The sequence below is a fragment of the Erinaceus europaeus genome, chromosome 9 (genome assembly GCF_950295315.1).
Source record: "Erinaceus europaeus chromosome 9, mEriEur2.1, whole genome shotgun sequence".
NCBI classification, from domain to species: domain Eukaryota; kingdom Metazoa; phylum Chordata; class Mammalia; order Eulipotyphla; family Erinaceidae; genus Erinaceus; species Erinaceus europaeus.
In genome coordinates, this window is record NC_080170.1 from 125,443,694 (window position 1) to 125,572,093 (window position 128,400).

Consider the following 128,400-nt stretch of genomic DNA (forward strand, 5'->3'; position numbering starts at 1 on the left):
CTCTCTCCATTTCTCTCTGTCCTATCCAACAACAACGACATCAATAACAACACTAAAACAACAAGGGCAACAAAAGGGAAGAAATAAATATTTAAAAAAATTTTAAAAAATAAATAAACCTTAAAAAAAGACAGAGTGGCCTGGGAGGGCGCAGGGGGCAGAGTGCTGGACTCTGAGGCGGGAGGCCTGGCCCCTCCGTGGCTCGTGCTGCTCAGAAGGAAGAAGGAGGCAGCGCTTCCCTCTCCAACAGACAGACAAGTCCGACTTTAAATGAAGAAAGCACAGTGATCACTGGTGTTCCACACCCCGGAACGTGCAGACACAAACAGGGCCTGCGTGACCCACGTGACCCCGTGAGAGGCCGGGCAGGGGAGGGGACAGAGCTCAGCCACAGGAGGGGGGCACTGGCCTGTTCCCAGCACCGGGGTGACCCAGAAGCTGAGCCAGGGCCTCTGCCCGGAGCCCCTGCAGCTGGACAGGGGGTCACTGCCAGGTCACGGCGGGTGCTGGGGCTGGGGTCACAGGGAGGCTGGGGTCCCAGAAGGGCTGAGGTCACAGGGGGGCTGGGGTCACAGGGAGGCTGGGGTCACAGGAGGGCTGAGGTCATGGGGGGGCTGGGGTCACAGAAGGGCTGGGGTCACAGGGGGGCTGGGGTCACAGGGGGGCTGGGGTCAAAGGGGGCTGGGGTCACAGAGGGGCTGGGGTCACAGGGGGGCTGGGGTCACAGGGGGGCTGGGGTCACAGGGAGGCTGAGTTCACAGGGAGGCTGGGGTCACAGGGGGACTGGGGTCACAAGTGGGCTGGGGTCACAGGGGGGCTGTGGTCACAGGGAGGCTGGGGTCACAGGGGGGCTGAGGTCAAAGGGTTCTGGGGTCATAGGGGGGCTGGGGTCACAGTGGTGCTGGGCTCACAAGGGGGTTGGGGTCACAGGGAGGCTGGGGTCACAGGTAGGCTGGGGTCACAGGGATCTGGGGTCACAAGGGGGCTGGGGTCACAGGGGGTTGGGGTCACAGGGGTTCTGGGGTCACAGGGGGTTGGGGTCACAGGGGGTCTGGAGTCACAGGGGGGCTGGGGTCACAGGGGGCTGGGGTCACAGGGGGGCTGGGGTCACAGGGGGGCTGGGGTCACAGGGGGGATGGACTCTTGGGTCCCTTTCTGGAGCAGGCAGCCTGGTCCCCCTGCCGAGCTCTGCTGTCCTCTCCGCCCTGCGTCCTCCCTTATGGGTCTTCTGCACTTGGGTGACAGAGCAGGGCGGCCGGGTGCATGGGGCCTGCTTGGCTCCTTCTGGGCGAAGCGAGTCCCCCTTCCAGGTGCGCAGGCCCCGGGCCCGGCCGTGACAGGAGGGCGGGTGCTCACAGGCTCACATGCTCGCTCACTCACTCAGGTCCCCCTCGCCTTCTCCGGCCACATCTTCTTCTCTGTGCCTGTGGAGACCCGTGGTGAGGGGCCCTTCCCAGCACCTCCAGGGCCCCAGGCCTCTGGGGCTGCCCCACGGGGTAGGGAGGGGCAGTGGTCAGGAAGGCCTGTCTGCTCCCAGCTTGTCCTCCCCCGCAGGCTCTCTCTTCTTTGCTTGCTGAATCGCCCTGGGGCATGGTGGAGGAGGAGCTAGGCTGGGCGAGAGTGTCCTGCAGAAAACAGACATTTTACACAGGGTCAGCAGCTGTATTGACTGTTAAACCATGAGTCCCCCCACAAACAGAATCTCGACTTTGCCTGACGTCCAGGGCAGATGAATTTTCATGTTTTTTCTTCTCCTTCTCCACCCCCCCCTCATTCACACCCCCTTCCCTCTCCCCGCCCCCACGCCCCTCAACTAACTGCACCCCCAAAGGGACCCCTGTGTTCCCTCCGACCTGATCTCTCACACACGTGGTAGCTGAGGTGAGCCGAGATTTTCATTAAAAAAACAAACAAAAAACTTTTTCTTTTTTTTTTTTTTTTTTTGCCTCCAGGGTTATCGCTGGGCTCGGTGCCTGCACTATGAATCCACTGCTCCTGGAGGCTGTTTTTCCCATTTTGTTGCCCTTGTTGTTGTGCTTGTTGTAGTTAATATTGTTGTTGTTATTGATGTCATCGTTGTTGGGTAGGACAGAGAGAAATGGAGAGAGGAGGGGAAGACAGAGAGGGGGAGAGAAAGACAGACACCTGCAGACCTGCTTCACCGCCTGGGAAGCGACTCCCCTGCAGGTGGGGAGCCGGGGGCTCGAACCGGGATCCTTATGCCGGTCCTTGTGCTTTGCGCCACGTGTGCTTAACCTGCTGCACTACCGCCCGGCTCCCACCAAACCACTTTAAAAAAAAAAGTACAATCTTTCTTAATATACCGCTGTATCCAGGGGCTGGGTTGAGTGCACATGTCACAGTGTACAAGGTCGTGGGTTCAAGCCCCTGGTCCCCACCAACAAGGGGAAAGCTTCACGAGTGGTGAAGCAGGGCTGCGGGTGTCTCTCTGTCTCTCTCCCTCTCTATCTCCCCCTCTCAATCTCTCTGTCCTACCCAACAACGATAACAACAATAACCATAACCACAACCACAGTGTCTGTTCTCAGAGGCCGACTCAGCCCCGCTCACTGGCGTGTCCCTCCCCCACCCTTCTTTCTGGCGACAGGACCTTGAACTTGGAGACTGTTCCACTTCTGGGGCAGGTGACCCGTCTCCGTGGCAACGGGAGAAGTTTACAAACAGAGAGAGGTGGTGGCCTGGCAGGGTCAGGGAGGCGTGGAGTCTGGGAGCAAAGTTTTATTTCACGGCGCCACCTAAGGACAGAGGGGTCAGTTCTCAGAGCGACGCGGGTCTCTGAGTCCTTGTCTGCACGCTCCGGGCGCCAGGGGCCTCTCCCACTCGCACAGGAAAAGCCTAGACGTCGCGGAGCCTTCGCTGCGGGAAATGTCCCTCCACCCGGCCCTCCTGCGTCAGCGGGCAGGGACGAGGGCCCCGCATGTGTGACGGAGTTCACGAAAGACCCGGGGAAGCCCAATGACAAGCTGCAAACCACGTCCCACCTGTCTGCAAGCTGGGGCTTCAGGGCAAGCCACACGACCGCGAGTCCTAGAGCTCCCTGAGCCAAATCCTGCCGAGAGACTAAAATGCCCTGGGAGACTTCTTATTCCTTTCTCTCTTTCCTTCTCTCTTTCCTTCTCTCTCTCTCTCTTTCTTTCTTTCTTTCTTTCTCTCTCTTTCTTTCTCTCTTTCTCTCTTTCTTTCTCTCTCTCTCTTTCTTTTTAATATTTATTCATCTATTCTCTTTTTGTTGCCCTTGTTTTTTTATTGTTGTAGTTATTATTGTTGTTGTTATTGATGTCGTCGTTGTTGGGTAGGACAGAGAGAAATGGAGAGAGGAGGGGAAGACAGAGAGAGGGGGAGAGAAAGACAGACCCCTGCAGACCTGCTTCACCGCCTGGGAAGCGACCGCCCTGCAGGTGGGGAGCCGGGGGGCTCGAACCGGGATCCTTACGCCCGTCCTTGAGCTTTGTGCTTCGTGCGCTTAAGCTGCTGCGCTACCGCCCGGCTCCCTCTTTTATTTTTTGTCTGCAGGATTATCTCTGGGGCTCAGTGCCAGCACTTCAAATTTACTTTTCCTGGCTGGCACTTTTCCTATTTTTTATTGGAGAGGACAGAGAGAAATGTAGGGAGAGGAAGGTAGAGAGGGGGAGAGACAGACAGACAGACACTGACAGACACTGGGGAGCCAGTGCTTGAACCCAGATCCTTGTGTGGGTCCTTGCGCTTAGTACTGTGTGCGCTTAACCAGGTGCGCTACCGACTAACCACTGCACCACCCCCTGGAGACTACTCCAAGTCTGAGGTATCCCTAAAAATCTCAGGCTATTCACCATTTGGGAATCCTGTATGACAGGACCCCCCATTCATTAACAGACCAAGAAGTGACCCCCCACCAGACGGGGAAGAGGGGTGGCCCCGTGCCTAGCAGCATTAGAGAAAACTCTGAGACAGACTCACCAAGAAGGCTGAGAGACAGCAGTGTTGTAGGCTTCACGTTGGTTTGCTCTAGCTCTCCCCCCGTCAGGAAAATTGGTTTAGTCCCGCTAGTTTCGCAGGCCGCTTGTCCCCGCCCCAAAGAACCCCGACAGAGTTAGAGAGAGTTCTTGGCGCTGCCATGTGAGAAGGAGGCAGGAGAGTTCTGTTTGGTGATTAGTTTGGGTTAGTTTATGAATCGTTGTTCCTGAATAAAGAAATACAGCTTCCCGGCCCAGCCGCGGGTCTCTGGTCGTCTCTGTTACCCGCCCGTGAAGCCAGCCCAGATAAAACAACACAGCAGGATGGTTCTGCACACAGACTCTCCTGCCTGAGGCTCTGAGGCCCCAGGTTCCGTCCCCAGCACCACCAGTAGCCGGGGCTCAGCAGGACTCTGGCTTCTCTCTTTCTCTCTCTCTGTATCTCTCATTAAAATATATATATATGGCCAGGCGGTGGCGCAACTGGCTAAGCGCACACACTAAGGTGCTCAAGGACCCGGGTTTGAGTCCCCGGTCCCCACCTGCAGGGGAGAAGCTTCATGAGTGGTGGAGCAGGGCTGCAGGTGTCTCTCTGTCTCTCTCCCTCTCTATCTCCCTCTTGCCTCTCAATTTCTGTCTCTATTCAATAATAAACAAATAATATATATAAGAAACTGATATGTATATATATACTTTGGAAAGAAGCCCGTGGCCCTGAGGAAGCTGGGTCCAGTCACCTGAGCCCGGAGACACGATATGAGTAAGAGACTAAGAGGAAGCAGCCCGGCAGCCATTGCGGTCGGGGCCGTGCCCGGTCACACCTGCCTGTGCAGCTACTGGGTGGCATCACTCCGTGGGCCCGCCCCCTGGCTCGCAGACAGAGCCAGCCCCTCCAGCAGAGGGCACAGAGTCTGGGGGCATAATTGGGGCCCCGGGAGCCCCCTGAAGTGCCACCCAGCGCTCGGAGAGCAGTAGGGGACCCTCAGCCCTGCTGCATCCGCAGAGCTGGAAGCTGGGAGCCGTGGCCGGGACTCAGCACGCCCAGCCCTGCCACCCGTGCTGTCCCGCTGCGCTGGTCCCTGCCGTCCCGTCCCTGCCGTCTCTCCGCGGTGTGTGGTGCGGCCCGTCACGGGCTCCCGCCAGTCCTCTTCTCTTCCCCGTGCAGGGTCCTCCTGGCTGGCTGGGTCTCTGGCTCACCCCCTCGGCTTCTATGAGATCTGGGCACAACACTACCCCGAAGGCCTGGCTTTTACCTCCTGTCGGCGCTCAGCACTGGCCTAGGCACGATGCCCCAGAGGACGGGAACGTGAGACAAAAGGGGGAGGTTTCTAAATGTTTTTTTCTTTACAGAAGGATTCATGGGTTACAGTCGACAGTAAAATACAGTCCTTGGTCCATGTGTAACATTCTCAGTTTTCCACATCACACACTGACCCCCACCCAGGTCCTCCTCCGCCATCATGTTCCAGGCCCTGAACCCCCACCCCCCACCCCCGAGTCCTTGACTTCAGTGCAGTACGCCAAGCCCAGCCCCAGTCCTGCCTGGTGTGTCCCCTTCTGCTCTGATTTCTCCACTTCTGTCCATGAGGGAGACCATCCCATCTTCATCCTGCTCTTTCTGGCCTCTTCTTCTTCTAGCGTTTGCCCTTCTTCCGTAGCCAGTCAACAGGTCAGGTTGAAAGCTGTCAGGAGCTGCTTGTTGCTGGCTTTGAAAGTGACTGGGATCCATGTGGATTCAGTCGGCTAGGAAGGATCGTCAGTTTCCCCAATGAATGGGTCCTCACGGGATGCACCACGAGAAGGTCGATCCAATGCATCCCTCTTTCTGGCTGATTTTACTTGACAGGATTCCTTCAAGCTCCATCCCAGATGGGTTGAAGAAGGTGAAGTCACCATTTTTAATAGCTGAGTAGTGTTCCACTGTGTATCTAGACCACAACTTTCTCAGCCACTCATCTGTTGTTGGACACCTGGGTGGCTTCCAGGTTTTGGCTGTTACACATTGTGCTGCTGTGAACACAGGTGCACACAGATCTTTTTGGATGGTTGTGTTTATGTTGGGTTCCTTAGCATCTATCCCAGGAGAGGAATTGCAGGGGCACAGGGCAGGTCCACTTCTAGCCTCTGGGAGTCTCCAGGCTGCTCTCCACAGGGGCTGGACCCAGTGACATTCCCACCAGCAGTGAGGAGGGTCCTTTGTTGGGGGCTCAGTGCCGGCACTGTGAATTCACTGTTCCTGGTGGGCATTTTTTCCATTTTATGGACAGGACAGAGAGACATTGAGAGTGGAGGGGAGACAGAGAAGAAGAGAGACAGACAGGCACCTGCAGACCTGCTTCACCACTCGTGAAGTCTCCCCTCTACAGGTGGGGAGCCGGGACTTGAACCCAGAACCTAATATGTGCACTTAACCAGGTGTGCTACTGCCCAGCCCCCAGATCCTGCTTCTCTAAACCCTGTATTTATGATGGTGCTCACTGTAATGTTTGGCCCATGCATTATTATTATTATCATTTTTATTATTTTTAACCAGAGCACTGTTCAGCTCTGGCTTGTGGTGGTGTGGGGGAGCCTCAGGCATGGAAGTCTGTTTGCAGCGCCATTAGGCTATCTACCCCACCCTGGCCCATGCGTTACTGCTGCCATTGGCCTCCAGCACTATCAGGTTACAGGTGTCTATGCCCCTGGGCCGTGCCCTCCCAGCAGGTGAGACATACAGGGTCCCTAGCAGGTACCACCTGGACACGGAAAGGGGGGTGATGGGAGGGTGGAAATCAACGAGTGTGTCTGGGACCTGAGCCTCCTTAAGTCCTGTCCCTTTTTATTTTATTGGTGATTAAATAATGGTCGACAACACCGTAGCATAAGAGGGGACAATTCCACACAGCTCCCACCCCCAGAGTTCCCTGTCCCATCCCCTCCATTGGAAGCTTCCCTGCTCTTTACCCCTCTGGGGTCTGGACCCAGATCATCATGGGGAGCAGAAGGCGGACGGTGTGGCTTCTGTAATTGCTTCTCCTCTGGACATGGGCGTCGGCAGGTGGGACCCCCCCCCCCCCAGCGAGTTCCTGTCCGTTTAAATCCTGAGGTTAACCCAGTAGTCAGTTCTCAGGCCTGGAGCTGCGAGCTCCTCCACTGTGCAAGGTTCAGAACAGGCCTAAGGCCCCCTGCCCACACCTTGTCCCGACAAGACAAGCCAGGAGTGGACATCAGGATGAGACCCCATACTCAGAAAGGTGCAGTCGCCTTCTCCCCCTCATCTGGGATGGAGCTTGAGGGAATCCTGGGAAGTGACATCAGCCAGAAAGAGCAGGATGAAGACGGATGGTCTCACCCATGGACAGAAGTGGAGAAATCAGAGCAGAAAGTGGAAACACCAAGCAGAACGTGGACTGGGTTGGTGTCTTGCCCCAAAGTAAAGGGCCCTGCGGTGTTGGGGGGGGGGGGGGGGAGAGGGGTTCAAGTCCTGGTGCTGATGACGGAGGAGGACCTGGGCTGGGGGGGAGTGTTTTGCAGAAAATGAGACCTGTGACATGTGGAACCAAAGCTGTATTGACTGTAAGCTATTAGTTCTCCCATGAAAAAGAAAAAGAAATCTTATCTTTTAATTTGTTTACTTATTTTGGATAGAGACAGACTAGTTGGGAAAGAAGGGAGAGAAAGGGAGGGATGAAGAGAGTCACCTGGGGCCGGGCGGTGTCGCACCTGGTTGAGCGCACACGTTACAGCGCACAAGGACCCGGGTTTGAGCCCCTGGTCCCCACCTGCAGGGGAGAAACTTTGAAAGTGGTGGAGCAGGGCTGCAGGTGTCTCTCTGTCTCTCTCTCCCCCTCTCTCTCCCCCCCTTCCCTCTCAATTTCTAGCTGTCTCTGTCTAGTAAATACAGAATAAAGAGAGTGGGGAGTCGGGCAGTGGCGCAGCAGATTAAGTGCAGGTGGCGCAAAGCACAAGGACCGGCATAAGGATCCTGGTTCGAGCCCCCGGCTCCCCACCTGCAGGGGAGTCACTTCACAGGTGGTGAAGCAGGTCTGCTGGTGTCTGTCTTTCTCTCCCCCTTTCTTTTTACTTCTTTTAAAAATTTTTTTAAAAATATTTATTTTATTTATTTATTCCCTTTTGTTGCCCTTGTTGTTTTATTGTTGTAGTTATTATTGTTGTTGTTGATGTCGTTCATTGTTGGATAGGACAGAGAGAAATGGAGAGAGGAGGGGAAGACAGAGAGGAGGAGAGAAAGACAGACACCTGCAGACCTGCTTCACCGCCTGTGAAGCGACTCCCCTGCAGGTGGGGAGCCGGGGTTCGAACCGGGATCCTTATGCTGGTCCTTGTGCTTTGCGCCACCTGCGCTTAACCCGCTGCGCTACAGCCCGACTCCCTCTCTCCCCCTTTCTGTCTTCCCCTCCTCTCTCCATTTCTCTCTGTCCTATCCAACAACAACGACATCAATAACAACAACAACAAAACAACAAGGGCAACAAAAGGGAATAAGTAAATATTAAAATAATGAAATTTTTAAAAAGATTAGAGAGAGAGAGAGAGAGAGACCCGCAGTCCTGCTTCACTGCTCCTGAAGCTTCCTCCTTGCAGGTGGGGACTGGGGACTTGAACCAGGGTCCTTGCACTTGGTAAGGGGTCCGCTCAACCAGGTGCACCACTGCTGGGTCCTGGATAAATAAACCTTGTGGCATAGAATCCCCCAGCTATCTTTCTCATTATTTATTTATTTATGAGAGAGAGAGAGAGAGAGAGAATAGAGAGCTATCACAACACAGTCCCACTGCCCATGGACCTCTGCCTAGCTGTCTGTGGTTCTCCCATGTGGTGCTGGGGCTCTGGCCCTGGTCCCCATGCCTGCAGGTCCTGTGCTACCGGTTTCTTTTGCTGGACCCCCTCCGGTGCTGCCAAAGTCTGTTTAAAGGACCCCACCGCCCTGTGGACAGACCCCCCCTTCCCTCCACATCAACAAACCAGCCCAGGCAGGATGGCGCTCAGCGGGAGAGCACCGGACGTGAACACCTGCGGCCGAGGCCCCATGCCCGGGGCCGCAAACACCCTTCCCCTCTCAAGTGGACGGACGGACGGAGGGATGGATGGAGGCCTCTGTGGAAACCCCACGCACAAGAAGCAAGGGCATCCAGCGGGCAGGGTGTGACCGTGTCAGCTCCCGGGACCTGCCCGGCCGGTCCCCATGCCCTCAGCTTCGAGGGAGCGGCCAGCGCCAGACATCCGTGTCCTGCCATGTGGGGCTGCCCGTCTCTGCGGAGATGACACAGGCCTGCGTCTCCTCTCCCCAGGGAGCGGGGTCCCCACGGAGAGATGGTGCCCTGCTCGGGACTGGGTCCCAGCCCGTGACGCCCGCTCCGGTGGACAGGGGACAGGGCATCTGCAAAGGAGGGAGGGCAGGCCATCTCTCTTGGAAGGCCTGGCCTTGTCTGCATCCCTAAAGGGACGGGCCACCTGATGGGGGGGGGGGGGGGACTACGCTTTGTAGCAGCTCAGAAAACTCTCAGTCCCCAGGTCCCCAGGGACAGAGGAAAGAGAGAAGGGGGAAAGAGACCTGCAAGTTGTTTATGGAACCCAGCCCTGGGCTTCAGCCTCTGCTCTTACTGGGGTTCACACAGGGCCCAGATCACGGCCACAGGAGGAGACACCACAGCGCCTGAGCTTCCCCCAGTGCCCAGGCACCTTCCAGGAGGTGCCAAGGTTCTAACCTGGCTCAGGCGCCCTGCCTGGGGAGCTCTCTCTCTCTCTCTCTGACCCCGTAGCCATTCTGCACTCAGAGAAAGAAGAACATCACTTGTACACCCCATGTAGAGCTTTGCACTCGGACCCGAGCTTTTAGGTTCAACGCTCTGGCCAGCGGGCTGCCTCCTGGCCGCCATTTAATTAATTTTAATTCAGGTGGAGGGGAGACAGCATCATGGTTCTGCAAACAGACTCTTCATCATGGTTCTGCAAAACAGAGCCTGCCTGAGGCTCCAAAGTCCCAGGTTCAGTCCCCCTGCACCACCATCAGCCAGAGCTGACAATCTTCTTTATTTTATGTATGTATGTATGTATGTATGTATGTATGTATTTACTTGTTGCCTCCAGAGTTATCGCTGGGGCTCGGTGCCTGCACTACGAATGCACTGCTCCTGGAGGCCGTTTTTCCCCATTTGTTGCCCTTGTTGTTTTATTGTTGTTGTAGTTATTGTTGTTGTTGATGGTGTCATTATTGGCTAGGACAGAGAGAAATGGAGAGAGGAGGGGAAGACAGAGAGGGGGAGAGAAAGACAGACACCTGCAGACCTGCTTCACCGCCTGGGAAGCGACTCCCCTGCAGGTGGGGAGCCGGGGGCTCGAACCGGGATCCTTACGCCGGTCCTTGCGCTTTGCGCCATGTGCGCTTAATCTGCTGCCCGGCCCCTGTCTGTCTGTGGGGTCAGATGACAGCGCACCTGGGTGAGTGCACACATCTGTCTCCAGGTGAAAAGACCCGGGTTCGAGCCCCTGGTCCCCACCTGCAGGGGGAAACTTCATAAGCAGTGAAGCTGCATGCAGGGGTCTCTCTCCCTCTACTGCCCTTCCCTCCCAATTCCTCTCTCCCTTTCTTTCTCTCTTTCTTTCTTTCTTTCTTTCTTTCTCTCTCTCTCTCTCTTTCTTTCTTTCTTTCTTTCCTTCTCTCTCTTTCTTTCTTCCTCTCTCTCTTTCTCTCCCTTCCTCCCTTCCTTCCTTCCTCCCTTCCTCCCTCCCTCCCTCCCTCCCTCCCTCCCTCCCTCCCTCCCTCCCTCCCTCCCTTCCTTCCTTCCTTCCTTCCTTCCTTCCTTCCTTCCTTCCTTCCTTCCTTCCTTCCTCCCTTCCTTTCTTCTTTTTCCAGAGCTCTTGCTGATGATGGTGCAGGGGGCTTGAATCTGAGACTTAGAAGCCTCAGGCTTGAGAGTCTCTTTGCATAACCATTAGGCTATCTATCCCTCTCAAGTTCTATTTTTGTCCTATAATAAATAAGAAATTCTTTATTAGAGAAAGAGGGGCACCGAGCATGCTTGGGGCGGGGGTGAGTCTGGTGAGGCCATGTGACCAGAGGGACCCTGGGCCTGGACGGCTCCCCCTTGCCTCCCCCCTTGGGCCTCAGGTCAACCATCTGCCCCAAACCCTTTGATGAGGGAGGCGTCACTGAGCTTCCAGGGAGACCTGGGCTGGACCTCTCGCTCCTGGGGGTCACTGGGGGTCTCCGTCCTGGGGGTCACTGAGGGTCTCTCTCCTGGGGGTCACTGGGGGTCTCCGTCCTGGGGGTCACTGGGGGTCTCCGTCCTGGGGGTCACTGAGGGTCTCTCTCTCCTGGGGGTCACTGAGGGTCTCTTTCCTGGGGGTCACTGAGGGTCTCCATCCTGGGGGTCACTGAGGGTCTCTCTCCTGGGTGTCACTGAGGGTCTCCGTCCTGGGGGTCACTGGGGGTCTCTCTCCTGGGGGTCACTGAGGGTCTCCATCCTGGGGGTCACTGAGGGTCTCTCTCCTGGGGGTCACTGAGGGTATCCGTCCTGGGGGTCACTGAGGGTCTCTCTCCTGGGGGTCACTGGGGGTATCCGTCCTGGGGGTCACTGAGGGTCTCTCTCTCCTGGGGGTCACTGAGGGTCTCTCTCTCCTGGGGGTCACTGAGGGTCTCTCTCTCCTGGGGGTCACTGAGGGTCTCTCTCTCCTGGGGGTCACTGAGGGTCTCTCTCCTGGGGGTCACTGGGGGTATCTGTCCTGGGGGTCACTGGGGGTCTCTCTCTCCTGGGGGTCACTGGGGGTCTCTCTCCTGGGGGTCGCTGGGGGTCTCTCTCCTGGGGGTCACTGAGGGTCTCTCTCCTGGGGGTCACTGAGGGTCTCCCTCCTGGGGGTCACTGGGGGTCTCCATCCTGGGGGTCACTGAGGGTCTCTCTCCTGGGGGTCACTGAGGGTCTCCATCCTGGGGGTCACTGGGGGTCTCCATCCTGGGGGTCACTGAGGGTCTCTCTCCTGGGGGTCACTGAGGGTCTCCATCCTGGGGGTCACTGAGGGTCTCTCTGTCCTGGGGGTCACTGAGGGTCTCTCTCCTGGGGGTCACTGGGGGTCTCCATCCTGGGGGTCACTGAGGGTCTCTCTCTCCTGGGGGTCACTGAGGGTCTCTCTCCTGGGGGTTACTGGGGGTCTCCGTCCTGGAGGTCACTGAGGGTCTCTCTCCTGGGGGTCACTGAGGGTCTTTCTCTCCTGGGGGTTACTGGGGGTCTCCGTCCTGGAGGTCACTGAGGGTCTCTCTCCTGGGGGTCACTGGGGGTCTCCGTCCTGGGGGTCACTGAGGGTCTCCGTCCTGGGGGTCACTGAGGGTCTCCGTCCTGGGGGTCACTGGGGGTCTCTCTCCTGGGGGTCACTGGGGGTCTCCGTCCTGGGGGTCACTGAGGGTCTCCGTCCTGGGGGTCACTGAGGGTCTCCGTCCTGGGGGTCACTGAGGGTCTCCGTCCTGGGGGTCACTGAGGGTCCCCGTCCTGGGGGTCACTGAGGGTCTCCGTCCTGGGGGTCACTGAGGGTCTCTCTCCTGGGGGTCACTGGGGGTCTCTCTCCTGGGGGTCACTGAGGGTCTCTCTCCTGGGGGTCACTGGGGGTCTCCATCCTGGGGGTCACTGAGGGTCTCTCTCTCCTGGGGGTCACTGAGGGTCTCTCTCCTGGGGGTTACTGGGGGTCTCCGTCCTGGAGGTCACTGAGGGTCTCTCTCCTGGGGGTCACTGAGGGTCTTTCTCTCCTGGGGGTTACTGGGGGTCTCCGTCCTGGAGGTCACTGAGGGTCTCTCTCCTGGGGGTCACTGGGGGTCTCCGTCCTGGGGGTCACTGAGGGTCTCCGTCCTGGGGGTCACTGAGGGTCTCCGTCCTGGGGGTCACTGGGGGTCTCTCTCCTGGGGGTCACTGGGGGTCTCCGTCCTGGGGGTCACTGAGGGTCTCCGTCCTGGGGGTCACTGAGGGTCTCCGTCCTGGGGGTCACTGAGGGTCTCCGTCCTGGGGGTCACTGAGGGTCCCCGTCCTGGGGGTCACTGAGGGTCCCCGTCCTGGGGGTCACTGAGGGTCTCCGTCCTGGGGGTCACTGAGGGTCTCCATCCTGGGGGTCACTGGGGGTCTCCGTCCTGGGGGTGTCTCTCTGGGGCCTCGGGTCAGGAAGTGCTTGGCAGAGGAGGGTGGGAGGCAGGCCCATGGGTGTTCTGCTCCGGCCTCTGAGCCGCAGGGCCTTCTGGGGCTCTCACAGGTGGGGTGCAGGCCCTGGTGCCTGCTCCTGGCTCCTTGGACCTTCCTGAATGTCCTGGGTCCCAGCAGCCCCGCTGGGGTTTCCTGCCTGGCCCTGGACCCCCGGCCTCAGGGCGGGGCCGCCCGCCGTGATGTCACTGTCACCCTCTTCCAGCTGACACTGCTCTTCTGGAGCCCAGAACCGGGAGGACGGGATTCCAGCCTGGCCCTGCTGTGTGGCCGGTCTTCACTCCGGAATGACGAGCCCGCCCTGGGCCTGAACGCCCAGCCCTATGGTGACACTCGGATGGTCCTGTGTGGGGAGCAGCACCCGGAGCTGGTGTCATTTCACTGCTCCTGGGATGGCCTTTAACCATTATTATTATTATTTTAATTCAGATAGAGAGACGGGGGATACATTTGTAGCACTGTGATCTCTCCCTGGTGCCATGGGACTCCCATGTGGTGCTGGGGTTCAAACCTGGGTTTTGAGCACAGTGAGGCAGGCACCATACCAGGTTGGGATGTCTCTGTCCCTCTCATCATTTATAATCTAAAAATATCTTCATTTTCCCAGAGAAAGAAAGGGAACTACTGACTGGGCCATGGTGCACCTGGTTAAGCACACATAGTGCTAAGTGCAAGGACCTGCACAAGGACCCAGGTTCAAGCCCCCGGTCCCCACCTGCAGGGGGGAAGCTTCACAAGTGGCGAAGCAGGGCTGCAGATGTCTCTCTGTCTCTCTCCCTCTCTATCTCCCCATCTCTCTCAATTTCTTCTGTCCAATAAAATGTGGGGAAAATGGCCTCCAGGAGCAGTGGATTTATAGGGCAGACACTGAGCTCCAGAAATAACCCTGGAGAAAAAAACAAAAAGAAAGAAAGAAAAAGAGGCCCGGGTGTTGGCGCATCTGGCTGAGCGCACAGGTTACAGTGCACAGGGACCCGGGTTCGAGCCCCCAAATCCTCACCTGCAGGGGAAAAGCTTTGCTAGTGTGAAGCAGGGCTGCAGGTGTCTCTCTCTCTCCCTCTCCCCTTTCCTCTTGATTTCTGGCTGTCTCTACCCAATAAATAAATAAAGATAAAAATAAATTTAAACAAAGGAAGGAGCGAGAAAAGGAAAGGGAGCTAGAGCAGCACTCAGACACTCCGGCAGTCAGTGTGAAGGGGCGCGGGGGGCGGTGAGCAAGGGGCAGGGTCCTCTTTCTTTCTTTCTCCCTTTCTTTCTTTTTATTTAATTTTTTGTTTATAAAAGGGAAACACTGACTAAACCATAGGATAAGAGGGGTACAACTCCACACAATTCCCACCCCCAGAACTCCATATCCCATCCCCTCCCCAGTAGCTTTCCCATTCTCTATCCCTCTGGGAGTATGGACCCAGGATCATTATGAGGTGCAGAAGGTGGAAGGTCTGGCTTCTGGAATTGCTTCCCCGCTGAACATGGGTGTTGGCAGGTGGATCCACACTCCCAGTCTGCCTCTCTCTTTCCCTAGTGGGGAAGGGCTCTGGAGAAGCAGGGCTCCAGGACACACTGGTTGGGTCGACTGTCCAGGGAAGTCTGGTCGGCATCCTGCTGGCATCTGGAACCTGGTGGCTGAAAAGAGAGTTAACATACAAAGCCAAACAAATTGTTGAACAATCATGGACCCAAAGGCTGGAATAGTGCAGATGAAGAGTTGGGAGGATCCTCCATTTTGTAGATAGCTAGTAGGCATATTTTAGTTATATTTCAAAGGGCCTGTGGCTATACTAGTGTTTTGTTTTGTTTTGTTTTTTTTTTTGGGGTCTGAGCCTGAAATCTGATATGCAGGTGGATCCTAATTATTGTCTGGGGAGGTGGTGTCATGGCTGGCAGAAAGCTGGATCAGGGAAGAGAGTAGCTCCCTAATATGGGAAAGGTGCATAAATATTGTTGACTGTAAACCCCATGGATTTGATGTGATCTGGGGCCCATATTCAGCTTAGGAGCCTGTGTGACCTCTGCATCCCTGTAGATCTGAGCTCACATTCTGTGGTCATCAGTAGGAACATTCCAAGCTGCCCCAATATCAGGACCCATCTTCCTCAGGTGGAGCATAGAGTATGTTGTCCAGCCTCCCTTCAGAGGATGGAACATTCTCTACCATTATTGGTCCAAGTTGAGGGCAAGGTCCTCTGGGGGCCCACAAAGGGGTCTACTGTGTTGTTCCTGATAGAGATAACCGGTAACAATGGAGAGAGGGATTTATTCGAGGTCTAGGCCCATCAAGTCTGTTTGGGAATCTCAGGACTCCCCGACTAGGGCCCCAGCAGATGGGGTGGCCTGATAGTGACTAAAGAGTCATCGTTAAAGTATGCCAGTCTCTTGCCCTTATTCAGCTTTTGCAGTCCTTGCTTTGATGAGGTTAGCTTTGGAGTGAGTGAGAGAACTGTAATAGGAAGTAGGTGAGGAGGTATCTAAGTCTAAGTAGACACTATTTCATTATGAACTTTACACTGACTCATTGCAGACTGTTGTGTATTTTTGCTTTCAGGTACATATTTTGCCCTTATTTATGGATATATGTGAACATATGCTCTACGTCATGGGACCTGGTCTATATCTAGATTTTGGGACTTTGTTAGGAAGTGAATCTCCTGGAATGGAATTAGAGAATCCTATGAGAGGAAAGGTCTCACCTGAGTAATGAGGGTGAAGGGTTGGTTGACATTCCACACCTGATGTCTCTGGACAGAGTCTGAAGTGAAGCCTGCTGAGATGGTACTTGTTGCATTGATTAGATTGGGATCAGCAGATGCGATGTCATTTGGTATGAATTGAGAGAAGCATCAGGGAAGTGAACCCCACCCCAGAGGTTCCAGGATTGGGGGAAATACAGGCTCTATAGAGGAAGTGGGAGGTTTCTGCTGTCTTAGGGTTAAGAAGGCAATAGAGAGTTATTGCTATAATCACATTATTTGGCATTTGGGTTAACTTTGAAAAATTCCTTTGTTAGGATTTGCTGTATCATACACAACATCACCATAATTTATATCCTTTGACATTATTTGTATATAGCTGTGCCACCGGTTGCTTCTGTTCTCCCTGGTCCAGGCTTTTAAGAGAGTCAACGTATCAAAGACTCAGCCTATGTATTAAAAAGACTCAGCCTGTGATATAAAAGGTTTGAGACATTCAATCAATTCTCCCCTCTCATATTAATTAAATAGTGATTTAAATGACTACAAATTGATGGGAGTGTACATAAACACCATTCCCAGCACCAAAAGACTGTGTCCCAACCCCTCCCCCCCCACCCCATGAAGCTGAACATCCATCCTCATCCTCCACCCAGGGCTTTTTCTTTGGTGCCCTGCTCCAAATTCAGTCAAACCCTGCTTTGAGTTTCTCTTTCTGTTCTTCTTTCTCAACTTCTGTTGATGAGTGGGATCATCCCATACTCATCTTTATCTTTCTGACTTAGCTCACTTAACATAATTCCTTCTAGCTTTGTCCAAGATGGGTCAGAGAAGGTGCGTTCATTGTTCTTGATAGCTGCATAGTATTCCATTGTGTATATATACCACAGCTTTCTCAGCCACTCATCTGTTGTTGGGCACCTGGGTTGCTTCCAGATTTTAGCTGTTACAAATTGTGCTGCTATGAACATAGGTGTACACACATCTTTTTGGTTGGGTGTTATGGAATCCTTGGGGTATAACCCCAGGAGAGGAATTACTGGGTCATATGGAAGGTCCACGTCTAGCCTTGTGAGAGTTCTCCAGACTGCTCTCCACAGAGGCTGGACCAATTTATATTCCCACCAGCAGTGCAGAAGGGTTCCTCTGTCCCCACAGCCTCTCCAGCATTTGTTGCTGCTGTCCTTTTTGATGTATGCCATTCTCACAGGGGTGAGGAGTTATCTCAGTGTTGTTTTTACTTGCATTTCTCTGACAATCAGTGACCTGGAGCAATTTTTCATGTGTTTGTTAGCCTTTTGGATCTCCTCTGAAGTGAATGTTCATATCCTCTGCCCATTTTTGGATGGGGTCATTTGCTTTTTTGGTGCTAAGTTTGCTGAGCTCTTTATATATTTTGGTGATTAGTCTCTTGTCTGATGTTTGGAATGTGAAGATCTTCTCCCATTCTATGAGGGGTCTCTTTGTTTGTGTGATAGTTTATTTGGCTGTGCAGAAGCTTTTCAACTTGATGTAGTCCCATTGGTTTGTTTCTGCTTTAGTCTTCCTTGCAACTGGGTTTGTTTCATCAAAGATGTCCTTGAGGTGTAGGTGGGAAAGTGTTCCACCAATGTTTTCCTCTAAGTATTTGATAGTTTCTGGTCTAACATCCAGGTCCTTGATCCATTTGGAGTTGATTTTTGTTTCTGGTGAGATAAGGTGGTTCAGTTTCATTCTTCTGCAGTTTTCTGAGCAGCATTTATTGAAGAGCCTCCTTCCTCCATGTAATACTTTGGGTCCCTTATCAAAGGTTAGATGCCCACAGGTATGGGGCAGGGTCCCCTTTATTTTTCTTATAGCTCTTCTGTGTCTCATAAAAGATTCACCAACCCCAGTGCCTTGGGTTCGAAGACAGAGGAAACAAACAGAACACAGGGTCACGGGGTTGGGGTGGGGGCATGATCTGTGGGGAGGGCAGGGTCCCGCCAAACCCCACTCATCCCCTCAGCAGGGGCAGGGGCAGGGGGTAGTGTTGGGGTGCACGGGGAGGCCCCACCTTCTGGATTCCTCTTGGGCTGTGTCAGAAACCAGACACCCCTAGGTGGACCTCAGGGAAGGGGTGCAGGGGAGCTTGGGCTGTGAGGACCCCCACTGCTGGGGAGCGAGGGATGCTTTCAGTTGGCCCCCCAGGGACACTGACAGTCCACTGCCACTTCCTCTGAGAAGAGTAAGGGGACCAGGAGCTGCCACTCATGGGGGTGGGGGATACCATGCAGGAAGCCCAGGGCCCGCCTGGACCGGCACTTTTAATAATAAGATATTTTATTTAAAAATATTTTATTTACTGCAACAATAAAAAAGGACAACAAAAGGGAATACATAAATAAATAAATAAAAATATAAAAATTTATTTATTGGATAGTGACAGAGAAGTTAAGGGAAGAGAGACAGAGAGGGAGAGAGACAGAGAGATGCCTGCAGCCCTGCCTCACCACTTGTGAAGCTTCCCCCTGCAGCTGGGGAGCCGGGGCTTGAACCTGGGTCCTTGCGCACGGTGACGTGTGTGCTCTGGTCCCAGTTTACCTTTTGCTCTGTGTGAGGACACTGCTCAGCTCTGCTGTCAGAGCCCCGGGCTCCGTCCCAGGCCTCGGGCACCCACGTCCGCTCTGCCACTACCCCTCCCGCCCCGCAGCGTGGTCAGCGGCTGTGATGTTCTTGTTCTTGGACTTGCCGGTCTATTTGGTCGGTGCCCAGTTGTTGGTGGACTTCAGAGATGCTCATGATTTAAAGTAAAAAACAGATATTTGTATTTCGTTTTCAAAAGCCAATGTATACAAGAACATCAGATACAAGTTTTTGAAAGATGACTCCTGAGTGGGGGTGTTTGCTATCAGGATTTTGGAAAACAAAGGCACAGAGCTGGGGACACAGCACGGGGGTTCTGCAAAGGACTCTCCTGCCTGAGGCTCTGAGGTCCCAGGTTCAATCCCCAGCACCACCATCAGCCAGAGCTGAACAGGGCTCTGGTAGGAAAAAAAAAAAAAGAAAGAAAAAAATAGAAGAGAAGAGAAAGAAAGAGAGAGAGAGAGAGAGAGAAGAAAAAGCAAAGGAAGAAGGAAGGAAACAAAGGTGTATTTTGCAGAAGTCAGCGTGGGCTGAGGGGAGGAGTCGCCACCCTACCTCCGGTCGGACCGGTTTGCCATGGACGGGCCCAGCGAGGGAAGGGCAGGGCCCCCTGCTACCCGCTGCTGCCCCAGTGCCCAGAATAGTGGGTGCCTGCCAGCTGCTCCTGATCGGTGGTGCCACCCCCTCCTCCTGGCCTTGGGCGTCCCCGCCGACGGTGCCCACTGAGGGGGCCGCTTTCCCTGGGATGTTCTCCCAGCCGCAGACTCTCACCTTGCAGTGCGGAGCAGGACAGACAGTGGAAGGACAGACATTTCCTACCCCCAGGCCCCTGCAGAGCAGAGGGGAGGTGGCTGCTGGACTGACGGATGGGGAAGAAAGCTGGGGGCAAGGAGGACAGGCCAGGCTCCCGGAGTCTGAGGAAAGGCGTTGAGCCCCCTTTGTTCCGGCTCAGGACGGCTGCCTCCTCCCAGTGGCCACCCCCTCACCGTGGGGAGAGAGACTGGGGAGCCCCCCACCCCAGAAGGCCCTGGGCCCTGCACGTCTGCCCCAGGAGAATTAGCAGAGGCTGTGGGTGTGGGGCTCTCGTGTGCCCTGCCCCCAACAAGCTGCTCCGACCTGGCGGCCCAGGTGGACTGACTCCAGGCCCCGCGCTCAGTCCCTGGAATTGCATGTGCCAGAGTGCTGTCTGCTTCTGTCTGTCTGCCACCTGTCCTCTCTCTCTCTCTCTCTTTCTCTCATCTATCCTCTCTCTATCAGGATCTATGCATCCGTCTCTCCTGCTAAAAGGTCATTATTATCCGCTTAGAGAGATAGTGGCAGCGCCTAGGAGCTGCCTTCAGAGCCGGGAGGCCAGGCTCAAAGCTGGTCACACACACAGCCAGGCGGGACCCTGCCCAGCTGAGCTATAGCAGCGGCCTGTTAATAGTTTAGTTTTTGCCACCAGAGTGAGTGCTGGGACTTGGTACCTGCATGACACCACTGCTCCCAGAGGTCATTTCTTTCCTTTTCATTTTGGATAGAAGGAGAGAGAGAGAGAGAGAGAGAGAGAGAGAGAGAGAGAGAGAGAAAGAGGGAGAGAGGGAGAGGGAGAGGAAGAGAGAGAGAGGGAGAGAGAGAGGGAGAGAGGGAGAGAGAGAGGGAGAGAGGGAGAGGGAGAGAGGGAGAGGGAGAGAGGGAGAGGGAGAGAGAGAGAGGGAGAGAGAGAGAGGGAGAGAGAGAGGGAGAGGGAGAGAGGGAGAGGGAGACAGAGAGAGAGAGAGGGAGAGAGAGAGGGAAAGGAAGAGAGAGAGAGGGAGAGAGAGAGGGAGAGGGAGAGAGGGAGAGGGAGAGAGGGAGAGGGAGACAGAGAGAGAGGGAGAGAGAGGGAGAGAGAAAGAGGGAGAGAGGGAGAGGGAGAGGAAGAGAAAGAGAGGGAGAGAGAGGGAGAGGGAGAGGGAGAGAGGGAGAGGGAGACAGAGAGAGAGAGAGGGAGAGGGAAAGAGAGGGAGAGGGAAAGAGAGGGAGAGAGGGAGAGGGAGAGGAAGAGAGAGAGAGAGGGAGAGGGAGAGGGAGAGAGGGAGAAGGAGAGGGAGGGAGAGGGAGAGCAAGAGGGAGAGAGAGAGAGGGAGAGAGGGAGAGGAGAGGGAGAGAGGGAGAGAGAGAGAGAGGGTGAGGGAGAGGGAGGGAGAGGGAGAGAGAGAGAAGATACCTGCAGCCCTGCCCCACCTCTCATGAAGCTTCCTCTCTGCAGGTGGGGAGCCGGGGCTCCAATCTGGGTCCTGGAGCATGGTGACATGAGACACCACCAAGATAAATAAGCGTATCTGTGAGTCTATTTACATATATTATTTTATCTATTAACATATATTATTTATCTATTTACATATATCCACATATATTATTTATCTATTTATATATTAATCTATTTACATATATCATTATTATTTACATATATTAATATCTATTTACATATATTATTTATCTATTTACATATATATTTATCTACTGTGGGTCTTTCTGAGGGAGTGCTGGGAGCACCCCAGGGCACCCTCAGAGTCCAGGGGCACAGACCCTCGGCCAGGGAAAAGCCAGTGACAGGTGGAGTGGCCATGTGAGGTGGGTCAGGGCTGAGCATCTGGGGCCTCAGGGGAGCTCCAGTGAGCTGAGGACTGTAAGAGCTCCACACAGCCCCCCTGACTCGACCCCACTCACAGCTGCTGCTAATACTCTAAGAGATGGAGGCTGGGGGCTGGGGCTAGGGGTTGGGGGCTGGGGGGTGGGGATCTGGGGAACTGGGGGCTGGGCCTGGGGATCTGGGGAACTGGGGGCTGGGCCTGGGGGCTGGGGGTGGGGATCTGGGGAACTAGGGGCTGGGCCTGGGGGCTGGGGGCTGGGGCTGGGGGCTGGGGGTGGGGATCTGGGGAACTGGGGGCTGGGCCTGGGGGCTGGGGGTGGGGATCTGGGGAACTAGGGGCTGGGCCTGGGGGCTGGGCCTGGGGGCTGGGGGTGGGGATCTGGGGAACTAGGGGCTGGGGCTGGGGGCTGGGCCTGGGGGCTGGGGGTGGGGATCTGGGGAACTAGGGGCTGGGGCTGGGGGCTGGGGGTGGGGATCTGGGGAACTAGGGGCAGGGGCTGGGGGCTGGGGGTGGGGATCTGGGGAACTAGGGGCTGGGGCTGGGGGCTGGGGGTGGGGATCTGGGGAACTAGGGGCTGGGGCTGGGAGCTGGGCCTGGGGGCTGGGGGGCTGGGGGGTTGGGATCTGGGGGACTGAGGGCTAGTGGCTATAGGGCTGGGGGTTGGGGACTGGGGACTGGGGTCTGGGGGGTTGGGGTCTGGGGTTGGGAACTATTGGGCTGGGGGGCTAGGGGGTTGGGACCTGGGGCCTGGAAGGCTGGGGGCTCGGGCTTTGGGGCTAGAGGCTGGGGGTTGTGTCTGTGGGCCTGGGGGCCCGGGTGCTGGTGGCCTAAGGGGTTGGTGTCTTGGGGGGCTTAGGGGCTGGGGACCTGAGGTCCTAGGGGCTGGGGGCTGGGGACTATGGAGCTGGGGGTAGGGAACCGGGGCTGGGGGGTTGGGTTGGGGGCTGGGGGCTGAGGCTGTGGGGTTGGGATCTGGGGGTTGGGAGCTATTGGGCTGGGGGCTAGGGGGTTGGGAGTTGGGGGCAGGGGCTTTGGGGCTAGGGGCCGGGGGTTGTGTCTGTGGGTCTGGTGGCCTAAAGGGTTGGTGGCTGGGGGGCTTGGGGGCTGGGGACCTGAGGCCCTAGGGGATGGGGGCTATGGGGCTTGGTGTTTGGGGGCTTGGGGTGCTGTGGACCTGGGGGCTGGGTGCTGTGGGGGCTAAAAGCTGGAGGCTTGGCTGCATTGGGTGGGGCCTGGGGTGATTAGGGGGCTAGGGACCTGGTGGCTGGATGGCTAGGGTGCCATGGGCTGGGGGCTCAGGGGACTGGGGTCTGGGGATCCAGTGGGCTTGAGGCTGGGGGTTGTGGGACTGGCACCTGGGGGCCTATGGCTGGGTGCTGTGGGCCATGGTGTCTGTGGCTGGGGCCTGGGAGGCTGTAATCACCCCAAAGCCATTGCTGACCTGCTGCAGCCTGGGACAGTCAGTCGGGCACACTGGTCGTGACCACTCAGATCTTGTCCTGTTGAAAACCACCCCAGTTGTTGGGTGAGCTTTTTGCTTCCTGGGCCCATCTGAAGTCTTCACACTTAGTTATTTACATTGTATTCATTACGTTACGTTACGTTACGTTACATTACATTGTTTTTATTCCCTCCAGAGTCACTACTGGGGGCTCGGTGTCTGTGCCTCGAATCCACTGCTCCTGGCTGACATGTTTCCCCTTTCCTGTCCCTCTCCGTATATATCTCAGAGCACTGGTCAGCTCTGGCTATGGGCATCTGTGGGATTGGACCTGGGATTCTGGACACTGTCTTCTTATTTCTTATTTGATATGACCAAGATAAATTGAGAGGGAGGGAAGATAGAGAGGGAGAGAGACAGAGAGACACCCGCAGCCCTGCTTCGCTATTCGTGAAGCTTCACCCCTGCAGGTGGGGACCAGGGGCTTGAACCTAGGTCCTTGCGCACTGTAGTGTGTGCGCTTAACCAGCTGTGCCACCACCTGACCCCCTTGAAGTCATTTTAAAAGACAATAATATGGGCTGGGGAGACAGTATAGTTATTTTGCAAAAAAAGACTCTCATACCTGCGGCTCTGATGTCCCAGGTTCAGTCCCCAGCACCACCATAATCAGAGCTGGCTCTCACCTCACTCTGTATATCTCTTCCTTTATCTCTCTCTCTCTCTCCCCTCCTTCATTTGTTATGAAAGACAGAGAGAGAAGGAGAGATGGAGAGAGGGAGAGACATAGAACTCAGAGCCCTGCTCAGCTCTGGCTGATGGTGGTGCTGGGGACTGAACCTGAGACTCTGGGACTCTTGGACGTAGAGCCTTAGGCAGGAGAGTTATTGTTTGTTGTTTTTTATTTACTTATTTATTTTTAGAATTTCTTTATTGGGGAATTAATGTTTACATTCGACAGTAAATACAATAGTTTGCACATGCATAACATTTCCCAGTTTCCCATATAACAACACAACCCCCACTAGGTCCTCTGTCATCCTTCTTGGACCTGTATTCTCCCCACCCCCCCACCCCAGAGTCTTTGACTTTGGTGCAATACGCCAATTCCAGTTCAGGTTCTCCTTGTGTTTTCTCTCCTGATCTTGTTTTTCAACGTCTGCCTGAGAGTGAGATCATCCCATATTCATCCTTCTGTTTCTGACGTATTTCACTTCACATGAATTTTTCAACGTCCATCCAAGATCGGCTGAATGTTTGTTGTTTTTTAATTTTTTTTCAGAACCATTATACTGTGTCCCCAGGTGCCTGTGTCTCTCTTGTTAAAATAAATAAAGAAAAGACAATAATACATTTATACACACAGTCTAACAGGTATGTCTGGGGGTAGGGAGCCGGGAGGTGGCTCAGCGGAGGGTAGCCTTTCACACTTGAGGTCCTGGGTTCGAGTCCCAGCACCACATGGGCATCATTGAGGGAGCCCAAGGATGGTAGAGCAGTGCCTGCCGTGGTCTTTTGCTCTCTCTCTCTCTCTCTCTCTCTCTCTTTCTCCTCTCTCTTTCCCTCCCTCCCTCCATCCATCCCTGCATTTCCAGGCATGAGCTGGGGCTGTCTCTCACAGGCTGAGCTGTCTTCCTGGCCCTGGAATTGTTGCTGTCGACAGGTGGATGGCTGATCAGCCACTAGCTGTACCCAGCCCACCCCCCAAGAGTGGGAGGGAGAAGGGAAGGACCCCTTCCTTGTCCTCACGGTGACCAGCACCTTGCGGGAGAGACTTGCCCAGTTTCCACCCCACTGGCTAATGAGCCAGAGAGGCAGGTGGTAGGGGGACCGGGGAGGGGCCAGGGGTGGGGGCAGCTCTGAAGACGGGTCTGGACACAGGCACCTTCCTCCAGCTGGCTGCCCCCGCATCCTAAGTGTGGAAGAAACCCTCTCCCATGCAAGTCACCCCTGCATTAGACGAGGACAAGGCCACAGCGGTCAGAGTTGCCTCCCCCTGCACCCACAGTGTGGGCGCGACCTGGGCCCAGTGGGCTTGGGGGTAGGGGCACCTCAAGGCTCCACTTGCTGTATTTTTCATGAGCTTTATTTATTGGACAGAGACAGTCAGAAATCGAGAGGGTAGGGGAGACAGAGAGGGAGAGAGACAGAGAGACACCAGCAGCCCTGCTTCACCACTTGCAAAGCTTCCCTCTGCAGGTGGGGACTGGAGGCTCGAACCCTGGTCCTTGTGCACTGTAATGTGAGCACTTAACCAGGTGCGCCACCATTCACCCCGCCCCACCTCTGACTTCTGAGCTCACGGGCCCCAGCGCCACCCACTGGGGAGCTCTGGAAATACATAGCTCTGGCATGAGGCAGGGCCAGGAATTGAACCCACAGCCTCTGGGGCCTCAGCCTGGTCCCGGTCTCTCTCTCTCTCTCTCTCTCTCCCTCTCTCTCTCCTCTTTATCTCTTTCTCCCCTTTTCTCTCTCTCTCTCCTCTTTATCTCTCTCTCCTCTCCCTCTCTCTCCTCTTTCTCTCTCCCTTTCCCTCTCTCTCCCTCTCTCTCTCTCTCTTTCTCCTCTTTCTCTCTCTCCCCTCCCTCCAGGCTTGATACAAAGTCTCTCCTCAGAGACACCCATGTCTGAAGCAGGTTCTGGGGAGTCTGAAGCTGAGGCTGGAACCGGGCCACCTACGGGTGCTCCGTGAGTTACCCAGAGCCTCCAGGAGCTCTGAAGCCCCCAGGCCTCTGCGGGCCTCTGCCACTCACCCCTCCCTGAAACCCCCCAGTGCTGGATTTTGTTACAAGAAATAAAATAAAATAAAGAGATTTGCTTTATTGACTTCATGGTGAGAGAAGCCAGTGTTTCTCTGACAGGTGTGGCGCAGGGAGGCTCAGGCAGGCCCTTCCTGCACTCCACCCTCAAGCTGTCTCCCCGGGAGACACGTGGGGAGAGGAGCCTTGTCCACCGCGGGCACTGGCCTCCTCCTGTGCTCGCACCCTGGCGGGGAGCTGGGGCAGGTCTGAGCACCTCTGGGTGTCTCCAGCCCTGAACAGAGGCCGGAAGCCGGCAGCATGGGAGGGGGTGGCTGAGTGGTGAGGGCATGGATAGACAGAAGGACTCATGGATGGGGGGACAAGAGGCTGAATGAAGAGCTGGATGGTTGGAAGAGAGATGGATGACGAGTGTCTGGATGGTTAGGTCAGTGGGCAGGTGGAGAGATGGGTGGATGGGTGGATGGGTGGGTGGATGGATGAGTGGATGGATGGATTGGATGGGTGGATGGATGGGTAGATGGATGGGTGGATAGGTGGGTGGGTGGATAGATGGGTGGATGGAAGGATGGATGGAAGGATGGGTGGGTGATGGGTGGGTGGATAGATAGATGATGGATGGATTGGATGGGTGGATAGATGGGTGGATGGGTAAATGGATGGGTGGATGGGTGGGTGGATAGATGGGTGGATGGAAGGATGGGTGGTTGGTTGGGTGGATGGTGGATGGATGGATTGGATAGGTAGATGGATTGGATGGGTGGATGGATGGGTAGGTGGATGGATGTGTGTATGGTTGTACAAGTGAATGAATGATGGATGGATGGTGGATGAGTGGATGGGTGGAGGAATGGATGGGTAGATGGGTGGATGGGTGGATGGTGGATGGGTGGATGGATGTGTGTATGGTTGGACAAGTGAATGAATGATGGATGGATGGATGGATGGATGGATGGACTCCCACCTGTGTCTGGAGGCTTACAGCCAGCGTCCACCACGGCCCTTGACATGCGCGCCTGGGGTCCCATCACAGTGGAGGTAGAACCCTGGCCGAAGAAGCTGGGGCTGAGAGAAGGAGCAGCATCTGTAGAGGAGACAGAGCTGAGCAGAAGCCGAGAGGCAGGAGAGCTGCGGCTCAGTGGGCAGGGAGGAGAGACAGGGAGAGGCAGAGCGCAGGGCAGCGTCCCTGGGTCGAGGCTCTGGTGCCTTCCCGAGAGCCTCCAATTATTCTCATCACACCGTGTGTCCCGGGCTCACGGCCTTTTACAGGCTTTCCCGGGGGGTGGGGGGACCTATTATCCCGCCGCTCAGCAGGCCCAGGCTCCCTCTGCAGGGCCTCCTTGGGGTGGGGGCGGCAGGCAGGGCCCCTCCCCCAGCCAGGTGGCCCAGGTGAGCTGCGCCTGTCTCCTCCGCTCTAGGGAAGCGGCTTGCGGTGCTCAGGATTAGTAAGTGGCGTTACTCAGGACACACTGTGGGATCACGGCGGGGACGCCCACCGGTGACTCTTTCTAAGTCATGTCTGTCCACGTTGGGCCTGGGAGCCATGGGCAGACGGACACAACCCCCGCAGTGCAGCATCACAGAGGACGTGCAGGGCCGTCTCTTTGCTCACTGTCACTGCAGGATGCCAGAGGGGGTGCGTCCTATGTCACCACCACCGCCTGCTCAGCCAAGCTCCTGGCCAGGGACACAGGTGAGGGGCCTCTGGGCCAGGCTGGAGGTGGTGGGGGTGAGATTCCTCAGGCTTGAGTCACAGAGGTGAGTGGCTATAAAGCAGACCCCTCCCACAAACAAAGAAAGAATGAAAGGAAGAAAGAAAGAGAAAAACCACAATCCCCAAACAGCCGCCAAGAACCTCCAGGCAGGCGGGCTGGGCTGGCGTGACTTCTTGGCTCTCCCAGAACCCTTTGTACCTTTATAGAAAAGAGAAAAATGCAGAGAATCTGAGCTGCCTGGCCTCCGGGGAGTCCTGTGCAGACCGGCAGGGGCAGAGGCCGCTGACTGCCCGCCCCGGGGCACAATTCCTCCGGTTCCCAGGCTCAGGAGAGGGAGGGGGTACGGGGAGGAGGGGTGCAAACAGGCCTCAGAGCCGGGGAGTCAAGGCGTGGGGACGCCCTTGTGGCATCCTGCTCCCCCTGCAGGTGAGCGGGCAATGCCCCTCTCTGCTCCCTGGGGCACCACCGTCTCCATGGCTACCGCATCTGGCTCTTAGTGCCCCCTGACAGAGCAGCTGGTACTTGGGAGACTGGTAGGTGGGGTGAGGAGTGGCGGGTGGAGGGGGGGAGGGAAAAAGGGAGGGGGATGGTGGGTGGGCGGATGGATGATGGATGAGTCGGTGGATGGATGGATGATGGATGATTTGTAGAGAGGGGGAGGGATGAATGGATCCATGGAAGGTGGATGGATAATGGATGGATGGGTGGGTGGCTGATGGTCACACAGCCTGACGGGCGGATGTTTAGATCACAGGTGGATGGACGCTCTCACAGTGAGTGGACAGCTGGGGAGTGAGGAGTGGATGGAAGGAACTGGCTGGATGATGGGTGGATAATGGCGGACAAAGGATGGTGGAGGGGTGGTGGATGGTGTGTGGGTGGGTGGGTGGCGGTGTGTGAGGACGGCACGGAGGCATGGATCATGGTGGCGGCTGGCTGGGTGGATGGGGACAGACAGGTGGGGGCCGTGTGCGTGGTGGATGACGGGAACTCACAGAGGGATGGCGGGCGGGCGAGTGGAGAGAGGGCACCCTGCCACTGTGCCCTGCGGGGAAGCCACGGGGGGCGTGGGCTCAGAAGGCCGGGGAGGGACTGTGGGCGAGTTGGGAAGCCCGCACCCTCTCTGAGCCCCCAGCAGCTCCAGGGGAGAGTGGGCCCCCCTGCCCCACCGCAGGCCTGCGATCACTCCTGGCCCACAGGACTGTCATAAAGCGGGGCCTCCAGGACTGGCGGCCAGTCCTGACTTGCTTTGGGGGCTGTTGACGTGCAAGGAACCCCCTTGTAGGTGTTGGGGCACCTGGGGGTGGGGACGGGAGAAAGCTGCCATGTGGAGAGCCCTCTGCTCCTCTCCAGTCACAAGCACACCCCCGCCCCCCCTAAGGCCTTGCCCGGGCACCCAAGGTGAGCCGACACTCCAGGACGTCACCTTCACTTTCCTGTGGGTGTCCAGGGCTTCTGGGAGCTGCAGAGTGCTGTAGGCGGGGAGAGTTCCCCGGATGCCCGGCCTCAGATGGGCATCCCTGGCCAGCAGCCCGCAGGCCTGGCCCACGGACCAAGGACGGAGAAGTGGCCCCGCTTAGGCGCCGGTTCCGGCTGGACACACTGTGCCGCCTCGGGTCAGTGCGCACAGACAGGCTCTGTTTCCGTTGTCACTTGACCCTCTGTGACGACGGGGACACGGGCCTCTGCTTCCCTCTGGGGACCGGCTCCCCTCCCGCTGCTGCTCAGGCTGACCCTGTGCTCTGCCGCTCCTGGCTCCGGGTTCAAACTGCCTCTCTGGAGCCTCTCCCGTGGCCCTCCCCCAGCTGCATCCACCCAGCTGTAACTCCGTGAATTTCTTCGGGATTTTCGGCCTCCTCCTCCTCCTCCTCCTCCTCCTCCTCCATCCTTTTATCTAGTTCTCACGGCATGATCTTTTGGTTGCTGCTGTTCCGTCTGTTTTCTTTAAAAAGGGTCCCCAGGCCGGGGCGGGGCCCACAGCACAGGGGTTCTGCAAAGAGACTCTCCTGCCAGAGGCTCTGAGGCCGCAGGTCCGAGCCCCAGTACCACCATCAGCCAGAGCTGAGTAGTGAGCTCTCTCTCTCTCTTTTTCTCCCTGCATCTCTCTCATTAAAATAAATAAACGAAGAGTCAGGTGGTGGAGCACAGGACTGAACACACATGTTACAGGGCACAAGAACCAGGGTTCAAGCCTCCTGTCCCTACCTGCAGGAGGAAGCTTCACGAGTGGTGAAGGAGGGCTGTCTCTATCTCTCCTTCTCTATCTTCCCCTCCCTTTCAATTTCCCTGTCCTATAAAATAGAGAAAAACTGAAGGAAAAAATTCCTTTTTACCTTTCCTTAATTTCATTTAAAAAATAGAATAAAGGAATAAACTTAAAAATAAGTGTCCTCAAGATGTTGAAACTCGAGCCCTGCAGAAGCTGGGTAGAGTCTAGACTATGGGATATTCATTCTTCTTTCCTTTTCTAAAAAAAAATTTATTCTCTTTATTTATTTGTGGGATGGAGGCAGCTGGAAATCGAGAAGGAAGGAGGAGACAGAGAAGGAGAGAGACAGAGAGACACCTGCAGCCCTGCTTCGCCACTCGCAAAGCTTTCCCCCCGCAGATGGGGGCCGGAGGCTCAAATCCGGGCCTTTGATCATGGGAACTTGTGCACTCGGCCAGGGACACTCCCAGCCCGTCACTTTTCTTTTTTCTTTTTTTTTTTTTTTTGAGACATTTTCAAGTTTTAGTGAGCATGTCCTCCAATTTGCAAAACAACCCCCCCCCCCAGAAGAACAGTGTATTTTCTTTTTCTTTCCTTATTTTTTTAAAATTTATTTCTTTATTGGGGAATTAATGTTTTACATTCAACAGTACATACAATAGTTTGTACATGCATAACATTCCCCAGATTCCCATTTAACAATACAACCCCCCCCCCCATGTCATTTATCATCCTTCTTGGACCTGTATTCTCCCCACCCATCCACCCCAGAGTCTTTGACTTTGGTGCAATACGCCAATTCCATTTCAGGTTCGACTTGTGTTTTCTTTTCTGATCTTGTTTTTCAACTTCTGCCTGAGAGTGAGATCATCCCATATTCATCCTTCTGTTTCTGACTTATTTCACTCAACATGATTTTTTCAAGGTCCATCCAAGATCGGCTAAAAACAGTGAAGTCACCATTTTTAATAGCTGAGTAGTATTCCATTGTGTATATAGACCACAACTTGCTCAGCCACTCATCTGTTTTTGGACACCTGGGTTGCTTCCAGGTTTTGGCTGTTACACATTGTGCTGCCAAGAACATATGTGTACACAGATCTTTTTGGATGGGTGTGTTGGGTTCCTTAGGATATATCCCCAGGAGGGGAATTGCAGGGTCATAGGGTAGGTCCATTTCTAGCCTTCTGAGAGTTCTCCAGACTGTTCTCCACAGAGGTTGGACCCATTGACATTCCCACCAGCAGTGCAGGAGGGTTCCTTTGACCCCACAGCCTCTCCAGCATTTGCTGCTGTTACCTTTTCTGATGTATGACATTCTCACAGGAGTGAAGTGATATCTCATTGTTGTCTTTATTTGCATTTCTCTGACAATCAGAGACTTGGAGCATTTTTTCATGTGTTTCTTGGCCTTTTGGATCTCTTCTGTGGTGAATATTCTGTCCAAGTCCTCCCCCCATTTTTGGATGGGTTTATTGGTTGTCTTGTTGAGTTTGGCAAGCTCTTTATATATGTTGGTTATTAAACTCTTGTCTGATATATGGCATGTAAAGATCTTCTCCCATTCTGTGAGGGGTCTCTTGGTTTGGGTAGTGGTTTCTTTTGCTGTGAAGAAGCTTTTTAATTTGATGTAGTCCCATAGGTTTATACTTGCCTTAGTCTTCTTTGTAATTGGATTTGTTTAATTGAAAATGTCTTTAAAATTTATGTGGAAAAGAGTTCTGCCAATATTTTCCTCTAAGTATCTGATAGTTTCTGGTCTAACATCCAAGTCCTTGATCCACTTGGAATTTACTTTTGTATTTGGTGAAATACAGTGGTTCAGTTTCATTCTTCTGCATGTTTCAACCCATTGTTTCCAACACCATTTGTTGAAGAGACTCTGCTTTTCCCCATGTAATAGTCTGGGCCCCTTTGTCAAAGATTAGATGTCCATAGGTGTGGGGACTCACTTCTGGGCTCTCAGTTCTATTCCACTGGTCAGTTCATGTTCCAGTACCAAGCAGTTTTGATAACAATGGCCCTATAATACAGTTTGAGATCTGGGAGTGTGATGCCTCCAGTTCTGTTCTTTTTTCTCAAGATTGTTTTGGCAATTCTAGGTCTTTTCTGGTTCCAGATAAACATTTATAGCATTTTTTCTATTCTCCTAAAAAATATGCTTGGGATCTTGATGGGGATAGAATAAAATCTGCAAATGGCTCTGGGTAGTATGTTCATTTTGATGATATTAATTCTTCCAACCCATGAACATGGAATATCTTTCCACTTCTTTGTGTCTTTTTCAATTTCTTTGAGTAGTGACTCATAATTTTCAGTATGCAAGTCTTTCACCTCTTTGGTTAGGTTTACTCCTAGATATTTTATTGTTTTTGTTGCTATAGAAAAAGGAACTGATTTCTGGATTTCAATTTCTTCTAACTTTGTGTTTACATAGAGGAATGCCTCTTTTTGAATGTTAATTTTATAGCCTGACACATTACTGTATTGCCTGATGATTTCCAAAAGCTTCTTGCTGGATTCCTTAGGTTTTTCCATGTATACTATCATGTCATCTGCAAATAAGGAGAGTTTGACTTCTTCTCTTCCAATCTGTATCCCTTTAATTCCTTGCTCCTGCCTGATTGCTATAGCAAGAACTTCCAACACTATGTTGAATAGTAACGGTGATAGTGGGCAGCCCTGTCTAGTACCTGATCTGAGGGGAAGTGCTTCCAGTTTTTCACCATTGGGTATGATGTTGGCTGTAGGTTTGCTATATATAGACTCCACTATCTTCAGGAATTTTCCACCTATTCCCATTTTTTGTAGTGTTTTGATCATAAAGGGATGTTGTATTTTGTCAAAGGCTTTCTCTGCATCTATTGATATGACCATGTGGTTTTTGGTCTTGCTTTTATTGATGTGGTGGATCACATTGATTGATTTACGTATATTAAACCAACCTTGCATGCCTGGGATAAACCCCACTTGGTCATGATGAACAATCTTTTTGATATACTGCTGTATCTGGTTGGCTAGAATTTTGTTCAATATTTTCGCATCTATGTTCATCAGAGATATTGGTCTGTAGTTTTCTTTTTTGGTTGTGTCCCTGTCTGCTTTTGGTATTACGGTGATGTTGGCTTCATAGAAGCTGGCAGGGAGTATTCCAGTGTCTTCAATCTTCTGGAAGACTTTTAAAAGTAGAGGTATTAGTTCTTCTTTGAAAGTTTTGTAGAATTCATTTGTAAAACCATCCGGTCCAGGACTTTTATTTTTGGGAAGATTTTTGATAACCATTTCAATTTCGTTAGCTGTGATGGGCCTGTTCATGTTATCCACTTCCTCTTTACTTAGTTTTGGAAGTTGGTAGGTATCTAGGAAATCATTCATTTCTTCCAGGTTCTCTAGCTTGGTGGCATATAGTTGTTCATAGAAGCCTCACATGATATGTTGAATTTCTGCAGTGTCTGTTGTGATATCTCCTCTTTCATTTACTATCCGATTTATTTGGGTCTTCTCCCTTTTTTGTTTTGTGAGTCTGGCTAAAGGTTTGTCGATTTTGTTTACTCTTTCAAAGAACCACCATTTACTTTCATTGATCTTTTGTGTGGTTTTCCTATTCTCAATGTTATTTATTTCTGCCCTAACTTTAGTGATTTCTGTCCTTCTGGTTGCTTTAGGGTTCCTTTGTTGTTCTTCTTCTAGGTCTTTAAGATGTGCAATCAGGCTGTTTATTTGTGCCTTTTCTTGTTTCCTAATGTGTGCTTGTATAGCTATGAACTTCCCTCTTAGGACTGCTTTAGCTGTGTCCCAGATATTTTGATAGCTTGTGTCTTCATTTTCATTGAACTCTCGAAACATTTTGATTTCTTCCTTGATTTCCTCTTTGACCCAGAAGTTGTTAAGAAGTGTACTGTTTAGCTTCCACATTTTGGGACTGTTACTAATCTTTTGTTGATTGTTAAGTGTTAGTTTAATTCCACTGTGGTCTGAGAAGATGCTTGGGATGATTTCAGTGCTGTTGAATAGGCTGATGCTATCTTTGTGGCCTAACATATGGTCTATCCTTGAGAATGACCCATGTGGACTTGAGTAAAATGTGTATTCCAGTTTCTTGGGATGAATGACTCTGAAAATGTCCAATAGTTCTAGTTTATCTATCTCTTCATTTAGCTCCCTTATGTCTTTACTGATTTTCTTCCTGGATGATCTGTCAAGTTGAGATAGTGGGGTGTTGAAGTCCCCTACTATGATTGTGTTACTGTTAATATATTGCTGTAGCTCTTTCAGTAGAAGTTTGATGTATTTAGATGGCTTCTCATTGGGTGCATAGATATTAATAATTGTTAAGTCCTCTTGATTGACTGATCCTCTGAGCATTAAGTAGTGTCCATTCCTACCTTTTTTTAATCTTATCTATTTTAAAGTCTATCATGTCAGATATGAGAATAGCTGTTCCTGCCCTTTTTTGTGGGCCATTGGCTTGAATGATAGTTTTCCATCCTTTCACTTTAAGTCTGTGTTTGTCTTGTTGAGTTAGGTGGGTTTCCTGTAGACAACATATTGTTGGGTTGTGTTTTCTGATCCATCTTCCTACTCTGTGTCTTTTAATAGGTGAATTCAGGCCATTGACATTTATTGATATCAAAGATTGAAGATATTTTAACGCCATTCTTGTAGAGTTTTAGAGTGTTTTGATATATGTCCTATTTGTGGTGGTCTGGTTGTTTATAGGAGACCTTTCAGAACTTCTTTCAGGGCAGGCTTGGTGATGGTTGCTTCCTTCAACTGTTGCTTGTCTGAGAAGGTTTTGATGCCTCCATCTAGTCTGAATGACAGTCTAGCAGGATACAGTAATCTTGGCTGAAAGCCTTTCTCATTGAGCACTCGATAGATATCTTGCCATTCTCTTCTGGCCTGTAGTGTTTGTATGGAGAAGTCTGCTGCTAATCTTATGGGTTTTCCTTTGTAGGTGACTCTTTGTTTTTCTCTTGCAGCCTTGAGGATCCTTTCTTTATCCTTATTCCTTTCCAATCTAAGTATGACATGTCTTGGTGTCTTTAGGTCTGGGTTAATTCTGTTTGGGACCCTCTGGGCTTCTTGAATCTTTATGTCTTTGGTGTTGTCTAGACTAGAGAAATTTTCAGCTATTATGGCCTGGAGAATGCTTTCTTCCTCTCCTTCTCTTTCTTCCTCTGGTAAGCCAATAATGCGTATATTGTTTCTTTTGAAGTCATCCCATAGGACTCTGTTGTTGTTTTCAGCATCTCTTAATCTCTTTTTGAGATCTCTTACTTCTTTTTTAGTTGTCTCTAATTCATCCTCAATCTTGCTAATTCTGTCTTCAGCCTCATAGATTCTATTCTCTCTGCCCTCTACTGCTTTCTGGAGTTCATCTATTTTGTTGCCCTGCTCTGATACTGTTTTAGCTTGTTCAGCTAGTTGCCTTCTTAGCTCAGAGATTTCAGCTTTCAGCTCTCTAATAATCATGAGATAATTAGAATTTTCTTCCATATTCTCATTTGTTGTTTCTGCATTTCTGATTACAATTTTTTCAAATTCTTTACTCACCCCTGTTATTATTTCCTTAGCTAATGTTTGGATGTTGAACTGGTTGTTTTGTGCTTCACCCTTTGGAGGACTTTTAGCTGGACTCTTGTCCTGGTTCGAGTCTCCAATATTTTTTCTTGTTGTTTTAACCATTTTATATATTATGTTATGAGTTCCCTTTATCAGTACTTTTCAAATTATTGATCACTATTGCCTGGATTGACTTGTGTCTAAGTAATTTAATTAAAGGGTTTACAGTGGTGGAAGTTAACAGTTTGTTTTTTTTTTTCCATCCCTGAGTTGGAGCTCAGTGGTGTAAAAGCCTCTTTTTTTTTTCTTCCCTGTAGGCTATGGGAGCCTGAGGGCTTTTAAACTATCAATAGGCTTCATAGCTTTATCACTGACTCCTGACCAAGAGATAAAGCAGGGTGTGGCAGAGATAATCCAGTGGTTATGCAAAGAGACTTTCACAGCCCCTCAGCTATGCCACCAAGGTATAGGTCTTCTCCTGAGTTTCCTGGTTAGATCTCTGTCCCCCGGTGTCCCTCCCTGTTACTGCTCCAGATTCTGAGGGCAGTAGCAATGGAGACTCAGAGTTGCTCTTCGTGAGTCTCTGGGGAGTCCTTTCCTCCCTTCAGCTGTCCCCTTGTTGTGGAGCAGACTGGAGGTGGTGTCTCCACTGACAAACTGTTGAACTGTTAGCCATCACTTAATCTCTCCTTAGGCCCCTCTCTCCTCTCTGTCACCAGCCACGCGTGTTTGTACTCACGGGTGATTTACTGGGTTCCTGTGGTCATTCTAGTCCTGTCTTGTTTCGGTCCGGGTGGTCTCCTTTGGTATTCCTAGTTGATCCGGGAGAGGAGAGGAGAGGAGAGGAGAGGAGAGAAAGCTATCTGCTGCTCGTAGCTCCGCCTCCGGAAGTCGAATCTATTTTTTTCTTAATTTATTTATTGGGGAATTAATGTTTTACATTGAACAATACATACAATAGTTTTGCATAACATTTCCCAGTTTTCTACATAACAATACAACCCCCACTAGGTCCTCTGTCACCCTTTTTGGACCCGTACTCCCCACCACCCACCCCAGAGTCTTTTACTTTGATGCAATATGCCAAGAATTCACTATTTTTAACAGCTGAATAGTATTCCACCGTGTATCTAGACCACAGCTTCCTCAGCCCCTAATCTGGGTTCCTTTGGGTTTTGGCTGTTACAGCTTGTGCTGCTGTGAACACAGGTGTACACAGATCTTTTAGGGTGGCTGTGTTTGCCTCTCTCTCTCTCTCTCTCTCTCAATTTAAATGGTTGCTGACCTCCCAGGGAGAGTAGCACCATGGCTTGAAAGTTTGCCAGCTCTCCGAGAGGGGCTGACCAGGCTCTCAGAAGAGCCTTGTGCCCGTGTCCACAGGAGCCCAAAGCCATGATGAACTGGCTCCGCTAGGAGGCGCAGGCTGGCCGCAGAGTCCCTGCCAGTGTGGACGCCCTGGGGGGGGGGCATGGAGGCTGGAGGTACAGAGACAGGGCCAAGCAGAGGCTCTGGTTTCAAAGGGCAGCCCAACCCCTGTCATTGTCCCAGCAGGAGTGCGGGAGGGAGGGGGTGCTGGGAAGTGGCAGGCGTGGGCAGGGACCGCACCACCTTGGGGACCTGCTGGACTGGTTTTACTGGAGGGAGGGAGGGGGCTGGCTGGCTAACTGTCCTGAGTGGCACTTCCCAGGTTGCTAGGCAACACCTCTCCCTGAGCCCAGACACCCAGACACCCAGAAGGGCTGGCTTTCTGCTGTCCTGCAGGCTGGGGCCTCCTGGGGTGACCTGCCCCTGCCAGAGGTGTGGGGTGCTGGGAGGGGGCAGCTGAAGTGGGGGCGCTCCCCAGCCCCCTCCCCAACCCCCTCCTGTGGGGTCTAGACTGACTCCTGCATGGGGAATCTCAGAGAGAAGAGGAGCACTGACTGGGAGACAGAGAGGACAGAGGAGGAGGAGAAAGGACAGGCCATGCAGGGACGTGGACAAGAGAGAGAAAGAGAGAGAGAGACTCCAGCCCCTGGTCCCCCAGCTTTCTGGTCCCTTCTGGGGAAGTCAGGACCCTCAGGGGATGGAAAGAGAGAGAGAGAGAGAGAGAGAGAGACCCCAGCCCCCTTGTCTCCCCAGCTCTCTGGTCCCTTCTGGGGAAGGCAGGACCCTCAGGGGAGAGAGAGAGAGAGAGAGAGAGAGAGAGAGACCCAGCCCCCTGGTCCCCCAGCTCTCTGGTCCCTTCTGGGGAAGGCAGGACCCTCAGGGGAGAGAGAGAGAGAGAGAGAGAGAGAGACCCCAGCCCCTGGTCCCCCAGCTCTCTGGTCCCTTCTGGGGAAGGCAGGACCCTCAGGGATGAGCTTCAGCCTCTGTCTCCAGGGTCCCCTCGGCCTCCATCTGCATGTTGTGGCCTTTGCAGTCAGGGAGGGAGGGAGCCGGGGCAGGATGTGCAGACACACTGGGCTTCTGGGCCTGACCTGGGCCTGCTCCTGGCTGCTGCAGGGGGCAGGGGAGGGTGCAGGGGGCAGGGGGAGCATGCAGGGTGCAGGGGAGGGTGCAGGGTGCAGGGTGCAGGGGAGGGTGCAGGTTGCAGGGGAAGGTGCTGCCCTCCGTAATCTGCCCTCCAGTAGGAAGGCCCCGGGTGGGTCCGGTGGGGGTTACTGGGTGCCGCCCTGCCTGGTCAGTCTCCTCCTGCTGTCCTCGCCCCTGACCCATAGGCCTCTGCCCAGGGGCCCCATGTGGGGCTCACAACTGGGTATCTGATCCAGCTTCCTCTCCCAAGAATCAGCCCAAGAGAAATAGTGGTAAAGGCAAAGGTGACGACCGCCTGTCACCTGTGTCAGATGCTATATTGGCAACTGTGTTGGACCTTTTCACTCTTACTGGGTTTTGTTATTTTAATTATTCCCTTTGATTCTGGCCTCCAGGATTATCACTGGGGCTCAGTGCCTACACTAGGAATCCACTGCTCCTGGAGGCCATTTTCCCCCATTTTTGTTGCCCTTGTTGCTGTTATTTTTATTGTTGCCATTGCTGTTGTTGTTGCTGGATAGGACAGAGAGAAGCGATCCCCCTGCAGGTGGGGAGCCTGGGGCTCAAACCGGGATCCTTATGCCGGTCCTTGCCCTTCACGCCATGTGCACTAAACCCGCTGCACTACTGCCTGCCCCCCATTATTCCATTTTTAAAAATAAATTATTCACTTGTTTTATTATTGGATATGGACAGAGAGAAATTGAGAGGGGAGGAGTGGGAGACAGAGAGGGAGAGAGACTGAGAGACACCTGCAGCCCTGCTTCACCACTCCTGAAGCTTCCCCCTGTGGGTGGGGACCGGGGCCTTGAACTCATGTCCTTGTGCGCTGTAGTGTGTGCGCTCAGCCAGGTGCGCCACCACCTGGCCTGATGATTTTTCCATTTGAACTCACCTTTGAGCTCCTGGGTTTGCAGGTCTTTTGCAAGTTGACTGACTAAGGGCTCATGACAGACGGCTTGTTTTCCCTGTAAGCACCATCTCACTGCTCCTGGCAAACTTGTTCAACCAGACAGAGACACGTAGAGAGGGGAGACAGCACATTAGCAGAGCTTCCTCCAGTGCGGTGGTGCCTTCCATGTGGTGCTGGGGGCCAGCCTGGGGCCATGTGCTTTTCAAGGCATCTGTCCTGGTGAGCTCTTCATGGCTCTGGTCACAGTAAGTGACTTTAATAGAGAAACCTTACATCCAAGAATTTGCCACGTCCCCTGCACCCTCCTTCCAGCAGGGTCCTTCGGGCTCTGTCCCCTGCCTCACTGCCTCCCGCCGTGCTGAGAAGCTCAGAGACAGACAACCTGCTATGCGTCGCGATTCCCTGATAGGAAGATAGGAAAATGGAGCCTGCACAGTCCCCGTTCGGCTGTGTCCCCACAGTCATCTTTCTGCCCTGGCTTTATGTCTAACTCCTCTAGCCTCTGCTTTTTAGGTGGATTTGTCTGTCTGTTTGGTTGTTGGATTTCACTCTCTCTCTCTCTCTCTTTTCTCCATTTTTAATCCCCCCCCCCACCGCACCCTCCGCAGAGCCTAGCTCCACTCTGGCTGACGGGGTGCGGGGGATTGAAACTGGGACTATGGAGCCTCAGGCAGGAGAAACTGTTGGCATCACCATTATGCTACTTACTTTTGAAAATTTTTGAAATTATTTATTATTGAACAGAGATAAAGGAATATTGAGGGGAAGGGGAAAGAGACAGCTGCAGACTGCAGTTCCTGCATGTCACCAGGTGCACTGCCTTCTGGAACTCTCTTTCTGTCTCTCTTTCTGTCTCTCTTTCTGTTTTTATTTTTTATTTGCTGAGCTCCGGCTGGTGGTGGAGCTGGGGACTGAACCTGGGGCCTCAGAGGCTCAGGCAGGAGAGTCAGCTGCAGACCCCCTGTGCCGTGTCCCCAGCCCGGATCCGAGCTTCTCTCTGGGGTCACAGCCTGAGCTTGAAGAAGGTTCATTTTCTCTTTTTGGCAGAGTAAGCAGCTCACGTTTGCACACTTTCGATGCTTCTGGGAAGACTTTATTTCAGGACAGACAGACAGACAGATGGAGAGACAGAGACACTAACGCCTTGAGCTTCTGGCCATGATAGATACACACAAAGATACAGAGAAAGCCCAGAGCCCTGCTGAGCTCCGGCTGTTGGTGGTGCTGGGGATGGAACCTGGGCCCTGGAGCCTCAGGCAGCAGAGCCCTTGGCAGAGGCCCTGTGCTGTCCCCCAGCCCCACCACTTGATTGTCTCCATTTCTAGAAGTTCCTGCACAACTGAGTCCGGTGGGTAGTGGGCATGGTCCTGCCAACCACCCCCCATGGCAGGGCAGCGGGAAGAGGGTCTCTGAGGAGACGGCTTCACCCACATGGCCCCAAGAAGACACCACAGAGAGGCAACAGGACAGCCAGGGTGAGGACAGGTGCAGGAAGCAGGTTTATTTGCTCACAGGAGGGGGGGCTCAGTCAGGACGGGGGGCATTGGGCGAGCCCTGGTCCCTGCCCCACTCAGAGGATGCCTGAGACCACTTCTCATCCTCTGGGGCAGAGCCCAGGGGCACAGCCAGGACCTGTGCAGGGGGACAGCAGGCGGCACAGCTGGCAGAGCCGGGCTCAGCAGCAGGACGGGGTCCCACAGGACATGGGCTTGCAGAGCAGGGCAGAGCGGGACGGCTGGCAGCACCCGGAGGACTGGCAGGAGGACTGGCAGGGGCTGGACACACAGCAGGAGGAGGAGGCACAGGGTGCAGGGCTGCAGAGCAGGGAGGGCTGGCAGCACCCGGAGGACTGGCAGCACCCGGAGGACTGGCAGGAGGGCACCACACACAGCACCGGCCTGCAGCTCACGGGGACGCAGCAGGACGCCTGGCAGGGGCTGGACACACAGCAGGAGGAGGGGGCACAGGGCATGGGGCTGCAGAGCAGGGAGGGTTGGCAGCACCCAGAGGACTGGCAGCAGGGCTGGCAGCACCCACAGGACTGGCAGCACCCAGAGGACTGGCAGCACCCAGAGGACTGGCAGGAGGGCACCACACACAGGAGGGGCCTGCAGCTCACGGGGACACAGCAGGACGCCTGGCAGGGGCTGGACACACAGCAGGAGGGCTGACAGCCTGAGGAGCAGCTGGTGTGACACATGCTGGGTGCTGGGTGCTGGGTGCTGTGGAGGGTGAGGGTGGAGGTGGTGTGCCGGGATCCCTCCCTCCCTCAGCCTTTATACCTGGCTGTGGGCGTCAGGCAGCACGGAAGCACCTCCTGACTTCCTCCAGGCTGTTTCCTTGATCCCCCAGCACCACCTCCTCCAGGAAATCCTCCTAGCCTGCTCCCCACAAGCCCAGGTCCTGGGGCCCTGCCTCCCCCGGGGGCTTTCCCTGTGACCATGCGTCTGAGGAGCCCACGGGCCTGCCAGGCCTGGACTCTGCCCTCCTGCCCCTCCTCTGGAGCCTGCCCCCACCTGGGCACTGGACTGACCCCCACCCCCAGGTGGACAACTGGTCCCAGGGATGGACCAGAGCAGGCTGACCATCAGGGGTGCCTGGGGTGCAGGGCTGGGGCTGGGTGCTGCAGGGCAGATGGTCCCTGAGGGGTGACCCTGAGCTGGCACCTGCTGGTGTCAAGGCTCAGAGCCCCGGGCCAGCAGCGGGGGAGGGACTCTGTCAGGAGCGGGAGGGTCTGGGGGCGGTGGGGGCCCAAGGGGCTGCAGACGCTCACCCAGCACGCGGCACCCAGGGCTGTGTCCTCTGGGGAGAGAGACCCTGAAGGCAGGCTGGTGCAGGGACCCACCCTGAAGAAGGAGCATGGGACAGACGCAGGGACAGATAGATGGACGGATGGAGTCAGAGTCTGGCTCTGAGGAGGGACCCGGGCTGGACACAGCGTGTGGGGCACCAGAGACACAACTCAGTGTCTCTCTCTCTCTTCTCGTCTTTATCATTGCGCCAGGTGCTCTGGAGTCGGTGCTGGCACTTCTTCTTCTTCTTCTAGCGTTTGCCAAGAATCCACTACTCCGCAAACTTTTTTTTATTTATTTGTTTCTTTCTTTATTTATCTATCTGTTGTTAAAATTTTGGTGGCTCTTGCCAGCTGGGCTAGCTTCACAGGCGGGTAACAGAGACGACCAGAGACATACGGCTGGGCAGGGCAGCTTTATTTCTTTATTCAGGAACAACGATTCATAAACTAAGACAAACTAATCACCAAACAGAACTCTGCTGTCTCTTTGCAGCGGCGCAAGCACTCTCTCTTTTACTCTGCAACTCTGGAACTCAGGAACCCTCTAGGGGTTCCTTGGGGTGGGGCCTAGCAGGCCCGCGAAACTAACAGGACTGATCCAATTCTCTTGGTGGAGGAAAACTACCCATTTTAAAGCATACAACAATTCCCCCTTTTCTTTTTAACTAAGTGACTACAGTATCAAGGGTGTGGGGTCAACAGAAACCTCTATCATACGGCATTTTTAAAAAAGAAACTGGCACAAACATGGAGAAACATGCAAGCAAGTAATAAGAACCAGTGTGCTGCCAAGGGAAGGCCTGAGGGGGCCTTTTTTGCCTCTGTGGGCAAAACTTTATCAGCTTAAAAAAACATTTCTTGCCTCTGGGGGGCGTACTTTCTTGACGGGCATTTGCATGGGGGCAGGGAACGGCCTAGAGTCCCAAAGGCAGCTGGCTGCAATTTACTTACTATGAAACAAAACTTGTTATTAGCATATTTCTAATAGAGAAGGAATTTGAGACTTTTACATAGCAACAATGTCTTTTAACCTTTTGTTACACCCATTCAAGATGGAGTTGTGGGCAGGAAAGGAAACCTCAGGCATGAGAATAATTAGCATAGCCATTGTGCGATCTACCATTTCTAATAGAGAAGGTAATGGAGAGTTTTACATATCAACAAGTCTATTTAACCTTTTGTTTAGACTAACTTAGTTAAAATATATTGTTTGTTAACTAATTTTTACCTCAGACTTTAAATGTAAGTTAATTTTATCTTTATGAGAATTACGTTGAAAACCTTTTTCTTTCTTATTTATTTATTTATTATTTATTTATTTATTTTTTATTAAAGAAAGGATTAATTAACAAAACCATAGGGTAGGAGGGGTACAACTCCACACAAGAAAACCTTTTTCATTTAACTTTGTCTAGTAAGAATTTAGCCTTAAAGTTACTGTTTACCAAACTTTAAACATACACATAAACATGGTCATTAATACACAAGGAGAGAAACCTTTGTTATGAAGACATGTCATTTTAAACACGAATTTAAATCTGTACTGTCTTAGTTGTTGGGGGGGGGGTTCACCATCTGGAGGTGGCTTCCCTCGCAGCTTCACTTTTAGGAATTGCAGGTTACGATCTCTGCACAAATCTCTGCATACTCCAGCTTGTCTGCCTTCAGACCGGACCGGCACTGGAGATCTTGTGTGCCCAGTTTTGGCAGGGAGCCCGGGGGTCCGGGAGGTCAGGGATCGTTCCAGAATTCATAGCAAGAGGGCGGGCAGGCCAGTTTTGTAGAAGGCGTGGGCCTAGGTGCCCAGGGGTGGCGACCATGATAGGCCGCCGTGGCCCTGCCCCATGGCCCTGCCATGTCTGCTGCCCTGTTCGCAGTGGCCGAGCAGTGTGGAGGGATCATGTGTCCAGTGCACTGTGCCACACGGTGGAGAGCCGGCTCCTGTGGGCTGGCCTGCGTGCTGGCATTGGGCTCCTGTGTGGTGGCATCAGGCTCCTGCGTGTTGGCATCGGGCTCTAGCGTGTTGGCATCGAGCTCCTGCGTGGTGGCATCAGGCTCTTGTGTGGTGGCGTCGGGCTCCTGTGTGTTGGCGTCAGCCTCTTGCGGGTTGCGGGGCTGCGGGGCTGCGGGCGCGGTGCGCGGGGTTGTCTGGGCGCAGCCGGCTGGCTGGCTGTTTAACCAGGTGGAAACAGCAGCTCCGTGCCTCGCCTCCTGCCCGCTGGCTATTCCCGCTGGCTGTTCTGAGTTCGCCCCAGCGAGTGGAAACCACAGAGTGGTCAAGAGATAAATGTTCCAGAAACAACGAAACAGTCTCGTGAAGAAAGAGCAGAGGCCTTTGGAGATCTCTTCACAAGCAGAAGAGAAGGCCATAGTGTATAGGTAGCCAAATTGTCCTTACTTATCTGAGAGATGCGCAGGTCAGCCCCACGTGGGGGCCATTTGTTGTTAAAATTCCGGCAACTCCAGCGGTGGTCTCTTGGGCAGCTTCACTTCTAGGAATTGCAGGTTGCGATCTCTGCACAAATCTCTGTTAAAAGACGTTGTTGATATGTAAAAGTCTCAAATTCCTTCTCTATTAGAAATATGCTAATAACAAGTTTTCTTTCATAGTAAGTAAATTGCAGCCAGCTGCCTTTGGGACTCTAGGCCGTTCCCTGAACCCATGCAAATGCCCGTCGAGAAAGTACGCCCCCCAGAGGCAAGAAATGTTTTTTTAAGCTGATAAAGTTTTGCCCACAGAGGCAGATATGGCCCCCTCAGACCTTCCCTTGGCAGCACACTGGTTCTTATTACTTGCTTGCATGTTTCTCCATGTTTGTGCCAGTTTCTTTTAAAAAATGCCTGTATGATAGAGGTTTCTGTTCACCCCACACCCTTGATACTGTAGTCATTTAGTTAAAAAGAAAAGGGGGAATTGTTGTATGCTTTACATTGGTTTATTCTAGCCCTCCCCCGCCAAGAAAATTGGATCAGTCCAGTTAGTTTCGTGGGCCCGCTTGGCCCTGCCCCTAGGAACCCCGCCAGAGTTCCAGAGTTGGAGAGTGGCGGAGTGAGAGAGAGTGCTTGTGCCAATGCGGGGGCAAAGAGGCAGCAGAGTTTTGTTTGGTGATTAGTTTGGGTTAGTTTATGAATCGTTGTTCCTGAATAAAGAAATACAGCTTCCCTGCCCAGCCGTATGTCTCTGGTCGTCTCTGTTACCCGCCCGTGAAGCTAGCCCAGCCAGCAAGAGCCTCCGAATTTTAACAACATCTATTATTCTATTTTTTAAAATCTTTTATTTATTAAAAGGAACCATTTATTTATTTATTTATTTATTTATCATTTATTCCTTTTTGTTGCCCTTGTCTTATTGTTGTAGTTATTATTGTTGTTATTGATGTTGTTGTTGGATAGGACAGAGAAATGGAGAGAGGAGGTGAAGACAGAGAGGGGGAGAGAAAGACAGACACCTGCAGACCTGCTTCACCACCTGTGAAGCGACTCCCCTGCAGGTGGGGAGCCGGGGGCTCGAACCGGGATCCTTACACTGGTCCTTGCGCTTTGCGCCATGTGCATTTAACCGCTGTGCTACCGCCCCACTCCTATCTATCTTTAATTTCTTCCTTTCTATTTCTCCGTTCCTTGCTCTCTCTCTCTCTCTCTCTCCTCTTCTATTTCCTCTTTTCTTTCTTCTTTCTTCCCAGCGCCCTGCTCAGCTCTGGCTGGTGGTGGAGCTGGGGACTGATCATGAGACCTCAGAGCCTCAGGCAGGAGATGCTTTGGCAGAACCATTATGCTACCTACCCCAGCTTCCCCTAAGCAATTATAAAATCTGTTTCATTATTTTCAGTGTGAGATTTGAAGAGGGTTAAACCGGGAACAGCTGCTGGCTATGATAACATCACCCCAGAACTCATTCTTAACTTGGGCCCCGTGGCAAAGAAGTGGCTCACTTCATTCCTGTCCCACATCTTGGAATCTGAAACTATGCCCAAAATTTGGCATCGTGCGATGATAATAGCAGTTTTGAAACCATAGAAAGACCCAACACTGGCCGCCAGCTATAGACCAATTTCTCTCCTCTTCGTGTGTTACAGACTCCTTGAGAGGCTGCTTCTGTCACGTATTTCTCCTCTTACAGAGAAATTCCTATCACCGGCCCAAGCTGGTTTCCGCCCAGGAAGATCTACCTGCGAACAAGCCCTGGCCCTCTCAACTTGCATTGAAAATGGATTCCAGAAGAATTTAAAGACGGGTGCTGTCTTTGTTGATCTCACAGCAGCCTATGACACGGTCTGGCACCGTGGTCTCCTAGTCAAGATCTCAAGATGCCTGCCTCCATGGGTGGCCAACACTTTATCGTTTCTTCTCCAAAACAGAGGATTCTGGGTGCATCTGGGTGACAAGTCTATCAGATGGAGACTTGTCTCAAGTGGCCTCCCCCAGGGCTCTGTTCTGGCTCCCACGCTATTTAATATTTACATCAATGACCTCCCAGAAACTTCTTCAAGGAAGTTCATCTACGCCGATGACATCTGCTGTGCAACTCATGCATCCAAGTTCGACATCCTCGAGGAAACACTCACGAAAGACATGTCTCTGATATCTGATGACTGTAAAAAATGGCGACTAATCCCTAGCACTGCAAAAACGGTATCATCTGTTTTCCATCTACACCATGCCTCGGCCTCTCGTGAGCTTAATGTGCAGCTTGGCGATACGAGAATCCGGCATGAAGCCCAGCCAGTCTATGTTGGCGTTACTCTCGATCACACTCTGTCATTTCACGAACATCTCATAAAAACTGCAGCAAAGGTGGGCGCGAGGAATCACATCATTGCAAGACTGGCCAGCTCCTCATGGGGCGCGAGCGCTTCCACACTGCAATCATCCTCTCTTGCATTATGCTATTCCACTGCAGAATACTGTGCCCCAGGATGGTTCTGTAGCCCCCATGTCCACTTGGTCGATTCCAAATTATATTCCTCCATGAGGATCATTTCTGGAACCATCCGTTCCACCCCGGTTCCATGGCTGCCAGTTCTTAGCAACATCGACCTGCCATATATTCGTCGGGATGCGGCATCATCTAAGTTCATTTCCCACGTCTACGCTCGACCGGACCTGCCAATATACGCGGATATCTTCGCCCACCCTGTCCAACGCTTGACGTCTTGTCACCCAATCTGGTCCCCTACACCTACACTGAACTTCTCTGTTCCAGACTCTTGGAAACAGAGCTGGCAGTCAGCTGAGGTAAAGAACAAACACCTCATCACAGACCCCTGCGAGCGTCAACCCGGCTTTGACCTAGCACGTTATGATTGGGCCCTCCTCAATCGCTATGGAACAGGCCATGGCCAGTGCGCCGCTATGTTGCATCGCTAGGGAGCCAGAGACGACCCGAACTGCCCCTGCGGCTCCAGATAGACTATGACCCACATAGTCAACAACTGCCACCTCTCCAGATTCAAAGGAGGTCTCGAAAGTTGACATCAGGCTCAACCTGACGCTGTTGACTGGCTACGGAAGAAGGGCAAACGCTAGAAGAAGAAGTGTGAGATACAGAGAGAAGGAGAGACAGAGGCAGCAAGCAGAGCCCTGCTGAGCCCCGGCTGGTGGTGGAGCTGGGGACTGAACCTGGGGCCTCAGAGGCTCAGGCAGGAGAGTCAGCTGCAGACCCCCTGTGCCGTGTCCCCAACCCGGATCTGAGCTTCTCTCTGGGGTCACAGCCTGAGCTTGAAGAAGGTTCATTTTCTCTTTTTGGCAGAGTAAGCAGCTCACGTTTGCACACTTTCTCTGCTTCTGGGAAGACTTTATTTCAGGACAGACAGACAGACAATTGGAGAGACAGAGACACGACAGCCCCGAGCCCCAGCCCAGCCGCAGTGCTGGGCCCCACGGTGTCTGATGGCTGCTGGGTCTCTGGCTTTAGGACATCAGTCTGTGGGTTTGTAGCAGAAAATGGCTGAGCTGTGGGGGGGGCAGGGTCTCTCCAGGGCAGCCCCCTCTCTGCCTTCACGGTGCCAGAGACATGTGTCACTTCCGGCTTCCCTGCTGTCCAGTTTGGTTCTGACTCTCCCCGACTCCTTCCCACCATCCTGTCTCTCTGCTGACAGCCCAGCTGACCGCACACGCAGTAGCCCTGACAGGGCCCCACCAAGGCAGCCACCTGCTCCTTCCTCTGGGGCTCCCCTGCCCTGTGACACTCAGGCCCCGCCCCTCCCTCAGGGAGCCCCTGCCAGCCTGCAGCACACCTGATTCCTCCGTCTCTCTCTCCACCAGGAGTCCCCCAGGCGCATGTGCTGCTGGGGATGGAACTCGGGACCTCATGCCTGAGAGTCCAACACTTTATCCTCTGTGCCTCCTCTTATTGATTTTTACCAGCAGAGGGAAAGATTCACAGAGAGAGACCAGAGCCCTGCTGAGCTCCGGCTGCTGGTGGCGCTGGGGATGGAACCTGGGCCCTGGAGCCTCAGGCAGCAGAGCCCTTGGCAGAGGCCCTGTGCTGTCCCCCAGCCCCACCACCTGATTGTCTCCATTTCTAGAAGTTCCTGCACAACTGAGTCCCGTGGGTAGTGGGCATGGTCCTGCCAACCACCCCCCATGGCAGGGCAGCGGGAAGAGGGTCTCTGAGGAGACGGCTTCACCCACGTGGCCCCAAGAAGACACCACAGAGAGGCAACAGGACAGCCAGGGTGAGGACGGGTGCAGGAAGCAGGTTTATTTGCTCACAGGAGGTGTAGGGGGGGGCTCAGTCAGGACGGGGGGCACTGGCCGAGCCCTGGTCCCTGCCCCACTCAGAGGATGCCTGAGACCACTTCTCATCCTCTGGGGCAGAGTCCAGGGGCACAGCCAGGACCTGTGCAGAGGGACAGCAGGCGGCACAGCTGGCAGAGCCGGGCTCAGCAGCAGGACGGGGTCCCACAGGACACGGGCTTGCAGAGCAGGGCAGAGCGGGATGGCTGGCAGCACCCGGAGGACTGGCAGGAGGACTGGCATAGGCTGGACACACAGCAGGAGGAGGGGGCACAGGGTGCAGGGCTGCAGAGCAGGGAGGGCTGGCAGCACCCAGAGGACTGGCAGGAGGGCACCACGCACAGCACCGGCCTACAGCTCACGGGGACGCAGCAGGACGCCTGGCAGGGGCTGGGCACACAGCAGGAAGAGGGGGCACAGGACACGGGGCTGCAGAGCAGGGAGGGCTGGCAGCACCCAGAGGACTGGCAGCACCCAGAGGACTGGCTGCAGGGCTGGCAGCACCCAGAGGACTGGCAGCACCCAGAGGACTGGCAGCACCCAGAGGACTGGCCAAACCCAGAGGGCTGGCAGCACCCAGAGGACTGGCAGGAGGACTGGCAGGAGGGCACCACACACAGGACCGGCCTGCAGCTCACGGGGACACAGCAGGACGCCTGGCAGGGGCTGGACACACAGCAGGAGGGCTGGCAGCCTGAGGAGCAGCTGGTGTTACACATGCTGGGTGCTGGGTGCTGGGTGCTAGGTGCAGTTTTCAGGTGGAGGGTGAAGATGGAGGTGCTATGCTGGCCTCTCTCCCTCCTCCTTTATACCCCACTGGTCCCTGCAGATCAGGGGATACTTCCTGGAGGAAGTAGCTCTTCCTCATCCTCCTTCCTGGGCAGTGAGCTGACTCAGGCTCCTCTGGGGGCAACTTGGTGAGTCAGCACCCTGGTCAGGGATTCTACCCAGCGGGAGACTGGACTCAGTGGGGACAGGGACCCCATGGCCAGCTCCAGGTCCCTGCTGCCACCCCACGCCGGAGCTGAGCAATCCTGCCCCTGGGGTCGGGGCCTGGGACCCGGACTCCCTGTCGGTGCAGCCCTGAGAGGCCACGTGAAAGCCCAAGCTGGCAGAGTGTGGCACGTGGCCATTGCCCATATGCCATCAGCCTTTGCCACCATCTGGACGACCCATCTGAGCAGAGGTGTGTGGGAGTTTTAGAAGACTCACACCCAGTGCGAGGACTGCGGCAGGGACAGGTCGCCCTGAGGCTGCTGGGTGTCTCCTGACCGAGGTCCTGGCCCTGGGGGCGCCAGGCCTTCCTGGGATTCTGCTTTCAAATCAAATCTTGGGACTGAGAGATGGTAGCTCACCAGACTTTCACGCCCGCAGCCCCAGGTCCCAGGTTCAATCCTCAGCACCCAAGCAAGTCACAGCTGACCTCTGCAGAGACAAACACATTTATTTTAAAAATAAAATGCTTGCATGGGGAGTCCTTAAGCAAATAAACATGCAGTCGCCTTGTGACCTAGTAATCCCACTCTTGGCCATTTACCCAGAGGACACTCAACACTAATTAGAAGGGACACGTTCACCCCGTGATCACAGCTGTGTTATTCACAACAGCCGAAGATCGGACGGATTCAGCCTAGATGCCCCCAAACCAGTAACTAGGTAAGGAATTTATGGGATCGATATTCCATGGAATACCACTCTGTCATCAACGAAGATGCCACTGTGTTCTCGTGAGGTTGGAAGGTGGGGAGACAGAACTTTGGTGGTGGGTGAGATGTGGAGCTATACATTTTAATCTTTTTTTTGTAGTTATTTCAATTGTTTTAATATTGGGGGATTGCCGTTTTACAGCCAACAGTAAATACAATAGTTTGCACAAGCATAACATTTCCCAGTTCTCCACAGAACAACACAACCCCCCTAGGTCCTCCTCTGCCATCATGTTCCATTGTAATACATTTTCTTTTTTAATTTATTTTTAAAAATATTTATTTTATTTATTTTTCCCTTTTGTTGCCCTTGTTGTTTTATTGTTGTAGTTATTGTTGTTGTTGTTGGATAGGACAGAGAGAAATGGAGAGAGGAGGGGAAGACAGAGAGGAGGAGATAAAGACAGACACCTGCAGACCTGCTTCTCGGCCTGTGAAGCGACTCCCCTGCAGGTGGGGAGCCAGGGTTCGAACCGGGATCCTTATGCCGGTCCTTGTGCTTTGCGCCACCTGTGCTTAGCCCGCTGTACTACAGCCGAACTCCCTGTAATACATTTTCATCTTAAAGCCTGTAACAAACTATTACTAACAAATAAAGTCATTCATAGGAGAGAAAAAGACAAGATCGTGTCCTCTGAGACCAAGTGGATGGAATGGCGGTGATGAGGCTTAGTGAGGTAAGTCAAGAGACGGAGGCTGCGGCCATGCCGCCCTGAACACGCCCCATCTCGTCTCATCTCGGAAGAGATGAGAGACAGCTACCAGGAGGTTCCACTCATGTGGAATAGAGACCTGGTTTATGTGAACTCGGAAAAACAGAACAGAAGCGAGTAAACTGTCTCTCACCTGGCAAGAGCTCTGCTGGCTCTCTTTGGGACGTGGGGAGCACACAGAGCTGTGCTGGGGGTTGCGGTGTGGGGCTAGAGCCCGTCATGTCACAGTCTTGTAACAAGCCGTTAATGACAAATATATGATCATGTATTAACTTATTCCCTTTTGTGGCCCTTGTTGTTTTATTCTTGAAGTTATAATTGTTGTTGTTATTGTTGTCCTCGTTATTGGATAGGACAAAGAGAAATGGAGAGAGGAGGGGAAGACAGAGAGGGGGAGAGAAAGACAGACACCTGCAGACCTGCTTCACCGCCTGGGAAGCGACTCCCCTGCAGGTGGGGAGCCGGGGTTTTGAACCAATAACCTTAAACTGGTCATTGCGCTTTGTGCCATGTGCATTTAACGGCTGTGCTACCGCCCCACTCCTATCTATCTTTCATTTCTGCCTTTCTATTTCTCCGTTCCGTGCTTGCTCTCTCTCTCTCTCCTCTCCTATTTCCTCTTTCCTTTCTTCTTTCTTCCCAGCGCCCTGCTCAGCTCTGGCTGATGGTGGTGCTGGGGACTGATCATGAGACCTCAGAGCCTCAGGCAGGAGATGCTTTGGCAGAACCATTATGCTACCTACCCCAGCCTCCCCTAAGCAATTATAAAATCTGTTTCATTATTTGCAGTGTGAGATACAGAGAGAAGCAGAGACAGAGGCAGCAAGCAGAGCCCTGCTGAGCCCCGGCTGGTGGTGGAGCTGGGGACTGAACCTGGGGCCTCTGTTGTTAAAATTTTCGGAGGCTCTTGCCGGCCGGCTTGCTTCATGGGCGGGTAACAGAGACGCGGAGACAACGGCTGGGCAGGGAAGCTGTATTTCTTTATTCAGGAACAACGATTCATAAACTAAGACACTAATCACCAAACAGAACTCTGCTGTCTCTTTGCGGCGGCGCAAGCACTCTCTCTTACTCTCGAACTCTGGAACTCAGGAACTCTGGCACTCTCGAACTCAGGAACTCTTGGACTCAGGAACTCAGGAACTCTTCAACTCTGGCACTGTGGAACTCAGGAACTCAGGAACCCTCTCTCTGGGTTCCTTGGGGCGGGGCCAAGCAGGCCCGCGAAATTAATTGGACTGATCCAATTCTCTTGGCGGGGGAGGGCTAGAACAAACCAATGTAAAGCATACGACAGGCCTCAGAGGCTCAGGCAGGAGAGTCAGCTGCAGACCCCCTGTGCCGTGTCCCCAGCCCGGATCTGAGCTTCTCTCTGGGGTCATGTTATTTTCGATGGGTTAGGTTGTTTTCACCGGGCTGGCTTCATGGGCGGGTAACAGACGACCAGGGACTCATAGTTGACCTGTAGGCAGTATCTCTTTATTCATGCAGGACGCAGCACAATCTAAGCCGAGCTGAGCTAAACTCAAGGTAAAGTACTCTAAAACTCACAATGCTGTCTTTATATATACTTCCCAAGTAGGGTGGAAACAGGATGTGACATAGAGAGGGTGGAGAGAAAAGTGACTCGTGAAAATCAGAGTGTGACAAAGAGAGGACCAGGGTGTGACAAGGAGGGGGGTTGGAGCAAAAACATATCATGAAACAGTGGGGATTGAACCAATGCCCTGGAGGGAGGTGCTTGTTAATAGCGGTTATATAAATAGAATGAAGTGGTTATGTAAATAGAATAGTGTTAAGCAGGGGGGATTTAAACCAAATGAAACAGAAGGGGTCTCATGCATACCAACAGGGTCACAGCCTGAGCTTGAAGAAGATTCATTTTCTCTTTTTGGCAGAGTAAGCAGCTCACGTTTGCACACTTTCTCTGCTTCTGGGAAGACTTTATTTCAGGAAAGAATGACTGACAGACAGATGGAGAGACAGAGACACGACAGCACCGAGCCCCATTCAGCCGCAGTGCTGGGCCCCCAGTGTCTGATGGCTGCTGGGTGTCTGGCTTTAGGACATCAGTCTGTGGGTTTGTAGCAGAAAATGGCTGAGCTGTGGTGGGCGGGGTCTCTCCCGGGCAGCCCCCTCTCTGCCTTCACGGTGCCTGAGACTTGTGCGGGACTTCTAGCTTCTCTGCTGTCCTGTTTTGGTTCTGACTCTCCCCGACTCCTTGCCACCTTTCGTGTCTGTCTGCTGACAGCCCAGCTGACCGCACACGCGGCAGGCCTGACAGGGGCCGATCAGGGCAGCCACCTGCTCCTTCCTGTGTCAACACTGCTGAGCTCCGGCTGCTGGTGACGCTGGGGATGGAACCTGGGCCCTGGAGCCTCAGGCAGCAGAGCCCTTGGCAGAGGCCCTGTGCTGTCCCCCAGCCCCCCTCCTGATTGTCTCCATTTCTAGAAGTTCCTGCACAACTGAGTCCCGTGGGTAGTGGGCATGGTCCTGCCAACCACCCCCCATGGCAGGGCAGCGGGAAGAGGGTCTCTGAGGAGACAGCTTCACCCACGTGGCCCCAAGAAGACACCACAGAGAGGCAACAGGACAGCCAGGGTGAGGACGGGTGCAGGAAGCAGGTTTATTTGCTCACAGGAGGTGTAGGGGGGGGCTCAGTCAGGACGGGGGGCACTGGGCGAGCCCAGGTCCCTGCCCCACTCAGAGGATGCCTGAGACCACTTCTCATCCTCTGGGGCAGAGCCCCGGGCACAGCCAGGACCTGTGCAGGGGGACAGCAGGCAGCACAGCTGGCAGAGCCGGGCTCAGCAGCAGGATGGGGTCCCACAGGACACGGGCTTGCAGAGCAGGGCAGAGCGGGACGGCTGGCAGCACCCGGAGGACTGGCAGGAGGATTGGCAGGGGCTGGACACACAGCAGGAGGAGGGGGCACAGGGCGCAGGGCTGCAGAGCAGGGAGGGCTGGCAGCACCCAGAGGACTGGCAGGAGGGCTGGCAGCACCCAGAGGACTGGCAGGAGGGCACCACGGACAGCACCGGCCTGCAGCTCACGGGGACGCAGCAGGACGCCTGGCAGGGGCTGGACACACAGCAGGAGGAGGGGGCACAGGGCACGGGGCTGCAGAGCAGGGAGGGCTGGCAGCACCCAGAGGACTGGCAGCAGGGCTGGCAGCACCCAGAGGACTGGCAGCACCCAGAGGACTGGCAGGAGGACTGGCAGGAGGGCACCACACACAGGAGGGGCCTGCAGCTCAAGGGGACACAGCAGGATGCCTGGCAGGGGCTGGACACACAGCAGGAGGGCTGGCATCCTGAGGAGCAGCTGGTGTGACACATGCTGGGTGATGGGTGCTGGGTGCTGGGTGCTGTGGAGGGTGAGGGTGGAGGTGGTGTGCTGGGATCCCTCCCTCCCTCAGCCTTTATACCTGGCTGTGGGCGTCAGCCAGCAGGGAAGCACCTCCTGACTTCCTCCAGGCTGTTTCCTTGATCCCCCAGCACCACCTCCTCCAGGAAGTCCTCATAGCCTGCTCCCCACAAGCCTTTGTCCCTGGGGCCCTGCCTCCCCCGGGGGCTGTCCCTGTGACCATGTGTCTGAGGAGCTCACAGGCCTGCCAGGCCTGGACTCTGCCCTCCTGCACCCTCCTCTGGAGCCTGCCCCCACCTGGGCACTGGACTGACCCCCACCCCCAGGTGGACAGCTGGTCCCAGGGATGGACCAGAGCAGGCTGACCACCAGGGGTGTCTGGGGTGCTGGGCTGGGGCTGGGTGCTGCAGGGCAGATGGCCCCTGAGGGGTGACCCTGAGCTGGCACCTGCTGGTGTCAAGGCTCAGTGCCCCTGGCTAGCAGCGGGGCAGGGACTCTGTCAGGAGCGGGAGGGTCTGGGGACAGTGGGGACCCAAGGGGCTGCAGACGCTCACCTAGCTCGCGGCACCCAGGGCTGTGTCCTCTGGGGAGAGAGACCCTGAAGGCAGGCTGGTGCAGGGACCCACCCTGAAGAAGGAGCACAGGACAGACGCATGGACAGATAGATGGACGGATGGAGTCAGAGTCTGGCTCTGAGGAGGGACCCGGGCTGGACACAGCGTGTGGGGCACCAGAGACACAACTCAGTGTCTCTCTCTTCTCGTCTTTATCATTGCGCCAGGTGCTCTGGAGTCGGTGCCGGCGCTAAGAATCCACTACTTTGTAAACTTTTATTTATTTGTTTATTTATTTATCTATCTATCTATCTTTCTAGTTTTTAAAATATTTTATTTTTGAAAAGGAACCATTCACAAACCATAGGATAAGAGTGGTACAGCTTCGCACAATTCCCACCACCAGAACTCCGTATCCCATCCCCTCCCCTGACAGCTTTCCTATTCTTTATCCCTCTGGGATTAGGGACCAAGGGCCATTGTGGGATGGAGAAGGTGGAAGGTCTGGCTTCTGTAATTGCTTCCCCGCTGAACATGGGTTTTGGCAGGTGGATCCACAGTCCCAGCCTGTCTCTCTCTTTCCCTAGTGGGGCAGGGCTCTGGGGAAGCAGGGCTCCAGGAAACATTGGTGGGGTTGTCTGTCCAGGGAAGTCTGGTAGCGTCCTGTTAGCATCTGGAACCTGGTGGCTGAAAAGAGAGTTAACAAACAAAGCCAAACAAATTATTGGACAATCATGGACCTAAAGGCTGGAATAGTGCAGATGAAGTGTGTTTGGGGGGGAGGGTCCTCCCTTTGTAGATAGCTAGTAGGCATATTTTAGTTATATTCCAAAGGGCCTCTAGTTATACTAGTGTTCTGTTTTTGTTTTGTTTTGTTTTGTTTTTTACCTGAGCATGAAATCTGATACGCAAGTGAATCCTAATTATTGTCTGGGGAGATGATGTCATGGCTGGGAAAAGGACCAGAAAGCTGGTTCAAGGAAGAGAGTAGCTCCCTAATATGGGAAAAGGGTTCAATATTAATATAAACCCCAACAATTTGATGTGATCTGGGGCCTATAATCAGCTTAGGAGCCTGTGTGACCTCTGCATCCCTGTAGATCTGAGCTCACAGTCGGTGGTCATGAGTAGGAACGTTCCAAGCTGCCCCAACATCAGGACCCATCTTCCTCAGGTGGAGCACAGAGTCTGTTGTCCAGCCTCCCTTCAGAGGATGGAACATTCTCAACTGTTGTTGATCCAAGTTCAGGGCAAGGTCCTCTGGGGGCCCACAAAGGGGTCTATTGTGTTGTTGCTGATAGAGATGACCGGTGACGATGGAGAGAGGGATTTATTCGAGGTCTAGGCCCATCAAATCTGGGAATCTCAGGACTCCCCGACTAGGGCCCCAGCTGGTGGGGTGGCCTGATGGTGACTGAAGAGTCATCGTTAACGTCTGCCAGTCTCTTGCCCTTATTCAGATTTTGCAGTCCTTGCCGGACCTGCCAATATACTCGGATATCTTTGCCCACCCTGTCCAACGCTTGACATCTCGTCACCCAAACTGGTCCCCTACGCCTACACTGAACTTCTCTGTTCCAGTCTCTTGGAAACAGAGCTGGCAGTCAGCTGAGGTCACGAACAAACACCTCATCACAGACCCCTGGAAGTATCAACCCGGCTTTGACCTAGCAAGTTATGATTGGACCCTCCTCAATCGCTATCGAACAGGCCATGGCCGGTGCACCTCTATGTTCCTTCGCTGGGGAGCCAGAGATGACCCGAACTGCCCCTGTGGCTCCAGACAGACTATGACCCACATAGTCAATGACTGCCACTTCTCCAGATTCAAAGGAGGTCTCGAAACTTGACATCAGGCTCTACGTGATGCTGTTGACTGGCTACGGAAGAAGGGCAAACGCTAGAAGAAGAAGTCCTTGCTTTGATGAGGTTAGCTTTGGAGTGAGTGAGAGAGCTGTAATAGGAAGTAGGTGAGGAGGGTATCTCAGTCTAAGTAGACACTATTTCACTAGGAACTTGATACTGACTCGCTGCAGACTATTGCGTACTTTTGCTTTCAGGTATATATTTTGCCCTAATTTATGGATACATGTGAACATATGTTCTATGTCATGGGTCCTGGTCTATATCTAGGTTTTGGGACTTTGTTAGGGCATGAACCTCCTGGAATGGAATTAGAGAATACCATGAAAGGAAAGGTCTCACCTGAGTGATGAGGGTGAAGGGTTGGTATTCTGTGCCTGATGTCTCTGGACGCAGTCTGAGGTGAAGCATGCTGAGGTGGTACTCATTGTGTTGATAAATTTGGAATCAGCGGATGCAATATCATTTGGCCTGACTTGAGAGAAGCATCAGGGAAGTGAACCCCACCCCAGAGGTTCGAGGATTGGGGGAAGCATAGGCTCTATGGAGGAAGCAGGAGATTCCTGTTGTCTTCGGGTTAAAGAAGACTATTGATAGTTATTGCAATAATCACATTGTTTGGGAATTGGGTTAACTTTGAAGAATCCCTTTGTTAGGATTTGCGTGTCCTACACACCCTCACCGTATTTTATGTCCTTTGACATTATTTGTATAGAGCTGTGCCACCAGTTGCTTTTGTTCTCCTGGGACTCAGCTTTTAAGAGAGTCGACATATCAAAGCCTCAGCCTATGGATTAAAAAGACTCAATCTGTGCTTTAAAAAGTTTGAGATATTCAATCAATGTTTCCCCTCTCATATTAATTAAAGTGATTTACATGACTGCAAATTGATAGGAGTATACATAAGCACCATTCCCACCACCAAAAGACTGTGTCCCATCCCCTCCCCTCACTGCCCCCCGCATGCCCCCACCCCGCCCCATGAAGCTGAACATCCACCCTCACCCTCCACCCAGGGCTTTTTCTTTGGTGCCCTGCTCCAAATTCAGTCAGCTCCTGCTCTGAGTTTCCCTTTCCGTTCTTCTTTCTCAACTTCTGTTGCTGAGTGGGATCATCCCATACTCATCTTTGTCTTTCTGACTTAGCTCACTTAACATAATTCCTTCTAGTTCCATCCAAGACGGGTCAGAGAAGGTGGGTTCATTGTTCTTAATAGCTGTGTAATAATCTTTCTGTTTTTTAAACATAGCTTTTATATTTTTGTTATTTTTGTTTATTTATTGGATAGAGACAGAAATCAGAAACTGTGTCTGCTCAACCAGGTACTCCACTGCTCACCCCTGTTTGTCTTTTATTTATTTATTTATTTATTTATTTATCTATTTACTTATCCACTTTTGTTGCCCTTGTAGTTATAATTGTTGTTGTTATTGTTGTCCTTGTTGTTGGATAAGACAGAGAGAAATGGAGAGAGGAGGGGAAGACAGAGAGGGGGAGAGAAAGACAGACACCTGCAGACCTGCCTCACCATCTGTGAAGCGACTCTCCTGCAGGTAGGGAGCCGGGGGCTCGAACTGGGATCCTTTACTCCTGTCCTTGTGCTTTGTGCCATGTGCATTTAACCGCTGTGCTACTGGCCCACTCCTATCTATCTTTCATTTCGTCCTTTCTATTTCTCCATTCCTTGCTGTCTCTCTCTCTCTCTCCTCTTCTATTTCCTCTTTTCTTTCTTCTTTCTTCCCAGCGCCCTGCTCAGCTCTGGCTGATGGTGGAGCTGGGGACTGATCATGAGACCTCAGAGCCTCAGGCAGGAGATGCTTTGGCAGAACCATTATGCTACCTACGCCAGCCTCCCCTAAGCAATTATAAAATCTGTTTCATTATTTGCAGTGTGAGATTTGAAGAGGGTTAAACCGGGAACAGCTGCTGGCTATGATAACATCACCCCAGAACTCATTCTTAACTTGGGCCCCGTGGCAAAGAAGTGGCTCACTTCATTCCTGTCCCACATCTTGGAATCTGAAACTGTGCCCAAAATTTGGCATCGTACGATGATAATAGCAGTTTTGAAACCATAGAAAGACCCAACACTGGCTGCCAGCTATAGACCAATTTCTCTCCTCTCCGTGTGTTACAAACTTCTTGAGAGGCTGCTTCTGTCACGTATTTCTCCTCTTACAGAGAAATTCCTATCACCGGCCCAAGCTGGTTTCCGCCCAGGAAGATCTACCTGCGAACAAGCCCTGGCCCTCTCAACTTACATTGAAAATGGATTCCAGAAGAATTTAAAGACGGGTGCTGTCTTTGTTGATCTCACAGCAGCCTATGACACGGTCTGGCACCGTGGTCTCCTAGTCAAGATCTCAAGATGCCTGCCTCCATGGGTGGCCAACACTTTATCGTTTCTTCTCCAAAACAGAAGATTCCGGGTGCCTCTGGGTGACAAGTCTAGCAGATGGAGACTTGTCTCAAGTGGCCTCCCCCAGGGCTCTGTTCTGGCTCCCACGCTATTTAATATTTACATCAATGACCTTCCAGAAACTTCTTCAAGGAAGTTCATCTACGCCGATGACATCTGCTGTGCAACTCAGGCATCCAAGTTCGACATCCTCGAGGAAACACTCACGAAAGACATGTCTCTGATATCTGATGACTGTAAAAAATGGCGACTAATCCCTAGCACTGCAAAAACGGTATCATCTGTCTTCCATCTACACCATGCCTCGGCCTCACGTGAGCTTAATGTGCAGCTTGGCGATAAGATAATCCAGCTAGAAGCCCAGACAGTCTATCTTGGCGTTACTCTCGATCGCACCCTGTCATTTCACGAACATCTCATAAAAACTGCAGCAAAGGTGGGCGCGAGGAATCACATCATTGCAAGACTGGCCAGCTCCTCATGGGGCGCGAGCGCTTCCACACTACGATCATCCTCTCTGGCATTATGCTATTCCCCTGCAGAATACTGTGCCCCAGGATGGTTCCGTAGCCCCCATGTCCACTTGGTCGATTCCAAATTATATTCCTCCATGAGGATCATTTCTGGAACCATCCGTTCCACCCCGGTTCCATGGCTGCCAGTTCTTAGCAACATCGACCTGCCATATATTCGTCGGGATGCGGCATCATCTAAGTTCATTTCCCACGTCTACGCTCGACCGGACCTGCCAATATACGCGGATATCTTCGCCCACCCTGTCCAACGCTTGACGTCTCGTCACCCAATCTGGTCCCCTACGCCTACACTGAACTTCTCTGTTCCAGACTCTTGGAAACAGAGCTGGCAGTCAGCTGAGGTCAAGAACAAACACCTCATCACAGACCCCTGCGAGCGTCAACCCAGCTTTGACCTAGCACGTTATGATCGGGCCCTCCTCAATCGCTATCGAACAGGCCATGGCTCAGCTCTGGCTGATGGTGGTGCTGGGGACTGATCATGAGACCTCAGAGCCTCAGGCAGGAGATGCTTTGGCAGAACCATTATGCTATCTACCCCAGCCTCCCCTAAGCAATTATAAAATCTGTTTCATTATTTGCAGTGTGGGATACAGAGAGAAGGAGAGACAGAGGCAGCGAGCAGAGCCCTGCTGAGCCCCGGCTGGTGGTGGAGCTGGGGGCTGAACCTGGGGCCTCAGAGGCTCAGGCAGGAGAGTCAGCTGCAGACCCCCTGTGCCGTGTCCCCAGCCCGGATCTGAGCTTCTCTCTGGGGTCACAGCCTGAGCTTGAAGAAGGTTCATTTTCTCTTTTTTGCAGAGTAAGCAGCTCACGTTTGCACACTTTCTCTGCTTCTGGGAAGACTTTATTTCAGGACAGAGTGACTGACAGACAGATGGAGAGACAGAGACACGACAACACCGAGCCCCATTCAGCCGCAGTGCTGGGCCCACGGTGTCTGATGGCTGCTGGGTGTCTGGCTTTAGAACATCAGTCTGTGGGTTTGTAGCAGAAAATGGCTGAGCTGTGGTGGGGCGGGGTCTCTCCCGGGCAGCCCCCTCTCTGCCTTCACGGTGCCTGGAGACACGTGTCACTTCTGCCTTCTCTGCTGTCCAGTTTGGTTTTGACTCCTTCCCACCATCCTGTCTGTCTGCTGACAGCACAGCTGCCTGCACACTCGGCAGCCCTGACAGGGACCCACCAGGGCAGCCACCTGCTCCTTCCTCTGGGGCTCCCCTGCCCTGTGACACTCAGGCCCCCGCCCCTCCCTCAGGGAGCCCCTGCCAGCCTGCAGCACACCTGATTCCTCCGTCTCTCTCTCCACCAGGAGTCCCCCAGTCAGCCCATGGCAGGCCTCCCCTTGCTCACAACCCGTCTCTCCTTCACTCACACCACTGCAGGAGGATGAGACCCCTGGGCCTGGCTCCTGCTGACTGATGGGCTGAAGATTCCAGAGCCCTGCTGAGCCCTGGCTGCTGGCGGTGCTGGGGACTGAACCTGGGCCTGGGGCCTCGGGCAGGAGGCATCTCTGCAGAGCCTGTGCGTTCCCAGCCGGGAAGCCCCCGAGCTGCCTTCTGACGTGCTGGTTCTCTGCGGCTGCAGCCAGCATCCTGCTCAGCGTCCATGGAGCTTTTCAGTTAAACAACCTGATTGCTTTTTATCTTTAGTTTTGAAAACATTTTATTTATTCATTCCTGAGAAGGATAGGAGGAGAGAGCGATAAAGAACCAGACATCACTCTGGTGCATGTCCTGCTGGGGATGGAAGCAGGGATCTCATGCTTGAGAGTCCAACAAAGAGTGCCTCCTTTTATTGATTTTTACCAGCAGAGGGAAAGATTCACAGAGAGAGACCAGAGCCCTGCTGAGCTCTGGCTGCTGGTGGTGCTGGGGATGGAACCTGGGCCCTGGAGCCTCAGGCAGCAGAGCCCTTGGCAGAGGCCCTGTGCTGTCCCCCAGCCCCACCACCTGATTGTCTCCATTTCTAGAAGTTCCTGCACAACGGAGTCCTGTGGGTAGTGGGCATGGTCCTGACAACCACCCCCCATGGCAGGGCAGCGGGAAGAGGGTCTCTGAGGAGACGGCTTCACCCACGTGGCCCCAAGAAGACACCACAGAGAGGCAACAGGACAGCCAGGGTGAGGACGGGTGCAGGAAGCAGGTTTATTTGCTCACAGGAGGTGTGTGTGGGGGGGCTCAATCAGGATGGGGGGCATTGGGCGAGCCCTGGTCCCTGACCCACTCAGAGGATGCCTGAGACCACTTCTCATCCTCTGGGCCAGAGCCCAGGGGCACAGCCAGGACCTGTGCAGTGGGACAGCAGGCGGCACAGCTGGCAGAGCCGGGCTCAGCAGCAGGACGGGGTCCCACAGGACACGGGCTTGCAGAGCAGGGCAGAGCGGGACGGCTGGCAGCACCCGGAGGACTGGCAGGAGGACTGGCAGGGGCTGGACACACAGAAGGAGGAGGAGGCACAGGGTGCAGGGCTGCAGAGCAGAGAGGGCTGGCAGCACCCAGAGGACTGGCCGGGGGACTGGCAGCACCCGGAGGACTGGCAGGAGGGCACCACGCACAGCACCGGCCTGCAGCTCACAGGGACGCAGCAGGACGCCTGGCAGGGGCTGGACACACAGCAGGAGGAGGGGGCACAGGGCACGGGGCTGCAGAGCAGGGAGGGTTGGCCGCACCCAGAGGACTGGCAGCAGGGCTGGCAGCACCCAGATGACTGGCAGCACCCAGAGGACTGGCAGGAGGATTGGCAGGAGGGCACCACACACAGGAGGGGCCTACAGCTCACGGGGACACAGCAGGACGCCTGGCAGGGGCTGGACACACAGCAGGAGGGCTGGCAGCCTGAGGAGCAGCTGGTGTGACACATGCTGGGTGCTGGGTGCTGGGTGCTGGGTGCTGTGGAGAGTGAGGGTGGAGGTGGTGTGCTGGGATCCCTCCCTCCCTCAGCCTTTATACCTGGTTTTGGGCGTCAGGCAGCACGGAAGCACCTCCTGACTTCCTCCAGGCTGTTTCCTTGATCCCCCAGCACCACCTCCTCCAGGAAATCCTCCTAGCCTGCTCCCCACAAGCCCAGGTCCTGGGGCCCTGCCTCCCCCGGGGGCTTTCCCTGTGACCATGCGTCTGAGGAGCCCACGGGCCTGCCAGGCCTGGACTCTGACCTCTTGCCCCTCCTCTGGAGCCTGCCCCCACCTGGGCACTGGACTGACCCCCACCCCCAGGTGGACAGCTGGTCCCAGGGATGGTCCAGAGCAGGCTGACCACCAGGGGTGCCTGGGGTGCTGAGCTGGGGCTGGGTGCTGCAGGACAGATGGTCCCTGAGGGGTGACCCTGAGCTGGCACCTGGTGGTGTCAAGGCTCAGAGCCTTGCCGCCAGGTGCTCTGGAGCTCGGTGCCGGCACTTTAACTTCTTCTAGCGTTTGCCAAGAATCCACTACTCCGCAAACTTTTATTTATTTATTTGTTTCTTTCTTTATTTATCTATCTGTTGTTAAAATTTTGGTGGCTCTAGCCAGCTGGGCTAGCTTCACAGGCGGGTAACAGAGACGACCAGAGACATACGGCTGGGCAGGGCAGCTTTATTTCTTTATTCAGGAACAACGATTCATAAACTAAGACAAACTAATCACCAAACAGAACTCTGCTGTCTCTTTGCAGCGGCGCAAGCACTCTCTCTTTTACTCTGCAACTCTGGAACTCAGGAACCCTCTCGGGGTTCCTTGGGGTGGGGCCAAGCAGGCCCGCGAAACTAACAGGACTGATCCAATTCTCTTGGCGGGGGAGAACTACCCAATGTAAAGCATACAACAATTCCCCCTTTTCTTTTTAACTAAATGACTACAGAAGGGTGTGGGGTGAACAGAAACCTCTATCATACAGGCATTTTTAAAAAAGAAACTGGCACAAACATGGAGAAACATGAAAGCAAGTAACAAGAACCAGTGTGCTGCCAAGGGAAGGCCTGAGGGGGCCATATCTGTCTCTGTGGGCAAAACTTTATCAGCTTAAAAAAACATTTCTTGACTCTGGGGGGCGTACTTTCTTGACGGGCATTTGCATGGGGGCGGGGAACCGCCTAGAGTCCCAAAGGCAGCTGGCTGCAATTTACTTACTATGAAACAAAACTTGTTATTAGCATATTTCTAATAGAGAAGGAATTTGAGACTTTTACATATCAACAATGTCTTTTAACCTTTTGTTACACCCATCTTTTGTGCTGTGCAGGAAAGGAAACCTCAGGCCTGAGAATAATTAGCATAGCCATTGTGCGATCTACCATTTCTAATAGAGAAGGTAATCGAGAGTTTTACATATCAACAAGTCTATTTAACCTTTTGTTTAGACCAACTTAGTTAAAATATATTGATTGTTAACTAATTTTTACCTCAGACTTTAAATGTAAGTTAATTTTATCTTTATGAGAATTACGTTGAAAACCTTTTTCATTTAACTTTGACTAGTAAGAATTTAGCCTTAAAGTTACTGTTTATCAAACTTTAAACATACACATAAACATGGTCATTAATACACAAAGAGAGAAACCTTTGTTACGAAGACATGTCATTTTAAACACGAATTTAAATCTGTACTGTCTTAGTTGTTGGGGGGGGGGGTTCACCATCTGGAGGTGGCTTCCCTCGCAGCTTCACTTTTAGGAATTGCAGGTTGCGATCTCTGCACAAATCTCTGCATACTCCAGCTTGACTGCCTTCAGACCGGATGGGCAGCTGGAGATCTCGTGTGCCCAGTTTCGGCAGGGAGCCCGGGGGTCCGGGAGGTCAGGGATCGTTCCAGAATTCATAGCAAGAGGGCGGGCAGGCCAGTTTTGTAGAAGGCGTGGGCCTAGGGGCCCAGGGGTGGCGACCATGATAGGCCGCCGTGGCCCTGCCCCATGGCCCTGCCATGTCTGCTGCCCTGTTCGCAGTGGCCGAGCAGTGTGGAGGGATCACGTGTCCAGTGCACTGCGCCGCACGGTGGAGAGCCGGCTCCTGTGGGCTGGCCTGCGTGCTGGCATTGGGCTCCTGCGTGGTGGCATCAGGCTCCTGCGTGTTGGCATCGGGCTCTAGCTTGTTGGCATCGGGCTCCTGCGTGGTGGCATCAGGCTCTTGTGTGGTGGCATCGGGCTCCTGTGTGTTGGCGTCAGCCTCTTGCGGGCTGCGGGGCTGCGGGGCTGCGGGCGTGGTGCGCGGGGTTGTCTGGGCGCAGCCGGCTGGCTGGCTGTTTAACCAGGTGGAAACAGCAGCTCCGTGCCTCGCCTCCTGCCCGCTGGCTATTCCCGCTGGCTGTTCTGAGTTCGCCCCAGCGAGTGGAAACCACAGAGTGGTCAAGAGATAAATGTTCCAGAAACAACGAAACAGTCTAGTGAAGAAAGAGCAGAGGCCTTTGGAGATCTCTTCACAAGCAGAAGAGAAGGCCATAGTGTATAGGTAGCCAAATTGTCTTTACTTATCTGAGAGATGCGCAGGTCAGGTCCACGTGGGCGCCATTTGTTGTTAAAATTCCGGCGGCTCCAGCGGTGGTCTCTTGGGCAGCTTAACTTCTAGGAATTGCAGGTTGCGATCTCTGCACAAATCTCTGTTAAAAGACGCTGTTGATATGTAAAAGTCTCAAATTCCTTCTCTATTAGAAATATGCTAATAACAATTTTTGTTTCATAGTAAGTAAATTGCAGCCAGCTGCCTTTGGGACTCTAGGCCGTTCCCTGCTCCCATGCAAATGCCCGGCGAGAAAGTACACCCCCCAGAGGCAAGAAAGTACGCCCCCCAGAGGCAAGAAATGTTTTTTTAAGCTGATAAAGTTTTGCCCACAGAGGCAGATATGGCCCCCTCAGACCTTCCCTTGGCAGCACACTGGTTCTTATTACTTGCTTGCATGTTTCTCCATGTTTGTGCCAGTTTCTTTTTAAAAAATGCCTGTATGATAGAGGTTTCTGTTCACCGCACACCCTTGATACTGTAGTCATTTAGTTAAAAAGAAAAGGGGGAATTGTTGTATGCTTTACATTGGTTTATTCTAGCCCTCCCCCGCCAAGAAAATTGGATCAGTCCAGTTAGTTTCGTGGGCCCGCTTGGCCCTGCCCCTAGGAACCCCGCCAGAGTTCCAGAGTTGGAGAGTGGCGGAGTGAGAGAGAGTGCTTGTGCCGATGCGGGGGCAAAGAGGCAGCAGAGTTTTGCTTGGTGATTAGTTTGGGTTAGTTTATGAATCGTTGTTCCTGAATAAAGAAATACAGCTTCCCTGCCCAGCCGTATGTCTCTGGTCGTCTCTGTTACCCGCCCGTGAAGCTAGCCCAGCCAGCAAGAGCCTCCGAATTTTAACAACATCTATCATTCTATTTTTTAAAATCTTTTATTTATTAAAAGGAACCATTTATTTATTTATTTATTTATCATTTATTCCTTTTTGTTGCCCTTGTTGTTTTATTGTTGTAGTTATTATTGTTGTTATTGATGTTGTTGTTGGATAGGACAGAGAGAAATGGAGAGAGGAGGGGAAGACAGAGAGGGGGAGAGAAAGACAGACACCTGCAGACCTGCTTCACCGCCTGGGAAGCGACTCCCCTGCAGGTGGGGAGCCGGGGGCTCGAACTGGGATCCTTTACTCCTGTCCTTGCGTTTAGTGCCATGTGCATTTAACCGCTGTGCTACCGGCCCACTCCTATCTATCTTTAATTTCGTCCTTTCTATTTCTCCATTCCTTGCTCTCTCTCTCTCCCTCTCTCTCTCTCTCTCTCTCTCCTCTTCTCTTCTATTTCCTCTTTCCTTTCTTCTTTCTTCCCAGCGCCCAGCTCATCTCTGGCTGATGGTGGTGCTCGGGACTGATCATGAGACCTCAGAGCCTCAGGCAGGAGATGCTTTGGCAGAACCATTATGCTACCTACCCCAGCCTCCCCTAAGCAATTATAAAATCTGTTTCATTATTTGCAGTGTGGGATACAGAGAGAAGCAGAGACAGAGGCAGCAAGCAGAGCCCTGCTGAGCCCCGGCTGGTGGTGGAGCTGGGGCTGAACCTGGGGCCACAGAGCCTCAGGCAGGAGAGTCAGCTGCAGACCCCCTGTGCCGTGTCCCCAGCCCGGATCTGAGCTTCTCTCTGGGGTCACAGCCGGAGCTTGAAGAAGGTTCATTTTCTCTTTTTGGCGGAGTCCGTGGCTCACATCTGCACACTTTCTCTGCTTCTGGGAAGACTTTATTTCAGGACAGAATGACAGACAATTGGAGAGACAGAGACATGACAGCCTGGAGCCCCAGCCCAGCCGCAGTGCTGGGCCCCACAGTGTCTGATGGCTGCTGGGTCTCTGGCTTTAGGACATCAGTCTGTGGGTTTGTAGCAGAAAATGGCTGAGCTGTGGTGGGGCGGGGTCTCTCCCGGGCAGCCCCCTCTCTGCCTTCACGGTGCCTGAGACATGTGTCACTTCTAGCTTCTCTGCTGTCCTGTTTTGGTTCTGACTCTCCCCGACTCCTTGCCACCTTTTGTGTCTGTCTGCTGACAGCCCAGCTGCCCGCACACGCGGCAGGCCTGACAGGGGCCTACAGGGCAGCCACCTGCTCCTTCCTGTGTCAACACTGCTGAGCTCCGGCTGCTGGTGGCGCTGGGGATGGAACCTGGGCCCTGGAGCCTCAGGCAGCAGAGCCCTTGGCAGAGGCCCTGTGCTGTCCCCCAGCCCCACCACCTCATTGTCTCCATTTCTAGAAGTTCCTGCACAACTGAGTCCCGTGGGTAGTGGGCATGGTCCTGACAACCACCCCCCATGGCAGGGCAGCGGGAAGAGGGTCTCTGAGGAGACGGCTTCACCCACGTGGCCCCAAGAAGACACCACAGAGAGGCAACAGGACAGCCAGTGTGAGGACGGGTGCAGGAAGCAGGTTTATTTGCTCACAGGAGGTGTAGGGGGGGGGGGCTCAGTCAGGACAGGGGGCACTGGGCGAGCCCTGGTCCCTGCCCCACTCAGAGGATGCCTGAGACCACTTCTCATCCTCTGGGGCAGAGCCCAGGGCACAGCCAGGACCTGTGCAGGGGGACAGCAGGCGGCACAGCTGGCAGAGCCGGGCTCAGCAGCAGGACGGGGTCCCACAGGACACGGGCTTGCAGAGCAGGGCAGAGCGGGATGGTTGGCAGCACCCGGAGGACTGGCAGGAGGACTGGCAGGGGCTGGACACACAGCAGGAGGAGGAGGCACAGGGCACAGGGCTGCAGAGCAGGGAGGGCTGGCAGCACCCAGAGGACTGGCAGCACCCAGAGGACTGGCAGCACCCGGAGGACTGGCAGGAGGGCACCACGCACAGCACCGGCCTGCAGCTCACGGGGACGCAGCAGGACGCCTGGCAGGGGCTGGACACACAGCAGGAGGAGGGGGCACAGGGCACGGGGCTGCAGAGCAGGGAGGGCTGGCAGCACCCAGAGGACTGGCTGCAGGGCTGGCAGCACCCAGAGGACTGGCAGCACCCAGAGGACTGGCAGCACCCAGAGGACTGGCAGGAGGACTGCCAGGAGGGTACCACACACAGGACGGGCCTGCAGCTCACGGGGACACTGCAGGACGCCTGGCAGGGGCTGGACACACAGCAGGAGGGCTGGCAGCCTGAGGAGCAGCTGGTGTGACACATGCTGGGTGCTGGGTGCTGGGTGCTGGGTGCTGGGTGCAGTTTGCAGGTGGAGGGTGAAGATGGAGTTGCTATGCTGGCCTCCCTCCCTCCTCCTTTATACCCCACTGGTCCCTGCAGATCAGGGGATACTTCCTGGAGGAAGTAGCTCTTCCTCCTCCTCCTTCCTGGGCAGAGAGCTGACTCAGGCTCCTCTGGGGGCAACTTGGTGAGTCAGCACCCTGGTCAGGGATTCTACCCAGCGGGAGACTGGACTCAGTGGGGACAGGGACCCCATGGCCCTCCAGGGACTCCAGGTCCCTGCTGCCACCCCTAGCCGGAGCCGAGCAACCCTGCCCCTGGGGTCAGGGCCTTGGACCCGGTCACCCTGGCGGTGCAGCCCTGAGAGGCCACTTGAAAGCCCTAGCTGGCAGAGTGTGGCACGTGGCCATTGCCCATATGCCATCAGCCTTTGCCACCATCTGGACGACCCACCTGAGCAGAGGTGTGTGGGAGTTTTAGAAGACTCACACCCAGTGCGAGGACTGGGGCAGGGACAGGTCGCCCTGAGGCTGCTGGGTGTCAAGGACTGGGGCAGGGACAGGTCGCCCTGAGGCTGCTGGGTGTCAAGGACTGGGGCAGAGACAGGTCGCCCTAAGGCTGCTGGGTGTCAAGGACTGGGGCAGGGACAGGTCGCCCTGAGGCTGCTGGGTGTCGCCTGACCAACGTCCTCGCCCTGGGGGCGCCAGGCCTTCCTGGGATTCTGCTTTCAAATCAAATCTTGGGACTGAGAGATGGTAGCTCACCAGACTTTCACGCCCGCGGCCCCAGGTCCCAGGTTCAATCCTCAGCACCCAAGCAAGTCACAGCTGACCTCTGCAGAGACAAACACATTTATTTTAAAAATAAAATGCTTGCATGGGGAGTCCTTAAGCAAATAAACATGCAGTCGCCTTGTGACCTAGTAATCCCACTCTTGGCCATTTACCCAGAGGACACTCAACACTAATTAGAAGGGACACGTTCACCCCGTGATCACAGCTGTGTTGTTCATAACAGCCGAAGATCGGACGGATTCAGCCTAGATGCCCCCAAACCAGTAACTAGGTAAGGAATTTATGGGATCGATATTCCATGGAATACCACTCTGTCATCAACGAAGATGCCATTGTGTTCTTGTGAGGTTGGAAGGTGGGGAGACAGAACTTTGGTGGTGGGTGAGATGTGGAGCTATACATTTTAATCTTTTTTTTGTAGTTATTTCAATCGTTTTAATACTGGGGGATTGCCGTTTTACAGTCAACAGTAAATACAATAGTTTGCACAAGCATAACATTTCCCAGTTCTCCACAGAACAACACAACCCCCCTAGGTCCTCCTCTGCCATCATGTTCCATTGTAATACATTTTCATCTTAAATCTTGTAACAAACTATTACTAACAAATAAAGTCATTCATAGGGGAGAAAAAGACAAGATCGTGTCCTCTGAGACCAAGTGGATGGAATGGCGGTGATGAGGCTTAGTGAGGTAAGTCAAGAGACGGAGGCTGCGGCCACGCCGCCCTGAACACGCCCCATCTCGTCTCATCTCGGAAGAGAGGAGAGACAGCTACCAGGAGGTTCCACTCATGTGGAATAGAGACCTGGTTTATGTGAACTCGGAAAAACAGAGCAGAAGCAAGTAAACTGTCTCTCACCTGGCAAGAGCTCTGCTGGCTCTCTTTGGGACGTGGGGGGCACACAGAGCTGTGCTGGGGGTTGCGGTGTGGGGCTAGAGCCCGTCATGTCACAGTCTTGTAACAAGCCATTAATGACAAATATATGAACATGTATTAACTTATTCCCTTTTGTGGCCCTTGTTGTTTTATTCTTGAAGTTATAATTGTTGTTGTTATTGTTGTCCTCGTTATTGGATAGGACAGAGAGAAATGGAGAGAGGAGGGGAAGACAGAGAGGGGAGAGAAAGACAGACACCTGCAGACCTGCTTCACCGCCTGGGAAGCGACTCCCCTGCAGGTGGGGAGCCGGGGTTTTGAACCAGTAACCTTAAACTGGTCATTGTGCTTTGTGCCATGTGCATTTAACCGCTGTGCTACCGCCCCACTCCTACTGTCTTTCATTTCTGCCTTTCTATTTCTCCGTTCCTTGCTCTCTCTCTCTCTCTCTGTCTCTCTCTCTCTCTCCTCTTCTATTTCCTCTTTCCTTTCTTCTTTCTTCCCAGAGCCCTGCTCAGCTCTGGCTGATGGTGGAGCTGGGGACTGATCATGAGACCTCAGAGCCTCAGGCAGGAGATGCTTTGGCAGAACCATTATGCTACCTACCCCAGCCTCCCCTAAGCAATTATAAAATCTGTTTCATTATGTGCAGTGTGGGATACAGAGAGAAGCAGAGACAGAGGCAGCAAGCAGAGCCCTGCTGAGCCCCGGCTGGTGGTGGAGCTGGGGACTGAACCTGGGGCCTCAGAGGCTCAGGCAGGAGAGTCAGCTGCAGACCCCCTGTGCCGTCTCCCCAGCCCGGATCTGAGCTTCTCTCTGGGGTCACAGCATGAGCTTGAAGAAGGTTCATTTTCTCTTTTTGGCGGAGTCCGTGGCTCACATCTGCACACTTTCTCTGCTTCTGTGAAGACTTTATTTCAGGACAGACAGACAGACAGATGGAGAGACAGAGACACGACAGCACCGAGCCCCATTCAGCCGCAGTGCTGGGCCCCCAGTGTCTGATGGCTGCTGGGTCTCTGGCTTTAGGACGTCAGTCTGTGGCTTTGTAGCAGAAAATGGCTGAGCTGTGTGGGGCAGGGTCTCTCCCGGGCAGCCCCCTCTCTGCCTTCACGGTGCCAGAGACATGTGTCACTTCCGGCTTCCCTGCTGTCCAGTTTGGTTCTGACTCTCCCCGACTCCTTCCCACCATCCTGTCTCTCTGCTGACAGCCCAGCTGACCGCACACGCAGTAGCCCTGACAGGGCCCCACCAAGGCAGCCACCTGCTCCTTCCTCTGGGGCTCCCCTGCCCTGTGACACTCAGGCCCCCGCCCCTCCCTCAGGGAGCCCCTGCCAGCCTGCAGCACACCTGATTCCTCCGTCTCTCTCTCCACCAGGAGTCCCCCAGGTGCATGTGCTGCTGGGGATGGAACTCGGGACCTCATGCCTGAGAGTCCAACACTTTATCCTCTGTGCCTCCTCTTATTGATTTTTACCAGCAGAGGGAAAGATTCACAGAGAGAGACCAGAGCCCTGCTGAGCTCCGGCTGCTGGTGGTGCTGGGGATGGAACCTGGGCCCTGGAGCCTCAGGCAGCAGAGCCCTTGGCAGAGGCCCTGTGCTGTCCCCCAGCCCCACCACCTGATTGTCTCCATTTCTAGAAGTTCCTGCACAACTGAGTCCCGTGGGTAGTGGGCATGGTCCTGCCAACCACCCCCCATGGCAGGGCAGCGGGAAGAGGGTCTCTGAGGAGACGGCTTCACCCACGTGGCCCCAAGAAGACACCACAGAGAGGCAACAGGACAGCCAGGGTGAGGACGGGTGCAGGAAGCAGGTTTATTTGCTCACAGGAGGTGTGGGGGGAGGGCTCAGTCAGGACAGGGGGCACTGGGCGAGCCCTGGTACCTGCCCCACTCAGAGGATGCCTGAGACCACTTCTCATCCTCTGGGGCAGAGTCCAGGGGCACAGCCAGGACCTGTGCAGGGGGACAGCAGGCGGCACAGCTGGCAGAGCCAGGCTCAGCAGCAGGACGGGGTCCCACAGGACACAGGCTTGCAGAGCAGGGCGGAGCAGGATGGCTGGCAGCACCCGGAGGACTGGCAGGAGGACTGGCAGGGGCTGGACACACAGCAGGAGGAGGAGGCACAGGGCGCAGGGCTGCAGAGCAGGGAGGGCTGGCAGCACCCGGAGGACTGGCAGGAGGGCACCACGCACAGCACCGGCCTGCAGCTCACGGGGTCATAGCAGGACGCCTGGCAGGGGCTGGACACACAGCAGGAGGAGGGGGCACAGGGCACGGGGCTGCAGAGCAGGGAGGGCTGGCAGCACCCAGAGGACTGGCAGCAGGGCTGGCAGCACCCAGAGGGCTGGCAGCACCCAGAGGACTGGCAGCAGGACTGGCAGGAGGGCACCACACACAGGACCGGCCTGCAGCTCACGGGGACACAGCAGGATGCCTGGCAGGGGCTGGACACACAGCAGGAGGGCTGGCAGCCTGAGGAGCAGCTGGTGTGACACATGCTGGGTGCTGGGTGCTGGGTGCTGGGTGCTGTGGAGGGTGAGGGTGGAGGTGGTGTGCTGGGATCCCTCCCTCCCTCAGCCTTTATACCTGGCTGTGGGCATCAGGCAGCACGGAAGCTCCTCCTGATTTCCTCCAGGCTGTTTCCTTGATCCCTCAGCACCACCTCCTCCAGGAAGTCCTCATAGCCTGCTCCCCACAAGCACAGGTCCCGGGGCCCTGCCTCCCCCGGGGGCTGTCCCTGTGACCATGCGTCTGAGGAGCCCACGGGCCTGTCAGGCATGGACTCTGCCCTCCTGCACCCTCCTCTGGAGCCTGCCCCCACCTGGGCACTGGACTGACCCCCACCCCCAGGTGGACAGCTGGTCCCAGGGATGGACCAGAGCAGGCTGACCATCAGGGGTGCCTGGGGTTCAGGGCTGGGGCTGGGTGCTGCAGGACAGATGGTCCCTGAGGGGTGACCCTGAGCTGGCACCTGCTGGTGTCAAGGCTCAGAGCCCCTGGCCAGCAGCGGGGGAGGGACTCTGTCAGGAGCGGGAGGGTCTGGGGGCGGTGGGGACCCAAGGGGCTGCAGACGCTCACCCAGCACGCGGCACCCAGGGCTGTGTCCTCTGGGGAGAGAGACCCTGAAGGCAGGCTGGTGCAGGGACCCACCCTGAAGAAGGAGCACGGGACAGAGGCATGGACAGATAGATGGACAGATGGAGTCAGAGTCTGGCTCTGAGGAGGGACCCGGGCTGGACACAGCGTGTGGGGCACCAGAGACACAACTCAGTGTCTCTCTCTCTCTTCTCGTCTTTATCATTGCGCCAGGTGCTCTGGAGTCGGTGCTGGCACTTCTTCTTCTTCTAGCATTTGCCAAGAATCCACTATTCCGCAAAATTTTTTTTTATTTATTTGTTTGTTTCTTTCTTTATCTATCATTCTATTTTTAAAAATCTTTTATTTATTAAAAGGAACCATTCACGAACCATAGGATAAGAGGGGTACAGCTTCGAACAATTCCCACCACTGAGATGGGAACTCGTATCCCATCCCCTCCCCTGACAGCTTTCCTATTCTTTATCCCTCTAGGAGTATGGACCCAGGGCCATTGTGGGATGCAGAAGGTGGAAGGTCTGGCTTCTGTAATTGCTTCCCTGCTGAACATGGGTGTTGGCAGGTGGATCCACACTCCCAGCCTGTCTCTCTCTTTCCCTAGTGGGTCAGGGCTCTGGGGAAGCAGGGCTCCAGGAAACATTGGTGGGGTTGTCTGTCCAGGGAAGTCTGGTAGCGTCCTGTTAGCATCTGGAACCTGGTGGCTGAAAAGAGAGTTAACATACAAAGCCAAACAAATTATTGGACAATCATGGACCTAAGGGCTGGAATAGTTGCCATGAAGTGTGTGTGTGTTGGGGAGGGTCGTCCCTTTGTAGATAGCTAGTAGGCATATTTTAGTTATATTCCAAAGGGCCTCTAGTTATACTAGTGTTCTGTTTTTGTTTTGTTTTGTTTTGTTTTGTTTTTTATCTGAGCATGAAATCTGATACGCAATTGAATCCTAATCATTGTCTGGGGAGATGATGTCATGGCTGGGAAAAGGACCGGAAAACTGGTTCAAGGAAGAGAGTAGCTCCCTAATATGGGAAAATGGTATCAATATTAATATAAACCCCAACAATTTGATGTGATCTGGGGCCTATAATCAGCTTAGGAGCCTGTGTGACCTCTGCATCCCTGTAGATCTGAGCTCACAGTCGGTGGTCATGAGTAGGAACGTTCCAAGCTGCCCCAACATCAGGACCCATCTTCCTCAGGTGGAGCACAGAGTATGTTGTCCAGCCTCCCTTCAGAGGATGGAACATTCTCAACTGTTGTTGATCCAAGTTCAGGGCAAGGTCCTCTGGGGGCCCACAAAGGGGTCTATTGTGTTGTTGCTGATAGAGATGACCGGTGACGATGGAGAGAGGGATTTATTCGAGGTCTAGGCCCATCAAATCTGGGAATCTCGGGACTCCCCGACTAGGGCCCCAGCTGGTGGGGTGGCCTGATGGTGACTGAAGAGTCATCGTTAACGTCTGCCAGTCTCTTGCCCTTATTTAGATTTTGCAGTCCTTGCTTTGATGAGGTTAGCTTTGGAGTGAGTGAGAGAGCTGTAATAGGAAGTAGGTGAGGAGGGTATCTCAGTCTAAGTGGACACTATTTCACTTGGAACTTGATACTGACTCACTGCAGACTATTGCGTACTTTTGCTTTCAGGTATATATTTTGCCCTAATTTATGGATACATGTGAACATATGTTCTATGTCATGGGTCCTGGTCTATATCTAGGTTTTGGGACTTTGTTAGGGCGTGAACCTCCTGGAATGGAATTAGAGAATACCATGAAAGGACTGATCTCACCTGAGTGATGAGGGTGAAGGGTTGGTATTCCGTGCCTGATGTCTCTGGACGCAGTCTGAGGTGAAGCATGCTGAGGTGGTACTCATTGTGTTGATTAGTTTGGAATCAGCGGATGCAATATCATTTGGCCTGACTTGAGAGAAGCATCAGGGAAGTGAACCCCACCCCAGAGGTTCCAGGATTGGGAGAAGCATAGGCTCTATGGAGGAAGCAGGAGATTCCTGTTGTCTTCGGGTTAAAGAAGACTATTGATAGTTATTGCAATAATCACATTGTTTGGCAATTGGGTTAACTTTGAAGAATCCCTTTGTTAGGATTTGCTGTGTCCTACACACCCTCACCGCATTTTATATCCTTTGACATTATTTGTATAGAGCTGTGCCACCAGTTGCTTTTTTTCTCCTGGGACTCAGCTTTTAAGAGAGTCGACATATCAAAGCCTCAGCCTATGGATTAAAAAGACTCAATCTGTGCTTTAAAAAGTTTGAGATATTCAATCAATGTTTCCCCTCTCATATTAATTAAAGTGATTTACATGACTGCAAATTGATAGGAGTATACATAAGCACCATTCCCACCACCAAAAGTCTGTGTCCCATCCCCTCCCCTCACTGCCCCCCGCATCCCCCCACCCCGCCCCATGAAGCTGAACATCCACCCTCACCCTCCACCCAGGGATTTTTCTTTGGTGCCCTGCTCCAAATTCAGTCAGCTCCTGCTCTGAGTTTCCCTTTCCGTTCTTCTTTCTCAACTTCTGTTGCTGAGTGGGATCATCCCATACTCATCTTTGTCTTTCTGACTTAGCTCACTTAAAATAATTCCTTCTAGCTCCATCCAAGACGGGTCAGAGAAGGTGGGTTCATTGTTTTTAATAGCTGTGTAGTAATCTTTCTGTTTTTTAAACATAGCTTTTATATTTTTGTTATTTTTGTTTATTTATTGGATAGAGACAGAAATCAGAAACTGTGTCTGCTCAACCAGGTACTCCACTACTCACCCCTGTTTGTCTTTTATTTATTTATTTATTTATTTATCTATTTACTTATCCACTTTTGTTGCCCTTGTAGTTATAATTGTTGTTGTTATTGTTGTCCTTGTTGTTGGATAAGACAGAGAGAAATGGAGAGAGGAGGGGAAGACAGAGAGGGGGAGAGAAAGACAGACACCTGCAGACCTGCTTCACCATCTGTGAAGCAACTCTCCTGCAGGTGGGGAGCCGGGGGCTCGAACTGGGATCCTTTACTCCTGTCCTTGTGCTTTGTGCCATGTGCATTTAACCGCTGTGCTACTGGCCCACTCCTATCTATCTTTCATTTCGTCCTTTCTATTTCTCCATTCCTTGCTGTCTCTCTCTCTCTCTCTTCTCTTCTATTTCCTCTTTTCTTTCTTCTTTCTTCCCAGCGCCCTGCTCAGCTCTGGCTGATGGTGGAGCTGGGGACTGATCATGAGACCTCAGAGCCTCAGGCAGGAGATGCTTTGGCAGAACCATTATGCTACCTACCCCAGCCTCCCCTAAGCAATTATAAAATCTGTTTCATTATTTGCAGTGTGAGATTTGAAGAGGGTTAAACCGGGAACGGCTGCTGGCTATGATAACATCACCCCAGAACTCATTCTTAACTTGGGCCCCATGGCAAAGAAGTGGCTCACTTCATTCCTGTCCCACATCTTGGAATCTGAAACTGTGCCCAAAATTTGGCATCGTGAGATGATAATAGCAGTTTTGAAACCATAGAAAGACCCAACACTGGCTGCCAGCTATAGACCAATTTCTCTCCTCTCCGTGTGTTACAAACTTCTTGAGAGGCTGCTTCTGTCACGTATTTCTCCTCTTACAGAGAAATTCCTATCACCGGCCCAAGCTGGTTTCCGCCCAGGAAGATCTACCTGCGAACAAGCCCTGGCCCTCTCAACTTACATTGAAAATGGATTCCAGAAGAATTTAAAGACGGGTGCTGTCTTTGTTGATCTCACAGCAGCCTATGACACGGTCTGGCACCGTGGTCTCCTAGTCAAGATCTCAAGATGCCTGCCTCCATGGGTGGCCAACACTTTATCGTTTCTTCTCCAAAACAGAAGATTCTGCGTGCATCTGGGTGACAAGTCTAGCAGATAGAGACTTGTCTCAAGTGGCCTCCCCCAGGGCTCTGTTCTGGCTCCCACGCTATTTAATATTTACATCAATGACCTTCCAGAAACTTCTTCAAGGAAGTTCATCTACGCCGATGACATCTGCTGTGCAACTCAGGCATCCAAGTTCGACATCCTCGAGGAAACACTCACGAAAGACATGTCTCTGATATCTGATTACTGTAAAAAATGGCGACTAATCCCCAGCACTGCAAAAACGGTATCATCTGTTTTCCATCTACACCATGCCTCGGCCTCGCGTGAGCTTAATGTGCAGCTTGGCGATACGAGAATCCGGCATGAAGCCCAGCCAGTCTATCTTGGTGTTACTCTCGATCGCACTCTGTCATTTCACGAACATCTCATAAAAACTGCAGCAAAGGTGGGCGCGAGGAATCACATCATTGCAAGACTGGCCAGCTCCTCATGGGGCGCGAGCGCTTCCACACTATGATCATCCTCTCTGGCATTATGCTATTCCCCTGCAGAATACTGTGCCCCAGTATGGTTCCGTAGCCCCCATGTCCACTTGGTCGATTCCAAATTATATTCTTCCATGAGGATCATTTCTGGAACCATCCGTTCCACCCCGGTTCCATGGCTGCCAGTTCTTAGCAACATCGACCTGCCAGATATTCGTCAGGATGCAGCATCATCTAAGTTCATTTCCCACGTCTACGCTCACTGGACCTGCCAATATACGTGGATATCTTCGCCCACCCTGTCAACGCTTGACGTCTCGTCACCCAATCTGGTCCCCTACGCCTACACTGAACTTCTCTGTTCCAGACTCTTGGAAACAGAGCTGGCAGTCAGCTGAGGTCAAGAACAAACACCTCATCACAGACCCCTGCGAGCGTCAACCCAGCTTTGACCTAGCACGTTATGATCGGGCCCTCCTCAATCGCTATCGAACAGGCCATGGCTCAGCTCTGGCTGATGGTGGTGCTGGGGACTGATCATGAGACCTCAGAGCCTCAGGCAGGAGAGTGCTTTGGCAGAACCATTATGCTACCTACCCCAGCCTCCCCTAAGCAATTATAAAATCTGTTTCATTATGTGCAGTGTGAGATACAGAGAGAAGCAGAGACAGAGGCAGCAAGCAGAGCCCTGCTGAGCCCCGGCTGGTGGTGGAGCTGGGGGCTGAACCTGGGGCCTCAGAGGCTCAGGCAGGAGAGTCAGCTGCAGACCCCCTGTGCCGTGTCCCCAGCCCGGATCTGAGCTTCTCTCTGGGGTCACAGCCTGAGCTTGAAGAAGGTTCATTTTCTCTTTTTTGCAGAGTAAGCAGCTCACGTTTGCACACTTTCTCTGCTTCTAGGAAGACTTTATTTCAGGACAGAGTGACTGACAGACAGATGGAGAGACAGAGACACGACAGCACCGAGCCAAAGCCCAGCCGCAGTGCTGGGCCCCCAGTGTCTGATGGCTGCTGGGTCTCTGGCTTTAGGACATCAGTCTGTGGCTTTGTAGCAGAAAATGGCTGAGCTGTGGTGGGGCGGGGTCTCTCCCGGGCAGCCCCCTCTCTGCCTTCACGGTGCCTGAGACATGTGTCACTTCCGGCTTCTCTGCTGTCCAGTTTGGTTCTGACTCCTTCCCACCATCCTGTCTGTCTGCTGACAGCACAGCTGCCTGCACACGCGGCAGCCCTGACAGGGACCCACCAGGGCAGCCACCTGCTCCTTCCTCTGGGGCTCCCCTGCCCTGTGACACTCAGGCCCCCGCCCCTCCCTCAGGGAGCCCCTGCCAGCCTGCAGCACACCTGATTCCTCCGTCTCTCTCTCCACCAGGAGTCCCCCAGTCAGCCCATGGCAGGCCTCCCCTTGCTCACAACCCGTCTCTCCTTCACTCACACCACTGCAGGAGGATGAGACCCCTGGGCCTGGCTCCTGCTGACTGATGGGCTGAAGATTCCAGAGCCCTGCTGAGCCCTGGCTGCTGGCGGTGCTGGGGACTGAACCTGGGCCTGGGGCCTCGGGCAGGAGGCATCTCTGCAGAGCCTGTGCGTTCCCAGCCGGGAAGCCCCCGAGCTGCCTTCTGACGTGCTGGTTCTCTGCGGCTGCAGCCAGCATCCTGCTCAGCGTCCATGGAGCTTTTCAGTTAAACAACCTGATTGCTTTTTATCTTTAGTTTTGAAAACATTTTATTTATTCATTCCTGAGAAGGATAGGAGGAGAGAGCGATAAAGAACCAGACATCATTCTGGTGCATGTCCTGCTGGGGATGGAAGCAGGGATCTCATGCTTGAGAGTCCAACAAAGAGTGCCTCCTCTTATTGATTTTTACCAGCAGAGGGAAAGATTCACAGAGAGAGACCAGAGCCCTGCTGAGCTCCGGCTGCTGGTGGTGCTGGGGATGGAACCTGGGCCCTGGAGCCTCAGGCAGCAGAGCCCTTGGCAGAGGCCCTGAGCTGTCCCCCAGCCCCACCACCTGATTGTCTCCATTTCTAGAAGTTCCTGCACAACTGAGTCCCGTGGGTAGTGGGCATGGTCCTGCCAACCACCCCCCATGGCAGGGCAGCGGGAAGAGGGTCTCTGAGGAGACGGCTTCACCCACGTGGCCCCAAGAAGACACCACAGAGAGGCAACAGGACAGCCAGGGTGAGGACGGGTGCAGGAAGCAGGTTTATTTGCTCACAGGAGGTGTGTGTGTGGGGGGCTCAGTCAGGACGGGGGGCACTGGCCGAGCCCTGGTCCCTGCCCCACTCAGAGGATGCCTGAGACGACTCCTCATCCTCTGGGGCAGAGCCCAGGGGCACAGCCAGGACCTGTGCAGGGGGACAGCAGGCGGCACAGCTGGCAGAGCCAGGCTCAGCAGCAGGACAGGGTCCCACAGGAGATGGGCTTGCAGAGCAGGGCAGAGCGGGACGGCTGGCAGCACCCGGAGGACTGGAAGGAGGACTGGCAGGGGCTGGACACACAGCAGGAGGAGGAGGCACAGGGCGCAGGGCTGCAGAGCAGGGAGGGCTGGCAGCACCCGGAGGACTGGCAGGAGGGCACCACGCACAGCACCGGCCTACAGCTCACAGGGACGCAGCAGGACGCCTGGCAGGGGCTGGACACACAGCAGGAAGAGGGGGCACAGGACACGGGGCTGCAGAGCAGGGAGGGCTGGCAGCACCCAGAGGACTGGCAGCACCCAGAGGACTGGCTGCAGGACTGGCAGCACCCAGAGGACTGGCAGCACCCAGAGGACTGGCAGCACCCAGAGGACTGGCAGCAGGGCTGGCAGCACCCAGAGGTCTGGCAGGAGGACTGGCAGGAGGGCACCACACACAGGACCGGCCTGCAGCTCACGGGGACACAGCAGGACGCCTGGCAGGGGCTGGACACACAGCAGGAGGGCTGGCAGCCTGAGGAGCAGCTGGTGTTACACATGCTGGGTGCTGGGTGCTGGGTGCTAGGTGCAGTTTGCAGGTGGAGGGTGAAGATGGAGGTGCTATGCTGGCCTCTCTCCCTCCTCCTTTATACCCCACTGGTCCCTGCAGATCAGGGGATACTTCCTGGAGGAAGTAGCTCTTCCTCCTCCTCCTTCCTGGGCAGTGAGCTGACTCAGGCTCCTCTGGGGGCAACTTGGTGAGTCAGCACCCTGGTCAGGGACTCTACCTCCGGGAGACTGGACTCAGTGGGGACAGGGACCCCATGGCCAGCTCCAGGTCCCTGCTGCCACCGTCAGCCAGATCCGAGCGGTCCTGTCCCTGGGGTCGAAGCCTGGGACCCGGGCTCCCTGTCGGTGCAGCCCTGAGAGGCCACGTGAAAGCCCAAGCTGGCAGAGTGTGGCACGTGGCCATTGCCCATATGCCATCAGCCTTTGCCACCATCTGGACAACCCACCTGAGCAGAGGTGTGTGGGAGTTTTAGAAGATTCACACCCAGTGCGAGGACTGGGGCAGGGACAGGTCGCCCTGAGGCTGCTGGGTGTCGCCTGACGAGGTCCTTGCCCTGGGGGCGCCAGGCCTTCCTGGGATTCTGCTTTCAAATCAAATCTTGGGACTGAGAGATGGTAGCACACCAGACTTTCACGCCCGCAGCCCCAGGTCCCAGGTTCAATCCTCAGCACCCAAGCAAGTCACAGCTGACCTCTGCAGAGACAAACACATTTATTTTAAAAATAAGATGCTTGCATGGGTAGTCCTTAAGCAAATAAACATGCAGTCACCTTGTGACCTAGTAATCCCACTCTTGGCCATTTACCCAGAGGACACTCAACACTAATTAGAAGGGACACGTTCACCCCGTGATCACAGCTGTGTTGTTCATAACAGCCGAAGATCGGACGGATTCAGCCTAGATACCCCCAAACCAGTAACTGGGTAAGGAATTTACGGGATCGATATTCCATGGAATACCACTCTGTCATCAACGAAGATGCCACTGTGTTCTTGTGAGGTTGGAAGGTGGGGAGACAGACTTTGGTGGTGGGTGAGATGTGGAGCTATACATTTTAATCTTTTTTTGTAGTTATTTCAATTGTTTTAATATTGGGGGATTGCCGTTTTACAGTCAACAGTAAATACAATAGTTTGCACAAGCTTAACATTTCCCAGTTCTCCACAGAACAACACAACCCCCCTAGGTCCTCCTCTGCCATCATGTTCCATTGTAATACATTTTCTTTTTTAATTTATTTTATTTTATTTATTTATTTTTAAAAATATTATTTTATTTATTTTTCCCTTTTGTTGCCCTTGTTGTTTTATTGTTGTAGTTATTGTTGTCGTTGTTGGATAGGACAGAGAGAAATGGAGAGAGGAGGGGAAGACAGAGAGGAGGAGAGAAAGACAGACACCTGCAGACCTGCTTCACCGCCTGTGAAGCGACTCCTCTGCAGGTGGGGAGCCGGGGTTCGAACCGGGATCCTTATGCCGGTCCTTGTGCTTTGCGCCACCTGTGCTTAGCCCGCTGTACTATAGCCGAACTCCCTGTAATACATTTTCATCTTAAAGCTTGTAACAAACTATTACTAACAAATAAAGTCATTCATAGGGGAGAAAAAGACAAGATCGTGTCCTCTGAGACCAAGTGGATGGAATGGCGGTGATGAGGCTTAGTGAGGTAAGTCAAGAGACGGAGGCTGCGGCCACGCCGCCCTGAACACGCCCCATCTCGTCTCATCTCGGAAGAGAGGAGAGACAGCTACCAGGAGGTTCCACTCATGTGGAATAGAGACCTGGTTTATGTGAACTCGGAAAAACAGATCAGAAGCGAGTAAACTGTCTCTCACCTGGCAAGAGCTCTGCTGGCTCTCTTTGGGATGTGGGGAGCACACAGAGCTGTGCTGGGGGTTGCGGTGTGGGGCTAGAGCCCGTCATGTCACAGTCTTGTAACAAGCCGTTAATGACAAATATATGAACATGTATTAACTTATTCCCTTTTGTGGCCCTTGTTGTTTTATTCTTGAAGTTATAATTGTTGTTGTTATTGTTGTCCTCGTTATTGGATAGGACAGAGAGAAATGGAGAGAGGAGGGGAGACAGAGAGGGGGAGAGAAAGACAGACACCTGCAGACCTGCTTCACCGCCTGGGAAGCGACTCCCCTGCAGGTGTCTCTCTGTCTCTCTCCCCTCCCGTCTTAATGTGTGTCTGTCTGCCAATAACTAAAGATAACAAAAAAATTGAAATAAATAAATGAAGATCCACCAGCAACAATGGATTTATAGTGCTGGCACCAAGCCCCTAAAATAACCTTGGTGGACATGAAAGACAAGAGGAGCTGAGAGGGGAGGAGATAAGAGGGGACAGGAGGGGAAGGGAGGGGAGGGGAGGGAGAAGAGAGGAAAGGAGAGAGAGACACTGAGTTGTGTCTCTGGTGCCCCACACGCTGTGTCCAGCCCGGGTCCCTCCTCAGAGCCAGACTCTGACTCCATCCGTCCATCTATCTGTCCCTGCGTCTGTCCCGTGCTCCTTCTTCAGGGTGGGTCCCTGCACCAGCCTGCCTTCAGGGTCTCTCTCCCCAGAGGACACAGCCCTGGGTGCCGCGTGCTGGGTGAGCGTCTGCAGCCCCTTGGGCCCCCACCGCCCCCAGACCCTCCCGCTCCTGACAGAGTCCCTCCCCCGCTGCTGGCCCGGGGCTCTGAGCCTTGACACCAGCAGGTGCCAGCTCAGGGTCACCCCTCAGGGACCATCTGCCCTGCAGCACCCAGCCCCATCCCTGCACCCCAGGCACCCCTGGTGGTCAGCCTGCTCTGGACCATCCCTGGGACCAGCTGTCCACCTGGGGGTGGGGGTCAGTCCAGTGCCCAGGTGGGGGCAGGCTCCAGAGGAGGGGCAAGAGGTCAGAGTCCAGGCCTGGCAGGCCCGTGGGCTCCTCAGACGCATGGTCACAGGGAAAGCCCCCGGGGGAGGCAGGGCCCCAGGACCTGGGCTTGTGGGGAGCAGGATAGGAGGACTTCCTGGAGGAGGTGGTGCTGAGGGATCAAGGAAACAGCCTGGAGGAAGTCAGGAGGAGCTTCCGTGCTGCCTGATGCCCACAGCCAGGTATAAAGGCTGAGGGAGGGAGGGATCCCAGCATACCACCTCCACCCTCACTCTCCACAGCACCCAGCACCCAGCACCCAAAATGTGTCAAACCAGCTGCTCCTCAGGCTGCCAGCCCTCCTGCTGTTTGTTCAGCCCCTGCCAGGCGTCCTGCTGTGTCCCCGTGAGCTGCAGGCCCATCCTGTGTGTGGTGCCCTCCTCCCAGCCCTGCTGCCAGTCCTCTGGGTGTTGCCAGTCCTCTGGGTGCTGCCAGTCGTCTGGGTGCTGCCAGCCCTGCAGCCAGTCCTCTGGGTGCTGCCAGCCTTCTGGGTGCTGCCAGCCCTCCCTGCTCTGCAGCCCCGTGCCCTGTGCCCCCTCTTCCTGCTGTGTGTCCAGCCCCTGCCAGGCGTCCTGCTGCGTCCCCGTGAGCGGCAGGCCGGTGCTGTGTGTGGTGCCCTCCTGCCAGTCCTCCGGGTGCTGCCAGCCCTCCCTGCTCTGCAGCCCTGCGCCCTGTGCCTCCTCCTCCTGCTGTGTGTCCAGCCCCTGCCAGTCCTCCTTCCAGTCCTCCGGGTGCTGCCAGCCGTCCCGCTCTGCCCTGCTCTGCAAGCCCATCTCCTGTGGGACCCTGTCCTGCTGCTGAGCCTGGCTCTGCCAGCTGTGCCGCCTGCTGTCCCCCTGCACAGGTCCTGGCTGTGCCCCTGGGCTCTGCCCCAGAGGATGAGGAGTCGTCTCAGGCATCCTCTGAGTGGGGCAGGGACCAGGGCTCGGCCAGTGCCCCCCGTCCTGACTGAGCCCCCCACACACACACCTCCTGTGAGCAAATAAACCTGCTTCCTGCACCCGTCCTCACCCTGGCTGTCCTGTTGCCTCTCTGTGGTGTCTTCTTGGGGCCACGTGGGTGAAGCCGTCTCCTCAGAGACCCTCTTCCCGCTGCCCTGCCATGGGGGGTGGTTGGCAGGACCATGCCCACTACCCACGGGACTCAGTTGTGCAGGAACTTCTAGAAATGGAGACAATCAGGTGGTGGGGCTGGGGGACAGCTCAGGGCCTCTGCCAAGGGCTCTGCTGCCTGAGGCTCCAGGGCCCAGGTTCCATCCCCAGCACCACCAGCAGCCAGAGCTCAGCAGGGCTCTGGTCTCTCTCTGTGAATCTTTCCCTCTGCTGGTAAAAATCAATAAAAGGAGGCACTCTTTGTTGGACTCTCAAGCATGAGATCCCTGCTTCCATCCCCAGCAGGACATGCACCAGAATGATGTCTGGTTCTTTATCGCTCTCTCCTCCTATCCTTCTCAGGAATGAATAAATAAAATGTTTTCAAAACTAAAGATAAAAAGCAATCAGGTTGTTTAACTGAAAAGCTCCATGGACGCTGAGCAGGATGCTGGCTGCAGCCGCAGAGAACCAGCACGTCAGAAGGCAGCTCGGGGGCTTCCCGGCTGGGAACGCACAGGCTCTGCAGAGATGCCTCCTGCCCGAGGCCCCAGGCCCAGGTTCAGTCCCCAGCACCGCCAGCAGCCAGGGCTCAGCAGGGCTCTGGAATCTTCAGCCCATCAGTCAGCAGGAGCCAGGCCCAGGGGTCTCATCCTCCTGCAGTGGTGTGAGTGAAGGAGAGACGGGTTGTGAGCAAGGGGAGGCCTGCCATGGGCTGACTGGGGGACTCCTGGTGGAGAGAGAGACGGAGGAATCAGGTGTGCTGCAGGCTGGCAGGGGCTCCCTGAGGGAGGGGCGGGGGCCTGAGTGTCACAGGGCAGGGGAGCCCCAGAGGAAGGAGCAGGTGGCTGCCCTGGTGGGTCCCTGTCAGGGCTGCCGCGTGTGCAGGCAGCTGTGCTGTCAGCAGACAGACAGGATGGTGGGAAGGAGTCAGAACCAAACTGGACAGCAGAGAAGCCGGAAGTGACACATGTCTCAGGCACCGTGAAGGCAGAGAGGGGGCTGCCCGGGAGAGACCCCGCCCCACCACAGCTCAGCCATTTTCTGCTACAAAGCCACAGACTGATGTCCTAAAGCCAGAGACCCAGCAGCCATCAGACACTGGGGGCCCAGCACTGCGGCTGGGCTTTGGCTCGGTGCTGTCGTGTCTCTGTCTCTCCATCTGTCTGTCAGTCACTCTGTCCTGAAATAAAGTCTTCCTAGAAGCAGAGAAAGTGTGCAAACGTGAGCTGCTTACTCTGCAAAAAAGAGAAAATGAACCTTCTTCAAGCTCAGGCTGTGACCCCAGAGAGAAGCTCAGATCCGGGCTGGGGACACGGCACAGGGGGTCTGCAGCTGACTCTCCTGCCTGAGCCTCTGAGGCCCCAGGTTCAGCCCCCAGCTCCACCACCAGCCGGGGCTCAGCAGGGCTCTGCTTGCTGCCTCTGTCTCTGCTTCTCTCTGTATCTCACACTGCACATAATGAAACAGATTTTATAATTGCTTAGGGGAGGCTGGGGTAGGTAGCATAATGGTTCTGCCAAAGCACTCTCCTGCCTGAGGCTCTGAGGTCTCATGATCAGTCCCCAGCACCACCATCAGCCAGAGCTGAGCCATGGCCTGTTCGATAGCGATTGAGGAGGGCCCGATCATAACGTGCTAGGTCAAAGCTGGGTTGACGCTCGCAGGGGTCTGTGATGAGGTGTTTGTTCTTGACCTCAGCTGACTGCCAGCTCTGTTTCCAAGAGTCTGGAACAGAGAAGTTCAGTGTAGGCGTAGGGGACCAGATTGGGTGACGAGACGTCAAGCGTTGACAGGGTGGGCGAAGATATCCACGTATATTGGCAGGTCCAGTGAGCGTAGACGTGGGAAATGAACTTAGATGATGCTGCATCCTGACGAATATCTGGCAGGTCGATGTTGCTAAGAACTGGCAGCCATGGAACCGGGGTGGAACGGATGGTTCCAGAAATGATCCTCATGGAAGAATATAATTTGGAATCGACCAAGTGGACATGGGGGCTACGGAACCATACTGGGGCACAGTATTCTGCAGGGGAATAGCATAATGCCAGAGAGGATGATCATAGTGTGGAAGCGCTCGCGCCCCATGAGGAGCTGGCCAGTCTTGCAATGATGTGATTCCTCGCGCCCACCTTTGCTGCAGTTTTTATGAGATGTTCGTGAAATGACAGAGTGCGATCGAGAGTAACACCAAGATAGACTGGCTGGGCTTCATGCCGGATTCTCGTATCGCCAAGCTGCACATTAAGCTCACGCGAGGCCGAGGCATGGTGTAGATGGAAAACAGATGATACCGTTTTTGCAGTGCTGGGGATTAGTCGCCATTTTTTACAGTAATCAGATATCAGAGACATGTCTTTCGTGAGTGTTTCCTCGAGGATGTCGAACTTGGATGCCTGAGTTGCACAGCAGATGTCATCGGCGTAGATGAACTTCCTTGAAGAAGTTTCTGGAAGGTCATTGATGTAAATATTAAATAGCGTGGGAGCCAGAACAGAGCCCTGGGGGAGGCCACTTGAGACAAGTCTCTATCTGCTAGACTTGTCACCCAGATGCACGCAGAATCTTCTGTTTTGGAGAAGAAACGATAAAGTGTTGGCCACCCATGGAGGCAGGCATCTTGAGATCTTGACTAGGAGACCACGGTGCCAGACCGTGTCATAGGCTGCTGTGAGATCAACAAAGACAGCACCCGTCTTTAAATTCTTCTGGAATCCATTTTCAATGTAAGTTGAGAGGGCCAGGGCTTGTTCGCAGGTAGATCTTCCTGGGCGGAAACCAGCTTGGGCCGGTGATAGGAATTTCTCTGTAAGAGGAGAAATACGTGACAGAAGCAGCCTCTCAAGAAGTTTGTAACACACGGAGAGGAGAGAAATTGGTCTATAGCTGGCAGCCAGTGTTGGGTCTTTCTATGGTTTCAAAACTGCTATTATCATCTCACGATGCCAAATTTTGGGCACAGTTTCAGATTCCAAGATGTGGGACAGGAATGAAGTGAGCCACTTCTTTGCCATGGGGCCCAAGTTAAGAATGAGTTCTGGGGTGATGTTATCATAGCCAGCAGCCGTTCCCGGTTTAACCCTCTTCAAATCTCACACTGCAAATAATGAAACAGATTTTATAATTGCTTAGGGGAGGCTGGGGTAGGTAGCATAATGGTTCTGCCAAAGCATCTCCTGCCTGAGGCTCTGAGGTCTCATGATCAGTCCCCAGCTCCACCATCAGCCAGAGCTGAGCAGGGCGCTGGGAAGAAAGAAGAAAGAAAAGAGGAAATAGAAGAGAAGAGAGAGAGAGAGAGACAGCAAGGAATGGAGAAATAGAAAGGACGAAATGAAAGATAGATAGGAGTGGGCCAGTAGCACAGCGGTTAAATGCACATGGCACAAAGCACAAGGACAGGAGTAAAGGATCCCAGTTCGAGCCCCCGGCTCCCCACCTGCAGGAGAGTTGCTTCACAGATGGTGAAGCAGGTCTGCAGGTGTCTGTCTTTCTCTCCCCCTCTCTGTCTTCCCCTCCTCTCTCCATTTCTCTCTGTCTTATCCAACAACAAGGACAACAATAACAACAACAATTATAACTACAAGGGCAACAAAAGTGGATAAGTAAATAGATAAATAAATAAATAAATAAATAAAAGACAAACAGGGGTGAGTAGTGGAGTACCTGGTTGAGCAGACACAGTTTCTGATTTCTGTCTCTATCCAATAAATAAACAAAAATAACAAAAATATAAAAGCTATGTTTAAAAAACAGAAAGATTACTACACAGCTATTAAAAACAATGAACCCACCTTCTCTGACCCGTCTTGGATGGAGCTAGAAGGAATTATTTTAAGTGAGCTAAGTCAGAAAGACAAAGATGAGTATGGGATGATCCCACTCAGCAACAGAAGTTGAGAAAGAAGAACGGAAAGGGAAACTCAGAGCAGGAGCTGACTGAATTTGGAGCAGGGCACCAAAGAAAAATCCCTGGGTGGAGGGTGAGGGTGGATGTTCAGCTTCATGGGGCGGGGTGGGGGGATGCGGGGGGCAGTGAGGGGAGGGGATGGGACACAGACTTTTGGTGGTGGGAATGGTGCTTATGTATACTCCTATCAATTTGCAGTCATGTAAATCACTTTAATTAATATGAGAGGGGAAACATTGATTGAATATCTCAAACTTTTTAAAGCACAGATTGAGTCTTTTTAATCCATAGGCTGAGGCTTTGATATGTCGACTCTCTTAAAAGCTGAGTCCCAGGAGAAAAAAAGCAACTGGTGGCACAGCTCTATACAAATAATGTCAAAGGATATAAAATGCGGTGAGGGTGTGTAGGACACAGCAAATCCTAACAAAGGGATTCTTCAAAGTTAACCCAATTGCCAAACAATGTGATTATTGCAATAACTATCAATAGTCTTCTTTAACCCGAAGACAACAGGAATCTCCTGCTTCCTCCATAGAGCCTATGCTTCTCCCAATCCTGGAACCTCTGGGGTGGGGTTCACTTCCCTGATGCTTCTCTCAAGTCAGGCCAAATGATATTGCATCCGCTGATTCCAAACTAATCAACACAATGAGTACCACCTCAGCATGCTTCACCTCAGACTGCGTCCAGAGACATCAGGCACGGAATACCAACCCTTCACCCTCATCACTCAGGTGAGATCAGTCCTTTCATGGTATTCTCTAATTCCATTCCAGGAGGTTCACGCCCTAACAAAGTCCCAAAACCTAGATATAGACCAGGACCCATGACATAGAACATATGTTCACATGTATCCATAAATTAGGGCAAAATATATACCTGAAAGCAAAAGTACGCAATAGTCTGCAGTGAGTCAGTATCAAGTTCCAAGTGAAATAGTGTCCACTTAGACTGAGATACCCTCCTCACCTACTTCCTATTACAGCTCTCTCACTCACTCCAAAGCTAACCTCATCAAAGCAAGGACTGCAAAATCTAAATAAGGGCAAGAGACTGGCAGACGTTAACGATGACTCTTCAGTCACCATCAGGCCACCCCACCAGCTGGGGCCCTAGTCGGGGAGTCCCGAGATTCCCAGATTTGATGGGCCTAGACCTCGAATAAATCCCTCTCTCCATCGTCACCGGTCATCTCTATCAGCAACAACACAATAGACCCCTTTGTGGGCCCCCAGAGGACCTTGCCCTGAACTTGGATCAACAACAGTTGAGAATGTTCCATCCTCTGAAGGGAGGCTGGACAACATACTCTGTGCTCCACCTGAGGAAGATGGGTCCTGATGTTGGGGCAGCTTGGAACGTTCCTACTCATGACCACCGACTGTGAGCTCAGATCTACAGGGATGCAGAGGTCACACAGGCTCCTAAGCTGATTATAGGCCCCAGATCACATCAAATTGTTGGGGTTTATATTAATATTGATACCATTTTCCCATATTAGGGAGCTACTCTCTTCCTTGAACCAGTTTTCCGGTCCTTTTCCCAGCCATGACATCATCTCCCCAGACAATGATTAGGATTCAATTGCGTATCAGATTTCATGCTCAGATAAAAAACAAAACAAAACAAAACAAAACAAAAACAGAACACTAGTATAACTAGAGGCCCTTTGGAATATAACTAAAATATGCCTACTAGCTATCTACAAAGGGACGACCCTCCCCAACACACACACACTTCATGGCAACTATTCCAGCCCTTAGGTCCATGATTGTCCAATAATTTGTTTGGCTTTGTATGTTAACTCTCTTTTCAGCCACCAGGTTCCAGATGCTAACAGGACGCTACCAGACTTCCCTGGACAGACAACCCCACCAATGTTTCCTGGAGCCCTGCTTCCCCAGAGCCCTGACCCACTAGGGAAAGAGAGAGACAGGCTGGGAGTGTGGATCCACCTGCCAACACCCATGTTCAGCAGGGAAGCAATTACAGAAGCCAGACCTTCCACCTTCTGCATCCCACAATGGCCCTGGGTCCATACTCCTAGAGGGATAAAGAATAGGAAAGCTGTCAGGGGAGGGGATGGGATACGAGTTCCCATCTCAGTGGTGGGAATTGTTCGAAGCTGTACCCCTCTTATCCTATGGTTCGTGAATGGTTCCTTTTAATAAATAAAAGATTTTTAAAAATAGAATGATAGATAAAGAAAGAAACAAACAAATAAATAAAAAAAAATTTTGCGGAATAGTGGATTCTTGGCAAACGCTAGAAGAAGAAGAAGTGCCAGCACCGACTCCAGAGCACCTGGCGCAATGATAAAGACGAGAAGAGAGAGAGAGACACTGAGTTGTGTCTCTGGTGCCCCACACGCTGTGTCCAGCCCGGGTCCCTCCTCAGAGCCAGACTCTGACTCCATCTGTCCATCTATCTGTCCATGCCTCTGTCCCGTGCTCCTTCTTCAGGGTGGGTCCCTGCACCAGCCTGCCTTCAGGGTCTCTCTCCCCAGAGGACACAGCCCTGGGTGCCGCGTGCTGGGTGAGCGTCTGCAGCCCCTTGGGTCCCCACCGCCCCCAGACCCTCCCGCTCCTGACAGAGTCCCTCCCCCGCTGCTGGCCAGGGGCTCTGAGCCTTGACACCAGCAGGTGCCAGCTCAGGGTCACCCCTCAGGGACCATCTGTCCTGCAGCACCCAGCCCCAGCCCTGAACCCCAGGCACCCCTGATGGTCAGCCTGCTCTGGTCCATCCCTGGGACCAGCTGTCCACCTGGGGGTGGGGGTCAGTCCAGTGCCCAGGTGGGGGCAGGCTCCAGAGGAGGGTGCAGGAGGGCAGAGTCCATGCCTGACAGGCCCGTGGGCTCCTCAGACGCATGGTCACAGGGACAGCCCCCGGGGGAGGCAGGGCCCCGGGACCTGTGCTTGTGGGGAGCAGGCTATGAGGACTTCCTGGAGGAGGTGGTGCTGAGGGATCAAGGAAACAGCCTGGAGGAAATCAGGAGGAGCTTCCGTGCTGCCTGATGCCCACAGCCAGGTATAAAGGCTGAGGGAGGGAGGGATCCCAGCACACCACCTCCACCCTCACCCTCCACAGCACCCAGCACCCAGCACCCAGCACCCAGCATGTGTCACACCAGCTGCTCCTCAGGCTGCCAGCCCTCCTGCTGTGTGTCCAGCCCCTGCCAGGCATCCTGCTGTGTCCCCGTGAGCTGCAGGCCGGTCCTGTGTGTGGTGCCCTCCTGCCAGTCCTGCTGCCAGTCCTCTGGGTGCTGCCAGCCCTCTGGGTGCTGCCAGCCCTGCTGCCAGTCCTCTGGGTGCTGCCAGCCCTCCCTGCTCTGCAGCCCCGTGCCCTGTGCCCCCTCCTCCTGCTGTGTGTCCAGCCCCTGCCAGGCGTCCTGCTATGACCCCGTGAGCTGCAGGCCGGTGCTGTGCGTGGTGCCCTCCTGCCAGTCCTCCGGGTGCTGCCAGCCCTCCCTGCTCTGCAGCCCTGCGCCCTGTGCCTCCTCCTCCTGCTGTGTGTCCAGCCCCTGCCAGTCCTCCTGCCAGTCCTCCGGGTGCTGCCAGCCATCCTGCTCCGCCCTGCTCTGCAAGCCTGTGTCCTGTGGGACCCCGTCCTGCTGCTGAGCCTGGCTCTGCCAGCTGTGCCGCCTGCTGTCCCCCTGCACAGGTCCTGGCTGTGCCCCTGGGCTCTGCCCCAGAGGATGAGAAGTGGTCTCAGGCATCCTCTGAGTGGGGCAGGTACCAGGGCTCGCCCAGTGCCCCCTGTCCTGACTGAGCCCTCCCCCCACACCTCCTGTGAGCAAATAAACCTGCTTCCTGCACCCGTCCTCACCCTGGCTGTCCTGTTGCCTCTCTGTGGTGTCTTCTTGGGGCCACGTGGGTGAAGCCGTCTCCTCAGAGACCCTCTTCCCGCTGCCCTGCCATGGGGGGTGGTTGGCAGGACCATGCCCACTACCCACGGGACTCAGTTGTGCAGGAACTTCTAGAAATGGAGACAATCAGGTGGTGGGGCTGGGGGACAGCACAGGGCCTCTGCCAAGGGCTCTGCTGCCTGAGGCTCCAGGGCCCAGGTTCCATCCCCAGCACCACCAGCAGCCGGAGCTCAGCAGGGCTCTGGTCTCTCTCTGTGAATCTTTCCCTCTGCTGGTAAAAATCAATAAGAGGAGGCACAGAGGATAAAGTGTTGGACTCTCAGGCATGAGGTCCCGAGTTCCATCCCCAGCAGCACATGCACCTGGGGGACTCCTGGTGGAGAGAGAGACGGAGGAATCAGGTGTGCTGCAGGCTGGCAGGGGCTCCCTGAGGGAGGGGCGGGGGCCTGAGTGTCACAGGGCAGGGGAGCCCCAGAGGAAGGAGCAGGTGGCTGCCTTGGTGGGGCCCTGTCAGGGCTACTGCGTGTGCGGTCAGCTGGGCTGTCAGCAGAGAGACAGGATGGTGGGAAGGAGTCGGGGAGAGTCAGAACCAAACTGGACAGCAGGGAAGCCGGAAGTGACACATGTCTCTGGCACCGTGAAGGCAGAGAGGGGGCTGCCCGGGAGAGACCCTGCCCCACACAGCTCAGCCATTTTCTGCTACAAAGCCACAGACTGACGTCCTAAAGCCAGAGACCCAGCAGCCATCAGACACTGGGGGCCCAGCACTGCGGCTGAATGGGGCTCGGTGCTGTCGTGTCTCTGTCTCTCCATCTGTCTGTCTGTCTGTCCTGAAATAAAGTCTTCACAGAAGCAGAGAAAGTGTGCAGATGTGAGCCACGGACTCCGCCAAAAAGAGAAAATGAACCTTCTTCAAGCTCATGCTGTGACCCCAGAGAGAAGCTCAGATCCGGGCTGGGGAGACGGCACAGGGGGTCTGCAGCTGACTCTCCTGCCTGAGCCTCTGAGGCCCCAGGTTCAGTCCCCAGCTCCACCACCAGCCGGGGCTCAGCAGGGCTCTGCTTGCTGCCTCTGTCTCTGCTTCTCTCTGTATCCCACACTGCACATAATGAAACAGATTTTATAATTGCTTAGGGGAGGCTGGGGTAGGTAGCATAATGGTTCTGCCAAAGCATCTCCTGCCTGAGGCTCTGAGGTCTCATGATCAGTCCCCAGCTCCACCATCAGCCAGAGCTGAGCAGGGCTCTGGGAAGAAAGAAGAAAGGAAAGAGGAAATAGAAGAGGAGAGAGAGAGAGAGACAGAGAGAGAGAGAGAGAGCAAGGAACGGAGAAATAGAAAGGCAGAAATGAAAGACAGTAGGAGTGGGGCGGTAGCACAGCGGTTAAATGCACATGGCACAAAGCACAATGACCAGTTTAAGGTTACTGGTTCAAAACCCCGGCTCCCCACCTGCAGGGGAGTCGCTTCCCAGGCGGTGAAGCAGGTCTGCAGGTGTCTGTCTTTCTCTCCCCTCTCTGTCTTCCCCTCCTCTCTCCATTTCTCTCTGTCCTATCCAATAACGAGGACAACAATAACAACAACAATTATAACTTCAAGAATAAAACAACAAGGGCCACAAAAGGGAATAAGTTAATACATGTTCATATATTTGTCATTAATGGCTTGTTACAAGACTGTGACATGACGGGCTCTAGCCCCACACCGCAACCCCCAGCACAGCTCTGTGTGCCCCCCACGTCCCAAAGAGAGCCAGCAGAGCTCTTGCCAGGTGAGAGACAGTTTACTTGCTTCTGCTCTGTTTTTCCGAGTTCACATAAACCAGGTCTCTATTCCACATGAGTGGAACCTCCTGGTAGCTGTCTCTCCTCTCTTCCGAGATGAGACGAGATGGGGCGTGTTCAGGGCGGCGTGGCCGCAGCCTCCGTCTCTTGACTTACCTCACTAAGCCTCATCACCGCCATTCCATCCACTTGGTCTCAGAGGACACGATCTTGTCTTTTTCTCCCCTATGAATGACTTTATTTGTTAGTAATAGTTTGTTACAAGATTTAAGATGAAAATGTATTACAATGGAACATGATGGCAGAGGAGGACCTAGGGGGGTTGTGTTGTTCTGTGGAGAACTGGGAAATGTTATGCTTGTGCAAACTATTGTATTTACTGTTGACTGTAAAACGGCAATCCCCCAGTATTAAAACGATTGAAATAACTACAAAAAAAAGATTAAAATGTATAGCTCCACATCTCACCCACCACCAAAGTTCTGTCTCCCCACCTTCCAACCTCACAAGAACACAATGGCATCTTCGTTGATGACAGAGTGGTATTCCATGGAATATCGATCCCATAAATTCCTTACCTAGTTACTGGTTTGGGGGCATCTAGGCTGAATCCGTCCGATCTTCGGCTGTTATGAACAACACAGCTGTGATCACGGGGTGAACGTGTCCCTTCTAATTAGTGTTGAGTGTCCTCTGGGTAAATGGCCAAGAGTGGGATTACTAGGTCACAAGGCGACTGCATGTTTATTTGCTTAAGGACTCCCCATGCAAGCATTTTATTTTTAAAATAAATGTGTTTGTCTCTGCAGAGGTCAGCTGTGACTTGCTTGGGTGCTGAGGATTGAACCTGGGACCTGGGGCCGCGGGCGTGAAAGTCTGGTGAGCTACCATCTCTCAGTCCCAAGATTTGATTTGAAAGCAGAATCCCAGGAAGGCCTGGCGCCCCCAGGGCGAGGACGTTGGTCAGGCGACACCCAGCAGCCTCAGGGCGACCTGTCCCTGCCCCAGTCCTTGACACCCAGCAGCCTTAGGGCGACCTGTCTCTGCCCCAGTCCTTGACACCCAGCAGCCTCAGGGCGACCTGTCCCTGCCCCAGTCCTTGACACCCAGCAGCCTCAGGGCGACCTGTCCCTGCCCCAGTCCTCGCACTGGGTGTGAGTCTTCTAAAACTCCCACACACCTCTGCTCAGGTGGGTCGTCCAGATGGTGGCAAAGGCTGATGGCATATGGGCAATGGCCACGTGCCACACTCTGCCAGCTAGGGCTTTCAAGTGGCCTCTCAGGGCTGCACCGCCAGGGTGACCGGGTCCAAGGCCCTGACCCCAGGGGCAGGGTTGCTCGGCTCCGGCTAGGGGTGGCAGCAGGGACCTGGAGTCCCTGGAGGGCCATGGGGTCCCTGTCCCCACTGAGTCCAGTCTCCCGCTGGGTAGAATCCCTGACCAGGGTGCTGACTCACCAAGTTGCCCCCAGAGGAGCCTGAGTCAGCTCTCTGCCCAGGAAGGAGGAGGAGGAAGAGCTACTTCCTCCAGGAAGTATCCCCTGATCTGCAGGGACCAGTGGGGTATAAAGGAGGAGGGAGGGAGGCCAGCATAGCAACTCCATCTTCACCCTCCACCTGCAAACTGCACCCAGCACCCAGCACCCAGCACCCAGCACCCAGCATGTGTCACACCAGCTGCTCCTCAGGCTGCCAGCCCTCCTGCTGTGTGTCCAGCCCCTGCCAGGCGTCCTGCAGTGTCCCCGTGAGCTGCAGGCCCGTCCTGTGTGTGGTACCCTCCTGGCAGTCCTCCTGCCAGTCCTCTGGGTGCTGCCAGTCCTCTGGGTGCTGCCAGTCCTCTGGGTGCTGCCAGCCCTGCAGCCAGTCCTCTGGGTGCTGCCAGCCCTCCCTGCTCTGCAGCCCCGTGCCCTGTGCCCCCTCCTCCTGCTGTGTGTCCAGCCCCTGCCAGGCGTCCTGCTGCGTCCCCGTGAGCTGCAGGCCGGTGCTGTGCGTGGTGCCCTCCTGCCAGTCCTCCGGGTGCTGCCAGTCCTCTGGGTGCTGCCAGTCCTCTGGGTGCTGCCAGCCCTCCCTGCTCTGCAGCCCTGTGCCCTGTGCCTCCTCCTCCTGCTGTGTGTCCAGCCCCTGCCAGTCCTCCTGCCAGTCCTCCGGGTGCTGCCAACCATCCCGCTCTGCCCTGCTCTGCAAGCCCGTGTCCTGTGGGACCCCGTCCTGCTGCTGAGCCCGGCTCTGCCAGCTGTGCCGCCTGCTGTCCCCCTGCACAGGTCCTGGCTGTGCCCTGGGCTCTGCCCCAGAGGATGAGAAGTGGTCTCAGGCATCCTCTGAGTGGGGCAGGGACCAGGGCTCGCCCAGTGCCCCCTGTCCTGACTGAGCCCCCCCCCCCTACACCTCCTGTGAGCAAATAAACCTGCTTCCTGCACCCGTCCTCACACTGGCTGTCCTGTTGCCTCTCTGTGGTGTCTTCTTGGGGCCACGTGGGTGAAGCCGTCTCCTCAGAGACCCTCTTCCCGCTGCCCTGCCATGGGGGGTGGTTGTCAGGACCATGCCCACTACCCACGGGACTCAGTTGTGCAGGAACTTCTAGAAATGGAGACAATGAGGTGGTGGGGCTGGGGGACAGCACAGGGCCTCTGCCAAGGGCTCTGCTGCCTGAGGCTCCAGGGCCCAGGTTCCATCCCCAGCGCCACCAGCAGCCGGAGCTCAGCAGTGTTGACACAGGAAGGAGCAGGTGGCTGCCCTGTAGGCCCCTGTCAGGCCTGCCGCGTGTGCGGGCAGCTGGGCTGTCAGCAGACAGACACAAAAGGTGGCAAGGAGTCGGGGAGAGTCAGAACCAAAACAGGACAGCAGAGAAGCTAGAAGTGACACATGTCTCAGGCACCGTGAAGGCAGAGAGGGGGCTGCCCGGGAGAGACCCCGCCCCACCACAGCTCAGCCATTTTCTGCTACAAACCCACAGACTGATGTCCTAAAGCCAGAGACCCAGCAGCCATCAGACACTGTGGGGCCCAGCACTGCGGCTGGGCTGGGGCTCCAGGCTGTCATGTCTCTGTCTCTCCAATTGTCTGTCATTCTGTCCTGAAATAAAGTCTTCCCAGAAGCAGAGAAAGTGTGCAGATGTGAGCCACGGACTCCGCCAAAAAGAGAAAATGAACCTTCTTCAAGCTCCGGCTGTGACCCCAGAGAGAAGCTCAGATCCGGGCTGGGGAGACGGCACAGGGGGTCTGCAGCTGACTCTCCTGCCTGAGGCTCTGTGGCCCCAGGTTCAGCCCCAGCTCCACCACCAGCCGGGGCTCAGCAGGGCTCTGCTTGCTGCCTCTGTCTCTGCTTCTCTCTGTATCCCACACTGCAAATAATGAAACAGATTTTATAATTGCTTAGGGGAGGCTGGGGTAGGTAGCATAATGGTTCTGCCAAAGCATCTCCTGCCTGAGGCTCTGAGGTCTCATGATCAGTCCCGAGCACCACCATCAGCCAGAGATGAGCTGGGCGCTGGGAAGAAAGAAGAAAGGAAAGAGGAAATAGAAGAGAAGAGGAGAGAGAGAGAGAGAGAGAGAGAGGGAGAGAGAGAGAGCAAGGAATGGAGAAATAGAAAGGACGAAATTAAAGATAGATAGGAGTGGGCCGGTAGCACAGCGGTTAAATGCACATGGCACTAAACGCAAGGACAGGAGTAAAGGATCCCAGTTCGAGCCCCCGGCTCCCCACCTGCAGGGGAGTCGCTTCCCAGGCGGTGAAGCAGGTCTGCAGGTGTCTGTCTTTCTCTCCCCCTCTCTGTCTTCCCCTCCTCTCTCCATTTCTCTCTGTCCTATCCAACAACAAGGACAACAATAACAACAACAATTATAACTACAAGGGCAACAAAATTGCATAAGTAAATAAATAAATAAATTAATAAAAGACAGAAACAGGGGTGAGTAGTGGAGTACCTGGTTGAGCAGACACAGTTTCTGATTTCTGTCTCTATCCAATAAATAATCAAAAAAAACAAAAATATAAAAGCTATGTTTAAAAAAATAGAAAGATTATTACACAGCTATTAAGAACAATGAACCCACCTTCTCTGACCTGTCTTGGATGGAGCTAGAAGGAATTATGTTAAGTGAGCTAAGTCAGAGAGACAAAGATGAGTATGGGATGATCCCACTCAGCAACAGAAGTTGAGAAAGAAGAACGGAAAGGGAAACTCAGAGCAGGAGCTGACTGAATTTGGAGCAGGGCACCAAAGAAAAACCCTGGGTGGAGGGTGAGGGTGGATGTTCAGCTTCATGGGGCGGGGTGGGGGGATGCGGGGGGCAGTGAGGGGAGGGGATGGGACACAGTCTTTTGGTGGTGGGAATGGTGCTTATGTATACTCCTATCAATTTGCAGTCATGTAAATCACTTTAATTAATATGAGAGGGGAAACACTGATTGAATATCTCAAACTTTTTAAAGCACAGATTGAGTCTTTTTAATCCATGGGCTGAGGCTTTGATATGTCGACTCTCTTAAAAGCTGAGTCCCAGGAGAAAAAAAGCAACTGGTGGCACAGCTCTATGCAAACAATGTCAAAGGACATAAAATACGGTAAGGGTGTGTAGGACACAGCAAATCCTAACAAAGGGATTCTTCAAAGTTAACCCAATTCCCAAACAATGTGATTATTGCAATAACTATCAATAGTCTTCTTTAACCCGAAGGCAACAGGAATCTCCTGCTTCCTCCATAGAGCCTATGCTTCTCCCAATCCTGGAACCTCTGGGGTGGGGTTCACTTCCCTGATGCTTCTCTCAAGTCAGGCCAAATGATATTGCATCCGCTGATTCCAAACTAATCAACACAATGAGTACCACCTCAGCATGCTTCACCTCAGACTGTGTCCAGAGACATCAGGCACGGAATACCAACCCTTCACCCTCATCACTCAGGTGAGACCTTTCCTTTCATGGTATTCTCTAATTCCATTCCAGGAGGTTCACGCCCTAACAAAGTCCCAAAACCTAGATATAGACTAGGGCCCATGACATAGAGCATATGTTCACATGTATCCATAAATTAGGGCAAAATATATACCTGAAAGCAAAAGTACGCAGTAGTCTGCAGCGAGTCAGTATCAAGTTCCTAATGAAATAGTGTCTACTTAGACTGAGATACCCTCCTCACCTACTTCCTATTACAGCTCTCTCACTCACTCCAAAGCTAACCTCATCAAAGCAAGGACTTCTTCTTCTAGCGTTTGCCCTTCTTCCGTAGCCAGTCAACAGCATCAGGTTGAGCCTGATGTCAAGTTTCGAGACCTCCTTTGAATCTGGAGAAGTGGCAGTCGTTGACTATGTGGGTCATAGTCTGTCTGGAGCCACAGGGGCAGTTCGGGTCATCTCTGGCTCCCCAGCGAAGGAACATAGCGGCGCACCGGCCATGGCCTGTTCGATAGCGATTGAGGAGGGCCCAATCATAACGTGCTAGGTCAAAGCCGGGTTGACGCTCGCAGGGGTCTGTGATGAGGTGTTTGTTCTTGACCTCAGCTGACTGCCAGCTCTGTTTCCAAGAGACTGGAACAGAGAAGTTCAGTGTAGGCGTAGGGGACCAGATTGGGTGACGAGACGTCAAGCGTTGGACAGGGTGGGCAAAGATATCCGAGTATATTGGCAGGTCCGGCAAGGACTGCAAAATCTGAATAAGGGCAAGAGACTGGCAGACGTTAACGATGACTCTTCAGTCACCATCAGGCCACCCCACCAGCTGGGGCCCTAGTCGGGGAGTCCTGAGATTCCCAGATTTGATGGGCCTAGACCTCGAATAAATCCCTCTCTCCATCGTCACCGGTCATCTCTATCAGCAACAACACAATAGACCCCTTTGTGGGCCCCCAGAGGACCTTGCCCTGAACTCGGATCAACAACAGTAGAGAATGTTCCATCCTCTGAAGGGAGGCTGGACAACATACTCTGTGCTCCACCTGAGGAAGATGGGTCCTGATGTTGGGGCAGCTTGGAACGTTCCTACTCATGACCACCGACTGTGAGCTCAGATCTACAGGGATGCAGAGGTCACACAGGCTCCTAAGCTGATTATAGGCCCCAGATCACATCAAATTGTTGGGGTTTATATTAATATTGATACCATTTTCCCATATTAGGGAGCTACTCTCTTCCTTGAACCAGCTTTCTGGTCCTTTTCCCAGCCATGACATCATCTCCCCAGACAATAATTAGGATTCACTTGCGTATCAGATTTCATGCTCTGGTAAAAAACAAAACAAAAACAGAACACTAGTATAACTAGAGGCCCTTTGGAATATAACTAAAATATGCCTACTAGCTATCTACAAAGGGAGGACGCCCCCCCACACATACACACTTCATCTGCACTATTCCAGCCTTTAGGTCCATGATTGTCCAATAATTTGTTTGGCTTTGTATGTTAACTCTCTTTTCAGCCACCAGGTTCCAGATGCTAACAGGACGCTACCAGACTTCCCTGGACAGACAACCCCACCAATGTTTCCTGGAGCCCTGCTTCCCCAGAGCCCTGACCCACTAGGGAAAGAGAGAGACAGGCTGGGAGTGTGGATCCACCTGCCAACACCCATGTTCAGCAGGGAAGCAATTACAGAAGCCAGACCTTCCACCTTCTGCATCCCACAATGGCCCTGGGTCCATACTCCTAGAGGGATAAAGAATAGGAAAGCTGTCAGGGGAGGGGATGGGATACGAGTTCCCATCTCAGTGGTGGGAATTGTTCGAAGCTGTACCCCTCTTATCCTATGGTTCGTGAATGGTTCCTTTTAATAAATAAAAGATTTTTAAAAATAGAATGATAGATAAAGAAAGAAACAAACAAATAAATAAAAAAAAATTTTGCGGAATAGTGGATTCTTGGCAAACGCTAGAAGAAGAAGAAGTGCCAGCACCGACTCCAGAGCACCTGGCGCAATGATAAAGACGAGAAGAGAGAGAGAGACACTGAGTTGTGTCTCTGGTGCCCCACACGCTGTGTCCAGCCCGGGTCCCTCCTCAGAGCCAGACTCTGACTCCATCTGTCCATCTATCTGTCCATGCCTCTGTCCCGTGCTCCTTCTTCAGGGTGGGTCCCTGCACCAGCCTGCCTTCAGGGTCTCTCTCCCCAGAGGACACAGCCCTGGGTGCCGCGTGCTGGGTGAGCGTCTGCAGCCCCTTGGGTCCCCACCGCCCCCAGACCCTCCCGCTCCTGACAGAGTCCCTCCCCCGCTGCTGGCCAGGGGCTCTGAGCCTTGACACCAGCAGGTGCCAGCTCAGGGTCACCCCTCAGGGACCATCTGTCCTGCAGCACCCAGCCCCAGCCCTGAACCCCAGGCACCCCTGATGGTCAGCCTGCTCTGGTCCATCCCTGGGACCAGCTGTCCACCTGGGGGTGGGGGTCAGTCCAGTGCCCAGGTGGGGGCAGGCTCCAGAGGAGGGTGCAGGAGGGCAGAGTCCATGCCTGACAGGCCCGTGGGCTCCTCAGACGCATGGTCACAGGGACAGCCCCCGGGGGAGGCAGGGCCCCGGGACCTGTGCTTGTGGGGAGCAGGCTATGAGGACTTCCTGGAGGAGGTGGTGCTGAGGGATCAAGGAAACAGCCTGGAGGAAATCAGGAGGAGCTTCCGTGCTGCCTGATGCCCACAGCCAGGTATAAAGGCTGAGGGAGGGAGGGATCCCAGCACACCACCTCCACCCTCACCCTCCACAGCACCCAGCACCCAGCACCCAGCACCCAGCATGTGTCACACCAGCTGCTCCTCAGGCTGCCAGCCCTCCTGCTGTGTGTCCAGCCCCTGCCAGGCATCCTGCTGTGTCCCCGTGAGCTGCAGGCCGGTCCTGTGTGTGGTGCCCTCCTGCCAGTCCTGCTGCCAGTCCTCTGGGTGCTGCCAGCCCTCTGGGTGCTGCCAGCCCTGCTGCCAGTCCTCTGGGTGCTGCCAGCCCTCCCTGCTCTGCAGCCCCGTGCCCTGTGCCCCCTCCTCCTGCTGTGTGTCCAGCCCCTGCCAGGCGTCCTGCTATGACCCCGTGAGCTGCAGGCCGGTGCTGTGCGTGGTGCCCTCCTGCCAGTCCTCCGGGTGCTGCCAGCCCTCCCTGCTCTGCAGCCCTGTGCCCTGTGCCTCCTCCTCCTGCTGTGTGTCCAGCCCCTGCCAGTCCTCCTGCCAGTCCTCCGGGTGCTGCCAGCCATCCTGCTCCGCCCTGCTCTGCAAGCCTGTGTCCTGTGGGACCCCGTCCTGCTGCTGAGCCTGGCTCTGCCAGCTGTGCCGCCTGCTGTCCCCCTGCACAGGTCCTGGCTGTGCCCCTGGGCTCTGCCCCAGAGGATGAGAAGTGGTCTCAGGCATCCTCTGAGTGGGGCAGGTACCAGGGCTCGCCCAGTGCCCCCTGTCCTGACTGAGCCCTCCCCCCACACCTCCTGTGAGCAAATAAACCTGCTTCCTGCACCCGTCCTCACCCTGGCTGTCCTGTTGCCTCTCTGTGGTGTCTTCTTGGGGCCACGTGGGTGAAGCCGTCTCCTCAGAGACCCTCTTCCCGCTGCCCTGCCATGGGGGGTGGTTGGCAGGACCATGCCCACTACCCACGGGACTCCGTTGTGCAGGAACTTCTAGAAATGGAGACAATCAGGTGGTGGGGCTGGGGGACAGCACAGGGCCTCTGCCAAGGGCTCTGCTGCCTGAGGCTCCAGGGCCCAGGTTCCATCCCCAGCACCACCAGCAGCCGGAGCTCAGCAGGGCTCTGGTCTCTCTCTGTGAATCTTTCCCTCTGCTGGTAAAAATCAATAAGAGGAGGCACAGAGGATAAAGTGTTGGACTCTCAGGCATGAGGTCCCGAGTTCCATCCCCAGCAGCACATGCACCTGGGGGACTCCTGGTGGAGAGAGAGACGGAGGAATCAGGTGTGCTGCAGGCTGGCAGGGGCTCCCTGAGGGAGGGGCGGGGGCCTGAGTGTCACAGGGCAGGGGAGCCCCAGAGGAAGGAGCAGGTGGCTGCCTTGGTGGGGCCCTGTCAGGGCTACTGCGTGTGCGGTCAGCTGGGCTGTCAGCAGAGAGACAGGATGGTGGGAAGGAGTCGGGGAGAGTCAGAACCAAACTGGACAGCAGGGAAGCCGGAAGTGACACATGTCTCTGGCACCGTGAAGGCAGAGAGGGGGCTGCCCGGGAGAGACCCTGCCCCACACAGCTCAGCCATTTTCTGCTACAAAGCCACAGACTGACGTCCTAAAGCCAGAGACCCAGCAGCCATCAGACACTGGGGGCCCAGCACTGCGGCTGAATGGGGCTCGGTGCTGTCGTGTCTCTGTCTCTCCATCTGTCTGTCTGTCTGTCCTGAAATAAAGTCTTCACAGAAGCAGAGAAAGTGTGCAGATGTGAGCCACGGACTCCGCCAAAAAGAGAAAATGAACCTTCTTCAAGCTCATGCTGTGACCCCAGAGAGAAGCTCAGATCCGGGCTGGGGAGACGGCACAGGGGGTCTGCAGCTGACTCTCCTGCCTGAGCCTCTGAGGCCCCAGGTTCAGTCCCCAGCTCCACCACCAGCCGGGGCTCAGCAGGGCTCTGCTTGCTGCCTCTGTCTCTGCTTCTCTCTGTATCCCACACTGCACATAATGAAACAGATTTTATAATTGCTTAGGGGAGGCTGGGGTAGGTAGCATAATGGTTCTGCCAAAGCATCTCCTGCCTGAGGCTCTGAGGTCTCATGATCAGTCCCCAGCTCCACCATCAGCCAGAGCTGAGCAGGGCTCTGGGAAGAAAGAAGAAAGGAAAGAGGAAATAGAAGAGGAGAGAGAGAGAGACAGAGAGAGAGAGAGAGAGCAAGGAACGGAGAAATAGAAAGGCAGAAATGAAAGACAGTAGGAGTGGGGCGGTAGCACAGCGGTTAAATGCACATGGCACAAAGCACAATGACCAGTTTAAGGTTACTGGTTCAAAACCCCGGCTCCCCACCTGCAGGGGAGTCGCTTCCCAGGCGGTGAAGCAGGTCTGCAGGTGTCTGTCTTTCTCTCCCCTCTCTGTCTTCCCCTCCTCTCTCCATTTCTCTCTGTCCTATCCAATAACGAGGACAACAATAACAACAACAATTATAACTTCAAGAATAAAACAACAAGGGCCACAAAAGGGAATAAGTTAATACATGTTCATATATTTGTCATTAATGGCTTGTTACAAGACTGTGACATGACGGGCTCTAGCCCCACACCGCAACCCCCAGCACAGCTCTGTGTGCCCCCCACGTCCCAAAGAGAGCCAGCAGAGCTCTTGCCAGGTGAGAGACAGTTTACTTGCTTCTGCTCTGTTTTTCCGAGTTCACATAAACCAGGTCTCTATTCCACATGAGTGGAACCTCCTGGTAGCTGTCTCTCCTCTCTTCCGAGATGAGACGAGATGGGGCGTGTTCAGGGCGGCGTGGCCGCAGCCTCCGTCTCTTGACTTACCTCACTAAGCCTCATCACCGCCATTCCATCCACTTGGTCTCAGAGGACACGATCTTGTCTTTTTCTCCCCTATGAATGACTTTATTTGTTAGTAATAGTTTGTTACAAGATTTAAGATGAAAATGTATTACAATGGAACATGATGGCAGAGGAGGACCTAGGGGGGTTGTGTTGTTCTGTGGAGAACTGGGAAATGTTATGCTTGTGCAAACTATTGTATTTACTGTTGACTGTAAAACGGCAATCCCCCAGTATTAAAACGATTGAAATAACTACAAAAAAAAGATTAAAATGTATAGCTCCACATCTCACCCACCACCAAAGTTCTGTCTCCCCACCTTCCAACCTCACAAGAACACAATGGCATCTTCGTTGATGACAGAGTGGTATTCCATGGAATATCGATCCCATAAATTCCTTACCTAGTTACTGGTTTGGGGGCATCTAGGCTGAATCCGTCCGATCTTCGGCTGTTATGAACAACACAGCTGTGATCACGGGGTGAACGTGTCCCTTCTAATTAGTGTTGAGTGTCCTCTGGGTAAATGGCCAAGAGTGGGATTACTAGGTCACAAGGCGACTGCATGTTTATTTGCTTAAGGACTCCCCATGCAAGCATTTTATTTTTAAAATAAATGTGTTTGTCTCTGCAGAGGTCAGCTGTGACTTGCTTGGGTGCTGAGGATTGAACCTGGGACCTGGGGCCGCGGGCGTGAAAGTCTGGTGAGCTACCATCTCTCAGTCCCAAGATTTGATTTGAAAGCAGAATCCCAGGAAGGCCTGGCGCCCCCAGGGCGAGGACGTTGGTCAGGCGACACCCAGCAGCCTCAGGGCGACCTGTCCCTGCCCCAGTCCTTGACACCCAGCAGCCTTAGGGCGACCTGTCTCTGCCCCAGTCCTTGACACCCAGCAGCCTCAGGGCGACCTGTCCCTGCCCCAGTCCTTGACACCCAGCAGCCTCAGGGCGACCTGTCCCTGCCCCAGTCCTCGCACTGGGTGTGAGTCTTCTAAAACTCCCACACACCTCTGCTCAGGTGGGTCGTCCAGATGGTGGCAAAGGCTGATGGCATATGGGCAATGGCCACGTGCCACACTCTGCCAGCTAGGGCTTTCAAGTGGCCTCTCAGGGCTGCACCGCCAGGGTGACCGGGTCCAAGGCCCTGACCCCAGGGGCAGGGTTGCTCGGCTCCGGCTAGGGGTGGCAGCAGGGACCTGGAGTCCCTGGAGGGCCATGGGGTCCCTGTCCCCACTGAGTCCAGTCTCCCGCTGGGTAGAATCCCTGACCAGGGTGCTGACTCACCAAGTTGCCCCCAGAGGAGCCTGAGTCAGCTCTCTGCCCAGGAAGGAGGAGGAGGAAGAGCTACTTCCTCCAGGAAGTATCCCCTGATCTGCAGGGACCAGTGGGGTATAAAGGAGGAGGGAGGGAGGCCAGCATAGCAACTCCATCTTCACCCTCCACCTGCAAACTGCACCCAGCACCCAGCACCCAGCACCCAGCACCCAGCATGTGTCACACCAGCTGCTCCTCAGGCTGCCAGCCCTCCTGCTGTGTGTCCAGCCCCTGCCAGGCGTCCTGCAGTGTCCCCGTGAGCTGCAGGCCCGTCCTGTGTGTGGTACCCTCCTGGCAGTCCTCCTGCCAGTCCTCTGGGTGCTGCCAGTCCTCTGGGTGCTGCCAGTCCTCTGGGTGCTGCCAGCCCTGCAGCCAGTCCTCTGGGTGCTGCCAGCCCTCCCTGCTCTGCAGCCCCGTGCCCTGTGCCCCCTCCTCCTGCTGTGTGTCCAGCCCCTGCCAGGCGTCCTGCTGCGTCCCCGTGAGCTGCAGGCCGGTGCTGTGCGTGGTGCCCTCCTGCCAGTCCTCCGGGTGCTGCCAGTCCTCTGGGTGCTGCCAGTCCTCTGGGTGCTGCCAGCCCTCCCTGCTCTGCAGCCCTGTGCCCTGTGCCTCCTCCTCCTGCTGTGTGTCCAGCCCCTGCCAGTCCTCCTGCCAGTCCTCCGGGTGCTGCCAACCATCCCGCTCTGCCCTGCTCTGCAAGCCCGTGTCCTGTGGGACCCCGTCCTGCTGCTGAGCCCGGCTCTGCCAGCTGTGCCGCCTGCTGTCCCCCTGCACAGGTCCTGGCTGTGCCCTGGGCTCTGCCCCAGAGGATGAGAAGTGGTCTCAGGCATCCTCTGAGTGGGGCAGGGACCAGGGCTCGCCCAGTGCCCCCTGTCCTGACTGAGCCCCCCCCCCCCTACACCTCCTGTGAGCAAATAAACCTGCTTCCTGCACCCATCCTCACACTGGCTGTCCTGTTGCCTCTCTGTGGTGTCTTCTTGGGGCCACGTGGGTGAAGCCGTCTCCTCAGAGACCCTCTTCCCGCTGCCCTGCCATGGGGGGTGGTTGTCAGGACCATGCCCACTACCCACGGGACTCAGTTGTGCAGGAACTTCTAGAAATGGAGACAATGAGGTGGTGGGGCTGGGGGACAGCACAGGGCCTCTGCCAAGGGCTCTGCTGCCTGAGGCTCCAGGGCCCAGGTTCCATCCCCAGCGCCACCAGCAGCCGGAGCTCAGCAGTGTTGACACAGGAAGGAGCAGGTGGCTGCCCTGTAGGCCCCTGTCAGGCCTGCCGCGTGTGCGGGCAGCTGGGCTGTCAGCAGACAGACACAAAAGGTGGCAAGGAGTCGGGGAGAGTCAGAACCAAAACAGGACAGCAGAGAAGCTAGAAGTGACACATGTCTCAGGCACCGTGAAGGCAGAGAGGGGGCTGCCCGGGAGAGACCCCGCCCCACCACAGCTCAGCCATTTTCTGCTACAAACCCACAGACTGATGTCCTAAAGCCAGAGACCCAGCAGCCATCAGACACTGTGGGGCCCAGCACTTCGGCTGGGCTGGGGCTCCAGGCTGTCATGTCTCTGTCTCTCCAATTGTCTGTCATTCTGTCCTGAAATAAAGTCTTCCCAGAAGCAGAGAAAGTGTGCAGATGTGAGCCACGGACTCCGCCAAAAAGAGAAAATGAACCTTCTTCAAGCTCCGGCTGTGACCCCAGAGAGAAGCTCAGATCCGGGCTGGGGAGACGGCACAGGGGGTCTGCAGCTGACTCTCCTGCCTGAGGCTCTGTGGCCCCAGGTTCAGCCCCAGCTCCACCACCAGCCGGGGCTCAGCAGGGCTCTGCTTGCTGCCTCTGTCTCTGCTTCTCTCTGTATCCCACACTGCAAATAATGAAACAGATTTTATAATTGCTTAGGGGAGGCTGGGGTAGGTAGCATAATGGTTCTGCCAAAGCATCTCCTGCCTGAGGCTCTGAGGTCTCATGATCAGTCCCGAGCACCACCATCAGCCAGAGATGAGCTGGGCGCTGGGAAGAAAGAAGAAAGGAAAGAGGAAATAGAAGAGAAGAGGAGAGAGAGAGAGAGAGAGAGAGGGAGAGAGAGAGAGCAAGGAATGGAGAAATAGAAAGGACGAAATTAAAGATAGATAGGAGTGGGCCGGTAGCACAGCGGTTAAATGCACATGGCACTAAACGCAAGGACAGGAGTAAAGGATCCCAGTTCGAGCCCCCGGCTCCCCACCTGCAGGGGAGTCGCTTCCCAGGCGGTGAAGCAGGTCTGCAGGTGTCTGTCTTTCTCTCCCCCTCTCTGTCTTCCCCTCCTCTCTCCATTTCTCTCTGTCCTATCCAACAACAAGGACAACAATAACAACAACAATTATAACTACAAGGGCAACAAAATTGCATAAGTAAATAAATAAATAAATTAATAAAAGACAGAAACAGGGGTGAGTAGTGGAGTACCTGGTTGAGCAGACACAGTTTCTGATTTCTGTCTCTATCCAATAAATAATCAAAAAAAACAAAAATATAAAAGCTATGTTTAAAAAAATAGAAAGATTATTACACAGCTATTAAGAACAATGAACCCACCTTCTCTGACCCGTCTTGGATGGAGCTAGAAGGAATTATGTTAAGTGAGCTAAGTCAGAGAGACAAAGATGAGTATGGGATGATCCCACTCAGCAACAGAAGTTGAGAAAGAAGAACGGAAAGGGAAACTCAGAGCAGGAGCTGACTGAATTTGGAGCAGGGCACCAAAGAAAAACCCTGGGTGGAGGGTGAGGGTGGATGTTCAGCTTCATGGGGCGGGGTGGGGGGATGCGGGGGGCAGTGAGGGGAGGGGATGGGACACAGTCTTTTGGTGGTGGGAATGGTGCTTATGTATACTCCTATCAATTTGCAGTCATGTAAATCACTTTAATTAATATGAGAGGGGAAACACTGATTGAATATCTCAAACTTTTTAAAGCACAGATTGAGTCTTTTTAATCCATGGGCTGAGGCTTTGATATGTCGACTCTCTTAAAAGCTGAGTCCCAGGAGAAAAAAAGCAACTGGTGGCACAGCTCTATGCAAACAATGTCAAAGGACATAAAATACGGTGAGGGTGTGTAGGACACAGCAAATCCTAACAAAGGGATTCTTCAAAGTTAACCCAATTCCCAAACAATGTGATTATTGCAATAACTATCAATAGTCTTCTTTAACCCGAAGGCAACAGGAATCTCCTGCTTCCTCCATAGAGCCTATGCTTCTCCCAATCCTGGAACCTCTGGGGTGGGGTTCACTTCCCTGATGCTTCTCTCAAGTCAGGCCAAATGATATTGCATCCGCTGATTCCAAACTAATCAACACAATGAGTACCACCTCAGCATGCTTCACCTCAGACTGTGTCCAGAGACATCAGGCACGGAATACCAACCCTTCACCCTCATCACTCAGGTGAGACCTTTCCTTTCATGGTATTCTCTAATTCCATTCCAGGAGGTTCACGCCCTAACAAAGTCCCAAAACCTAGATATAGACTAGGGCCCATGACATAGAGCATATGTTCACATGTATCCATAAATTAGGGCAAAATATATACCTGAAAGCAAAAGTACGCAGTAGTCTGCAGCGAGTCAGTATCAAGTTCCTAATGAAATAGTGTCTACTTAGACTGAGATACCCTCCTCACCTACTTCCTATTACAGCTCTCTCACTCACTCCAAAGCTAACCTCATCAAAGCAAGGACTTCTTCTTCTAGCGTTTGCCCTTCTTCCGTAGCCAGTCAACAGCATCAGGTTGAGCCTGATGTCAAGTTTCGAGACCTCCTTTGAATCTGGAGAAGTGGCAGTCGTTGACTATGTGGGTCATAGTCTGTCTGGAGCCACAGGGGCAGTTCGGGTCATCTCTGGCTCCCCAGCGAAGGAACATAGCGGCGCACCGGCCATGGCCTGTTCGATAGCGATTGAGGAGGGCCCAATCATAACGTGCTAGGTCAAAGCCGGGTTGACGCTCGCAGGGGTCTGTGATGAGGTGTTTGTTCTTGACCTCAGCTGACTGCCAGCTCTGTTTCCAAGAGACTGGAACAGAGAAGTTCAGTGTAGGCGTAGGGGACCAGATTGGGTGACGAGACGTCAAGCGTTGGACAGGGTGGGCAAAGATATCCGAGTATATTGGCAGGTCCGGCAAGGACTGCAAAATCTGAATAAGGGCAAGAGACTGGCAGACGTTAACGATGACTCTTCAGTCACCATCAGGCCACCCCACCAGCTGGGGCCCTAGTCGGGGAGTCCTGAGATTCCCAGATTTGATGGGCCTAGACCTCGAATAAATCCCTCTCTCCATCGTCACCGGTCATCTCTATCAGCAACAACACAATAGACCCCTTTGTGGGCCCCCAGAGGACCTTGCCCTGAACTCGGATCAACAACAGTAGAGAATGTTCCATCCTCTGAAGGGAGGCTGGACAACATACTCTGTGCTCCACTTGAGGAAGATGGGTCCTGATGTTGGGGCAGCTTGGAACGTTCCTACTCATGACCACAGACTGTGAGCTCAGATCTACAGGGATGCAGAGGTCACACAGGCTCCTAAGCTGATTATAGGCCCCAGATCACATCAAATTGTTGGGGTTTATATTAATATTGATACCATTTTCCCATATTAGGGAGCTACTCTCTTCCTTGAACCAGCTTTCTGGTCCTTTTCCCAGCCATGACATCATCTCCCCAGACAATAATTAGGATTCACTTGCGTATCAGATTTCATGCTCTGGTAAAAAACAAAACAAAAACAGAACACTAGTATAACTAGAGGCCCTTTGGAATATAACTAAAATATGCCTACTAGCTATCTACAAAGGGAGGACGCCCCCCCACACATACACACTTCATCTGCACTATTCCAGCCTTTAGGTCCATGATTGTCCAATAATTTGTTTGGCTTTGTATGTTAACTCTCTTTTCAGCCACCAGGTTCCAGATGCTAACAGGATGCTACTGACTTCCCTAAACAGACAACCCCACCAATGTTTCCTGGAGCCCTGCTTCCCCAGAGCCCTGACCCACTAGGGAAAGAGAGAGACAGGCTGGGACTGTGGATCCACCTGTCAACACCCATGTTCAGTGGGGAAGCAATTACAGAAGCCAGACCTTCCACCTTCTGCATCCCACAATGGCCTTGGGTCCCTAATCCCAGAGGGATAAAGAATAGGAAAGCTGTCAGGGGAGGGGATAGGATACGGAGTTCTGGTGGTGGGAATTGTGCGAAGCTGTACCCCTCTTATCCTATGGTTTGTGAATAGTTCCTTTTCATAAATAAAAGATTTTAAAAATTAGAAAGATAGATAAATAAATAAACAAATAAATAAAAGTTTACAAAGTAGTGGATTCTTAGCGCCGGCACCGAGCTCCAGAGCACCTGGCGCAATGATAAAGACGAGAAGAGAGAGAGAGACACTGAGTTGTGTCTCTGGTGCCCCACACGCTGTGTCCAGCCCGGGTCCCTCCTCAGAGCCAGACTCTGACTCCATCCGTCCATCTATCTGTCCATGCGTCTGTCCCATGCTCCTTCTTCAGGGTGGGTCCCTGCACCAGCCTGCCTTCAGGGTCTCTCTCCCCAGAGGACACAGCCCTGGGTGCCGCGTGCTGGGTGAGCGTCTGCAGACCCTTAGGTCCCCAGACCCTCCTGCTCCTGACAGAGTCCCTCCCCCACTGCTGGCCCTGGGCTCTGAGCCTTGACACCAGCAGGTGCCAGCTCAGAGTCACCCCTCAGGGGCCACCTGCCCTGCAGCACCCAGCCCCAGCCCAGCACCCCAGGCACCCCTGGTGGTCAGCCTGCTCTGGTCCATCTCTGGGACCAGCTGTCCACCTGGGGGTGGGGGTCAGTCCAGTGCCCAGGTGGGGGTAGGCTCCAGAGGAGGGGCAGGAGGGCAGAGTCCAGGCTTGGCAGGCCCGTGAGCTCCTCAGACTCATGGTCACAGGGACAGCCCCCGGGGGAGGCAGGGCCCCAGGGACAAAGGCTTGTGGGGAGCAGGCTAGGAGGACTTCCTGGAGGAGGTGGTGCTGGGGGATCAAGGAAACAGCCTGGAGGAAGTCAGGAGGTGCTTCCGTGCTGCCTGACGCCCACAGCCAGGTATAAAGGCTGAGGGAGGGAGGGATCCCAGCACACCACCTCCACCCTCACCCTCCACAGCACCCAGCACCCAGCACCCAGCACCCAGCATGTGTCACACCAGCTGCTCCTCAGGCTGTCAGCCCTCCTGCTGTGTGTCCAGCCCCTGCCAGGCGTCCTGCTGTGTCCCCGTGAGCTGCAGGCCCGTCCTGTGTGTGGTGCCCTCCTGCCAGCCCTACAGCCAGTCCTGTGGGTGCTGCCAGTCCTGTGGGTGCTGCCAGCCCTGCAGCCAGTCCTCTGGGTGCTGCCAGCCCTCCCTGCTCTGCAGCCCCGTGCCCTGTGCCCCCTCCTCCTGCTGTGTGTCCAGCCCCTGCCAGGCGTCCTGCTGCGTCCCCGTGAGCTGCAGGCCGGCGCTGTGCGTGGTGCCCTCCTGCCAGTCCTCTGGGTGTTGCCAGTCCTCCTGCCAGTCCTCTGGGTGCTGCCAGCCCTCCCTGCTCTGCAGCCCTGCACCCTGTGCCCCCTCCTCCTGCTGTGTGTCCAGCCCATGCCAGTCCTCCTGCCAGTCCTCCGGGTGCTGCCAGCCGTCCCGCTCTGCCCTGCTCTGCAAGCCCGTGTCCTGTGGGACCCCGTCCTGCTGCTGAGCCCGGCTCTGCCAGCTGTGCCGCCTGCTGTCCCCCTGCACAGGTCCTGGCTGTGCCCCTGGGCTCTGCCCCAGAGGATGAGAAGTGGTCTCAGGCATCCTCTGAGTGGGGCAGGGACCAGGGCTCGCCCAGTGCCCCCCGTCCTGACTGAGCCCTCCCCTACACCTCCTGTGAGCAAATAAACCTGCTTCCTGCACCCGTCCTCACCCTGGCTGTCCTGTTGCCTCTCTGTGGTGTCTTCTTGGGGCCACGTGGGTGAAGCTGTCTCCTCAGAGACCCTCTTCCCGCTGCCCTGCCATGGGGGGTGGTTGGCAGGACCATGCCCACTACCCACGGGACTCAGTTGTGCAGGAACTTCTAGAAATGGAGACAATCAGGTGGTGGGGCTGGGGGACAGCACAGGGCCTCTGCCAAGGGCTCTGCTGCCTGAGGCTCCAGGGCCCAGGTTCCATCCCCAGCGTCACCAGCAGCCGGAGCTCAGCAGTGTTGACACAGGAAGGAGCAGGTGGCTGCCCTGTAGGCCCCTGTCAGGCCTGCCGCGTGTGCGGGCAGCTGGGCTGTCAGCAGACAGACACGAAAGGTGGGAAGGAGTCCGGGAGAGTCAGAACCAAAACAGGACAGCAGAGAAGCTAGAAGTGACACATGTCTCAGGCACCGTGAAGGCAGTGAGGGGGCTGCCCGGGAGAGACCCCGCCCCACCACAGCTCAGTCATTTTCTGCTACAAACCCACAGACTGATGTCCTAAAGCCAGAGACCCAGCAGCCATCAGACACTGGGGGCCCAGCACTGCGGCTGGGCTGGAGCTCCAGGCTGTCTTGTCTCTGTCTCTCCATCTGTCTGTCAGTCATTCTGTCCTGAAATAAAGTCTTCCCAGAAGCAGAGAAAGTGTGTAGATGTGAGTCACAGACTCCGCCAAAAAGAGAAAATGAACCTTCTTCAAGCTCAGGCTGTGACCCCAGAGAGAAGCTCAGATCCGGGCTGGGGACACGGCACAGGGGGTCTGCAGCTGACTCTCCTGCCTGAGCCTCTGAGGCCCCAGGTTCAGCCCCCAGCTCCACCACCAGCCGGGGCTCAGCAGGGCTCTGCTTGCTGCCTCTGTCTCTGCTTCTCTCTGTATCCCACACTGCAAATAATGAAACAGATTTTATAATTGCTTGGGGGAGGCTGGGGTAGGTAGCATAATGGTTCTGCCAAAGCATCTCCTGCCTGAGGCTCTGAGGTCTCATGATCAGTCCCCAGCTCCACCATCAGCCAGAGATGAGCTGGGCGCTGGGAAGAAAGAAGAAAGGAAAGAGGAAATAGAAGAGGAGAGAGAGAGACAGAGAGAGAGAGAGAGGGAGAGAGGAGGGAAGGTAGCAAGGATGGGAGAAATAGAATGAGGAAAGAGAGAGAGATGGGAGTACTATGGTCGGGTAGTGTATTAAGGAAGGTGGCACCAATCGCAAGGACCGGCTTAAGGTAAGGATCCTGGTTCGAGTCAGGGCTCCCCACGTGCAGGGGAGTCGCTTCACAGTCTTTCTCTCCCCCTCTCTGTCTTCCCCTCCTCTCTGCATTTCTCTCTGTCCATCCAAAACCACAAAGTCAATAACAATAATTATAACTACAACAATAATACAACATGGGAACAAAAGGATATAAATACATAAATATGGAAAAAAGAATGATAGAAAAGGGGTGAGTGGTGTAGCACCTGGGTGATGGCACGAGGCTATAGTGCACAAGGGTTCAAGGCCCTGGTCACACCGACAGTGGGAAAGTTTGGCGAGTGGTGAAGCAGGTCTCTCTCTGGGTCTCCCACTCTATTTCCCCCTCTCTCTTGATTTCTGACGGCCTCCATCCAAAAAATACATAAAGATAACAAAAAATATAAAATAGGAAGAAAAATAAATAAACAAACAAATGAATAAATAAAAGTTTGCGAATTAGTGGATTCTTAGCGCCGGCACCGACTCCAGAGCACCTGGCGGCAATGATAAAGACGAGAAGAGAGAAACACTGAGTTGTGTCTCTGGTGCCCCACACGCTGTGTCCAGCCCGGGTCCCTCCTCAGAGCCAGACTCTGACTCCATCCGTCCATCTATCTGTCCATGCCTCTGTCCCGTGCTCCTTCTTCAGGGTGGGTCCCTGCACCAGCCTGCCTTCAGGGTCTCTCTCCCCAGAGGACACAGCCCTGGGGTGCCGCGTGCTGGGTGAGCGTCTGCAGCCCCTTGGGTCCCCACCGCCCCCAGACCCTCCTGCTCCTGACAGAGTCCCTCCCCCGCTGCTGGCCCGGGGCTCTGAGCCTTGACACCAGCAGGTGCCAGCTCAGGGTCACCCCTCAGGGACCATCTGCCCTGCAGCACCCAGCCCCAGCCCTGCACCCCAGGCACCCCTGGTGGTCAGCCTGCTCTGGACCATCCCTGGGACCAGCTGTCCACCTGGGGGTGGGGGTCAGTCCAGTGCCCAGGTGGGGGCAGGCTCCAGAGGAGGGGCAAGAGGTCAGAGTCCAGGCCTGGCAGGCCCGTGAGCTCCTCAGACGCATGGTCACAGGGACAGCCCCCGGGGGAGGCAGGGCCCCGGAACATGGGCTTGTGGGGAGCAGGCTATGAGGACTTCCTGGAGGAGGTGGTGCTGGGGGATCAAGGAAACAGCCTGGAGGAAGTCAGGAGGTGCTTCCGTGCTGCCTGACGCCCACAGCCAGGTATAAAGGCTGAGGGAGGGAGGGATCCCGGCACACCACCTCCACCCTCACCCTCCACAGCACCCAGCACCCAGCACCCAGCACCCAGCATGTGTCACACCAGCTGCTCCTCAGGCTGCCAGCCCTCCTGCTGTGTGTCCAGCCCCTGCCAGGCGTCCTGCTGTGTCCCCGTGAGCTGCAGGCCCGTCCTGTGTGTGGTGCCCTCCTGCCAGCCCTGCAGCCAGTCCTCTGGGTGCTGCCAGCCCTGCAGCCAGTCCTCTGGGTGCTGCCAGCCCTGCAGCCAGTCCTCTGGGTGCTGCCAGCCCTCCCTGCTCTGCAGCCCTGTGCCCTGTGCCCCCTCCTCCTGCTGTGTGTCCATCCCCTGCCAGTCCTCCTGCCAGTCCTCTGGGTGCTGCCAGCCCTGCTGCCCTACCCTGGTCTGCGAGCCTGTGTCCTGCGTGACCCCCTCCTGCTGCTGAGCCTGGGGTCCCCTCGGTAGGGTGAGGAGCTGAGGCTCTGAGCTGTGACCAGGCAGCTGACCCTCGTCCTCCCGGCCCCCTGATCTGCTGGACCACAGGGTCTTTCCCGGCCTGTAGTGAGACTCGACCCCCAGCTCAGAATGAAATAAACTCGGGTCCAACTCAGTCTGTGTCTATGGCTCTCCTTCTGGGGTGGGAGGCTGAGGAGTGGGTGTCCCAGTCTGGCGGGTGGTGGAAGGAACTTGGGGGTCAGCTTTCTAGTTCTGGGGGCTCTAGGGAACTTGGGGTCCAGGTCTATAGCTCTGGGTGTGGGCAAACGTGGGGCATCTCCCTGTCCGGAGGGGTGGGGAACATCACTGCCTAGCAGATGGAGGTGACCCCAGGTGGCTGATGTCACGTCAGGACATAGGACGGAACACAGGGATGGGGGTCAAGGAGGAGACCAAAGAATTGGGAGCTAGCGGTCATTCCGTGTCTTGGAGTCCAGACCCCCGACACCCTCCTTTGCCCTCCCCCCACCAGACAAAGACCCTGAGTGCTGATTTGTTCTGTGCAGAGGACATGGGGGCTGGACTCCACTGTCGATTCTGGGGGACACAGTCCAGCCCCGGACAGGGTGCTCAGAACCAGAAGACATCAGGTGGTGGCATCTGTGACCAGAGGGGACACGCTGGGAGCAGATTTGCTGGGACCCCCAGAGCCCTAGGCCATGGTGGCAGCTACTGCCAGGTGGGGGTTCCTCCCCAGATCCTGGGGGGATAGGGAGAACAAGACCCACTGTGAGGTCCTGAGCCCCTGGGGGAGTGGCAGACCCAGAACTCTGGTTGGGCAAGTGGTGGGTGGCAGAGGGGGCATCCTGACGGCAGGAGCCCTGAGCACAGCAGGTAGGGGCAGGAGGCCAGGTCAGGAACCAGCAGAGCAATCAGAGGGACAAGTTCTGGGGGACCATCTAGAAGCTTCCACTGTGATGAGCCAAGAAACGCAGAGGAGAGGCCGCACCGGGTCAAGCGCTCACAGTACAAAGCTTTGGGACCCGCACAAGGACCTAGGTCCAGGCCCAGGTCCCCTACCTGCAGAGATGACACTTCACAAGCAGTGAAGCAGGTCTGCGGGTGTCTCTCTGCCTCTCTCCCTCTCTCTCTCCCCTCCTCTCTCAATTTCTCTCTGTCCTGTCCAATAAAACTAAAAAAAATTGCCGCTAGGTGCAGTGGATTCGTAGTGCTGGCACCGAGCCCCGGAGGTAACCCTGGAGACAAAAATATAAATGAAAAAAAGAGGGTGATAAGGAAGACATGAGGCAGGGGGAGTACCGCCACTGTGAGCACCTTCTCGCCGTCACCCTGGGCCCATGGCCCCCAAACCCCACAGGGAATAAACCTGCACAGCTGGGTCCCTCCCGCCCTCCCCCAGGCTAGCTGCCCCCAGGGGCAGGGCCCAGAGCAGAGCCAGGAGAGCAGAGCAGCACAGAGGGTGACTGGGCTCAGGGCTGGAGTAGGTGTCGCATTTGGGGTGTGTGTGTGTGTGTGTGTGTGTGAGAGAGAGAGAGAGAGAGAGAGAGAGAGAGAGGGAGAGGGAGGGAGAGGAAGTGAAAGCAGAAGCATAGATAAAATAGGGAAATACAGATGATGACATAGGTCATGGAGAAGCAGGGCAGTGTCCAGAGGAGGGGCTGGGGACACGGCACTCTGGGGGTGGGAACAGAGAGGAATTATACCCCTGTGACCTCATGATTTTGTAAATCCATATAAACCACTCATATAAAATCAAAAAGAGAGAAAAGATGGATAAGTGAATGAATAGGAGGCTGGGCGGGGGCTCAGTGGGCAGAGCCCGCCAGGTGTGAAGCCCCGGCTTCGACCCCCAGAACCACATGGGAGCACGGTGGATGGTGGATGGCGCCGTCGTAAGCCCATATAAATACGGGGTACAGATGGGGCCGGGAAGGTCCCGGCACTGCCCTGCGCACTCAAGGCCTCGTGCCTAGTGTCAAGTGAGGGGCGTGCGGGGAAGGGCCCAGCTGTCCCCACGGAGAACAGGGAGCTCAGGGGACACGGGACCAGCCAGCACCCGGTGAGAGCAAGGTGCTGGGGGCAGGGGCAGCCCCATCTGCTCACATGGCTTCCTCCCTGGCCTCCTCCGCAAAGGACTTCCGGAACTTTCTGAGCTGGAGAGGCCAGCCAGTCACGGCAGGCCCGGCAGGCCTCATGTGCCCGTGATGTGGTGGTCAAGGTGACTGAGTCCTCTGGCTCTGGCCCCCGGGGTCTCCCAGCCTTGTGTCTCTGAAAGAGGGCTCAGTAGAGGCCCTGGCCTGCTGGGGACCCAGAAGCTTCTTTCTTTTTCTTTTTTTTAAATAATCTTAATTATTATTATTATTATTTTTTACCAGAGCACTGCTCAGCTCTGGCTTATGGTGGTGTAGGGGATTGAACCTGGGACTTGAGAGCCTCAGGCATGAAAGACTCCTTGCATAACCATTATGCTATACCCCCACCCATATTAATCTTAAACATTAAAAAAATTATATTTATTTATTTATTTATTTATTTATTTATTTATTTATTTATTTATTGGCTAGAGACAGCCAGAAATCAAGAGAGGAGACACTTGTGGCCCTGCTTCACCACTCACGAAGCTTCTCTACTGCAGGTGGGGTCCGGGGGCTTGAACCTGGGTCCTTGTGCACTGTGTGTGAGCTCAGCCAGGTGTGCCACCACCCGGCCCCACCTCCCCTCAGAAGTTTCTTTATGGCAGGTTTGGAATGATGGGGGTGGGGTTCTGGAGGCTCTGCTGACCAGGGGTGTCGGTCAGTGGGTCTGGTCACCCTGGTGGCTGAGACAGGACGTCCCACCCTCCAGGCACTGCAGGGGAAGTCAGGCTCCCAGGTCAGAGGGTTAGCGTCTGGGGGCCCAGGGGTGGGGAGGGGGCTGAGAGGACCAGAGGGGACAGCTGAGGCCAGGGCTGGGCCTGGTGCTGTTAATGACCAGAGGCCATGGGGCTTGGTGGCCATGGGGCTTGGTGGCCATGGGGTGTGGGGGCCATGGGGCTTGGGGGCCATGGGGCTTGGGGGCCATGGGGCTTGGTGGCCATGGGGTTTGGGGGCCATGGGGCTTGGGGGTCATGGGGCTTGGTGGCCATGGGGCTTGGGGGCCATGGGGTTTGGGGGCCATGGGGCTTGGGGGCCATGGGGCTTGGGGGCCATGGGGCTTGGTGGCCATGGGGCTTGGGGGCCATGGGGCTTGGGGGCCATGGGGCTTGGTGGCCATGGGGCTTGGTGGCCATGGGGTTTGGGGGCCATGGGGCTTGGGGGCCATGGGGCTTGGGAGCCAGGGGCTTGGGGGCCATGGGGCTTGGGAGCCAGGGGCTTGGTGGCCATGGGGTTTCCGGGCCATGGGGCCTGGGGGCCATGGGGCTTGGGAGCCAGGGGCTTGGGGGCCATGGGGCTTGTTGGCCATGGGGCTTGTTGGCCATGGGGCTTGGTGGCCATGGGGCTTGGGGGCCATGGGGCTTGGGGGCCATGGGGCTTGGGGGCCATGGTGTTTGGGGGCCATGGGGCTTGGGAGCCATGTGTATTGGGGACCATGGGGCTTGGGGACTGTTGGGCTTGGTGTCTGTGTTGCTTGGTGGCCATGGTGCTTGGTGGCCTTGCGGCTTGGGGGTCGTGGGGCTTGGGGTTTTGGGACTGTGGGCTTGGGGTCTGTGGTTCTTGGGGCCCATGGTTATTGGGGACCATGTGGCTTGGGGACTGTGGGGCTTTGGGGTTTGGGGATCATGGGCTTGGGGACCATGGAGCTTAGTGGCTGTGGTGCTTGTGGGCCGTGGTGCTTGGGGACTGTGGGGCTTGGCGGCCATGGTGCTTTCGGTCCATTGTGCTTGGGGACTGTGGTGCTTGGGGGCCGTGGTTCTTGGGGATCGTGGGGTTTTTTATTCGCATCTCTTGACCCACCACCCCTGCAGGCTCCATTCCCCTTCTGCCCCCCCCCCCACCCCTGCAGCAGGCACCTCCCCCTCCCACAGCCATAACCACTCCTGGGGGCCTGGTCGAGGGCGGAGGAAGGGCAAACACATGTCTGCATGTCTTGGGTTTTTATTGAACAGGTTTTGACAAGTCACGGGGAGCCCAGCAGCCCATCCTAGCGGGGTGGGGGGGATGTGTGTGCAGGTGATGTCACCCAGGGGACAGGTGGCCCTGTACCCTGGGGGGGGTTGGCGGGAGCCGGGCTGGTGACTGGAGCCTCACTCACAGCAGGCGGGGCAGGGGCGGGGGCAGGCGGGCCGGCACAGCAGGGACACGCTGGAGGAGCGGCATGGGCACGGGCACGCGGGGGCACAGCACGCAGGGCGGCACAGCAGGGACACGCTGGACGAGGGCCGGCAGAGGGACCCCCCACAGCAGGTGGGCGGGCGGCACGTGGGGCCTGAGCAGGGGGAGGCCTCGCAGCAGACGGGCACACAGCACACGGGCTTGCAGCACACGGGCTGGCAGCAGGCTTGCACGCAGCACACGGGCTTGCAGCAGACGGGCGTGCAGCACACGGGCTGGCAGCAGGCGGGCACACAGCACATGGGCTTGCAGCAGGCGGGCTGGCAGCAGGCGGGCACACAGCAGGGCTGGCAGCAGGAGGGGCCGCAGGGGCAGGGGCAGGCCGGCTGGCAGGGGCCGCAGGGGCAGGGGCAGGCTGGCTGGCAGGAGCCGCAGCCACAGCTCACGGGGGAGCAGAGGAGGGTCGGGCAGGGGCTGCAGGGGCAGCAGGGCGGCGGGCAGCAGCTCTCCTCCGGGCAGTCGTCCCCCTGCCAGGAAGACTCGGGGCAGGAGTCGCAGGACGCGGGCAGGCAGACCCGGCTGTCGTAGCTCAGGTCGCTGGAGCACAGGGACAGGGTGGAGGCAGCCATGGCGAGGAGGCGAGGGAGAGGCGGGACGAGGGAGCGGGTGTTTGAGTGAGTGGGGGAGTGAGTGTGTGAGAAGGAGGTGGTGGGCCTGAGGCTTTTATCCCCCCGATGGCGTCGGGCTCAGGCAACTGCTTCCCTGTTGATGTTTGGCAGCTGCAGGACACCCTCATTATCGAGGCTCACCCCCACAGCACCCCCACATTAAGCCCCAAGTCCTGGAGTTTCCTGCTGAGCGGCCTTGCCTGAGGTCCCTGGAGAGCAGGGGTGTGGGCACCCTGGGTCGGGCACCCATTCTCACTCCAGCTGCACCCCTAAGGAGCCTGGGGAGGGAGTCACTGAGCAGGAGACGCAGGACTAGCTCCCTCGGGACCCGAGAAGTGACTCAGGGAGCCAGCAAAGTAAATAAATACACAGAAGCAAGCAAGCTGTTTCCTTGTGACACTCAATGCTCTCTTGATTTAGTTTTATTTTATTATTTTTTTCTGGGGGATTAATGGTTTACAGTCAACAGTAAGATACAGTCGTTTGTACATGTGTGACATTTCTCAGTTTTCCACAGAACCATTCAACCTCTTCTAAGTTGTATTTATGTTTATTTAATTTTTATTTATTTTTAATATTTTATTTTTATTTATTCCCTTTTGTTGCCCTTGTTGTTTTATTGTTGCTGTTGTTACTGATGTTGTCATTGTTGGATAGGACAGAGAGAAATGGAGAGAGGAGGGGAAGACAGAGAGGGGGAGAGAAAGACAGACACCTGCAGACCTGCTTCACCGTCTGTGAAGTGACCCTCTGCAGGTGGGGAGCTGGGGGCTCGAACCAGGATCCTTAAGCTGATCCTTGTGTCCCCTCCATGCTGACCGCACCCTGCTGTGACCCCAGGGAGACCAGCTCTCCCCCGCAGAGCAGGCGCCAGCTATGTGTACTGTCTGAGTGGGGAGGCACCTGCCCACTGGCCCTGGGGACCTGCCTGCCTGGCCCTGGGGACCTGCCCACTGGTCCTGGGAACCTGCCCGCCTGGCCCTGGGGACCCGCCTGCCTGGCCCTGGGGACCTGCCTGCCTGGCCCTGGGGACCCACCCGCCTGGCCCTGGGGACCTGCCCACTGGCCCTAGGGACCCGCCCACTGGCCCTGGGGACCTGCCGGCCTGGCCCTGGGGACCTGCCCACCGGCCCTGGGGACTTGCCCACCTGGCCCTGGGGACCCACCCGCCTGGCCCTGGGGACCCACCCACCTGGCCCTGGGGACCTGCCCACTGGCCCTGGGGACCTGCCCACCTGGCCCTGGGGACCCGCCTGCCTGGCCCTGGGGACCCACCCGCCTGGCCCTGGGGATGTGCCTGGCTGCCCTGGCCACAGGCTGTGCCCTCTCTATGCCTGTCCAGTCAGGGCAGGTGACAAGCAAGGGCATTGCTGGTGGCCCTGAGTCTGCGGGGAGTCTGGCCCCTCGGCCAAGTGGCCGGGACACAGCCTGCTGTCTGCCTGGGGTCAGGACACAGATGACCCCCAGACCTGAGCCCACCGCTCGGGTTGAATTGGGAGCCCTCACTTGTGTGCCAGGGCAGGGGGGCAAGGTCTGGGGCCACCAGGCAGGTGGGCCACATAGGGACAAAGCCCTCTCCTCTCGGGGTCACCAGGCCGCCCCTGTGCTGGCCCTTCAGCTGTGCTCACTGTGCCCAGCTCACTCCCCGAGCAGCCTTCTGTGACCGTGGGCGCAGGTCACTCAGGGGCCAGGGGCTCCCTCCTAGACCAGCTGGGCAGGAGTGCCAGAGTCAGGGATGTTTTGCCCCAGAAGAGCTTTGTTTTCCTTCCTGTTTAAGGGTTGTTCCCCAAGCCCAGCTGGTTGGAACCCAAATATTGACATTCCAGGTGAGTGAGTCTCCCTGAGTCTGGGTGGCTCTGCAGGCTGTGACAGTGAGACCCCCCCCCCCCAAAGACAGACTTCTGGGGCCAGGAGGTGGTGTGCCCAGCTGAGCGCACACATTACAGAGCTCGGGGAGCCGGGTTCAAGCCCCCATTCTCTCCTGCAGTGGGGAGGCCTCATGAGTGGTGAAACAGGGCTGCAGATGTCTCTGTCTCTCTCCCTATCTCCTCCTGCTATCTCAGTCTTTCTCTGACCTATCTCATAAAAAGAGATTAGAAAAAGCATGCTGGTCAGGGCTCTTATCTTTTTTTTTTTTTAGCTGGGGGTTGGGGGACTTTGGACCAACCTGCTGGAGTGCGTGCGTCCTGACGGGCGAGCTGGGTCACCTGAGCAGTGAGTGTGAGTGTGTGGTTACAAAGCAAGCAGACACGGAGTTCTGGGGAAGTCGCTGGGTGGCTGAGAGGAGATAAGGAGGCTTACCTGGAGACTCCCGGCGGCCTCGGGACCCGGCCAGGGATTCTCACTCCTGAGCCTGTGACCTGAGCAGCCTGGGGAATGAGGGGACGTCCCTGCCCAGAAACCCCGTATCTGCCCCCAGCAGCCACGCCGGGCACTGGTGTGACTCGGAGACCCAAGGTGACGGCCCACCCCGAACGTCACCCTTCAGACCCAGGTGTTCAGCTCACAGCTGTGGGCACGAGGCCGTCTCCAGGCTGCGTGTGCTCAGCTTCCACCCGTCGCGAGAGTGGCGGCCTGTGCCCAGGACACGGGGCTCGGCGTGCCCACAGGTCACAGCCAGGCCGCCACCGAGCTCCCTTCTGCCTCCATTTTTATTCTGTTTCGTCTCTTTTCTTTCTGCTGAGGGGAGTCACGGTTTTTGATGCATGCACTTGTTGGGACAAGCACGGCATTTTTCAGTCATCTGTGTCTTTCTTTCTTCCTTATGTCCTTTCCTTTCCTTCTCCTACCTTCTGCCTGCCTTCTTTCTTGTTTTTAATTAGGAGTTTCTCATCACTCCCATCACCGAGGGTCTGTCCCCACGTCCACCCTTCAGATAAACACTCTGGTTTCCCCACCATCTTAGATAGAGGTTGACTTTTTATTTTCACGTTCATGTCCAGTTCTTATATTTGGAATAGCTTTTGCTGGTGTTGGACATAGGCATGCATGAGCGGTGGGCGCGAGGAATCACATCATTGCGAGACTGGCCAGCTCCTCATGGGGCGCGAGCGCTTCCACACTACGATCATCCTCTCTGGCACTATGCTATTCCACTGCAGAATACTGTGCCCCAGGATGGTTCCGTAGCCCCCATGTCCACTTGGTCGACTCCAAATTATATTCCTCCATGAGGATCATTTCTGGAACCATCCGTTCCACCCCGGTCCCATGGCTGCCAGTTCTTAGCAACATCGCCCCGCCAGATAGTCGTGGGGATGCGGCATCATCTAAGTTCATTTCCCACGTCTACGCTCGACCGGACCTGCCAATATACGCGGATATCTTCGCCCACCCTGTCCAACGCTTGACGTCTCGTCACCCAATCTGGTCCCCTACGCCTACACTGAACTTCTCTGTTCCAGACTCTTGGAAACAGAGCTGGCAGTCAGCTGAGGTAAAGAACAAACACCTCATCACAGACCCCTGCGAGCGTCCACCCGGCTTTGACCTAGCACGTTATGAGTGGGCCCTCCTCAATCGCTATCGAACAGGCCATGGCCGGTGCGCCGCTATGTTCCATCGCTGGGGAGCCAGAGACGACCCGAACTGCCCCTGCGGCTCCAGACAGACTATGAGCCACATAGTCAACGACTGCCACCTCTCCAGATTCAAAGGAGGTCTCGAAACTTGACATCAGGCTCAACCTGACGCTGTTGACTGGCTACGGAAGAAGGGCAAACGCTAGCAGAAGAAGGCATGCATGAGCTCACTGTTTTTACATTTTTCTTTATATTAGGAGTACAGTTTCTCACGACTGCCATCACCGAGGGTCTGAGGGTCCATGTCCCCACCCCACCCCTTGGGTAAACACTCCGGTTCTCCCACACTTCCAGAGAGAGGCTGCCATTTTGTTTCTCACGTGCCATGCGTGCACTCTGTTCTCTGTATTCCGCATGCGTGGGAAGCCTTCCTGGAGCCATCCTTCCCCTCCCGGCGGGCCTCACGGAGCACCGTCTTCTCCAGTCCACCCACTTCATCCCACAGGACACAGATCGTCCCTTTTTATTGCTGCATAGTACTCTGTTGAGTAGACATCCCGTAACTTTTTAATCTAGTCACTTGTCAAAGGACATTTTGGTTGGGGTCCTTTCCCTGCTAACAGGAGACATGAGAATTTATCTTTTGGGGCCAGGTGGTGGCTCGTCTGGTAAAGTACCCATGTTCCATGGGCAAGGATCCGGGTTCGAGCCCCTACTCCCCACCTGCAGGGAAGAAGTTTCACAAGTGTTGAATCAGAGATGCAAGTGTCTCTCTGTCTCTCTCCTTCTCTGGCCCCACATGTCAATTTCTCTCTGTCCTAGCCAATAATAAATAAATAAACAAATAAAAAATGAAGGGAGTCAGGTGGTAGCGCAGCGGGTTAAGCACACGTGGCACAAAGCACAAGGACCCGCGTAAGGATCCCGGTTCGAGCCCTCGGCTCCCCACCTGCAGGGGAGTCGCTTCCCAGGCGGTGAAGCAGGTCTGCAGGTGTCTGTCTTTCTCTCCCCCTCTCTGTCTTCCCCTCCTCTCTGTTTCTCTCTGTCCTGTCCAGGAACGACAACATCAACAACAATAACTACAATAAAACAACAAGGGGAACAAAAGGGAATAAGTAAATATTTTTTTTAAAAAATGCTCTTCAGAGATGGGCGGCGGCACAGCGGGTTAAGCGCAGGTAGCGCAAAGCTCAAGGACCGGCATAAGGATCCCGGTTCGAGCCCCCGGCTCCCCACCTGCAGGGGAGTCGCTTCCCACGCGGTGAAACAGGTCTGCAGGTGTCTGTCTTTCTCTCCCCCTCTCTGTCTTCCCCTCCTCTCTCCATTTCTCTCTGTCCTACTCAACAACAGCGGCATCAATAACAACAATAATAACCACAACAACAATGAAAAGCAATAAGGACAACAAAAGGGAAAATAAATAAATATTAAAAAAAATTTTAATGAAAAAGAGCAGTGGATTTATAATGTCTGCACAGAGTCCCAGCGATAGCTCTGGTGGCAGGAGAAGAAAGAGAGAGAGAGAGAGAGAGAGAGAGAGAGAGAGAGGGAGAGGGAGAGAGGAGGAAGAAAGAGCTCAAAAAGGCTGTTTCTGGAGAGCCAGTTGGCTGGCACAAGGGCCTGGACCCCTTGAGGCCTGCACCAGAGGAATAAAGCACCCCTCAGACCCAGAGGGGGGCTGGCTGATCTCAGGGCGAGAGCAGCCCCCAGCCCCCCAAAGCTCTGGGCCCCCGCCAGGCCCCAGCCTGGATCCCCTCCACCGGCTCCTGTGGGAAATGTAGCCTGCAGCTTGCAGAGGGCCCCAGGCAGGTTAGGACAAGGACAAGTCAAGTTAAGTGGGCTCCAGCCTGCAGGGGCTGCACTCCAGGGACGGACAGGGGAGGGGGCTGTGTCCTGAGGACCAGCCAGCTGCCGGGTCCCACAGCCGCCCTCACAGAGACCATTCTGGGCTGCCTCCCTGCCCCCACCCAAGGGGAAAAGTGCCCTTAAGCTGGTGTTTGTCCTTCCTTGCCAGCTCTTTCCATTAAAATATTTTATTTATGAGAAAGAGATCAGAGTCCTACGCATCTCTGGCTGATGGTGGAGCTGGGGATTGAACCCGGGGCCTCAGAGCCTCAGGCAGGAGAGTCTGTTTGCAGAACCCCTATGCTATCTCCTCAGCCTTCTTCTCCTCCTTCTCCTCCTTCTCATTATTGTTATTACTATCATTATTATTTCCCCAGAGCCCTGCTGAGTTCTGGCTGATGGTGGAGTTGGGGGATTGAACCTGGGACCTCAGAGCCTCAGGCAGGAGAGTCTGTTTGCAGAACCCCCGTGCTGTCTCTCCCGCCGCGTTTTTCCTTTTCCAGTGTTTTCCCAAGATGACGTGCATGTCTGATTCCTCCCACTGGGCTCGGCTCTCCCCTGTCCTGCCTGCTGCCCTGTGGCCGGGCCCCTCCAGCCCTGTGATCACTTCTGTCCTCCATGCCCCAGACCCCTCCCTGGCCCTGGGCAGCTCTACTTTGCTCTTCCAATCACTCAGCAGCCCAAAGCTGCCACTGGCGGGTCTTGGGGCAGGCTGCCGAGGACCGGGGGCCCTGCTGTCACCCCCCAGCTCTGGTGCTGGGGGACAAGAGGCCCCTGGTAAGTGGGCGCCTTGAGGGCTGGGCGGTGGGGTGACCAGCAGTCTCTCCCCCAGGCAGCTGAAGGGCCCTCACCTCCTGCCCTGTGACTGAGTGATCCCCAGCTGCGTGTGTGTATGTGTGTGTGTATGTGTGTGTGTGTGTGTGTGTGTGTGTGTGTGTGTGCGCGCGAGCGTGTGTGTGTGTGTGTGTGTGTGTGTGTGTGTGTGTTGGGGAGGGGGTCCCTGAGAGAGAGCTGGGGCCTCAGTGAGCAGAGGACGCCCCCCAACTCTGACAGAGCCCCAGGAGAGCCGGCTTTGAGCCGGCATCAGCGAGACAAGAGGCCGCCCTGCACACCCTGGTTTCTGCGTCCCAAACGGACTCCAGTCTGACCTCGGGTACCAGACCTGCTCACGTGCCTCACGGGTGCCCGACCCCCCGGCCCGAGCCCCCACCTCTCTGTTCCTGGCCCCTCTTGGTGACTTTTCAACTCATTTATCCCAATAAACTATTTCGTTCATTCGTTTGCAGGACACATGCACTGCTTCCGGTGGCCAGTCTCCCTTTCATAAGGTTTTGAATATTTTGTTGATTTATCAGATAGAGAGAGGACAGGGGGCCGGGCAGTGGTGCCCCTGGTTAAGCGCACATAGTAAGAAGCCCAAGGACCCATGCAAAGATTCAGGTTCGAGCCCCCGCTCCCCACCCGCAGGGGGGACACTTCACAAGCAGTGAAGCAGGTCTGCAGGCGTCTCTCTCCCCTCTCAGTTTCTCTCTGTTTCTACCCAAGAAATAAATACAAATATTTATATACGTATATGAAGACACACTTGTGCCTGGTGGTGCCCGGGGAGCCAAGAGAATGAGGCCACAGGCAGCAAAGGGCCTGGGCAGTTTATTCAATGCATGTCACTGTGCGCAAAGACCGGAGTTCAAGACCCCTCCCCACCTGCAGTGGGGGACAGAGCTTCACAGCTGGTGAAGCAGGCCTGCAAGCCCCCCCCCATTTCTCCTCCCCTTCTCAATTTCTCTCTGTCCTAGCAAGTCAAAAAAAAAAAACAAGAAGGGGGAGGCCAGGTGGTGGTGCGCCTCGGTGAGTACACATATTACCATGAGCAAGGACCTGGGTTCGAGCCCTCAGTCTCAAGGAAGCTTCGTGATCAGTGAAGCAAGTACTGCAAGTGTCTATCTTCTCTCTCCCTCTCTGTCTCCGTCCTGGGTACTTGTGCTTGGTAATTCACGAGCTTAACTAGGCACACCACCGCCCGGCCCTTCCTTCTGCACTCTGCTTAGGCCTCTCTCCTATTTTGCCCCCCACCCCCAGCACGCATCCCTTGGTAGAATCTTCTATTCAATGCGTTTCTCTAGAACTGTGTCCACTGTGGATCTCAGCGTTTACATAAAAACAGACAAAAAGACATTTCCAAGACTGCCAACCGATCATTTCCCTCTTCATTTTAAAAATTATTTATTTATTTATCTGACAAGAGACGGGCAGACTTTGAGAAGGAAGGGGGCAGAGAGACAGAGAGACATCTGCAGGCCTGCTCTGTAGCTCGTGAAGGCTTCCCGTGTAGGTGGGGGCTGGGGGCTAGAACCTGGTCCCTTGAGCATTGTGACATGTGTTTCATCCATTCCTATGGGAGGTGTTTCTCTGAACCCCAGTTCTTTGCTTTCTTGATGCTCTCTCTTCCTCTGCCTCTGTGAGAACATCATTCGTGCCCTTTCATAACTGTGGCCTTGTTTTTCTGCCTCTGATTTCCTGATTGAACGTGTGTGTGTGTGTGTGTGTGTGTGTCCTTACGGGAAATACCCCCAGGGCATTAATTTTGTGTCTGTGCTTTGAAGCATCTTTCTGCAGGCTCCTCCCGCCTCTCTGTTGACCCCTCTTATGTCTTCTCTTCTTGTTTCTGAGTTGCAGACTCATGGTCAGGGTCACCTGTGAGTGAACCGTCTTGCAAGGTTGAGCAAACAACTTTTATCAGAAGCACCGTGCCTGCTCCGGGCTTCCCAGAGCGAGTTTCTCCAGGTTCCTGTTGGTCTGCTCAGGTGTGTGTGTGTGGGGGGGGGGGGGGGGGCGCTTCCTTCTCGCTCGCCGCCGAGATCCCGTGACTGGACTGCAGGACTCGGAGGCGTTTGTCTTCTCTGTTTCCTCATTCGCTTCTGGGCTGATGCCCGGCAGCATACCGCAGCTGTGCACAGACCTGTTTGGCGAGTGCCCGAGGGGGCCTTGGAGTGAGTGTAGCAGAAAGTCCATTTCCAAGCGGTTTTCAGATGCGCCTCATTGTGTGTTCCGCTGTGAGGTTAGCAGCCCCTGCTCACTGCTTCCGCCATGGCCCTGCTCTGCTCCTCTCAGTGCTCATCCTCTTCCTCTTCTTCTTCTTTTAATATTTATTTTATTTATTTATTCCCTTTGGTTGCCCTTGTTGTTTTATTGTTGTAGTTATCATTGTTGTTGGATAGAACAGAGAGAAATGGAGAGAGGGGGGAAGACGGAGAGAGGGAGAGAAAGACAGACACCTGCAGACCTGCTTCACCGCCTGGGAAGCGACTCCCCTGCAGGTGGGGAGCCGGGGGCTCGAACCGGGATCCTTATGCTGGTCCTTGTGCTTTGCGCCACCTGCGCTTAACCCGCTGCACCACCGCCTGACTCCCCTCTTCTTCTTCTTTTTTAAATTAAAAAAATATT

At 54.6% G+C, this 128,400-nt stretch overlaps 4 protein-coding genes across 23 annotated transcripts; 1 reads left to right on the forward strand and 3 right to left on the reverse strand.

Annotated features, from left to right (window-relative positions):
• Positions 1-39,646: 39,646 nt before the first annotated feature.
• LOC132540506 (keratin-associated protein 10-4-like) lies at positions 39,647-40,391 on the reverse strand. The gene has a single exon (XM_060198766.1). It carries the CDS (start codon positions 40,358-40,360, stop codon positions 39,836-39,838), a length of 525 nt encoding a protein of 174 aa, XP_060054749.1. The 5' UTR covers positions 40,361-40,391; the 3' UTR covers positions 39,647-39,835.
• A 6,980-nt stretch (positions 40,392-47,371) lies between these two features.
• Positions 47,372-114,824, forward strand: LOC103128196 (keratin-associated protein 10-4-like). Of its 20 annotated transcripts, XM_060198749.1 has the most exons (10): positions 47,378-47,994; positions 48,157-48,204; positions 53,105-53,309; positions 61,374-61,503; positions 71,265-71,346; positions 90,494-90,871; positions 94,890-95,132; positions 105,183-105,374; positions 111,171-111,326; positions 114,454-114,824. In XM_060198749.1, exons 1-10 carry the CDS (start codon positions 47,741-47,743, stop codon positions 114,659-114,661), a joined length of 1,896 nt encoding a protein of 631 aa, XP_060054732.1. In that variant the 5' UTR covers positions 47,378-47,740; the 3' UTR covers positions 114,662-114,824. The 20 variants fall into 20 exon arrangements, with proteins under 20 accessions (XP_060054742.1, XP_060054736.1, XP_060054728.1 ...); XM_060198759.1 differs by lacking the exon at positions 90,494-90,871 and adding an exon at positions 94,671-94,806 and having other exon boundaries at positions 47,372-48,204; positions 95,029-95,132; XM_060198745.1 differs by having other exon boundaries at positions 47,375-48,204; positions 90,494-90,886; positions 94,941-95,132.
• On the reverse strand, positions 66,678-79,514 carry LOC132540507 (keratin-associated protein 10-4-like). The gene is made up of 3 exons (XM_060198767.1): positions 79,315-79,514; positions 79,118-79,230; positions 66,678-67,273 (listed from the first exon to the last, which is right to left on the reverse strand). The coding sequence occupies exons 1-3, from the start codon at positions 79,512-79,514 to the stop codon at positions 66,882-66,884; spliced, it is 705 nt and encodes a 234-aa protein (XP_060054750.1). The 3' UTR covers positions 66,678-66,881.
• A 3,908-nt stretch (positions 114,825-118,732) lies between the features above and the next one.
• Positions 118,733-119,633, reverse strand: LOC103128195 (keratin-associated protein 10-8-like). Its single transcript, XM_007539061.2, has one exon. It carries the CDS (start codon positions 119,549-119,551, stop codon positions 118,895-118,897), a length of 657 nt encoding a protein of 218 aa, XP_007539123.2. The 5' UTR covers positions 119,552-119,633; the 3' UTR covers positions 118,733-118,894.
• Positions 119,634-128,400: the final 8,767 nt, after the last annotated feature.

Bases quoted from the DNA above. Each gene is read 5' to 3' on its own strand.
- LOC132540506 (XM_060198766.1), bottom strand. From the start codon at position 40,360: ATGTGTCACACCAGCTGCTCCTCAGGCTGTCAGCCCTCCTGCTGTGTG.
- LOC103128196 (XM_060198740.1), top strand. From the start codon at position 47,741: ATGCCTGAGACCACTTCTCATCCTCTGGGGCAGAGTCCAGGGGCACAG. The intron at 61,504-71,264 runs GTTGGCCGCACC...CACAGGGCGCAG, and splicing joins GGGGCTGCAGAGCAGGGAGG to GGCTGCAGAGCAGGGAGGGC. The intron at 105,375-111,170 runs GTGCTGCCAGCC...CCAGCCCTGCAG, and splicing joins GGGTGCTGCCAGTCCTCTGG to CCAGTCCTCTGGGTGCTGCC.
- LOC132540507 (XM_060198767.1), bottom strand. From the start codon at position 79,514: ATGTGTAACACCAGCTGCTCCTCAGGCTGCCAGCCCTCCTGCTGTGTG. The intron at 79,231-79,314 runs GTCCTCTGGGTG...CCTGCTCTGCAG, and splicing joins CAGTCCTCTGGGTGCTGCCA to CCCCGTGTCCTGTGCCCCCT. The intron at 67,274-79,117 runs CCGGGTGCTGCC...AGTCCTCTGGGT, and splicing joins GGTGCCCTCCTGCCAGTCCT to GCTGCCAGTCCTCTGGGTGC.
- LOC103128195 (XM_007539061.2), bottom strand. From the start codon at position 119,551: ATGGCTGCCTCCACCCTGTCCCTGTGCTCCAGCGACCTGAGCTACGAC.